This window comes from Indicator indicator, chromosome Z, assembly GCF_027791375.1.
Source record: "Indicator indicator isolate 239-I01 chromosome Z, UM_Iind_1.1, whole genome shotgun sequence".
Taxonomy (NCBI): domain Eukaryota; kingdom Metazoa; phylum Chordata; class Aves; order Piciformes; family Indicatoridae; genus Indicator; species Indicator indicator.
This window is the reverse complement of record NC_072053.1, coordinates 63,886,056-64,021,975: the sequence shown is the minus strand read 5'-3', so window position 1 is coordinate 64,021,975 and position 135,920 is coordinate 63,886,056. Positions and strand designations below refer to the sequence as shown.

At 43.3% G+C, this 135,920-nt stretch overlaps 2 protein-coding genes across 6 annotated transcripts; one reads left to right on the top strand and one right to left on the bottom strand.

Annotated features, from left to right (window-relative positions):
• Window positions 1-15,632: 15,632 nt before the first annotated feature.
• PIGG (phosphatidylinositol glycan anchor biosynthesis class G) lies at window positions 15,633-85,794 on the top strand. Of its 5 annotated transcripts, XM_054397754.1 has the most exons (14): window positions 15,633-15,792; window positions 20,555-20,754; window positions 21,082-21,291; window positions 22,700-22,888; window positions 23,979-23,981; window positions 25,336-25,474; window positions 28,937-29,149; window positions 32,607-32,800; window positions 36,734-37,015; window positions 44,351-44,808; window positions 50,943-51,134; window positions 53,857-54,166; window positions 58,939-59,102; window positions 85,512-85,794. In XM_054397754.1, the coding sequence occupies exons 1-14, from the start codon at window positions 15,633-15,635 to the stop codon at window positions 85,732-85,734; spliced, it is 2,937 nt and encodes a 978-aa protein (XP_054253729.1). In that variant the 3' UTR covers window positions 85,735-85,794. The 5 variants fall into 5 exon arrangements, with proteins under 5 accessions (XP_054253729.1, XP_054253728.1, XP_054253727.1 ...); XM_054397753.1 differs by lacking the exon at window positions 23,979-23,981; XM_054397752.1 differs by lacking the exon at window positions 23,979-23,981 and having other exon boundaries at window positions 32,607-32,824.
• A 31,529-nt stretch (window positions 85,795-117,323) lies between these two features.
• Window positions 117,324-118,403, bottom strand: TMEM271 (transmembrane protein 271). The gene has a single exon (XM_054398229.1). It carries the CDS (start codon window positions 118,401-118,403, stop codon window positions 117,324-117,326), a length of 1,080 nt encoding a protein of 359 aa, XP_054254204.1.
• Window positions 118,404-135,920: the final 17,517 nt, after the last annotated feature.

Genomic DNA, 135,920 nt, shown 5'->3' with positions numbered 1-135,920 from the left:
CTCTCAGTGTCTGTGACCTTGATCCTCCACTACTGGGAACTGCTTCCTGCCAGAGGATTTTTCCCAAAGCTAGTGTAATAAAAACCTCAGAGGAGACTTGCTGCTTCCTTCTCCTCCCTGCTTGGTGGGAGCAACACAAGGATTCACATTTGCTTTACAGTTAAACAGGAGACAGCTTCCTAAATCAGGGCTTACCCACATACCTAAAATGCTGTTGCAGAGGAGCAGGCACAAATGCAGTGTCTGTAAGAGATGCTTGAGGTGTGGGAAGCTGCTGCATCTACAAAGAGGTTCTTCTTGTATTCTGTAAATGAGAGCAGAGAAGGACTGACATCATGGAACAACAAACCTCCCTGCAGAGGCTTGCTTGTCTTCAACTTGGCAGCTTTCTTCTGAGCTCCCATTAAGCACTGTGACTAGTTCTAGTACTTTCTCAAGGGATTTGTTTGCTGGTCTTAAGTGGTCTAGAGCTGTACCAATAGCACAATAGTTCCCAAGACAGACAATCTGCCTTGTAGCTCATGTTCATCATATAGGAGAATCTTAAAGCTCTTAGAGAAGTCTTTAGCTCTGCTCTGGATCCCTGTACGTGGATTAATCACTGAGACTTACATCAAGCAGAGATAATATTCAAGTTCAGTTGTTCCAAGCAACACTGTAAGCCAGGCAGCTGTTAAAAAGAAAATCCTTTGAAGGCAGTAACTCCTCACCACCCCATCACACCAGTAGCTTACAAAATCTTCTTTCTACTGTTATGAATAGTCTTTTGTTTTCTCCCTCTTTTCCCTAGATTTCTTGGGCAAAATCACAAAAGTTACAAAAATCATACAAGTTCCTGGCCTGATGTAGGAAGACAGTACCCTACACAACACTGTCTCATGCTGGGTACACCTGCAATGATCACTTGCTGATCACCAAACAGCAGAAGGGAGGTGCAAAGGCTCCTTCTGTGTCCTCAGGCAGTATAGCTGTAGAAAAACACAAACTTGCCTTGAAATATGCCTTAGTAGCTGGTTACCTGCAGCCATCTCTACCACAGGATCTCAGAAGTTGTAGATATAAATCATAGAATCATAGAATCATAGAATCAAGAAGGCTGGAAGAGACCTCAAAGATCATCGAGTCCAACCTGTCACCCTAAACCTCATGACTATCTAAACCATGGCACCAAGTGCCACGTCCAATCCCCTCTTGAACACCTCCAGGGATGGTGACTCCACCACCTCCCTGGGCAGCCCATTCCAATGGCCAACCACTCTCTCTGTGAAGAACTTTCTCCTCACCTCCAGCCTAAACCTCCCCTGGCGCAGCTTGAGACTGTGTCCTCTTGTTCTGGTGCTGGTTGCCTGGGAGAAGAGACCAAACCCCTCCTGGCTACAACCTCCCTTCAGGTAGTTGTAGACAGCAATGAGGTCACCCCTGAGCCTCCTCTTCTCCAGGCTAAACAACTCCAGCTCCCTCAGCCGCTCCTCACAGGGCTTGTGCTCCAGACCCCTCACCAGGTTTGTTGCCCTTCTCTGGACATGTTCATCATCTTACTTAAACTAAGGACCCCGGAACTGGACACAGTACTCAAGGTGCAGCCTAACCAGTGCTGAGTACAGAGGCACAATGACTTCCCTGTTCCTGCTGGTCTATAGCAGTTTAGGCTGGGTGCCCCCTGCCACTGCCACATAAATTACACCTCTGGTGTCCTGGGTGCCCACCCACAGGGGTGGACACAGGAAATGGCGTATTTCTACCCATAAATCCTGTGCCCTATAAGGCCATCTGCAAAGTCATTCTCTTCCTCTTTCTTCTCTCTCTGCTCCCATGGCAGATGCTGTCTCTTATCGGGTAATGCCGGGGGAGTATCCTCAAGGCCTCTTAGGCCTGTCTAGGCCTAATGCCAGGAGGAGAATGGAGGGGGGGGCAGTCCCAGACCTGGCCAGCCTGAGACTTGCCTAGCAGTGGGAGGGGGAAGAAAGAGCCCTGGGGGTTTGGGTAGACCCTCAGGTGGGAGGAAGGGAGGATTGGGAAGCTTTTGGGAATTCTGTGAGGGGTTCTGTATGCTTTAGGATGTTCTTTTCCACTATGCTTTGTAGTTTGTAGTTCTCTGTAGCTTCACCAATTGCTTTTCCATTTAAACTTTCCATCACTCTCCAGTCTGTTTGTGTGAGTCTCATTCTTTTGTCCCTTTCGGGGCAAGAGATGATCTGTCTGGCCTCAAACCAGCACATGGTCACACTACTCCTGATGCAGGCCAGGATGCCATTGGCTCTCTTGGCCACCTGGGCACACTGCTGGCTCATGTTCAGCCTATTGTCAACCAGTACCCCCAGGTCCCTTTCTGTCTGGCTGCTCTCCAGCCACTCTGTCCCCAGCCTGTAGCTCTGCATGGGGTTGTTGTGGCCAACATGTAGAACCTGGCACTCAGATGTGCTAAATCTCATGCCACTGGACTCTGCCCATCTGTCCAGCCTGTCAAGGTCCCTCTGCAGAGCCCTCCTACCCTCTAACAGATCATCACCTGCCCCCAGCTTGGTGTCATCTGCAAACTTGCTAATGATGAACTCAATCCCCTCATCCAGATCATCAATAAAGATATTGAACAGGATGGGGCCCAGCACTGATCCCTGGGGGACACCACTAGTGCCTGGCTGCCAGCTGGCAGTGGCACCATTCACCACCACTCTCTGGGCTCAGCCCTCCAGCCAGTTCCTAACCCAGTGCAGAGTGCTGCTGTCCAAGCCACAGGCTGACAGCTTGGCCAGGAGTTTGCTGTGGGGAACATAGGTGTCAAAGGCCTTGCTGAAGTCCAGGTAGACTACATCCACAGCCTGCCCCACATCCACCAGGCAGGTCACCTGGTCATAGAAGCAGATCAGGTTGGTGAGGCAGGACCTGCCCCTCCTAAATCCATGTTGGCTGGGCCTGATCCCTTGGCCATGCTGTAGGTGCTGTGATTGCACTCAAGATGACCTGCTCCATAGTTTTGCCTGGCACTGAAGTCAGGCTGACAGGTCTGTAATTCCCTGGCTCCTCCTTCCAGCCCTTCTTGTGGATGGGCATCACATTGGCCAGCTTCCAGTCATCAGGCAGCTCACCTGTGAGCCAGGACTGCTGATAAATGATGGAGAGTGGTTTAGCCAGCTCATCTGCCAGCTCCCTCAGCACTCTAGGATGGATCCCATCTGGTCCCATAGATTTGTGGAGATCCAAGTGGCTCAGCAGGTCTCTAACTGCTTTCTCCTGGATTACAGGGGTACTATACTGCTCCCTGTTTCCATCTGCCAGCTCAGGAGGCCAGCTGTCTTGAAGACAACCTACCCTACTGTTGAAAATTGAGGCAAACCTACCAGTCTTTCCTTAAGCACCTGTGCTAAGATGCACAGAGGTGTGTGAACCACAGCTTCTGCATGAAGAGTGCTCCCTGAGTGCACCATGGGATGTGAGAGCATCATTCCCTCAGCTTTAGTAACCCTAGTGCAACATTATTGATGATAGGAACAATTTCCCCCTTGTAATCACATTGCACACTTTCTTTAGTATTGTTGTGGTTTGTTTTTTTTTTTTTTGGGGGGGTGGTGGTGGTTGTTTGTTCTTTTCCCTCTTGGAAATAGAAGGTAGTGAGAAGATGAGATAAAATTAAACAGCAGTGCTGAGGCACAGCGGTTCCTCAGCAGCCTCCCAGAAGCTATCCTAGGAGTGCAAAAGCTGTTCTCCTATTTCTAGTTCATGTTGGTGTTTGAGCATTCATCATATGAAATACTGAAATAACCCTAATCAAACAAAGTGGCTTTCAGCAAAAGAGTCTGCATGACAATGAATTTGGACACAGCATTTTTTCCCTAATCAAGCAATTCAGGTATTTTGATCTCTAGCATTTGCCAGCTCTCACCTGGCAGCTCTCACCCTCAGAGGGATCCTGTAAGCATTTCAGAGAACTCCCTTCAGAGAAAGTCAGTTGCTAAATCAGTCACAGAGATGTATGAATATTTATTCAGCTCTGGCTCTGCACTGTTGAGCATGACAGAGAAGCTCTCAATCATAAACACCCCTCTGCTGTTAAGTTAGCAGGAATGTGTCTTGGACTCGGCGTTGTTCCCAGAAACCCTGGGAAGCACCTTTTCCAGTGCTGGAAATGCCAGCCTCAAGAGCTTGTACCCTGGTCTGCAGAAAGCTACAGCTGTGCCTGTTTGATACAGGGAAGCACCCGTCCTGTCCTTGCTGCTCCCAAGTAGGCAGACAGGTGCAAACTGGTAAAACTTGTTTCTGCTGATACAGCCTGGAGTCCACAATAAAAAGTCCAGCTCAGAGGTGTGTGCTTGGGCTTCAGCTGTAATTCTGCAACCTGGTGTCTAGTGCATGGAGGTTATTGGCTTGAACATGCAGTCACCTTAGCAACGTGCTCCTGAAAATGCTGCCTTCTTCTCACCTTTCCTCCCACATTTCCCTTCACTGTAGAAGATGGGTCATGCTGACCCATGGGCTGTCAGAAAGCCAGGTCCCTGAAGAGTCTCAGCCCCTTGTATTCTTGGGCATCAAATCCACCATCACAGACAGGCCCTCCATGCTGCACAGAAACCAGGCACCTCCAGTGCCCAAGCTCTGACCTGGTACCAAGTTTGACCAGTGAACCATGAGACTGGGTACTAGCAACCCTGTGTCATCTTCCCTGAGGGCTGTCCACACCTTCAGGTCCACCCCTTGAAACCCAGACACAGGCTGAGGTCTCTTACCTCCAAGGGCACTCAAGGGGAAATTTGCTTTAAATGGATAATCAAAGGCAGCTGAGCAGTTAGGATAAGTGGTGTCCTCAAGCAGTGCCTACTTCACACTCTCTGGAACAGTGGGTCAGGAGAAGGAATTGTCAGTGTGTCATCGTTTGGTGCCTGTACACCTTCTATGAATCATGAGGGTGGTGTGCATATGCCCTTCAAAAGGGCCCCTTGCAAGTGAGGGGTTCTGCACTGCCACCCCTGGAGCTGATGAAGCTCCCTCAGACAAACCCCTTTGGAGGCAGCCTGTGTGCCACCTGGCATCCCACCACCGTGGAGACTTCCAGCACCCAGGAGAAAACATGCCATGTCTGAGCACTTCTCCCAGAAACACTTTTAAAAGGGTTTTCCCAAGGAGAAAAACCTCCTGATTCAGGTCATTGATGCTTTCTGTGTTTTGCAAACAACCTTAGTAAGGATGCCACTTGTTTCAGTTGTCATGCAGAAATAAGTCAAATGCATCATGAAAAGTCAGAGGAACCTGTGTCAACCTCTATGCAGCCACCCTCTCCCCTGCCTCCAGACAGATCCTGCTCTAGCAACAACATCCTCTCTTCCTCCTTCTCCCCAGCTTGCTTCAGGTTTGACATCGACTAGATTTGGTAGTTAAGATGTTTTAATGATATGCTAATTGTTCTCTCTTTGCCCTATTTCTACTCTCTCTGGCATCTGGAAAGGTCAGTGATTTAATTCCTAAAGGAACTGAACACGTATTCCTTTGTATCTCAAGAACTGAATAAAAGATAAGTGATTTTTTTGATGCTCTATATTGGGCCCCATCTAAAACTTTGTTAGTCTAGCTCCCCTGGTATATCTGCATTGCATGCACTTTGCAACTCCAGCAAAGAAAGAAGCTCTATCAGCAAAAGTGGTCTTGGTGTACACCATCTGTCTTGTCTGTGGTAACACACCTTTTAAAGAACACTGTTTTGTGAAGACAGAGGATGCAGCATCTATTTGGCAACAGACAAGTGTGCTGAGGGGTAGTCAAGCTGTCCAGGAAGCTGAGTGTGAGAATGAAGACAGAGAGAATGTGGGCATGAGAGCACCTGTGAACAGACCCACAGTTGTACCTTACCCCAGGACTTAGGGGAGCTCTGGCTGCAAGTGAGAATAATTACTGAGTGCTTGGAGGACATATGTGCCTGCCAGGAACTGCCTGCCCCACCTGAAAAATGCCACAAGCTGAAGGCTTCCTGACCTCTTTCTCAAAGGATGAAGGGTCTTTGCCCAAGAGAGTGCAGGGCTGGCTGACAGGACTTTAACTGGAGGTGAACAGGGAGGGGGCTAATAATATCAGGCTTGTCTGTGGCAAGCTGTGGGATGATATATCAGGGTTAGAGGGATGGGGTGCTAGTAAGGTCCTTCACCCTGTTGTCCTGAGGGATGCTGGGGACACTGCAGCACAGTCAAAGTCTTACAGAGATGTGCCAGGTACTCCTGAAGTAGTAGGAGACAATAGGGAAACTTCCATGACACACCTTAAGGGAATTAAGGAGTATTTTTCTAAGAAGGTGACATGGCTGACCGGACAGCTGATGTGTCTCTACACTGTATCATGCATAACAAACAGGAGCTGGAAGCTACCATGCTGCTGGAAAGCTATGACAGAATGGACATTACTGAAAACTGGTTGGATGAATCCTGTGACTGGAGTGTAGCTACCCATGGCTAGAAGCTGTTCAAAAGGCATGGGAGAGGAAGGAGAGGAGGAGGTGTTGCCCTCCATGTTAAGAAATGGATAGAGTGTGATGTCTCTAAATAGCCAGCAGCAAGTATAGAAAGTTTATGGGTAGCTTCAGAGACCAAGGCAACCAGGGGGACCTTGTGGTTGTTGTCTACTTGTGGCTGACTGATCAAGGGGAGCTTACTAATGAAGCCTTCTTACTCCAGCTGCAGGAGACATCTCACAGGATCTCATCCTGGATCTCATCCTGCTGGGAGATTTCAACTACCCCAGCATCTGCTGGAAAAGTAACACAGTGAGCTGTAGGCCATGGAGGAGACTCCTCAAGTGCCTTGATGATAACTTCTTAAGACAGAAATTAGCCCTGTGTGATGCTTTGAAACTGTCTTTTTAATTTTTCCTTGCAAAGTTCAAGACAGAGAAAGTGAAAGAGTGTAAATAAGTCGCTATTGGGTGTAAGAAAGCAAAATAACGATTGTTCTAAACACTTCCATTGGATAGATAGAAATGTTTAAGAACTATTACCCAAAACAAAGTGGGCATTCGGCACATTCTGCGTTCGGCAGTGGGGGCAGTTGCTGGGCTGTCTGGCTGCTGTTTTCTTCTTCTTCTTCTCTTCTAGCTGAAGATAACACACACTGACCTTGGCAGCTAAGTTAACTTTCTGCTCTAGCTAACTCTGCTTTCTGTCCAAGGGGGGTCTGGGGGGGAAGCTCCTGGGAGAGGGAGGCCCCTTTGGGAAGGGTCCCCTTTGGGGGGAAGCAAAGGGAGATTGGTTGTGATTTTCTGTTGATTGTATATATATATTTGTATATTCTGTTGATTGTATATATATATTTGTAAATATTGTGAATTTTGTATATTTGTACATATTTGTTGCATTTGTTGCATAGATTGTAGATTCTGCTTTGTAAATACAGCTTTCATTTGCTTCCAGACTGGGCTAGCCTGGTTATTGTCGGTGGGGGGTGGAATTTCAGCTCACACTGACACACCCTGCCTGAGGGGATGTGATACTGCATCTGACAATCACCAGTGCAGGTGAGCTCATCAGGGATGTCAAGACTGGATGCAGCCTGGGCTGCAGAATTCATGCACTGGTGGAGTTCTGAGCCCTAAGATATACGAGCCAGACAAGGAGCATAGTCAGGACCTTAAATTTTAGGAAAGTGTCCTGGTTTGAGCTTCTAGGGCTAAAGCCCACCAGACAGAATTGCAGGTTACCCCTCTCTTCCCCTCCCTCTCCCCCCATAGGAAAAATATAAGGCAGGGGAAGATGGAAGAGGTAAAAAAACTGACCTGAACCAAATTGGAAGTTAAAAAGTAATTTTAACCACAACAAAAAAAAGGTATTAAGGCAAAAGGGATGCATGTAAGCATCTGGGAAAGGAAATACATACAAAAATATATACAAAACCAGAATCAGCAATGCAGTAGGCCCCACCACATGGCAAAACCACTCCCAGCCCACGAGAAGCTCCCCACCATGCAGCAGAAGTGAAAGCAAGAGAGCTTTCCAGCAGTTCCTGCCTCTTAAATAGAGGGCATGCAGGAAAGGGAAGGGGACAATGTAATTCATGATGTGGTGCCACCCCCTGTGTTGGGTGTTCTATGCACTGGAATTGAATTGCACCCTAAAGTCCAGCAGTTAACCCTTAACCTACAACAGAAAGCAAACTTCCAGCTCTTCGGGGAGTTAATCAATAGGACCCCCTAGGAAATGGTCCTCAGGTTCAAGGGAGCAGAACAGAGCTGGCAGATCTTTAAGGACACTTTCCACAGAACACAAGAGCTCCCAGTCCCCAGGTGTAAGGAATCAGGCAAGTAAGGAAAGAGACCAGTGTGGCTGAGTCAAGACCTGCTGGCCAAACTAAAACACAAGAAGGAAGTTGTTACAGTGGAGAGCTGGAATCCCTCTCCCACACTGACAATAACCAGGCTAACTCAGTCTGGAAGCAAATGAAGCTGTATTTACAGGCAAAACTACAATCTATGATGAAATGCAATGAATATGTACAAATATATACACTATTCACAACATTTACAAATATGTACAATCAACAGAAAACACAACAAAGCCCTCTGGCCCCCCAAAAGGGAGGGGTTGTGCTTCTTCCCCCTGTTTCTTTTTTTCTCTCCCCCCACCCCCTTCCCAGAGCTGGCATGCAAAGGGAAAGAAAAGCCAAGAAGCTGAGAGGTTTGTTAGACTTAGCTTGTCAAGGTCAGTATGTGGGTGTGTGTTATCTTCAGCCAGAGGAGAAAAGAAGCAGGCAGACAAACTAAGAGTGACTGCGAGACTGTACTTTGTTTTGAGTACTGACTCTCAAACATTTCTCTCTCTCCAATGGAAGTGTTTAGAATAATCATTACTTGCTTTCTTACACCCAATAGTGATTTATTTACACTCTTTCACTTTTCTGCTTGAACTTTGTGAGAAGAAATTAAAGACACAGTCTTAAAACTATCACAGAAGTACATAGGCAGCTCAAGCAGGTACAGGTATCTTGGGATACATGTAAAGTGAAGACAAACTTCATGACCACTTGAGAAACTTGAACATACACAAGTCTATGGGACCTGATGAGATACATCCTAGAGTCCTGAGGGATTCAGTCCTGGATGATGTAACTGCCAAGCTACTCTTCATATTTGAAAAGTTCTGGTAGTCAGGTGAAGTCCCTGGTGACTGGAGCAATGGAGACACTGCATCTAATTTTTAGAAAGGGTAGAAATGAGGGCCCTGGGAACTACCAATCTGTCAGCCTCACCTCTGTGCCTGGGAAGATCATGGAACTGATCCTCCTAGAAGATTTGGTAAGGCACATGGTTAGTTTTCATGTGTAAAACAAAGCTGTCTCTTCAGCTGTACCATGATCTGGCTCCTTCCACGGTGCCTGCTCTGAAGGCTAGATGACTGTTATTAACTAGTGGAATCTGCTGCTATTTGGGGCATTTCAGGCATTTAGAGCACCAATCTCATTCCATCCATTGAGGACTTCTTTTTCATTGAGTTTTTATCCAGCTTATTTAGACTGAATAAAAAACTAACACTGCATTAGAGCATCCCAAGATCTGTTCTAACCAGCAGCACATGTAGGGATCAGGCTCAGTGATCCCAGCGTATGCTTGCATCTATCAAAGAATCTGCCTGGATGGTAGCACACAGTTACAAAGACAGGGTTTTCTTAATCAGCAATGACTGTTTACATCCCTGTACTGCTCTGTGTAAAGAAAGGGGGAGAGATATGTTGCTACTAAGAAGTATAAACTTTGAGTGCAGGGCTCTGGGTAAAATTAAGAACCAGTCTCTTTCTTCTTCAATCATTTCTTGCTCTGCAGCTTTGCTTCCTCTTTGAATGTAAATAATTCCATACTGCATCCTACAGAAACAAAGCAGACTTTGGCGTCCTATAGCTCATCACCTCAGAGGCTATCAGGATTTATCTTCTTCAGTGACCCCTAGCTGCTGTAATCTCAAATCCCATAGGCTTTCAAAGCATGGTCTCCAAAGTACTTAAACCTAAAGACAGACTATGTTTTTATGCATGAGTGTGGCCGTGTAAGACAGACAATCAATTGCTTGATGTGGATAAAGCTATTGAACTATTTTTTATGTCTAATTCTCCGGTATGTGCAGAAACTCCCAGTCTCAGATTTGAGAAACAGGCAGTGGCAGTACTTCTACATTGCCTTTTGCCTCAGCAACTGCAAACCTTTGGGGACTTTGCAGTGCACCAGAATGGAGGAGGGAGATTCACACTTCAGCAGTCTTTGATAACCTTTTCTGATGTGTAACCATGGCTTAAATATAGAAGAGATTTGACATGCATTGAAATTGTCAGGTACTGAAGAGTGAAAAATGATAGAAGAGAAAATACGTGTCCCTCTGGATTATCTAACTTTTCATGGTCATGCTTTCAGAATGTCTGATCACCTTGGAACGATGAAACCTTTTTAGCTGCACAGGGTTGTCAAGCCTTCTGCCTACTGATTTCTCAGCAGGTTTGGTGCAATGCCCCTAGCCAAGGCTTTGTAAAGCCTTATATTCCTTCTTCTTCCCCAAGACACAGAGATACATTTGCCAGAGTGGCTCTTCATAACAGCAGCAATAGCAACACGCTGCTTCTGCAGAGAAAGATGCTGATCCATTTCCCAGGTGGAGGAGTTGCACTGTGCTCTAAAACGTTTGCTGGCTCTAATGAAACAGCCTTCTGAGTGGCATGAATTTAACTTTACTGCACAACCTTTCCTGATACTGACACGTTTAATCTTCTGAAGATGAAGCTAGCCAGTTCCCCTTGGCATAAATCAGTGCACATAATGTTGGTTGTATGCTAACAAACTGGAGAGGACAAAACCATTTCCTCTGAATTCTCATGAAAAGACCATCTCTCACAGGGCATAAATCTGTTATACATAATGAAAGAGATTACTGACAAAAACCTGTAAAATGGCTGCAGAAATGCCTTCATAAAGTGCAATAATAATGAACTTGAAAGCATGTTGCTGCAAGAACTTACTGAATGGTGATGGGGGTGAAATGCTGATGCTACTAAGTAAATGCCCAGAGACTGGTCTTGGGGAGTGTGAATCACATGCCAGCTGGTCTATGTCCTTGAAGCAATGCTTCTGCCTAAACACAAACAATGTGAATTTGGAGGTATGAATCACTGAGAAAGAAGCAATGTTCGGGGATTTTTCACCTTATTCCTAACAAATAAAGTGCTGTAGTATTTGCCCACAAAATAGAAAGACAACAGCCATTTCTTAGTTGCTGTTTTGTGATTTGTTAGTGGAATTAACCTTCCTTATTTTGTGCTTGGAGAGTCTCACTTGGTAGTTCAGCATTTTAAAGAAAAGCAGAAAATGCAATTTGTAGGTCTAGCTTTTCTAGACATAAAAATAATGTAACTTGAGGCATGTTAAAGACATTCATGGTGGTAGGGCCAAATGGGCCTAACACAAATCCAGACAAGTCCTGGTATGTCCAGACATGATCCCCCTCTCCGCCTCCCTCCTGCAGGAGTTTGGGGAAATGGGAAAAGGACAGAAGAACAGCCACCAAAAAGTCTGGTAAACAAAGAGGTATGTCCTCCCTTTATGGTCATAGAGCACGTGCACTGGCCATGCTTCTCCTAGACCAGGCCTGTGTCTTTGCTTTTTATGGTCACAGCCTGGCAGAATCCCATTTCATTGGCTAACCGCTGGCTTCAGTTGCCCTGTTGGCCCAAACTGAATCTCAGGCAAGTGATAAATACAGGCCACATTGTATTTGCCTTGCCTAGCCTAAGATCTGGGAGAGAAGTCATGAGTCCTACTTACTGCAAGCCCAAGAAGCCAAGCCTCGCTTGCCTTCCAATTTGGAGTCTGTGCTGTGCCTGAGTTTACCCAGAAAGACGCAAGTGCTGTTCGCAGAAACGCGTCGTAACGCCCAGGAGCAGACAGATATGTCTTGCTGGGCAGAGAGACATATCCTGGGTGAGCCAAGACCCTGGGAACCATCCCCTTGCAGCTACCAATATAAGAGCTGCTTTGCAAAAGCCCAGGACAGCCTGCGGATCCAGGGAAGAAGCTTTGAGTGCCACCCACTATTGTGCTGAAGCCAGCCCAGCCATTGAGACAGCGTGGCATCCCTGCTGGCAACCAGCACCAGTCTCACACAGAATCACACAATCAAGCTGGTTGGAAAAGAACTTTGAGATCATCAATCCAACCTATTACCTAATACCTAACACCTCCCGACAACTAAACCATGGCTCCAAGTGCCACATCCAGTCTTTTTTTTGAACATCTCCAGGGATGGTGACTTCACCACCTCCCAGGGCAGCACATTCCACTGGCAAATTACTCTTTCTGTGAAGAACTTTCTCCTCACCTCGAGCCTAAACTTCCTCTGGCACAGCTTGAGACCGTGTCCTCTTGTTCTGTCACTGGTTGCATGGGAGAAGAGACCAACCCCCTCCTGGCTGCAACCTCCCTTCAGGTAGTTGTAGAAAGCAATAAGGTCTCCTGAGTCTCTCTTTCTCCAGGCTAAACAACCCCAGCTCCCTCAGCCTCTCTTCATAGGGCTTGTGCTTGAGGCCTCTCATCATCCTCGTTGCCCTTCTCTCAACACGTTCAAGTATCTCAATGTCCTTCTTAAACTGAGGAGCCCAGAACTGGACACAGTACTCAAGGTGTGGCCTAACCAGTGCTGAGTACAGGGGCAGAATGACTTCCCTGCTTCTACTGGCCACACTATTTCTGATGCAGGCCAGGATGCCATTGGCTCTCTTGGCCACCTGGGCACACTGCTGCCTCATGTTCAGCTGCTGTCAACCAGTACCCCCAGGTCCCTTTCTGCCTGGCTGCTCTCCAGCCACTCTGACCCCAGCCTGTAGCTCTGCATGGGGTTGTTGTGGTCAAAGTGCAGCACCCAGCACTGGGACTTGTTAAATGCCATCCTGTTGGACTCTGCCCATCTGTCCAGCCTGTCAAGGTCCCTCTGCAGAGCCCTCCTCCCCTCTAACAGATCAACTCCTGCTCCCAACTTGGTGTTTTCTGCAAACTTACTAATGGTGAACTCTCTCTCTTCATCCAAATGATCAATAAAGATATTGAACAGGATGGGGCCCAACACTGATCCCTGGGGGACACCACTAGTTACAGGCTGCCAGCTGGAAGTGGCACCATGCACCACTATTCTCTGGGTCTGGCCCTCCAGCCAGTCTTTTGCTGTGCCAGGTGCATGAGAGTGCCTCAAAAGCCCTAATGGCAGCAGCACCTCCCGTTGCTTGGGTGGAACTCCTTGTGAGTATTTGTTGCCTCCTTTGTTTAAGGGTTCTTGTTGGGTCTCCCCCAGTGGTCAAGCACCATACTGCGCCAGGGGTTCTCTTGCCCAGTTATTTGTCCAGTTTGCTTGAAATTGTTTCAATTGTTATATTGCCTAAATATTGTACATTCCCATTGCAAATATATATTCCAGCCTTACACTGAACCTATTAGTGAATTTTGGGCAATTTTTCATAATAATAAAATAATATTTAATGTTTTAATTAATATCCTATTTGTCATATTAGTTTTTCATAATCATAACAACATTTTAGAGCTTGCACCAAGGACAAGGGCCTGCAGTGACAGCAAGAAGTTACCTTTTGCTCTTTCCTACTGATTTAATACCTTGCACATTCTTTTATGATTAATTGAACTGATTTAGTCATCTACAGTCAGTTACTGAACACTAACTTTCACAGACCTTAAAAGCTATGCTTCTGGAAAAAACAACTGAACCCTATCTACAAAACTACAATTTAATGTAATGTTTTTGCATTTTCTTAGGAAGTGGAAATTTAAGAAGCATTCTGAATAGAAGCATAAGGTGGTTAAGAGGGACTGAAAGAGCATTTAATACACAGCTTAAACATAACACAGTGCTCAGAAATGTATAAGACAATATGTCACACAGGCAGAATGAGCCCACAGAACATGGGTTCTTGATTTCTTCTCAGTACTTGGATGCCGTAGGAAAGACTTGGAGGGATATGAAGTTATACAAAGCTTTTATCCCGAACCCACTGACACACGTCTTTCACATCAAGGCAGCCTTGCCCAGTGACAGCTCTTGCAAAGCCGAGTAGGCACAGCTGGCCAGTAAAAACTGGCAGTAAAAGCACAATCGGACAAACCTAAGTAGGAAAACATGCCTACAAGCGTGGCACAATGCATATGGCCTGTTCTTATCTTGTGTCTTGTTTTCTGCCTGTGAAAATGACCCAGCATGAAAACTGCTCTGGACCCCAACTTTATGGTGCTTCAAGAGTCACATCAACATATACATAGTTATGGGATGATGGATGTAAACAGGTGAGGTGCCACAATGGCATCAAGCTGTTATAGTGCAGCTTTGTCTGGTAATGAAACACAGTGAGCCATGCCTAGAACAGCGACTGATAGGCAATCTGTGGCTGGAGCAGCACTGTACTTGTCAGATTAGGAGAAGTACACTACTCATGCTCCTCACAGGTAAAGCTAAGGAGTTACGTATGCTGAAAAAAAAAAATCTACAACAAACAGGCAGGACATATAGAAACTGCTGAGGTTGAGATGGTAAGTTTTATTTGGAGGAATGATTTTTTTTAATTTTGAGGCTATCTCCCTGTATCAATGCACACAGCAAGACCAGTATCAACTCCTCTTCATTTTGCAGAATGTATTTCATTTCCCTTTTCAGAAAACCAAAGCCTTTTAAAACCATGTTTCTCCTCCATCTGCTATGACCCACTGCTATGTTTCCATACAAATGGAAAGGTTAAAAGGTTACCGCTATTCAGTACTATTTAAGAATCTGCTTGCCAAGCACCAGAAGCAGTCACAGAGTTCTGTTTCCTTCTTTACCTGCCATCCATCCTTTACTACAACTTCACATAAAATCTGTCATCACAGCTCTGGCTTCAAAACTGTTTTAGAGGACGCAGCTCATGGCACTGTTAATTTCAGGAGTGAACACCACCTCTCAGCACAGACATCACAAGCAAAGTGGATGAAGCACAAGTTACCCTTGGAAACCTGAGGGCCTAACACTCCCACCTTTTCTCCAGCATCCCAACTTCGAGATGGAACGACCTCACTTGGCTGTTGCTGGGCCGCCGAAGGCTGCACGGCATGGCAGCTGGCCAGGGCCTCAAGTCCAGAGCACATCGACCGACAGATTCCAACTCTCTGTCTCAGTCCCTGGCCCGACGCAGCCCGCTGATACTACCCCGTAACGCTATGACCCTTCATAGAATCGCCTGGTTGGAAAAAGACCTTAAGATCATCGAGCCCACCCATACAACTTCACTACCCGCTGCAGCAGCTTCCCCGCCGCCGGGGAACGCAAAGCTCCAACTCTGCACAGGCCGCGCCCAGAGGCGGCTCCTAGGAAACTTGAACCCTCCCGCCGGCTTCCCATTTGCGTGTGGGGGGGAGGGGAGGGGTGGGAGGCATTCTACTTCCGGTTCGAGATCGCACCACTCCCGCAGGGGTTGGTTGGCCGCTAGCTAATAGTAAAGCTCGGCGGAGAGGTATGGTGGCCGCTGACTGGTCGGCGGTGGGGGTAGAGGCGGGGGGACGGAGAAGGGGCGGAGCGGAGCGTAGCATTCGGGAGGTCCGACCTGGTGAGCCGGCGAAGAGGGAACCCGGTGGGGGTTTGGCGCCGCCGAAGGGGGATGCGGCTGCGCTCAGGTGTCTTCGCCTCCACCTGCCTCCTGGTGGAGGCTCTGGGGGTTGCGCTGTTCCTCCGTGGCTTCTTCCCGGTTCCTGTCAGGTCCTTGACCCGCAGAGAGGCCCGTGGGGATCCTCCCGCTGAACCGGCCCCGCCCGGCACAGGTAACCCGAGCAGTCCACCCCTCCCCTGGTCGCTAAGGCAGCGCCCCTGCTCCGCGTCCCAGCGCGTGCTGCTCCTGGTCACCGACCCCCGCCTGCGTCCCTAGCAGCAGTCGCCGCGGTAAGCCCCGGCTCGGCTTTGCTGGCCCTGGCTGTTCTCCGCTCTTCGGCGAGAGCCTGGCTAGGTATGGGGCGGAGCGGAGGAACCCCAGTGGGGCTGCTCTCTGGCGGCACACCGTTGCGCCTGTCGCCCTCGGTTTGTATTGGGTCACTTGTGTAGCCAGGTTGCCGAAACAGCAGCCGCTGCAAGCCCAGTGCTACCAGGCTTCTCGGTGCTGAGGACAGTTTTGCGTAGCGCCATCGGGTTTCCAGACCCGTTTCCCAAACAGTTTAGAACTTAACTAATTTTGTATGTTAGTATTGAGCACTGCCAGCAGTGTCTGATCATGGTCGCAGAAAGTATTGGCCGCCACATTATTGGAGGGAGAGCGTTTCTGTCGTTTTATTCCCTTGCCCTGTATCTGAGACAGCCGTCATACACACACTCTTTAATGGTAAGTTGTCTGCATTATATAATGCCTTTTCAGGTATAATACTTCATGCACTTGCTCTGTTAATTTAATGGTTGTGTTGTGCTTGAGAATCATTGTTTCTGTGATTCTCACTATGGTGTGCAAGTGCCTTAATGCCACTTTAATGATACTGGGGTAGTGAGGATGTGAGTTAAGTATTGAGGAAGGCAACCACAGTAATATAAATTCCCTTCACAGTCTGGTCAGATTGCAAAATGCATAATATTACTGTCCATTACTGCTTCTTTGAAATCATGGCCTCTACAGGTCCTGCTGTATTGCTTAGCTGAAATTGTGAAAGATTCAAGCACCACTTTAATGAATATTCAATAGAGGATGTGCTGATACGTAGCTGTCTTGCGTGTCTAGTCACAAGTTGTATTCAAATAATAAGAGGGACATGTATTGGAAGGATTGTTCTTCAGTTTTTGGAGCTTGTGGGGTGAAACTTCAGGTTCAGTGGACAGCTGAATTGAGTAGTATTTTGCTTTACAAAGCTTTTGCTTGAGACATCTACATGGTAGCTTGGTGGAACAGAACTGCAACTGCTGAATTGGATTTTAACTGCTTGTTATTGTTAATTCTGCTGAAGTATGTGACATTACTATGGTGGCACAGGCTTACCTAACTGTGAAAAACAGTGGAGAGAAGAGAAGGTTGTGCGATTTAGAACTATCAGAAATGAATCTGTTAATAGACCTGAGTGGATGACGTCAAATGGCACGTTGCTTTTTTAGCTGGAGATTACCAAGACTGTCAGAAGTGTTTGATATGCTGTTGTGAGTGAAATGTTGCAATGATACTGTCTGGGAGGAGGGAATTGTCAGACAACTGGGTTTTGAAAAGACTAATTTGAGTTGAAGACTCTAAATGTGTGCCAGAGGACTTTATGAACCATTTAAATTTAGGCATGTCATTAATAATCCTAAATATAGGTAGGCAAAAAATGGAGCAACAGTGGAACAATGCATCATTTACCAGGAGTCCTGGTTAGCTGGGGAGGTGCCAGTTGAATGAAGTCTGGCAAATGCCCGTCTACAAGAAGCGCCAGAGGGAGGATCCAGGGAACTACATACCTGTCAGCCTGGCCTCTGTACCGGCGAAGGTCATGGAGCAAATCATCTTCTGTGCTATTATGCAGCGTGCGCAGGGCAACCAGGTGATCAGGTACATCCAGCATGAGTTCATGAGTGGGAGGGCCTGCTTGATGAACCTGATCTCCGTGTATGATAAGGTGACTCAGTGGATGAGGGAAAGGCTGTGGATGTTGTTTACCTGGATTTGACACTGTCTTCCACAGCATCCACCTGGACAAACTGTCTGCTCATGGCTTGGATGAGTGGACACTTCACTGAGTACTAGCTGGATGGGTGGGTCCAAAGAGTGGTGGTGAATGGAGTTAAATCCAGTTGGTGATAAGTCACAGTTGGTGTTCCCCAGGGCTCAGCTTTGGGGCCAGTCTTGTTTAATATCTTTATCAATGATCTGGAGGAGGGAATTGAGTGCTCCCACAGTAAGTTATAGATAACACTAAGCTGGGAGGGAGTGTTGATCTGCTTGAAGGTAGGAAGGCTCTCAAGTGGGACCTGGACTGGCTGGATTGGAAGCTTAACAAGGCTAAGTGACAAGTCCTGCATTTAGGTCACAACAATGCCATGCAGCACTGCAGGCTTGGTGCTGGGTGGCTGGAGAGTGGTTTGGCAGAAAAGGACCTGGGGGTGCTGGTTGACAACTGTCCGAACATGAGCCAGCAGTGTGCCCAGGTGGCCAAGAAGGCCAAGAGCATCCTGGACTGCATCAGAAATAGTGTGGCGAGCAGTATGAGTGAAGTGATTGTTCCCCTGTACTTGTCACTGGTGAGGCCACACCTTGAGTACTTTATTCAGTTTTGGGCCCCTTGCTGGCATCTGTCCAGAGAAGGGCAACGAAGCTGGTGAAGGGTCTGGAGAATAAGTCTTTTGAGGAGCAGCTGAGGGAACTAGGTTTGTTTAGACTGGAGCAGGGGAGGCTGAGCTGATCTTGCTGCTCTACAACTACCTGAAAGGAAGTTGGAGTGAGGTAGGTGTTGGTCCCTTCTCCCTAGTAACAAGTAATAGGATGAGAGGGGGATGAGAAACTTCTTCACTAAAAGGGTCATCAGGCACTGGAGTAGGCTTCTCAGGGAAGAAGCGCGGTTCTGATGCTAAGGGACGTGTTTTAGCACCAGACCTGGGAGAGTTAGATAAGTAACATACATCTTGTTGTGTCTTCTGTTTTGAGGGCCAAAGTGGATATAATAAGTTTTTAACTAAAGTCCTGGAAAAACAATACTATAATTTTAATCACAATTTCTGCCATTTTGCTGTTGACATTTTCTTCTTTTCCCTGCTGTGCACCCCAGTCCTCAGTTTCTTTATCAGGGCAAATTGCTAGCAGTAACAAGTCTGTGAATGACAGTTTATTGATGTTTTTCTATATGCCAAAAAAAATACAGGTTCTGAGGCTGTTTTTTTTATTATCTTGTTAGAGACATCATTATCTATGACCTTTCCAATTACCAACCTGTGTCAGTGTGAACTGAAATTCCCCCCACACCAACACTAACCAGGCTAGCTTAGTCTGGAAGTGAATGAAAGCTGTATTTTACAAGCGAGATCTACAATCTATGATGAAATGCAATGAATATGTACCGATATACAAAATTCACAACATTTTCAAATATATACAATCAACAGAAAAGCACAACCAAGCTCCCTTTGCTTGCCCCCAAAGGGGACCTTTCCCAAGGGGCCTCTCTCCCAGGGGCCTCCCCCCAGGCTCCCCTGGCAGAAAGCAGTTAGTTAGGTAGAAGCAAAGAGGCTGTTAACTTAGCTTGCCAAGGTCAGTGTGTTATCTTCAGCCAGATGAGAAGAAGAAAAAAACAGCCAGACAGCCCAGCAAGTTGCCCCGACTGCAGACTGCCCCACTTCGTTTTGAGTAGTAGTTCTTAAACATTTCTATCTATCCAATGGAAGTGTTTAGAACAATCATTATTTTGCTTTCCTACACCCAATACTGACTTATTTACACTCTTTCGCTTTCTCTGCTTGAACTTTGAGAAGAAAAATTAAAACAGACAGTTTCAAACCATCACACAACCATTTACTCGGAAACACTTTTTACTCTACATGAGTGTAAACCCTGTAACATATGCTGAGAAGTTGATTCACCACAAAGTTGTCTGAGTGGGTATCTGCAAGTAGGATATACTCTGCTTCCATTTTGTTCTTCTGTTGCTTGTGTTTGGTTTGTTTGTTTGGTGATTTTTTTTTGTTTGGTTTGTTGGGGTTTTTTTTGGGGGGGGGGGGAGAGAAGGAGGGGTTGGTGTTTTTTTTTTTTTTTCCTAGTAGAGATATGAGACCTGTAGAGGTTGAGCCAAAACCTGCTGCTGAAAAAGCTAAAAGTCACTGTGTGCACCAAGCACAATGCAAATGAAGAGTTGGGGCAGCTAGTCCATACATGACAAAGAAGGCATGACACTGCCTGCTACATGACACACAGCATCAGTTTGCTGTGCCTGCCCACACAACCTGTTCAGGGGATTCTGAAATTGGATATTGGTTCTGCAACTGCCATCACTTAACTATTGTGGCATACTGTCTTCTACCTACAAGGGTGCAAATGTGCACAAATCTTTTCTGTTCAAATTTGAGTTAAACTCTCTCTTTCTTTGTGATGTTCCTGTTCTTTTATAATGGGATTTGATTGAGAGGCATTGCTTGAGATCTGTTCTGATGTGCAAAATTTGGTACTAGCACAGGTGAATGCTGCATCTTTTTTCTAATGAAAAGTTGTCTTTTGGGGATACGTAGTTTGTCTTTACTGGATTAACCAGAGAGGAGGTGGCACCTAACTCTTCTTATTCCTTTGAACATTCTCCATTTTGTATCTTTTCCTTAGTTCTCCCGGTTTCATGTCTTGCATTCATGTTTTGTTCCTTTCTACATGCTGCATAGGGTTATTTCGTCGTCGTGCTGGTTGGCCTGAAAACTCATCTTCCCCTGATTGTTTCTGATATTTGTTAGTGGTTGCAACTTCTTTCTTATGAATGTAAAGTTAATAGTGAAGTTGGAAGCACTAATTTCTGAAGTGAAGTCGTCCTTTAACTTCTGTCTAGCTGCTGCTAAAAATTGTTAGTGATGTTTATGTATTCTTTTTCTATTGCTTAGGAACAGTTTCTAACTGGACCAAAATTCCACCACCACTTTTCAAAAAAGTTGTCATTGTGCTGATAGATGCTTTGAGAGATGACTTTGTGTTTGGATCCAAAGGTAAACTATTCATGCCATACACTACACAAGTTGTTGAAAAAGGGACATCCTACAGTTTCATTGCTGAAGCAAAGCCACCCACTGTGACTATGCCTCGAATTAAGGTAAGTCTGGGGCTTTTTTCCCAGTTAGAGTTTTTTCAGAAAATTTTGAAGATTGGATTGATGTGATAGAGCCCAAAGGTGCTTTCTGCAGGAAAGGTCAGGTCAGTGATCAAAGGAAGGCAGAGCTAAGAGGAGGAGGTGGCATCTTCCACTTAAGTTACTCTGTCTTGTATTGTTCCCTTATTTGATAGCTCTGTGATAGGAAGGTCTTTATTGAAAGTATGATTTCTCTGTTCTCTGCTTCATTGCTCCTCCACTAGTACTGTTTTCTGAGTACTGGAAAATCTTTTGTTTCAATTAATATCTCTCTTTTCTTGTTTTATGTAGGCTTTGATGACAGGCAGCATACCTGGTTTCATTGATGTAATTGTGAATCTCAATTCCCCGGCTCTTTTGGATGACAATCTGATATGGCAGGCAAAAACAGCTGGGAAAAGAATAATCTTTTATGGTGATGATACTTGGGTTAAATTGTTTCCAAAGCATTTTGTGGAATATGATGGTACAACATCCTTTTTTGTGTCAGATTTTACAGAGGTGAGAGTCTTCATATAATCCCAGGTTAAATAATCTGAGTACAAACACATAGTGGGAACTTTAAAGAATGAATGAGTACAACAGTTCTTGTTCTGAAATGCTAAATTGGCAGTTGAAGAGAAATTGAATTTTTAAGTGTGTTTGGTATTGACAATGTGAAGCTAAGCATTTCAGTCCTTCATACATATGCTGTGGAAAGTGTTTGGCTTTACTAAACATATGGTATTCCCACAAAACTTGTGGTAGGAAGTTAGACCACTGGCTTTGTCTAAAAATTCCACTGTCTGTATTTCCAGTTTGATGTCATTAATATTAGTATGTGCCATCTTTAAAAGGCCCATTAATCTCATTCTCTTAGAGACATACTTTCTATAGTATTGTATCACTTTTGTAGTTACATATGAGCAGTGTTTCAGTATATTATCAAAGAGGAGATTTAGGAAAGAAACAAAACAAATTGTGAACCGTCCTAATCTGGGCATGTTAAAAGAGTAAACGGTTCAGCACTTCTAGTTCGTATTTTGAAACCTTATAATTTGTGAAAACTCAGGCTATCCTCCTGCTGATACTGATGTAAGTGATTTATTACCATGTTTAAAGTTAGATTGGTCTAATGTGAATTGGAAGACATGTAATTAGAGTAACCAGTAAGACTTGCAGAAACTTCAACATGAAGTGGAAAAATGTAAACATGCTGCTGATTCTGCAACTGTATGGCTCTCAAGCTCTTTACACAGTCTTTTTGCTTTCTGAATATAGCCCATTAAAGAGAGAGCTTTTTACGGTGTTTTAGGTAGTTAAGTTATATCCAGAGTCAACATAGTGTTGCATGTGGATTATGTAGGGATTTTTAATATTCAGGGAAAAACATACGCAACTAAAAATAAGTTGTCAGCTCAAGCAGGAGAACATGTGAGTTATGCCCCAAATAACACTTTTCAAATAATTGTTCTTACTTGCTGTGTCATCAGTTCTTTATCTCACAGCAATTACAATATTTTTTGTGTTTGCAGAGTATCAAAAATGGTGTTGAAAGAGCATAGGTGTTTTAATTTTTGCCCTGTGCTTTTAAGCACCAAAGAGAGGCTTTTCCCTGTATGTACTTGTTGTGAAGAGATAGACTAGGAGTGTTAATGTTGAAAGCAACTGAAAATTTCTTTAAATAGTTTTTGAAAAGTATCTATGGAAGCATGGCAACCCATTTTCTCTGCTTATATGGAATCTGATGTTTTGTAAGATAGAAATTTTGACTGCCTGGCACTGAACTAATGAATATGGAATTTTTTTTCTTATTAATAATGTGAATGACTGTAATTCTCACCAGTTTCTATAGAATTCTCATGTACAGTGCAATGTAATGATTGGGAAATTATTTTTATGTTCAGATTGTTTTGCTTTTATATCTGAGGTTGATGATAATGTTACGAGACATTTGGATAGAGTGTTAAAGAGAGAAGACTGGGATGTCCTAATACTACATTACCTGGGCTTGGACCATATTGGACATATGACTGGGCCAAACAGCCCCTTAGTGGGACCAAAACTTCGTGAAATGGATAACATCTTGAAGAAGATTCATATTTCTCTTCTTTCAAAGGTAATACAACTTCTTGGACCAATGTGTGTTACTTAAAATGCTTGCTTGTTTGTAGGTGCTAGCTTATTTATTCCCATACCAAAGTGGGTATTCTTCTGTTCTTTTCCTTCCCTGACCATTCCCCAGTAAACAGTATGGAGTAATATTTTTAAGAGTTTATTGGTTGACCTTAGTAACTTCTGTTAACAGTTTCTTCTGAACAGCTGTGGGAAATAACTTCCTCTTGGTGTGTGGGGAGAGGAATTCCATGCCAAAATTCTTTTCTCTCACTCATGAGTTAAAATGGTGGTTGGTGTCCTTTCTAGTAATGAAATTCAGCAGGAGGAATAATGGGTGTTTATAGCTAATGGCTTTGAGTTCTATGTTTGTGAAGGTATACCTAATTCTTAGATATTGAAAAATTGAAATGGTGATTGTAAACAACGTTTTCCTTTTGCTAAACGTAGCACATAAATCACCAACTCTGAATCAGTTTTTAGATTTGGAAATATAGTGTGCTGGGTTACAGCCATCCTCGATGGGGGCTGAAAGAACCCAGCCCACAGGTGGACAAAAGAAACTTGATCTAGGTGGGCAGAGAGAGACTTGGTTTTCCCTCTCCCAGGAGGAGGAGTCCCCTGGGTCAAAGGTGGTCTATTCCACTCCCCCTTCCTGTCCAACAAGCCTATAAAAAGGGCTCTCTCGGGGCTTCGCCTGTTCCAGAGAGATCCTCTGCTGCTGCTTTCTGCACTGACCACGTGGTCAGGGCCTAACTTTCCAAGCTGCATCCACACTTTCTAAAGAAGTGAATCCAGTTACATCCAGGGAATACAAGGCCACCTAGGCTTGGGTTTGTATATTTTCCTATTTATCCTTATCCCTTACCTTTTGTAAACCCTCCCTGTTATTGCTATATACATATTTTGCTAAAAGTATGCCTCTTTTACTTCCAAACCAATTCCAGACTACTTCTTTCGTGAATTCACCCCTCATTTCCCCTACTCGATTTTGTTTTACCTTATTTTGCCAGGAAAGGGAGGCAGGGCGGAATCTCTATCTGTTACCATTCGGGCTTTTAGACTCCGAGTAGAGCTGAAACCAGCACATCTAGGATGTCACTTACCTAGATAGTCTGGATGTTGCCATACCAAGTCCTAATTCCAAGTGGCCTGAAGCTTCTTTCTTGTTCATTTTTGGCAACGGCAATTCAGAGTAGCTGCTGACTGCGGTGTTGCTGTGAGCATTGTGAATAAACAGAGTGGTCCTGATTCAGCCGGTCCCACCCCGGTGAGCTGAGATAAAAACTGACAGACCAGTCTGTGAGGAGAGACCACGGCCACAAGGTGGCTGTTTTTTAAGGGGTTCAGGAATGGTACAACTCCACTTTCCCACAGCCTACCCCTGTTAAGCTCCCTGTTTTATCACATAATCAGACGGGGGCTTTCCTCCCCGGTTGCCTTGCCCATCCGCTTCAAGGATGCAGCAGTTTGCTGTCTTTTACACCCATCCTTTCTCACACAGTTAGGGGTACAACATCTCTTATCACACTCCAGGGTCCCACACAGACGTGAAGGCCATCTAAACATCCCCTTAGCTAATCCTTGGGTTCCCACAGCTCACAAAATTTCAGTAGCATTTTTAGACAGATGGGTACTATTGTATGAAAAGGGAGGTTAAGTCTTGCTTGTGGAAGTTAATAATCTTGTGAAACTTGGGGTGGTTTTGAGGCAGTTTGTTAGTATGTTTTGCTTTTGACACCTGTATGCAAGTCTTTATCTCAGTTTTATAATACAGAAACAAAAAAACATTTTACCTTTGGATGAGCAGATACTGATAATAACTAGAGATGACAAACAGCTACTTTGTTATGGAATGACAGTATTTTTTTGCTGTCATCTTTGGTCTGTTATCTCAGAATTGTTGGACAGGCCTTGCTTATGCTTCTGGTTTTCTTCAGATAAAGAAAGGCAGCCCTATGATTTTACATCTACTATTAGAAATAGGGTTATATTTTTACTTTAAATTTCTGTTATGTTAGTACTTAAAATATCAATAATTAGACATTTATATTATATACTCAGTGAATCTGGAGAAATGCCACGGGGGAGTACTTCTCTCTTAATGCTACTGCTCCTGGACTTCTGATTTTTTTCTTACAGTATGATGACTTTTATTTAATCCTTCAGTCAGTTACTTGTGACACTGTAAATGAGAGGGTTTTTCAAAGCTTTTTTTGTGAGTTTTGTAATATATTGACGAGTGTGTTAGACACATATGTGCCTTAAGTGCTAAATATTACTGTGTAACAGTTGTAGACATCTCTTGTAATCTGTCTCAGGTGTGAGCCAATTTAAAAAATTGAATTTATTTTGAGAAATACTAGTGTATCAAAATGATACAGATAGTGAAGCATTATATATGTGCATCTTGTTTGTAGAACAACTTAATTTTATTTCTGTGACTTGCAGGAAGAAGCTTCTCTGCCCAATTTGCTAGTTGTTTGTGGGGATCATGGGATGTCTGAAACAGGTAGTCATGGTGGCTCTTCAGAAGGAGAAGTGCACACACCACTACTGTTTATCAGCTCTGCTTTTGAAAAGAGAAGTGGTAAGGATCAAAGAAACTTGGTCTTTTAATGAGCACATTGCCATCTTTAATTTATATTAGCTATAGAATTTTCCTGAGAAGTGCTTTGGTTTGTTCTACAGGTATCTGACAAATCTGTGTGACCTAAAACTCTGTTTTCAACCAGAATTTGCATCTGTCCTACTTGAGTGTTGAGAGCTAACAAGATAGGCTTATACTAAAACCCTATTTGAAGTGAATTTTAAATTCTGTCTTTCTTGGCTGAAGTATTTTCCTGGCCTCCATTTTTCCTTCTCAGACAGCCAGGGTAGAGGAATGAGTGACAGTTCTCATGCTAAGAGTGACAGGAGAGTGGAAAAATTGCTCATGTGAGAAAGTGAGAGAAGAGTGAAAACAGGCCTACTGATTGCTAAGAGTTAATGAAAGAATATGGAGCATGAGCATATTTTACTATATTGCCCAGGCAGTTAGTTTTAAATCATTGATGTGAGTTTAGCTGTTTGTGAAATTCACTTTCTAGTGAACTAGTAAAGCATATGAAGAAATGGCAAAATAACCTTAAACAAAAGACATAAGTGAAATTATTCATGTGTCTAGATGCCTGTGGAACTGAAGGCTAATCCTGATAACTGCAATAAGATAACAGGACCCTGCACAGAACCTGTTAAAAATCAGTGGCTTTGCCTACATGGAGCCATGGATTTCGGCCTCAATGTTCTTAACCTAACCTGGCACAGCCAGGGTAAAATGGTACCCACCTGGCAAAAAGCTGTGGCCTCCATGTGCTCTGCATCCACGAGGGCTGTTGCAGCTTCACAGCCAAAGCTGGAGCTCAGGAACAAGAGGAGAGTTTATCACCTTTGAAAGACAGGGCAGGCCGTAAAGATGGACTATAAAGATGTGGTGAGACACAGTGAGGAGAAAATTACTCTGGCCAAGGCCCAGACTGAACTTAATCTACCTACTGCTGTGAAAGGTAATAAAAAATGTTTCTATAAATACATAAGGAGCAGAAAGAGAGCTGAGGAGAATCTCCATTCTTTAGTGGCTGTGAGAGGAAACAAAATGACAAAGGACGGGGAAAAGGCTGAGGTACTCAGTGCCTTTTTTGTCTTGGTCTTTAGTAGCAGGAGTAGCTGTTCTCTGGGTACACAGCCCCCTGAGATGGTAAATGGGAAGGAGAAGGGAATGAGGCCTCCAGGCTCCAAGGAGAAATGGTTAGGGCCATGCTACACTATTTAGAGACACACAAGTCCAGATGGGGTCCACCCAAGGGTGCTAAAGGAGCTATCAGAAGAGCTTGTCAAGGCGCTCTCCATTAGTTTTTCATCAGTTCTGGCTAACTGGTGATGTCCTGGACGACTGTAAGTTAGCAGATGGGATGCCCATTTATAGGAAGGGCCAGGGAAAGTCATGGAGCAGATGATTTTGAGTGATGCACAAGACAACAAGATGATTGGGCCCAGTCACCATGGGTTTGTGTAGGGCAAGTCTTGCTTGACCAATCTTATCTCCCTTTAAGACAAGGTGACCTTCCTGGACTTTGACACAGCTTCCCACAGCATCCTTCTGGAGCAACTGACTGCTCATGGTGTGGATGGGTGCATGCTTTGTTGGATGGCTGATTGTCTGGGCCCAAAGAGGGTTAGTGAATAGAGTTAACTCCAGTTGGTGGCCAGTTACAACTGGTGTTCTCCAGGCCTGAGTCCTGGGGCCACTTTGTTTAACATCTTTATTAATGATTTGAATGAGGGGCTTGAGTGCACCCTCCCTAAGTCTGCATAGAGCAGCAAGTTGAGTGGACACATTGATCTGCTTGAGGGCAGGAAGGCTCTGCAGAGGGATCTGGACAAGCTGGATAGATGGGTTGAGGCTTACAGTGTGAAATTCAACAAGGTCAAGTGTTGAGTGCTGCACTTGCCCAAAAGAACCCCATGCAATGGTACAGGCTTGGGGCAGAGTGATTGGAAAGGTGCCCAGTGGAGAAGGACCTGGGAGTGTTGATTGATGGCTGGCTGAATATGAGCCATCAGTGTGCTCTGGTCACCAAGAAGGCCAATGGCACCCTGGCTTGCATCAAGAATAGTGTGGACAGCAGGTCTAAGGATATGATTGTCTCCCTGTTTTCAGCACTGGCAAGACTACAGCTTGACTATTGTGTTCAGTTTTGGGCCCCTTGCTACAAGAAGGACATTGAGGTGCTGGAGAGTGTCCAAATATCTAAGCCTTCCACACTGTCTTGGAACAGCTGAGAGAAGTGAGGTTGTTTAACCTTCAGAAGAGGAGTCTGAGGAGAGATCTCATCACCCTCTATAACTATTTTAAAGGAGGTTGGAGTGATGTGGAATCATGTGCTTCTCACATGCAACAAGTGACAGGACAAAGGGAAATGGCCTCAAGCTATTCAAGGGGAGATTCAGGTTGGATATTAGGAAAAATTACTTCACTGGAATGGTTATCAGATGTTGAAACAGGCTGCCAAGGTGCGTGGTGGAGCCACCATGCATGGAGGCATTTAAAAGATGCATGGGTATGGTGTCTAGGGACATGGTTTAATGGTTGTAGCTTAGCAGTAGTGGTGAGGTTGCGAGCTCTGGGTCGGTGGCTGGACATGACATTCTCAAAGCTCTCTTCTAACATTGACAGTTCTGTGATTCTAATTTTGTTTGCCTAGCAACCTGATATTAATTAAATCTTAAGCTGTTGTCAAGTGGGTTCTAGAATGCTGTTAGCATTATTTTAGATTCTTATTCTTCTTTCATGCATTAAATTATTTCCTTGCAGTGCTTTCTATTATTTCCATGCAAAAGTTTTCAAACGCTCTTAGGATGTAGGCTGCAACTTGATACTAAGTTGATCTCCTGGACCATCTCTATTCTTTTGTAATATTTGTGTTTGCAGTAGTTGCTAGTATTGAAGAATGATACTTGCTAAGAATTGATTACATTTCAGTTTTGGAACAGTAGAGGACAGCAGCTTAATGTTTATAAATATGTGAAGGGTGAGTGTCAGGGAGATGGAGCCAGGCTTTGTCTGTCCAGTTACAGCACAAGTGGTGATGGGTGTAAGCTGGAGCATAGGATCTTCCCTGTCAACATAGGGAAAAACTTTCTCACTGTGAGGGTGACAAAACACTGGAACAGGCTGCCCAGTGAGGTTGTGGAATCTCCTTCTCTGGAGACGTTCAAAACCCACCTGGATGTGTTCCTGTGTGACCTACTCTAGGTGATTCTGCTCTGGTTGGGGGGGTTGGACTAGATGATCTTTAGAGGTCCCTTCCAACCCATAACATTCTGTAATTCTGCATGATTATGTGGAAAAGATCACTCATCTCTCTGTAGATCACTTTAATACCTGATCTAACACCAATGAAAAAAATTTGTATTTTTAAAGATGCCAGCTGTCTTTGGAGAAATAGAACAGGCCTGTTACTCAAATTCTTTTTCTTCTTTTTTTTTTTTCGTTTTCCTTTGTCGATTCTAGGTCCTCCGCTGCAACCTGAAGTTGTGCAACAAACTGATGTAGCTAGCACACTGGCCATAGGTCTTGGTCTACCAATTTCAAGAAACAGTGTTGGGAACCTTATATTGCCAATTGTGGGAGGCAAGACAATGAGAGAACAGCTACGATTTGTGCACTTGAATGGGTTCCAGCTTAGCAGACTGCTGCAAGAGAATACACTTGCATATGAAAAAGGTAAATCAGTTAATATTAAAAGGTCATATATACAAAAGGAGATTGTTTATAATATGGTTTGGGCTTTTGCATTCAGGAATATAACACAGCAATGCGAATTAGCCATCCAGTTGAGAGCAGTGTTTAGAGAAGTGATACTGAGTTCAGTCTTGGCTGCAGCATAATCTGACCCACTGCCTCTGAATAAGGCTTTTTTTTAATGACTAGTATTACTCCTAGTGGGCAAAAGGGCAGAAATAATGGTGAAATAGTAAGATTAAAGTCAACTTGACAGGTTTCTTTGAAAGGCACCTGAAAGTGGTATGAGGAAGCATGCTTGGGAGGAAGTTGGATGTTGCTATTAAACTGAATGTCTATGTTTTGTTCTGGAACTGATCTTGAATAGGTGCATGTGTTGTTTGAAATAATGTGATTGTAACAGGCAGATTTATATATTAAAGCTGGAGAAGTCGCTTTCTACATTATTCTTTTTTTTTTCAAGTGCTAACATTTGAGGGAGGCTGAGGCAGGAACTGCTAATGTAGTAACTACACAAGTAAACTATTTCCATTGCTTTGGGAAACCTGCAGCTAGGCAAGCTTTCTTTGGATTCTGCCTCCAGTTTAACTTGTCTTGTAAGTATCTTGCAAAATACTTGCAAGGAATTACTTGAAAATGTTACCCACAGGTTTCCAAAATGTTTCTCCAAAATCCCAGAGTTGGTGACCTTTCTCATTTTATACTTACTATGTACAAAAGTACCATTAAGCAGAAACATTGGAGCTGTCGAGGGGAATTTGGTAACCATGGTGCTTTGTTCCTTTCTGCAGGCTGTTTAAATAATTCATGTGGTATATATCAATGATATAAATGTGGGTTTGACTGAAACAGTCATCTTACATAGTGTGGACAGAATGGGTTTGGTGGGCAGTAGCATAGCAAGAGGCAGATGAGCATGAAATAAAAATGCTGAAAAGAATGAAAAAGGAGAACAGGAGCAGAAGATGTGGAGAGAATTTATTTTGATATCAAAATTTAGAGTGAACTCATGTCAGTGTTCTTTCTAATGAAGTAGTGTCATGTCAAATCTCAGTTTGATTAAAGCTCATTTTAGGTGGGTCCTTTCTGTATATCTGAAGTTCCTCAAAAATATGAATAGTAAACTTTCATTTCACATATTCTTAAAGTGAATTCTGGAATATTCTGGAAGAGGAGCTTTCTAGGGAATTCACTGTTCAAAAAACTGCAGTAGAGAAATTAAAGTCTCCATGCATGTTGGCAGCTGTCTCAATACACAAGTGTTTGCTGCTGGCAGAATTTTACTTTCTAGCAGATACCCGTAAGCCTCCTGCATAGCAAGATGAGCGTGCTTTGGAGTCTGTTAGAAGTTTTGGAGACAAGGCTGGACCTTCTGAGTTAAAAATTCCTTTCTAAAATTCTCACTTTGAATTCAGCCTGTAGAGGATCACAAAATGCCTTGTAGTGATAAGAGACTTAGAAACAGTAAGCATGGTTCTTTTGTAAGTGCAAGAATTTTGAATAGAAATACTTCATTCATATTCATTCACTTGAAATAAAATTAAAAATGTTTCTGGATTTCATAATGTACTTTTGCTGAAAAGGCTTGCTCTTTGGAATATGGTGGTGTTTCTCCAAGACAGGTAGCACTGTTCATCAGATAGTTTTACTTAAGAGTAAAAACAAGCTGTAACTTGCCTTCATGACACCAAACTTACATCAGTCATTGCTTTAACCCTTGTTGTTTGAAACTGTACAGCAAATATTTTGCCCTGCTTTTGGCTAAGAAGGTAAGGATTACAAGGTGGGGAGATAACGATAGGTTTGTTATATAAAAACTTTCAAATTGTCCTTTTTGCCTGTAAGTTGTCATTAACTTTCAAGTGACGTCACAGGGAAATATTAAGGGTTACTAATACGGAGTGAAATTGAAAATTTATTTCTTGCAAAAAATAGAGAGGTATGTGAATATTCACATGTAGCACAATGCCCAGTGAGAGGCAAATTTCTGAAAGTTATGGTCTTAATTTCCTTGTATTGGCAACTGAATTGATATTGTGATTGCGTGACCAATATTTTAAATATCAAATGGCACATGGAACTATGGAGTGATGCACCTATAAAATGAAGAAGGAAAATGTGTTATAAATACTTTCAGAAATAACACCATTTTCCACAGTCATAATAAAACATAGAAACTGACCTAATTGTTCTCTTTTAAATAAATGCTCTTGGAATTAAACTACCTGAAGTGAAAAGAATGCTCTTCAGGTACACATAGGGCCCACAATAATAATTTTGGCAGAAACATTTTTTTTTTTTTAACTTTATGCTTGTAGTGAATGTTCATGTGTGAAGAAAATTAATACTCTTCTGATTTTACCTACTGAATCCCATTATTGTCACTGCTGAACGTGTCTTTTGGGGAAGTAAAAAGTCCATCAAGACTCAGCTTTTTTGTGCTTCAGCTTTTTGTGTAGCTATTTATTAGTGGGAAAGTTGATGATGAAAATAAGTAGTGACTGATGGGAAAATAAAATATGGAGTATTTTCATGTGCCCTTTGAAACAGCTGAATCATTTGTCTGTCTATAACTGGCCCTTTGCTATGAACCAGAACAGTTGATGTGAAGTAAAGATTATATGGAACCAGCAAGGGGCAAAACATGGAGGAGAAAAGGCACTGCTGCTGTTCTTGTAAATGCCTTCTAGAATGTAGGATGTGTCTGTATGCCTCTTTCTTGTGTCTCTTGTTGTTCTCACTCAAGCTTTAGAAATAAATTTAGAGAGAACCAAGCAATGCAGATGTGATTCTGCAGTATAAGAGAGAAAGAAAAGAAACTGTAATGTCTCTGTAGCTGTGTTAAAAAGCGTGCTCACTTTAAAACCTGAAGCCACAGAATTCAATGGTTGATTTAAAATTATTTTCTTCCGGGACATATTCCAATGCTAGTTTTGTCTTCATCTCCAAATCTGATAGCAGAACACAGTCTTCATATGTGTCTGTCATCAGTGTTCATCCAAAGTTCCATATTTATCAGAAGATTTAATCAAACAGAGGTCAGCCATTTGTTCATTTCCTACTTGGCTTGTAGAATATGGCCTGGATAATGAATGCCTCCAGTAGAAAACTTGAGTTTTTATCAGAATTTAAAATATTTAAATAAGCTTGTCCTGGAAACCTTTTTAAGAGTAAATGGATGTTTAAATACATTTCTTACTTCAAGAGGTCTTGGCATTTTGTCAGGATAGGGATTAATTGCTTTTATTCTGAGTAACTGGCTCATTATGGTCTTGCTGCAGGAAGACAGTGTAACTTTCTAGGTGTGAAAAATGTTTCAACTCTGACAGCAGTTTTTTCTTTATATATACTATACAAGCAAATATAAAAATATAATCACTTCCCTAATTAATCCTCCTTTGTTCATGGATCCTCTTACCTCTTTCTTCCCTCTCCTTAGATCCTGGATATGAACGTTTTAAAATAGCAGAGAAGTCTCATGGTAATTGGATCAAACTGTATTTAGAGGGGAATAATTCAGAAATACTCCTAAATCTTGGCAAAAAGGTCCTGAAGCAGTATTTGGAGGCCCTGAAGATGCTGAGTTCTTCACTAAGCAAACAGGTGGCACAATATGACATGTATTCGATGACGGTGGGGACTGTGATCACTATGGAGGTACGAAAATACATCTTAATGTGGAAAAAATAAATGCACAAACATAAAATTTTCTGGCTTTCACTTTGTAAGTGTATCCTCTTACTGGTCTTTATAATTACTGAGTATGAACTCTTAGAGTTGTCTGACTTTCTGTTTGGATGAGATTAATACTCTTTAAAGTATGGCTTGGCCTCTAAATTATTCAAGACAGCTTTTGATATAAGCTACTTGTGGTATAATTAGTTACATTAAATGCATGGATGTGCTATGACTTAAATTACTCTCATGTTACTTAGCCTTCTACTTGAGTAGCCTTACTGCATTAATAAAATAAAATACATTCTGAAAAAAGTCTAGTTCTTCTCCACAAAGCTGCTTTCCAGCAGGTCAAGATTCTACTTGTTCCTTTTTGTTTAACAGTGAGTGTAGCTGCTCAGAACAGGCAATGCCTTGTGTGGGCAATTTTCACCATTCTAAGAACTGTTCTTTGTGCTGATAGATGTAGAGCCCTGAAATAAATACTTGCTGTAAGGTGCAGGGTTATAACTTCATATCTCATGTGGGAATACAGATAAGATGTACTGTGTCTGAAATTTTAAGTGGTTCTCTGCAGTTGGTATTTTGGATAAATCTCAAATGTCAGAAATAGTTTCTGTGGTAATACTTTGAGAACCATGCTGAAGGGATACCATATTTGGACACTGAATTTCTAATGTACAGAAGCTTTCTCTGACCTTTTAAATGATAAGGGTCAACTTTTGTAAGAAAACACATTGTTTCCTAGGATGAAAATCACAAAATAGTAGTTTTTTGAAAGGATGTCTGGAGATTATCTAGTCCAAGCCTTCTGCTAAAGCAGGTATCAGAGAAAGGTCTGGGTTGGAAGGGACCTCCAAAGGTCATTTAGTCTAACCCCCTCTGCAGTAAGCAGGGGCATCCTCATCTAGATCAGGTTGCTCAGAGCCCTATCAAGCCTCACCGTGAGTATCTCCAGGACTGGGGCCTCAACTACCTCCCTGGGTAATAACCTAGATCAGATTGCACAGAAATGCATCCAGGTGGGTTTTGAAAGACTGCAGAGAAGACGACTCCACAGCCTCTCTGGGCAGCCTCTTCCAGTGCTCTGTCACCCTTACAGTAAGGAAGTTTTTCATTAAGTTCAAGTGAAGCCCTTTGTTGTTATAGTTTGTACCCTTGTCCTGTCACCGGATGCTACTGAAATATCCCAGCCCCATCCTCATGACCTCCATCCTTTAAATATTTATAAGCAATCATAAGATCCCCTCTCAGTCTTCTCTTTTCTATTCTAAACAGCTCCAGGTCTCATAGTATTTCCTAGCAAGAGAGATGATTCAGTCCACTAATCATGTTTGTAGCCTTCTTTTGAACTGTGAGGCCCAGAGGGGGTTAAGAACCTCCCTCCACCTGCTAGCTACACTCCTTAATGTACTCCAAGATACCACTGTCCTTCTTAGCCACAAGAGCAATTACTGGCTCATGATTAACTTCTTGTCCACCCCTGACTCCCAAGTTCTTCTCCACAAAGCTGCTTTCCAACAGGTCAACCCCTAACCTGCAGTACACGGGGTTTTCCTCCCCAGGTGCAGTACTTTACTCTTGCTCATGTTGAACTTCGTGATGTTCCCCTCTGCCCAACTCTCCAGCCTCTACAGGCCTTGATGAGCAGCAGCACATCCTTCTGCTGTGTCAGCCACTCCTCTCACGTTTGTATCATCAGCAAACTCGCAAGGAGTACACTGTATCCCTTCTTCTAGGTCTTTGATGAAGATGTTGAACAAGACTCTGTCAGCATTCATGGGTGCATCCCATCCAAAGCCCATGGATTTGTGGGTGTGCAGCTTGTCTAGATGATCTCTAACCCAGTTCTCCTTGACCAAAGGAGATTTTTCCTTTCTCTCATACTACCAGGGACTGGCATTCTTGAGACCTGGCCTTAGTAGTAAAAACTGAAACAAAGAAGGCATTCAGTAGCTCCAACTTCTGTCTGTCTTCCATCACCAGGACACCCACCTCATTCAGCGGCGGATCCATGTTTTGCCTGCTCTTCCTTTTCCTACTGATGTACTTGAAGAAGCCCTTCTTCTTGTTCTTGACATCCTTTGCCAGATGTAATTTCAAGCAGTCCTTAGCCTTCCTTGTTGCATCCTTGCATATTCTGGCAGAGGTCCTATATTCCTCCTAATTAGTCAGTCCCTTTTCCCACATTCTGTTAACTTCCTTCTTGCATTTGAGCTTTTCCAGAAGCTCAGTTCTTGTCCATGCAGATCTCCCACCTCCTTTGCTTGATTTCTTACTCATAGGGATGCACCAATCTTCAGCTTGGAAGAAGTGGTGCTTGAATATTAACCAGCTCTGCTGGGTTCCCCTATCTTCTTGAGTCCTGACTCATGGGATTCCTCAAGAAGGTTTTGGAAGGGGCTGAAGTTCAGGGCTGTAATACTAATTATTACATGCTACTAACTAACGAAAATTTTGTTTGTGAAAAGCTTGCTCAGCATTACTGTGAAACAGTTGACACTGTTCTGGGAGTTTCTTCTTTCCTGGCCTTGCTTTCCAAAACCTGTTTGGTTTGGTATGAATTTTCTACCCCCACTACATAAATAAGGCTAGGGAACATCACATGTGGCTTCAAACTACACCATGTGATAAATTCCATTTATACTGTTGTCAAATGAGGATGGTACCTCTGGGGACATGAATTGAACAGTGCATTCGCTCAAAACAGTTTAGTTTTGTAGATAATCACAAGCTGAGAATTTTCCTGTTGTTTTTTGTTCCAAGGGTTGTGTTAAAAGGTAAGACCTAAGCCAGTGTAATACTTCTGAAACTGTTTTTGTGACCATATTGGTCACAAAAACAGTTCACATAGTTTAGTTCTACTAAACTATGTGAAGTAGAACATGAAGATGAAAGGCTGCAACTGCAACGTACTGGGTCTTATGGTCTACTTTACTATACCTTCACTGTGCTGTGGGGGGAAAAATTTTAGGCAGAGGTCTTCACAAGTGATAATGAAAGATTGCAGCTTGGCAATGATCTGGTATAGTTGTTTCTATCTTGACTTGGTTTAACCTTGCCCTTGCACAAGCTAGTTGAACTCAGTCTAGTCCTAGCTACATATATGCCCCTTGCAAAGCATTTTAGCATGTGGCTGCATTTTCCCTTTACTTGTAAAGGTTTGTACATGGGTGGCAGAAATTACTCATCTCCACTGCTACAGTTAACCTGAGAGGATATTTGAAGTTCTACCTGGTCTGTGTGCAGGTTAGGGGGAAAAAAAATTAACCCAATAAATTAAGTCAAGATGAGAAGAGGTACAAACAATAAATATGGGGATAATCCATACATTTGAAATGCAGTTTACACTTGTGTGATGCTGTGAGAACTTTCCCTAATCTGTGAAGCTATTTAACTCAGGAGGATCTGTGTATATATATCTCACATATTGTGAGATAAATTGTGTTTGGCAGAGTGTGTCTGTAACTTCAGACATTTCCAGAGACAAATAGTGGGTCAAATTAGTTCACTTAGGAACTGTTTTTGTACTGGGGGTTAAAGCGCTTGCACAGAATGAATACCATGTATGTGATCAGGTACCGGAGGTGAGAACGTGTTTAATAATTTATTAAATTCTGGTAACCTATTTTTCCAAGCTCTTAATAAATGCAAACACAATATTTGATTCTCTCATAGATGTGGTAATATCTTACTAGAACCAAAAAGTCCAGCATACTCTTCACAGTTTTGCTTCTTCTTTTTTTCGCCGTGTTGGTTGTTGTTTTGTACTTATTTATTTATTGTTATGAAGTGTATGACATAGATGACAACAATATGACTTTTTGTTTAAATTTGTAGTGTTTTATCTAACACTAGTTCTTTAAATATTCATTCTCTCTGTTTTTCTAGGTTCTGCTGCTGCTTTTGCTCAGTGTGTCAAAAGCCCTGAGCAGCCGGGCAGAATTTGAAGTGCCGCTCTCTCCTCCACTATTCTCTCTGCTGTTCTACTTGATCTGTCTAATGCTGGGTGCAGTTCATGTCATTGTGTGCACATCAGCAGAAAGTTTATGCTATTTCTGCAGTATGCCCTGGTTAACAGCAGTTGGAGTGATGATGCTGATTTCTGTGCTCATGTGTGGTATTTTATCTGCTGTGGCAAAGATCTGTGGGAATTCCAGACTTCCACTGAAGGTGAGAGCATGAGTTACGGTTCAAAATATTTTACTCTTTATGGTATACTTTCAGATAAAGTTTTATAAAACCTTTCTATTTGTGCACTTAAAGAAATCGTTATTTGTAATTTAAAATTATTCCTGAACATAGTGTGTTCACTGTGACACGATGCTAATTGCTATAATGAAGATCATAAAGTGCTTATTTTCACGTTATGATATGTTCTAATTTGTGTAGGTTTTATATATAGTAGATTTTATGAGATTAGAAACAGGTATACTGTGTGCAGATTTTATGCTACACAGTAATGTTTCACAACTGCAATTAAAGGAAGTTATATGTTATTTTGCAGCAATATGCACTGATGATGATCTGTCCTTTCCAAGTACCTCCAACATTAATACATTTAAGACTAACAAGAAAATACTTTGTCAGTACCCTTTATTCTGGTATTCCTAATACTTTTTTCTTTTTTTTTTTAATAGTGTTGAAGCTGTAACAGAGGGAGAAAGATTAATCTGTCTCTTCTACTTTTTAAGTCACACTTTTAAAATTTTTTACATTTAATAAATTGAGTTTGTTACAGTCTTTGTAATACTGAGAAATGTTTTCAGTCATGTGAGTAGTTACCTTCTGTAGAGTACTTTCTGACTTTTATTGTTGCATTAAATAGAATTCAGGTAATTCCAGGGAAATAGAATTTGTAATGCCTTACTTCTCTTTCATTGTCAAACTTAGTATGACTAAACTTCTCAGTCACACCATAAAATCAGCTTCTAGCTGTTTTCACACATGCTCATTAGTCATATCTTTCAAAGGTCTCTGAAATTCATAAATGTTAGTGCTAATAGTGCTTTTTTCAGTGGTGCAACCTCAGTGCAGTAGAGTCTGTTGTCAGTTTGGGGGGTTTCTTGGAATCAGTTTTGGGCTTTCCGTACCTTTTTGGTTATATGGATTTTTTTTTGTTTGTTTGTTATTTTTTTTAGTGTGCGACAAAGGACATTGCTTTAATGATATAATGGCATATTCCTTCAAGCTAAAAAGCAGACTTCTGAACTTGGAGAAACATTTACAAAGGGCTATATTTAATGTAGTTCAGAAAATTTCAGAAAATTCACTACTGAGTGAATAATGTTAATTTTATTTTCTCTGCAGCTATAAGCTATAATTCCTGATCTTAATTATAATTTTAAATTCTGATTTTCCTTATTCACACTGTGTGTTGATAGAAGGTAGTGTTTCATTCTTATATTTGCTGGCCACATAAGATTTATGTGTGTCTGTTGATCATTTTGACAGACTAAAACAAGAGTAACAGGTCAGCTAACAGCATTGTCTTAATGAAGTCAGGGAAAGAAGTTTCATCTTGGGTATAGCTGCTGACAGAACAGTCCTTGTAAGTGTAAATCACAGTTTACTTCTGGTACTGAAAATGTTTGTGTCAAAGTAGTATTAATGTTTTGCTGACAAAGCTAGTAATTCTTGTGTGGGTTTTTTGGCTGGTTTTGATTTGTTTTTAAGGCAAATAAAATAAGTTAAAATTAATTAATGTGAATGGAGAAATCTGATGACTGAGATGTCCAATTGTGGAGTCTGTAAACACTTTTGGTGCTTAGGGGTGTGTTGGTTCTAAATGGGCTCAGTTAAATTATTTCTGAGCAGTTCTAGTTAGGGCCTTTGTTATCTTCCTGTATTTTATTCTAAATGAAGTAGAGATTATTCTTAGAAAAAGTGAAAGAATCTTATCTTTAAATAATAATTTAAGATCCAGTGTATTCTGTAGAAAAATTAATATTTATTTCCTGTGAAATGATAAGCACAACTATGAAAGACAAGCTCATTTTAAATCTTTTCATCTTGCTGCCATTTTTTTTCTAATTTTAGCAAACAATAAGAACGTAAAAATTATGACTATCTAGACCGGTGTAATATTTATGGATGTTCCACATCAGTAGAGCTGAGAGCAAGGAGAATGTATTACAGTTTACTCCTCAGGCTGATGGTCTCAAAGCAATTCAGTCTATCTGTGGTCAGAAATCTTTCTTACATGGCTAGAAATCAGTTAATTCCTTCTGACACCCACTACTGTAGGAGTAATGTTAAAGTACTTTATAAGACCCAGAAAGAATGTGTGTTTACTAGGTCAAAGACTAGAGTCTAGGAAGATGCTTCTCTTCCTTGGCTGTTACTAAATTTAGCATAGGCTGTTACTTTTTAAGTTTGGCTTGAGTCTTAGTGTTGCATTCCCATCTGCTCTTGGAACATTTTCATCATTGTTGGTGAGTGACAGCTGCTGGTGTAAACAACTTCATGCAGGTGGTTTATATATTGCTAGTACAGCTATTCTGTCATTGATCACAGCAGCAATTGCAAAATGTCTCCTGGTACTCAAAACAAGTTGAATGAAAAGGCTTTCCTTATAAAGAAATTAATTGCTAGCTCCCTGACAGAGGCACATAATTCCTCAAGGAACTCATAAAAAGAAGCATATATATAATCTGTGCTGTTCCACTTTTAGGATGGATCTTTCTGCGGAACTTTAGAGGAGGAAGTGCAGTTTCCATACCCATAATCTGTTCACCATATCTAATTATTCCATCTGGTCAGCTATGCCTAGGGAGCATTCACATGAGTATATGTGAGAAGTCTTTATCCTAAAGATAGAATCCCTTCTATTCCCTCTTATCCCTTCTGTTTCAGTTGTCTTCTTAATTTCTGCTTTATGTGTACATTTACCTTTGAGAACTGTGATGGTTTTAAGAGTTTTTAATTTTTCTTCACAAGGTTCGAGCAGAGAAAGTGAAAGAATGCAAATAAATCACTATTGGGTGTAAGAAAGCAAAATAATGATTATTCTAAACACTTCCATTGGAGAGAGAGAAATGTTTAAGAATCTCTGCTCAAAACAAGGTTGAGAAGTTGGGCAGTCTCAGCTTACTCGGCTTCTGTCTGCTGCTTCTTTTCCCAGCTCAAGATAACACACTGACCTTGACAAGCTAAGTCTAACAGCCTCTCTGCTTCTTGACTCTCTGCCTTCTGCCAGAGGGGTCTGGGGGGGAGTCCTTTTGGCTGGGGGGGGAGGCTCCTTGGGGAAGCAGAGGGGGCTTGGTTGTGCTTTTCTGTTGATTGCACATATTTGTGAATGTTGTGAATAGTGTATATTCGTACATTGTGTCTCATCATAGATTGTAGTTTTGCTTGTAAATACAGCTTTCATTTGGTTCCAGACTGAGCTAGTCTGGTTATTGTCAGTGTGGGAGGAGAATTTCAGCTCTCATACTGTTACAAGAACAAACTGAGCAAAATCAGACAAACTGATTAGAAGTGGTATCCTGGGTATTGTATCCAATTTTATATCTTTGCTGCCAGCACCCAAGATTCTGGATAGGAGAAACCACTACAGCTGGAGCTTTCTTCCTGGTTGGTGCTGGGGCTTTAGATCAAATACCCTTTTGCTTGAAGAAGTATGTTTCAGCAGCAGCCAATTCTGAGACCATCTGGAATTCAAGAATTGGAAAAAACCCTTTAATTCACAAATGAAATTTGGTCTCACTGGCAATTACACTTCTGTCATTTTAGGACAGGGATCAGTTAGTGTCTCTTAGAAATGAATATGCTTATTTTCATATTGTCTTTGAAAGTATATCCACTTGGCTGTAATGACAGTTGTCAATTCAAGTATTTCCTGTTTGAACTAGAAAAGTAGGGGAATATCTGAAATTGGTTCATACATGCTTTCTGCAGGTTTACCTAGCTGGGACCTCAGGACACATCAGCAGGAGATCAGATCATCTGCTGCATGTTGGTAACACATGAATGAGGAAGTTTTCAGCAATGTTTTACAGGGAGGTGGTGTGTTTGTTTTTTTCCAAGGCTGGGGCAGATACAAAATAAAAAATATTGGATTTTCTATTCCAGGTCTGTCTGTGGTTATATTCCTCCCTGAGACATACCTGAACATGTGGGAAGCCGAAGTACGTCTTATGAAGTGTAGGCAATAGCAATTCTGGTTGAGGCAGACAAGACTTTGTGTCCAGACCTGTAGAAATCCATTTTTGTCATCCTCTTTTTCAATCCTATTCTATGGGTGTCTGGATTGCTGGATATGCATCTCATGAGTCAAGTAGGCTTTCCTGTCTCTGTTCAAGTTTCAAAGCAAGCTTGAAGTATGTGCTAGGTTTAGGTAGTGAAGCACCTGAATTCCAGACATGTCTAAAAGCAGTGACCTGAATTCAATGTACATTTTTACCAGACTTAAGGCTGTTGCAGAATGATATGGTGGGGTTTTTTTGCAGGTGGCTGCTTAGACAAAGATAGAGCCTGGAGAATGTGAAAGGAGCAGTGGGTAAATCTGATCTTGCTTACAGTGTGGATATGAGAGGTTGTTTACTGGTAACTGGGACATGAACACTGTAATTCACATTTGTGCCCCACCTTACATCCCCTTTTCTAATAGAATACTTAGACTTTGGGGGAGACTATGTAAGGTGTGTGTTGATTTCAATTGGCCTTCTATGTGAGTTAGAAGTGTTATTTCTGCTAAAATATCTCTGAATCCAAGTGACCTGTGCATCTCCACAGTGCAAATCTGCATGTATGCTGCACTTCTGGAAGGGCTCTGAAACCCTGTCCTTCTGACGGCAGGAGCAGAATCCTGGATCAGGATCTTGCCAGTTAAAAAACTAAACGCCTTTTCTAAGCTGATGTTATATGATAAAATGTAGGTATTTTAAATGTAATTAAGATAAGCTCTCCTGTTAATGGCTTCAGAGCTTTTTCCTTCAAATTGTTTCCGTTCACATTTAAAGATTTCTCTGAAGTGCTCCTCATTTGTAATGCTTTTTTTTTTTTTTTTTTTTCCTACTGTGGCTGAATATAGAAACTGATTATAAAGTTCATGAATTTTCTGAAGAACAGTGCAGGCAGTGTTAGCATCTGCTTCCTGGCTGTTATTTATAAGTTCACATTACTATGTTTCTAGCAGCACCAGAGTCTTCTTTTAATGACACTTTAAATAGTTCTGCAACCCTTTACAAATTCCAGAAAAATCATTAAAAAATTTAACTGCTTGTTCATAGCTTCACTGTAATGGCTTGGCAGCTGGAGTAAGTGAAGTATTTACTACTACTCAATTGCATTTTTACCTATTTCTGATAAAAATCAAAACTAATAGTTTTTCAAAGTTAGGGAACAAAAGCTAAAGCTTGTCAGATACAGCTTTTCAGGTTTTTTAGTATGCAGAACGATTTTTTTTTTTAAATTATGTAAACAAAATATCCCTCTTTATTTTAAAATACCCTCTTAATTCTAAAACAGATTTTTCTTCATCTATGTGAGTGTTGAGATATTTTTATTCAATTGTACTTAAAAATTGTTTAGAATATTTGGACTTGGGGGAAAAAATAAGGAGATTGCATCGTGCCTTTTCTCAATAGCTTTCAAAATGATCTGAAACTGCTTTGAAAATATAGGAGTCACTGTGGTCTGTTAATACTCTGTCACAGGAAAGTTATCACCTTTTGGACTCAAAACTGGGTGCAGGGAGCTCAAATGCCAGAAGGGAACAAAATGATAAGTTGCTGCGATGTGAGAGACGGGACGAGTGCCTTTCCCAAAATGCTTCACAAGTGTTTAACACTATTTGGTAAGGTATGTTAGGAAGCCCCCTCTGGCTTTGGTGTCCAGGGCATTTGTCTCACCTTGCTGCTGGCCAGTCCATGCCCCTGTCCCTACCTCTGGCTTAGTCTTTGGGAAGTTAGACAGAGATCCCTCCTCAGTGGCCCTGTGCCCTCACACGTAGATATGCATGCTGGGCGCTCCAGTTGGTGAAGAAAGCTCGGTGATCCGCGGTCACTTTTCCTGTTGCTGATACACTGACCTCTCTTGCACTCTAATCTCTCCAGCTGTGGGCACCACGGGCACACAGTCTGAATGGCCTGTGGTCTCCACTCTAGCTTCTGGTATGTGGACCTTCACATCCTGCAGTCACTGGCATTGCAGGTGTGTGTCTTTAATGACTCCTGATCCCACTCTGTTGCTGGCTTTTGCATTTATTTGCTTTGGTCTCAAGCTGTTGGCATGGATGCTTGTCCCCAGTCACCTTGCAGTGAGACCTTGCAGCACTTATAGGTGGGACTAGAGTGTAGTTGCACAGAAAGATAATTAGGAGAGGATTTAATAAGACAGGATAGACTACAGTGATCAGGTACAGGGCTTAGTCAAAGTGCACTGACTGACACCTGCTTATACATGACTCTGGCCCTTTATCCTTCCTCTTCTCCCTCTGTTCCCTGCCACCTTTCCTTACCACCTGCTCTCCCCCACCTTTAACACTTTCCTGAAGCATTGCTTAATGAGTTTGTATAGATCCACAGGCGCCATTAGATGTCTGTAATAGTCATGGTCTGTCACTTCTCCCTTGTCTGTTATAAAGTCCAGATTGGAGCACTTCAGAACCTTTAGTTTCTTAATGGCCTGCTGATTAATGACTAGAGAGTTTTGATCATCTTTATGATCTTCTTAGTGGTTACTTAACAGGTTTGTCTCTATGTAGTCTTTTGATGGCTTTCTCTATTGCTTCATATTTTCTGAGAACTGAAAAAGTCCTTTACCTGATAACATCAATGAATCAGATGCTCTCACCTTCCACATGTCCTAATGCTTTATTTCAGCCATATCATCAAAGACAGTGAAGATAAGGTAATTCCAAGTGGATGCTGTGAACAGGAAATCAAACTACTGGAAGCATCAGACAAAGAATATTATGGTTTTAGGTAGGCACAGTGTATGAAGTAAATAATAGATAGGTAAGGTTTAAAGTCGATTTTGTGACAAAGCACACATTTCAATCTCAGCAAAGTTAAGGAGTGCTGTCAAAATGTCTCCGAGAAATTGTTGTTAATTTGAGTAGTGAAGGCTGTCACTGTTGAGTTGAGAGTAGCACAGACTTAAATTATTAGGAAGTTACCCATTGTCTCTATCTCGAGTTTGGTTTCTGCAGCATTTCTGTTGTTACTTTTATGAATGTACAATGAGGAGAGAGCTTTTGAACCTTCTGTCACAGGGTAGTGCTAATTTCATCTGTACAGTTGTGATGATTATTCTAAGAGAAATTTATTTCCCTTGAACAGAACACAAGTTTTAGAAGTATGATTATATTGCAGTGCTAGCTAAATAAGCTGCAATAAGATGATTCTTCTGTAATTTTTTTTTTTTTAATTTGTCAAGGTAGTAATTGTCTCATGGTTTATTTTGTTTTCTTACAGGAAATAGCTGTGAGCACACTGTGACTACTTAAGTGGTGTTTTAAAACATACTCAACATATTCAGTGCTATGTTTTCTTTCATTTGCAGAATCCAGTTGCGTCCAGTTCCAGCTGGTCAGAAATAGATGTACTGATTCTGGCTGGAACAGTTGGCCATGTTTTGAGTTTGGGGGCAAGCAGTTTTATAGAAGAGGAACATCAAACCTGGTATTTTCTTATTAATACACTTTGCTTGATGCTGTGTCAGGAACTTTGTAGAAATAATTTTCTTCTGGAAGAAAGTGATCCTCAACACAGCACCACTGTGAAACAAACTTTTGATAGTATCAGGAAAGCCTCTGAGTGCAAGCATATAGATATTTCAGCAACGGATGATTCGAAATTGGGCAAGGCCACCTCTTCAGCTGAATTCATCAAAGGATCAGATAAGTGGATAAGCTTAGCAAGTCCATGGATCATCCTAATTTGCTGTCGGCTACTTCGCTCCTTGAATCAGACAGGTGTCCAGTGGGCTCATCGGCCAGACTTTGGACACTGGTTGACAAGGTATCTGATTTACTGTCATATTTTCTGTCTTATGAAAAATTAATGTAAGTTTTGTTTGGTAAATATGTGTGTCAGTGACATGGACAGTGGAATTGTGTGCACCCTCAGAAAGTTTGTGGATGACATCAAGCTGTGTGGCCCGGTTGACATACTGGAGGGAAAGGGTGCCACCCAGAAGGATCTGGACACACTGGAGAGTTGGGCCCATGCCAATCTCATGATATTCAGCAAGGTCAAGTGCAAAGTCCTGCACCTGGGTTGCAGTACTCCCATCACAAATACAGGCTGGGCAGAGAATGCTTGAGGGCAGTCCTCTCCTCAGGACTGGGGGTGTTGGCTGATGCAGAACTCAACATGAGCTGGCAGTGTGTGCTTGCAGCCTAGAAGGCCAACTGTATCCTGTGCTGCAATCAAAAGAAGTGTGACCAGCTGGACAAGGGAAATGATTCTGCCCCTCTATTCTGCTCTCATGAAGCTCCACCTGGAGTACTGTGTGCAGCTCAGGAGCTCCTAACGGAAGAAGGACACAGATCTTTCAGAGTGGGTCCAGAGGAGGGCCATGAAGATGATCAGAGGACTGGAGCACCTACTTTATGGGGGCAGGCTGAGAGAGCTAGGGCTATTCAATTCTTTCAGTCTTTCAGTCACTTCTTTTGGTCTTTCTTCTCTCCTATGAAGAAAGACTGAGATATCTTGGAGGGGTGGATGGGGGGTTAGTCTTCAGAAGACAAGGCTGTGAGAGGATCTTATCAACATCTATCCAAGGGGTCGGTGTTAAGATGAAGGTGATGGTCACTTTTCAGTGGTGGTCAGTGATAGGACAAGAAACAATGGGTACAAGCTATAACGCAGGAAATTCCCCCTCAACATGAGGAGACTCTTCTTTACAGTGAGGGTGATGGAGCACTGGAGCAGGCTGCCCAGAGAGGCTGTGGGGTCTCCTTCTCTGGAGACTCCCAAAACCTGCCTGGATGCATTCTGGTGTAGCCTACCCTGGGTGATCCTGCTTTGGCAGAGGGTTTGGACTTGATGATCTCCAGAGGTCCCTTCTAACATCCAACATTCTGGGATTTTGTGATTCAGAAGAATCACAGAAGAAGAGAAGGCTCTGGGAAGACCTTATAGTGGCCTTCCAGTACCTGATGGGAGGCCTACAAGAAAGCTGAAGAGGAACTTTTTACAAGGGTTTGTAGTTCCAGGATGAGGGGGAATGGGTTTTAAGCTGGAAGATGGGTTATTTAGACTGGATATTAGGAAGAAATTCTTTACAGTAAGGATGGTCTTCAAGGTCCCTTCCAACCCAAACCACTCTATGCAGTCTCTTTACAGGAAGCATTGCAAACATGCAAACTGAGTAGACAGTGAAGTGTCATAAGGAATTTTGCACAGCCATTTTATGCAGGAGTAATATCTTGTGTACCTGGTTTATAATCTTTGCCCTGCATGCATGTCTGGATTTAAATTTGAAAGATTCTGTCTGGGTTAAGTGTGCTCCCACCTCCAGTTACCTGGTGGCAGGTATGCCCTACAGAGCAGCAAAACCGCTTATAACATTGGGCTGTGGGGACCTGAGGAGATGGCACAGGTAAGACTGCAGCTAGATAAATGTTTCTAGGGCTTCTGCCATTGCCAAGTGAAGTTACAAAACCCCACTTGTCTTTCATATCTGAGAGAGAAACAGTCATTGACAAACTTCTAGGGGCTTTAGAAAGATTGTGCAGTGCTGTGCCATGGCAGCCTAAGAGACGCCATTGGGGCTGACTTCTCACGTTCACTGATGTAATTACTTCTGCCATGTTTAGGCAGCAGGTGAAACAGCAGAACCCTGGCAACTCTGACACAGGTTGGCTTGAGCTACTGTGGAACTACATCCTGATTTAAACCAATGGACCAGTTTTTAGCCTAACAGGAGAATATAGAATCATTTAACCAGTCAGGGTTGGAAGGGACCACAAGGATCATCTAGTTCCAACCCCCCTGCCATGGGCAGGGACACCTCACACTAGAGCAGGCTGGCCAGAGCCTCAGTCAGCCTGGCCTTAAATACCTCTAGGGATGGGTTCTCAATCACCTCCCTACACAACCCATTCCAGGCTCTCACCACTCTCATGGTGAAGAACTTCTTCCTCACTTCCAGGCTGGATCTCCCCACTTCCAGCTTTATTCCATTCCCCTAGTCCTGTCACTACTTGATATCCTAAAAAGTCCCTCCCCAGCTTTCTTGTAGGCCCCCTCCAGATACTGCAAGGCCACAATAAGGTCACCTCAGAGCCTTCTCTTCTCCAGACTGAACAGCCTCAACTCTTTCAGTCTGTCCTCATAGGAGAGGTGCTCCAGCCCTCTGATCATCCTGGTGGCCCTTCTCTGGACAAGTTCCAGCATGTCCAGATCCCTCTTGTAATAGGGGCTCCAGAACTGGCCGAAGTACTCCAGGTGGGTCTCGCCAGAGTGGAGTAGAGGGGAGAATAATATCCCTCGACCTGCTGGCCACACTTCTCCTAATGCAGCCCAGGATCTGGTTGACAGCTCCTGTTGAGCTTCTCATCCACCAGCACCCCCAAGTCCCTCTCCTCAGGGCTGCTCTCAAGCCAGTCACTGCCCAGCCTATATTGGTGCTTGGGATTGCCTCGACCCAGATGCAGGACCCTGCGCTTTGTCTTGTTGAACCTCATGAGGTTGGCTTGTGCCCACCTCTCCAGCCTGTCAAGGTCCCTCTGGATGCCATCCTTTCCCTCCAGTGTGTCTGCTGCACCACACAGCTTGGTGTCATCAGCAAACTTGCTGAGGGTGCACTCAATGCCACTGTCCATGTCACCAACAAAGATGTTGAACAAGACTGGTCCCAGGACTGATCCCTGAGGGACTCCGCTTGTCACTGGCCTCCACTAGGACATGGAGCCATTGTCAGCCACTCTTTGGGTGCGGCCATCAAGCCAGTTCTTTATCCATCTTGTGGTCCACCCATCAAACCCATGTGTCACCAGTTTGGAGACCAGGATGTGGTGTGGGACAGTGTCAAAGGCTTTGCTCAGATCCAGGTAAACGACATCAGTTGCTCATCCCTCATCTATTAATGTTGTGACCTTGTCATAGAAGGCCACCAGGTTTGTCAGGCAGGATTTGCCCTTGGTGAAGCCATGCTGACTGTACCAAATCACCTCTTCACTATTCTTCTGTCTCAGTAGTGCCTCCAGGAGAATCTGCTCCATGATCTTACCAGGCACAGAGGTGAGACTGACTGGCCTGTCATATACTTGAGTTGCCTAGAGTTGAAAGATTGCCTAGATAGCAGCATTTGAAGTGCACATTTTTTGGACTTGAGTTCTGGTTCACTAGACAAGCTTGGAAATACCAGTCAATAACACAACTAAATCTTCATTCATCCTGTGTTTTGCAGAGTATCTGTGAATTGTTCTTTGGCAGCCATGATTGCATTTTCTTTCTTTGGAGTTTTTAATGTCTTTGTTGGTTCTCCTTGATGAGAGAACAAAGTGGTAGAGGTGCCTATTTCCCTAGTATTTTGATCAGGAACGAGATGATATGTTTTCCTTATAGCATATATTAAAAGCTGGTGATAAGCTGAGTTGCATGAAGTGCAAAATGCATTGCTAGTCTGTAAAGTTGATTGTTATTCTATTTTTAGTATGTGTTTAATTTGCATAGTTCTGTCTTAATAGCACTTTCTTTTCTATGATAAAAAATCAGAACCTTATTTAGATCATCTATACCCTTGTTAGTTTGAGTTAAAGCTACTCAGGATTTTTTTTTAACCAGCTTTGTAATTTGTCTTTAAGATAAACTAACAAACAAACTACCCTTTTTTTTTCCTCTGTATTGACCTTTTAGACTTCTGGGCTCTTGCTCAGACTAATATTTTGCTTAGATAGACAGTGCTTAAGGAGCTCATCATGGGAGGTAAAGACTGCTGTACAGGTTTGTGCATGGAAAAATGTAAGCTGCAAAATACAGCTCAGTCTCCCTGTAGTGTATTGAATTTAGATGCTAAGGATGTATTCAGCAGTGCTCAAATAAGGCAAATGTTCTTATTTGCAGAGAGACTCTGCAAAACCTGTGGCAAAGAAAAATAACAAAATACTTCGGTGGGAAAAAGGGCAAAAGAAAATCAGACAGTAGATGAAGTGGAAGAGACCATGCAGTCTCTAATTTGCCTAGAAGTCAGGTTTTCATTCAATTATGAAAATTAATAAATTTTCGTAATTAGTTATTTGGCTGTGAATCTTGGTCAGAGATGATATTTTGATGGTATCAGAGCTGCTGCACACTGTTTGCTCAGTGTGTTGACCAACTCCATTCCCTTGGTAATTAATATGCACTTGACTGCCTAACTGTAAGAACTGTGGCTGAAAGACCTTGAAACTGCAGGTAATCTATACTGACATGAATTCACTTAGAATCACAGAATGGTTGGAGGTGGAGGGGACCTCTAAAGGTTATCTAGTCCAACCTGTCCTGCAGTGAGCAGGGACATCCTCAACTAGATCAGGTAGCCCAGCACTCTGTTGAACCTGACTTTGAATATCGCCAGGGATGGGGCCTCAAGCACATCCCTAGGCAACCCATTCCAGTGCTAGCATCAATCTAAATCTACTCTTGCAGCCTCAAAGCTTTTAAAATTTTCCACAGAAATTCATCTGAAAGATGCAGGACTACTAAGTTAGTTCTTTGTGTTGATCATAAGAGATGATCTGTGCACTATCTTCACAGGTTGCTGCAGCAATCTATTCACTGCTTCTATTATCTTTTCCTGGAGACGAAGAACAATAGTGAGGAGAAAAATCTAGACAACTTTTTCTCTTCCAGGGTGTTCTAGTTGTTAACTCCTCTCACTTTACTGGCTTGCAGAGAGCAGTGTGTCTCTTGGGAGTCTTACTACAGTGTATAAAGTGCTTGACTTGGTTCTGCAGAGAGCTAACAGGAGAATTTTTCTGCCCCATATCCTTTCCTCTGTGACTTTCAAAGCACAACAGCTGAAATAACTATTGGTCAAGCTCCTGAAAAAGCATGTTCTAAGGATCAGGAAAGTAAACTTGTTTGAGGTAGTATAATATTGATTAAATCAAAGATAAAACTGGAGTTTTGTAAGTGTAGTTGGAGTTAATGCAGGTAAGAGCCCAGGCTTGCTGACAGTTTGCTCAAGTTAGTGGCTATCGCACTCTACGTGGTGTTCCTAACACAAGGTAAATCAATGGAAAAATTAGTGGTTCTAGGTCATTTGGGATACTGAGAATATTTGCAGTAGGCAAGGATAGTGCATTACAGTGGATTACTTGAAATTTTATAGCTAGCTATGGTAGTTGTTCAGTGTGGATGACTTTTAAAGGTCCCCTCCAACCCAGTACACTCAGTGAGTCCATTCCATTTTCAGTGCTAATTGACATCACAGTAGATTTAAATATATAATGTTGATAGCATTCTCAATGAAATCCCTTGATTAATGAATGAGTGTTGCTGTTTAAGATGCAGGGGAACAAACTGTCTGTAATCTTCTTGAATGTGATGTAAATTTTGTAACTTACCTCTTATATGTATTGATACAGTGCAAGGTACTGTAGTTGAGTGAAGGAATGACATTGTGTTAATGAGTTTATGTATCTTTTTAAATTAAGTATATTTCTGGTCATTTTGGCTAGATGATGTGTCATATATCTGAAATTAAATTAAATGCATATAAAGTTATTTTCTGTAATGTGGAAATATTTTTGACCGTTCTGCTACAAAACAAAATGCTGTGCTATAACCAAAATGGAGCATTTCAAAATGTATAGATAACAAACCCCTAGTTTAAAACTGTTAGACCCTTTTCCATTATGCAGTATGCAGCCCAGTTTTTGTATAATTAACAGAGTAAGTGGCATATCATGGAACACAGTAATTACACTTTTAAACATGCATGCTTGAATAGAAAACCTCATTAATAAATTATCTGCCTTTCCAAAAATACTATATTTTACACTCTATATACACACACATATACACACACACACAGAGTATATTATTTGTAACAGATGTCAGTGATTCATTTGGAAATCCAGTGTTGTAGCTAAGACTGTGTCAAATGTGTTTAACAGTAATTACAATGCTTTGAAGGTGTTTGTTTTGTTTGTTTTTGCCAGTTCTGAACACAAATCTGAACTCTCCTTCTTGGCTGCAGTCTCCCTACTTCTGATCTTCATTCTGGTTCAAAGAAGATGCTCCCTGGTTTCAAAAATTGCTATGGCACTTGGGCTCCTGGGAGTCTACAGTTACCGTGCAGCTATTGGAAATGTCATATTTCCATGGCAACGTGACAGCAAAGAGATTTCCAAGTGAGTTAATCAACAGATATGTAACTCTATTTCTAGAGAGGTGTTAATGCTTTGGATATCAGGGGATGAGGTGGGAGGAGACGTTTTATCTAGGCTGAAATCACACTGTTATGAATATAACTCGTATTTTGTAGGCAGCCAGCACTCACTTTTTGGGTGTGTGCATAAATTTGAGCCCCATGAAGTGTTGTCTTTTGCTATGACGGTTCTAGTGGTCATAGTTCGTATATTTGCTACAAAGAGACTCCAAATGCACCATCTCCTCTTGTTCTAGATTGACTTACCACATAAAACAGAGAGCATGCCAAACTCATTTAGCTACTTCTAGTTTTGGAAATGCTTAGGCAGTGATTAGGAGAGTTGCTTTTCTGCCTCTTGAATTTGCAGGTGAGTGTTCTGTAATGTATGGCCCTTCAAAATGCAGCCAAATTCTTCTTGAGACCTAATCTATGCTGCACAATGCATACTGAAGATTTCATGTGGGCATAGTTTCTTATAGAACTAGTCTGTAACTGTAAGGAAGCTGTTAGCTTTTTCAACAATTGCTACTTCTGGAATGCAGCTAAGTGGCTTTAGTTTTCTTATGATACTTTTTACTGTTGGATTTTACCTGACTCTGCAGTCTCCAAGTTTTTCTAAATACCAGAGAGTTGCAGAAAATTTCCAGAGTCAGTTTGAACATTTGATGAGAAGGAAGGGATCATGAAAGAGGAGTTACAAACCAATCATCTTCTAGATGTAACAAACTTCCTTCATTTTGAATTTGATATGGATACAAATGACACTGAAGATTTACAAGATGTGCTGTGGTAGAAAAACCCTGCAGGAGGAAATATTGGGAGATACAGAATATGACGTTTGCTAGTGAAACATGTTTTCTAAGTTGTGTGAATATGTTTGGAATATTTTATGGTAATAATTATATCAGATTTACCAGAGATACTGAAAAAGGGTACTGAATTTCTGCATTAGAAACATAGGAACTCTCTAAGCTTTACTTTTTTTACTTCTTCCCTAAGGACAAAGCTCTGAGCTTTACAGGGGTTTTAAAAAGGCTTGCTATTTAAGGGAACAAAATAGTAAAGCCCCTTTGTACATACCATTAGGCATAAGTTTGAACCTCATAAAGCTAAACCACAGAACAGAGCGGAGATTTAGGAAGGTCACACTACTATCTTGTGGTGATTTTGCCTTTTTTCTTGGTTCTGTGGGTACAAAATGAAAATGGAATATGTAAATACTGTTTCTTATTATTTCTTCTCTCTCTTTTTTAAAAATTCCTTTTTCTGTATGTGAAAAAGAAAGACTGAATTCCAGTTCATGTGTTAATAACTGTGTGAGAAGGAAGATGATATTCCAAAGACTGAAAAAAAACCCAAACCCAAACCCACCATTATTAAAAGGAGAAACATTTTTTAATAGAAATTTTCGCTAATGATGTTTTCTGTGATCACCTAATTATACTAGTTACATCAAGTGTGGCTATGCTTTTGCTATTTTTAGTGAAATGGTGTCATTTTCTATAGATTAGTAAGTCAAAGAATCCACAGTTCTGTCTGAATTACATTAACTTTGTAGAAGGCCATACTGGGTCACTACTCATGTGTAAATTGATTGGTACATTAAATTATGGATAAAATGTGTAGTTAATACAGATTTTTGCAAGATTAAAAAAATACTTTATGGCCACAGAAGTTTTAGTATGCTCATTTTTTTCATTTCATTAGATTATTATTATATCTTAGCTGACACTAACATGATCTGTGACCTTTTTTCTCACAGTAAACGTGGGAATATCAGTGCATTCTGATGGATATTTACTTTCACTGTCTTTATTCCCTGGACCTTGCACTTTTAGAATTATATATCAATATTTTTAAGTGTCATTGTCAGCTTTTTGGGAAGGATGCTGTGTTTGTTTTTCAAAAGACATCTTTCACTGGCCAATTAATTTATATATGCAGTGAACATAGAAGTAGATATTAATTATACAACTTTAAACAGCAATTTTTTTAGTAACAAGATTGCTTAGGGATTTGAAAAACTTGTGCAGTAACAAGGAAACAATGTGCTGATATAAGCCAACATATGTGTGTCTGTGCAGCTGTGTGACAGGTGAGAAAAGACCTGAAGTGTGCAGAAATGTTAAAGTGAAATAAGGGTCATCAGACACTATCACTCTTGTTTTGGTTGGCTAAAAAGTAACATAAGTTTATGTTAATGAGTTGTGAAAAATCAGCTTAAACGCAATAATAGGGTTTTTTTTAAGTCAATTTAATTCCTGAAATAAAGTTTCCATATCACTCTTAAGGAATATTTTGGGGGAAATTCATTATGCTGTATAAATGGCATATTTATATGAATCTATTTATGGATCTAGAGCACGAATAATAATAACAAATTTATTTTGGGTACATTAATTGACGTATTATTTTATTTTTGAATGTTAGGTTGCTTTAGCTATTAGCACAAGCTGTTTTCTTTGCTGAAGTTGATTAGGAGGTGGTATAATTTAGGTGTGGACTATTTTTAGAGTCTATTTATTTGAGAAAGCTCTCTCACGAAACTGGCCAATACTAGCCATAGAATTTAACGTGTTTGGCAGAACTGCTTTGGCCTCACACCTAGCTTTAGAGATTTTCTGATCTATGAAATAGGTATTATTAAGTAACTCACCTTTGTTTTATTTACTGTATTATTTACTTTTTTATTTCTTCTTTAGGGGGATTACTGAAGCTCGTTTTGTTTATGTATTCGTTCTTGGCATAGTCTTCACTGGCACTAAAGATTTACTAAAGTCACAAGTTATTTCTGCAGACTCCAGCATAAAGTGTACAGGATTATGGGAAGTGTATAGTGGATTGGTTCTGCTATCAGCCCTTCTATTTAGACCTCACAATTTACCAGTCTTGGTGTTTTGTCTGCTGATTCAGACGATGATGACAAAATATATCTGGAGACCCTTGAAATTTGATGCAGCACAGATTACTATCATGCACTACTGGTTTGGCCAAGCTTTCTTCTATTTTCAGGTAAGCTGAATACTCTCCCTGCTTTTTGAAAGAAATACTCTCCATTGTGATTAAAATGGCAGCTAAATCTCAGAGTGGAATTCACTGAGTTCTCAGAAAGTTTTCTGATGCATTGTTAAAGTTTTGTTTTCAGAATCAAGGAGGGATGCATACCTTTGTAACTTGTCTTCGATGTAGATTTCTGAAAGTGTTAAAAATATCAGATGCCTGTACAAGGGATTGATTTGGGTCTGTTAGTGGCCCATTTCAGGTTTTTGTTCCTGATTCTTGAGGCTTTTGCAGTATCATAATAGAAAAGACTGGATGAGGCACTTAGTGGATTAGTTAGAGTTGGGTGATTGGTTGGATTTGATGATCTTGGAGGTCGCTTCTAACCTGTCTGATTCTGTGATTCTGTGTGATCTGCATGCAGTATAAGACTGAAGGGAAGTTCTGTGTGACAAGGTAGTGTCTCTTACGAGAATCAAAACTATCTGCCTTTCTTTGCAAATAAGGTTGCAATTCCACAAAAACATTCCTTAATACTAATGTTGGAGAGGTTCCTTCCACTTCTAATAATGTAGAGAACTTAGTGTAGCAGACCATTTTAAGAGGGCATTTGTGAAGTTGGGAATCAGGCTGGTTGTGGTTTAGGAGGACAGACTTTCTTTTATATTGTAAAAAAAAATTTTGTTTAGGTAGGCAGCTCTGATTATGGCCTTATGAGATGAGCCTTTAGTGGGGTTGGTAAGAGGCTGAAAGCAAAGACCTCTCAGTACTGAGGTACAAAGAAAAAGCAGCTGCACTGTTTAGTGATAGGTAGGCTGGAAAGAAAATCCTAGTTATGGAAAAGAGACTTAATTAAAAAATGCTTTGAATGTTTCCATAAAGCACCAATTTTGAATGATGATCAATTCTTGGTACCATTGGCTGAGAATTTCACAGAGCCATCACATCACAGAGAAGTTGAGACTGATATGGTGGGAGCCTGTTATAGACTAACCAGGATGAAGAAGTGGATGAAATATTCTATAAGCAGTTGGGAAAGGCTTGATGATTGCTACCCCTTGCTCTTATGGGGGACTTTAACTTCCCAGATGTCTGCTGGAAATAAAATACAGCAGAGAGAACTGTTCCAGTGGCTCCTGGAGTGTGTGGAAGATAACTTCCTGACACAGCTGGTGAGGGAGCCAACCAGGGAAGGTGCCCTCCTTGGCCTGATGCTCATGGACAGAGAAAGACTTGTGAGGGAAGTAACTGTTGGAGGCTGCCTAGGGCACAGCGGTCATGAAATCATAGAGGTTTCAGTTCTTGGGGATGTAAAGAAGGGGGTCAATAAAACTGCCACCTTGGACTTCCAGAGGGCAAGCTTTGACCTGTTCAGGAGACTGATTGACAAAGTGCCTTGTGAGGCAGTCCTTAGGATAAAGCAATCTGGGAAGGCTGGATGTACTTCAAGAAGGAAGTCTTAAAGGTGCAGGACAGGCTGTCCCCATGTGCCAAAAGAGGATCCAGCAGGGAAGGAGACTGACTTGGCTGAATGGAGAGCTTTGTCTGGAACCACTCGCATGGGACTCCCACCTCCCAAACACATAGAGGTAACTTCTGCTTCCCGTGTGTTACAGATACTGTCTTCTCACAACAACGGTTTCTCTGTTTATGCACACCTCTTGCCGCAGATGCAGGCCCTCAAGCTTTAAGTGTTTGCAAGAGGCCCATAAATGAGTGACCTCAGAAGGCATAGATGATTTTGTGTGGTTATGTACACTTCCCAACTCGTCCTTACTTACATGATGGAAGATGAAACTCTGAAAGTGCCCATACTTTTCACAGTGTAGTAACGGATTTTAAATTTTTGAAAAAAACTGTTTAGTCTTTTTTCTGTAGTTCATTGGACTAACAGGCAGGTTACAGGCTTGGTGACAGCTTTCAGATCCTCTCCTTGCTTCTTTGCCTTCCAGTGAAGCTACACCATTCTTACTGAGTGAACTGCAGGTGTGTCCCCAGTTTAGCAACAGCCTGTCTTGTACATGACCATCAACTGACCATGACCAATTTTGACTGTCTTATGAAAGGGCTGTGTTTTGGAGTATGTGTCATTTTTTCTCAAGTACTGAATTAAGGAAGTACAACTGAGCTGGTTCTCCTGGAAAGGTCCATGAAGTTATCAGCTTCAGTCTTGAGCTCTTCTGTTCAGCCTGCCTTGGTATCAGCTAGTCATTTATTTACTGCCTGTTAAGCGAGTGTAACCTGTGCTTGAAGGCTAAGGGAGAGATGTGAAGAGAGCACAACTGTATTATTAGTCATGGTGTGCATTGCTGGCATAGATTTATGGCTTCCCTGACTTCCTTTCCTAAAGCTGTGTGCTTACTAGAGCTACCACTATTAATCTGGCTGGGTTCAGTGGTACTAGGTTTTTAATCTCCAGACAGGCATAAAGATCTAATGTAGCATACAGAAATGCTGGCGGGTTTATGGAAGAAGTACAGAAATTGAAAACACTGAAATTTGTTGTTTATGTAGATCAGATTGAATACTAAATTTATGCTAGCTAAATGAGGCAGGAGAAAAAAACGTGAACTGACTATAAACCCTTTCCATGTGAAAATAGGAGACAGATGAGGAGAATTACTTTTTGCATATGTCCTGGTATGATTAGGAGAATGTGACTTCATGCCCATATTGCTAAGCCTTTATTAAATTTTCATAGGCAAGAGGGTACATAATGACAAAAGCAGTAACTCTGTCTTGCTAAGTGTGGAATATAAGTGGTGGCATTTTTAATGTGGCAGTGAGTAAAAATAGCATTGTTTAGGATAGCATATTTAATGAATGAGATAGTGTTCTTTCCAAAAAATACTGTAGGATCTTGGAAGACTTTAAGAAAGTACAGCTGTAGAAATCCTAAGAGTAGACAGTAAGCAAGGCTTGGAGGAGCTGATGCTATTTTTCATTAATCAGTTGGTATAGCTGATAAAAATGGAGGGAAAAAAATGAAGTGCCAGAGTGGAAGCTAATATTTTGATCTTAAGTAAGAAAAAAAAAAAAAGTCCCATAAATTAAGCACCATCAAAAATAAATGCCTTCAGCTTACGCTTGGTTTAGCATTCTACACTTGCTCCCTCCCATCAGATATTTTTAAACACTGAGAAGAACTTACTAAGCCTTCCTTTCTTGAGGCCATCCCAGTTCTCTCAGCATTCCTTGTATGGCAGAGGGTCGGGATCAAACATCATGTTTGTGGCCTGTCAGTGGACTTACTTCAGTATGCCCATGTCTCTTCCATCTCAGGGAGCCCACACTGGACACAAGCTGCCCAGTATGGCCTCACCAGTGCTGAGCAGAGGGGAAGGATTGCTTCCCTCAACTCGCTGGCAGTGATTTTCCTAATGCAGCCCAGGGTGCTGTTGGTCACCTATTACTGCAAGAACGTAGTGCTGGCTTATTCTCCATTTATCCAACAGGACCCCCCAGGTCCTTCTTTGCAAAGATGCTTTTTCAATATGGCTTCTACATAAAATACATAGCTTACTGCCCTCTCATGCTTCCCTCACATGCCAAGGGTATCTTCATGGTAGGATAGATGGGGCTGGTGACTAGTGATAATGACCTCTCAATGCTTCTGTCTACATGGGTGGCTCTTTTTTCTCCTAAATCTCTTCTTTCAAACTTAAGTAGAGTTCAGTTTTAACTAGCATGCAGTTCTTTGTACATCTGTCCTTGTTTGGCATAGTCACCTACAACACTATAAAAAATAAAAGAGATTTATTTTATTGTATGTACTGGTTGTTACACTTGTTTGTAAATACAATATTTGTACTGTCATTTATCGTGTTAATGTAAAATGAAATCTCTTCTTTCTAAAATAAGATTTTAGAGCTGTTTCAGGAACAGGTTTTTTTGCTGTCCCTGGTGCCTAGTTATTTATGTTTTTGTAAAAGCTGCCTATTTTCTTTTCCTTCGTTTTGTTCTCTGGATTTCATGGACACCCCAATTATGTGTATTTGATGACAGCATTTCCTAGCTAGGGTTACTTGCTCTTCAAGAAGACTGCAGTCGCTAAGGTGAGAGGAGATGAGGTTGGAGGAAAAGGCAGAGCTGCCACTCCATGCTGCTGAGACTGGGTCTGAGTATATTGGTGGTGACAGCCTTCACGTTTGGCTTGTTCTGAGATTGTGTGGGGGAAAAAGAAAAATTGGTGGTTAAATGTTAAAATGCTGCTGCTGAAGCAACCAATCAGCTTCTCCAGGTACGGGAAGAATATCTGAGAGCTTTTGCGCTAGTCTGAGGAAACCTGTTGGCAGCCTGCTAAACTAAGAAATATTCTGCTGTAATCACAGGTGATGTAGTGTTCCACTGCAGCTGTGAATTAGAGCCTCGTTGTCGCTAAGGACAAGAAATATTTACTTCCAAGTGTAATTCTAGGCAACAGACCTGAAATCTTGTGTTTGAACCATGTATGACAAAAAATAAACTTTTTAAAACTTTTTTTCCCTTCATTACTGTGACTGAAATCAGCAAATGTAAACACTTCTTTCTGATGTAATTTATTAAACAGGCATGTTAATTTGCAAGCAAAGTAAGACAAGCAAAAGACCATGCTGCTCATGCTTCATTGATTTGTAAATCCTAAAGAGAAACTCCTTTTTGATAAGCTATTTTATTGAAACTCTGATGTAAAGAATATGGCTGTACTGTAAAGTGACTGATGCAATAATTAATATTATTCTAATGTTTTCTAAATGTTTCTTTGGAGATATTGGAATCTTTACCTTTTTTACTTCTGTTTTCAGGGAAATTCAAATGGCATTGCTACTGTGGATATTTCAGCAGGTTTTGTGGGACTAGAAGGCTATGTGGAGATACCAGCTATCTTCCTTACTGCATTTGCAACATATGCAGGACCTTTGCTTTGGGCTATTCATCTGCTGTGTTACTTGAGTTCTGAATTCAGCAGGTAACTATGTTTTGCATTAAAGTAGTGCTCCTTTATGTACTGCAGATATAAATACTGCCTATATAATGTATACTTTTTCAGATAAATGGTTTTGTTCACGTAACTTTTTTCGTTTGGAAATTGTTTTTCTGTTAAGAAGATACATGTTCTTTTCTTTGGTGTGAGTTTGTGTCACCTCGCCCTTCCAGTTTTATTTTCTCTGAAGAAGTTTTGCACTGGAAATATACATGAATGTTTTACTAATTTTGTTTCGTAGTTCTCAGTTTTCTGTGCTAAATTGCTTAAAATTTTATTATATTTTGTTGTAACAATGTGTTCTGCCTAAAAACATTTTTCTTGGGACCGATTAATTAGGGCTCCTGAGAAGGACTTTTTAAAGCACTAGAATACAATTCAAATTTAACTAGCATGCTGTTCTTTGTATATTTGTCCTTCTTTGGCATAGTGACATCAACGTTTTAAAAATAAAATATATTTATTTTATTATGTTACTGGTTATTACAGTCATTTGTAACTACAGTATTTATACTGTTGTGTATCTTGTATAGTGAATAGGTTAATGTAAAACGAATTGGTGCAATTGGAATTTTAAGAAGATGTAGTTGAAAAATGCTTTCGTAATTTACAGTCTATGTGTAAAATCCAACTGAACTCTGTAATATTCCATGCCGTTTCATGCCCTCATCCAGGACATTCAAATTTAGAGATGAAGCATGGCTAAAATAGAGAGAGGAGTTGTAAATTCTGTATCTTGTAATACCAGTGAACAGATGCACAAACCTGATATATTTGCAGAGAAAGAACATTTGATGGTGACTAAATTCTTACCGTCTCAGAGTCTTTTCTCTGTTATCTGTGGGAGTTAAATATAAGGTGTTTTTTTGTTTGTTTGTTTTTTGTTTGTGGGGGTTTTTTGTTTGTTTGTTTTAATATATTTTTTAAACAACGAACAAAATGTTGCAGTAGGCTTGGCAGGTTGGATTGTAGACAGCACTTAGTTTATTACAACTCTTTGCCTTATGCATTGTCATCCTCTGTAAACATTTGACTTCCTTTCATTGTACAGTGTCATCCAGTGTTACTCAGTTGGTGGTTTTGCTTTCTGTCTTCTGTATTCTCCTTTCACTTGATTTTTTTGGTCTGTGCCTAAGCTGTGTGCTTGTGATGGCACGTGTATGCTCATCAAAGCTGTAAGGAGATGGGATGCCCATCTGACCAAGCTCCATTGACCTAGTGGAGGTTTTTGAACCCAGAATGACCTCTTCTAACAGGCTGCATTCCTGTATGGTCATTGTGTCCATTGCTCTGCATTAACAGGCACCTGCAACAGGTGGAGTTACTATTCACATTATTGACTGATTTGGCTGTCTGCCACGCTCCTCTCTAAAAATGTCTAGTCCTCTCTACCTTATTGCAGTGGAATTGTACAGCCCAATGCTAGGCCATTGTAATTGCTTTAGCAATGCATTCCTTAGTGTGGATTGATACTCACTGTAGAACACTGCCTTTTGGCCTGGGATTAGTTACCTTGAAGCCCTCTTTGGTTTTACATATGTTGATATTAAATATTGGTCTTTAATGCCTCTGAAAACCATCTTTTCAAATTTGTTTTCTTCAGGAAGGGTAGCTGTGGAACAGACCAAATATTGATGTCTAGATTTGTATAAGTACAGAAACCCTTTTCTCGAATTTTGGTATCTTGACACCAAACTCAATTGTAACTGTTTTCCATGCTCCTCAGTTTAGCTACTGCTTTGCTCCGTCAGTACATGTTCCCAGTATCCATGCTCTTTGAGTTTTCTCCATGCTTTCAACTATCTTTAAAAAATAATTACCATGTACATATAAAAAGCTCTGCCTCTTGTCTTCTGGTAAATACGTGACCCATGACTCGGTATTACATTCTATTAACCTATTGTTTCCCCCCAATTCTTTAATACATCTGCCATGCTTTGTTTAAAATAGAGCTAGATTTTTAGCAGTTCCTCTTTACATCTTTTATTATTACACTGTAGGTACTTTGCAAATGAACTCTTGCTTATGCTTGGAGGACTCCAAGCACAGTGGAATAAACCATCTCAGTGTCATTGTCTGGGGAGGGAGTGAAAAAGAGTAAGAGCTACAGAAATGTCATTAGATAGCTGAATTTTTTTCTGTTTAAACCCTAAACTACAGCCTGGGATCAACACTAATGTACAATGAAGAGAAAGTGATACCATATAGCATGTTTTTTCAAAGCTCTTCTAACTAAATACTAAAAAACCATCTAACAAAAATCTTTGAGGGTCTGTACTTGTTAAGTATTGTTTCAAGTAATGTGCCTCTCTAGTGGTGTTGATTGTTCTGATGTTTTCTAGGTTGAATTTTTTGTAGATGAAAAGCTCAGATAGTAGTGTTATCAGGCACAGGGCTGGTTTAAGCTGCTCTCAAGTGGGCATCTGTGATTTGTAATCCCCACATGATTTATTTAAGTAGATTCCTTCAAGCAGCTTGTATCTGTAACCATTTTAAGGTTCATTTGGGTCAAGTGGTAAGGTTGTTTCTTCAGTGAAACAGTGTATAACTCTGGACTGGAATCTCTGTTGCTGCTGAGACTTGTTTAAATTGGTATGTTACGGTGCTTGGACATTGTTCTGTAGACTTCTCAGTTAATTCCTGTGTTCTGTTGTTGCTGGCTAAACGTTTGTCTCATTACTTTGTCATTATTCCTTGGAGCCAAAGCTGAAACTGTAAAATGCAAAGGTTTAGCTTTTTCATGTGTTTTCTAAAATGTATGGAACACTGAGCTTTTAAAAACAATGCTAGATGCTTTAGAATGTTCTTTATAGGGGCTTCCTGTTAACTTTTCTATAACCAATATGCCTTAGCCAGTGAAATTCAAACGGCTGGAGGGCTGTGCCCAGAGTGGTGGTGAATGATGCCACATCCAGCTGGAGGCCACTCACTAGTGTTGTCCCCACAGGGATCAGTTCTGGGCCCCATCCTTTTGAATATCTTTATTGATGATCTGGATGAGGGGATTGAGTCCATCATCAGTAAATTTGCAGATGACACCAAGCTGGGAGCAGGTGTTGATCTGTTAGAAGGTAGAAGGGCTCTGCAGAGGGACCATGACAGGCTGGACAGATGGGCAGAGTCCAACATGATGGCATTCAACAAGTCCAAGTGCCAGGGGCTGCACTTTGGCCACAGCAACCCCATGCAGAGCTACAGGCTGGGGACAGAGTGGCTGGAGAGCAGCCAGGCAGAAAGGGACCTGGGGGTACTGGTTGACAGCTGCCTGAACATGAGCCAGCAGTGTGCCCAGGTGGCCAAGAAGGCCAATGGCATCCTGGCCTGTATCAGGAATAGTGTGGCCAGTAGAAGCAGGGAAGACATTGTACCCCTGTACACAGCACTGGTTAGGCCACACCTTGAGTACTGTGTCCAGTTCTGGGCCCCTCAGTTTAAGAAGGACATTGAGATACTTGAACGTGTTGAGAGAAGGGCAACGAGGATGATGAGAGGCCTCAAACATAAGCCCTATGAGGAGAGGCTGAGGGAGCTGGGGTTGTTTAGCCTGGAGAAGAGGAGACTCAGGGGTGACCTCATTGCTGTCTACAACTACCTGAAGGGAGGTTGTAGCCAGGAGGGGGTTGGTTTCTTCTCCCAGGCAACCAGCACCAGAACAGGAGGACACAGTCTCAAGCTGTGCCAGGGGAGGTTTAGGCTGGAGGTGAGGAGAAAGTTCTTCACAGAGAGAGTTGTTAGATGTTGGAATGTGCTGCCCAGGGAGGTGGTGGAGTCACCATCCCTGGAAGTGTTCAGGACGGGATTGGACATGGCACTTGGTGCCATGGTTTAGATAGTCATGAGGTTTAGGGTGACAGGTTGGACTCGATGATCCTTGAGGTCTTTTCCAACCTTATGGATTCTGTGATTTCCTGTTTTTTCTTGCAGTCCTGAGCACAAGATTAAGATGCTTTCTGCACTTCCCCCAGGTAGGAAAGTCTGCAAGGATCCGGCTCCTCTGTTTTTTTCATGTGTGCTGAGTTGGTCCAGTTAGATGGTCACAGCATGTTGTCAGGATTCCTGACTCATCCTGGTACAGTCTTAGCTGAATGGATGTGCCTAGAACCACTCAGCAATGCCATTGTTAGCAAAGTCCCTATCATCCCTCAGCCTGTTCTAGGGCTGCTGCATCTGAGGAAGTTAACCTGGACAGAGAAGCCTAACTTCAATGATACCTATCTTTTATTTATTCCAGCCACTTAGCAGAACCCCTGTAATTTATAGCTGCATCAGCTGAGTTAGCTTACCAGAACTTCTTGCTGGAGTTCTTATGAGCTGAGCTATACGGAAGCATCACTTCTTAGGGGCGAGCACACATGCATACCCTTCCCTCTCTCTGTTCATTTGTGAATTCACAGAATACTTGACTGTGGAGTCAAACCCTCCTGTCTGAAGGAGGGTCAATCAGAACAAGTTCCTCAGGGCCCTGTCTAGTTATTTTTTTCAGAATGTCTAAGAATGGACACTCCAGGGTCTCCTTGGGAACCTGTTCCAGTGTATGCAGTAAAACACTTGTTTCCTGATTTTTAAGAGGATTTTGTTGTATTTCAGTTTGTATTCATTGCCTTTCATCTTTTCACTGGATGTCACTGAGAAGAGTCTGGGTAAATCTTCTTTATGTCTGCCCATCAGGTATTTATGAGCATTCATGAGATCCTTGCTGAGGCTTCTCTACTGAAAGATAAACAACCCTGGCTTTCTCAGCCTCTCATGTCTTATGCTCCATCTGTTCGTCATCTTTGTGACCTTTTAGTGAACTCACTTCAATACATCCAGAACCCCAGATGTGATGTCACCACTGCTCAGCAGAGAGGAAAGATCACCTTCATTAACCTGCTGGCTCAACTTTTCCCTCTACAGCTCTGGGATGGTTCAAAGGAACATGTTCATTTTCAAGTTGCTATGTCCTTCTCTGCCAAGCTGTTTTGCAGATGGTCATCCTGAAGCCTGACCTGATGTATGGGTTCATTTGTCCCAGGATGCAGGACTTGGCATCTCCCTTTGCTCAACTTAATGAATTTATTGTCAGCCTATTTCTCTACCCTGTCAAAGTGTCTCTGAGTGGCAGCAAACTCACCAACTGTACCAGTCACTCCTCCCAGTTCAGTATTGTGAGCACACTTGTTGAGAGGGCACTCTGCCCCATGAGCCAGGTTATTAAAAATGTTAAAAAATATGAGCCCCAGTGTCAAGCTCTGTGGTTGATAGCTAGTGACTGGCCTCCAGGTGGACTTTGTACTGCTGATTGCAATCCTGTGAACCTGGCATGTGAGCCAGCTTTTGTCCTTCTCACTATCTGCCTTCCTAAACTGTACTACATCAGTTTGCCTGGAAGGATGCTATAGGAGATGGTGTTAAAAGCTTCCTTGTGAGGTGAAAGTGCATTGCATATATGTAGCCTGTTTATCTTTGGCCAATATGCTAAAATGAAATAGAAAATAAGGAGATTTTGAGATAACACATCTGATAAATATAGTTGGAACTCCTTAAAGAATTTGCTTCCATCTGATCAAACATATGGAACTATAAAGTATTCTCCTGATCTGGAAATGTAAATATGTTTCTAAAATAATTTAAGTGGTATGTGATAGACTGGTAACATGGATATTACTGCCACTTTTAGTCCATCAGGCTCTCCTAAGAAACTTGGCAGTTTAAATGTGACAGGAGTTTCACAGACAGAAATAGGAAGAACTCACTGCCTCCAGTCTCCATGGAAACTCTACAATTACTCTTGAAACTGTTTTTGAGACAGGGAGTACTGATTAAACTGATGCCTGATGCAGTGTATGACTTGCACAAATTCTAGAGAGCACCTGATTCGTGTAAAGTATAGGTTTTCCACTGAACTCTGTTTTCCTCTAATCTGAAGTAGAACTTTGGCTTTTGGGATCCTTATGACCAGGAAAAGGGTCATGTTGTTGGCTAATCTGCCCTATATTACATGACCTCACTGTGCAGTACACTCCAGATGGATTCATTTTTCAAGCAAACAAAACTGTCATGTGGGTCATCTTTACAGTATTGTATAATTACCACTCTTTAGCTGGTCATCCTTATACTTTTCAGATTACTTGCACGTTGGAATCTGTGTCCAGCAGGAATAGGGAGGTGACTCCCCCCTGGAGTACTGTGTCCAGTTCTGGAGCCCGTATTGCAAGAGGGATATGGACATGCTGGAAGGTGTCCAGAGAAGGGCCATGAAAATGATCAGAGGGCTGGAGCACCTCTGCTACGAGGAGAGACTGAGAGGGTTGGGGCTGTTCAGTCTGGAGAAGAGAAGGCTCCGAGGTGACCTTCTTGTGGCCTTCCAGTATCTGAAGGGAGCCTACAAGAAAGCTGGGGAGGGACTTTTTAGGCTATCAGGTAGTGACAGGACTAGGGGGAATGGAATAAAGCTGGAAGTAGGGAGATTCAGACTGGACGTGAGGAAGAAGTTCTTCCCCATGAGAATGGTGAGAGCCTGGAATGGGTTGTCCAGGGAGGTGGTTGAGGCCCCATCCCTGGAGGTGTTTAAGGCCAGGCTGGATGAGGCTCTGGCCAGCCTGATCTAGTGTGAGGTGTCCCTGCTCCCCCTGGCAGGGGGGTTGGAACTAGATGATCCTTGTGGTCCCTTCCAACCCTGACTGATTCTATGATTCTATTGTCCGCCTGTACTTGGTACTGGTGAGGCCACACCTTGAGTATTGTGTCCAGTTTTGGGCACCTCAGGACAAGAGGGATGCCGAGGTGCTGGAGCGAGTGCAGAGGATGGCAATGAAGCAGGTGAAGGGCCTGGAGAATTAATCTTATGAATAGTGACTGAAGGAGCTGGGGCTGTTTAATTTGAAGAGGAGGCTGACGGGAGACCTCATTGCTCTCTATGAATACCTGAAAGGACACTGTAGAGAGGTTGGTGCTGTTCTTGTCTGACAGGTAATTAGTGATAGAACAAGACGGAATGGCCTCAAACTGCAACAGTGTCAAACTGCACATCGGTGTCATCAGCAAACTTGCTGAAGGTACACTTGATCCCACTCTTCATGTCACTGACAAAGGTGTTAAACAGCGCTGATCTTAGAACCAATCCCTCAGGGACCCCACTCTTCATAGGTCTCCATTTGCACATTGAGCCATTGATCACAACTCTTTGAGAGTGGCCATCTAGGTTCCTTACCCATCGAATGGTCCATCCATCAACTCCATATCCTTCCAATTTAGAGACTAGGGTGTTGTGTGGGACAGTGCTCAACACTTTGCACAACTCCAGGAAGATGATGTCAGTTGTGCTGTTCCCTTATTCATTGATGCTGTGACCCCATCTAAAAAAGTTACCAAATCTGTCAGGTAGGATTTGCCTGTGATGAAGCCATGTTGGTTGCCACCAGTCACCTGCTTATTTTCTATGTGCCCTAGCAGAGTGTTCAGGATGGTATTCTCCATTATCTTGCTGGGCACTGAGGCAAGACTGACTGGCCTGTAGTTCCCCAGGTCTTTCTTATCTCCCTTTTTGAAAATGGGGACTGTGTTTCTGCTTTTCCAGCCAGCTGAGACTTCACCAGACAGCCATGACTTTTCAGATATCATGGAAAGTGGCTTTGCAACTTCATCTGCCAGTTCCCTCAAGACCTGTGCATGGATCTCATCAGGCCTCATGGACTTGCGCACCTTCAGGTTCCTTAGATGGGCTTGAACCCAGCCTTCTCTTACAGTGGGCAGATCTTCATTTTTCTAATTCCTGTCCTTGCCTTCTGTGACTTGGATCGTGTTATTAGAGCCCTTGCTGTTGAAGACCAAGGCAAAAAAGTCATTGAGTACCTCAGACTTCTCCATATCATGTGTGACCAGGTCCCCCATTTCCCCACATTTTCCCTCTTCTTGCTTGTCACTGATACAAAAACTTTTCTTGTTTTCCTTGATGTCCCTAGCCAGATTTAGTTCTGTCTGGGCTTTAGCTTTCCTACCTACCCTGATCCCTGGCTGCTTTGACAACTTCATTGTATTCCTCTCAGGTTACCTGTCTGTGTTTCTACCCTCTGCAGGCTTTATTTTTGCAGATAATAGTGTTCAGGAGCTCTCCGTTCATCCATGCATGTCTCCTGCCATTCTTGCCCACATTCCCCTTTGTTGGGATGCATTGTTCCTGGGCTCAGAGGAAGTGATCCTTGAATCAGCTTTCTTGGGCCTTTCTCCCCTCCAGGGCTTTATCCCACACTGCCCTACTAAGCAGGTCATTGAAGAGTTCAAAGTCTGCTTTCCTGAAGTCCAGGATACTGAACTTACTGTGCACCCTCCTTGTTGTCCTAAGGATCATGAATTCAACCATTTCATGGTCACTGCAGTTAAGGTTGCCCTTTAGCTTCATGTTGCACACCAGCCCCTCCTTATTGACGAGAACAAAGTCCAGCCCCCAGAAGACCAGGTATCTCAAAGCAAGTCCTGTGTTATAAGTAACCAAAGCCCTGACTGTGGCACCACTCCCTAAGCATTCATTGATTTTTCCCACATCAACTGGCCCTTTTGTGCCCCTTGCCTTTCACTGGGAGGATCAATGAAAAGCCTGCCTGTGCTCTGAAGTCTTCAGGTTACTCTTGGTTGTATTACTGTATCACATGAAATAGCAGCGTCAGGTGGTAGTCAGTACAAGGCAAGGTACTCTCTCAGTTATATCCTTGATAGGATATCTGAACAGAATCTGGAATCTTAACAGAATTAGGAAGGCATTCTAGCTAAAGGAATTTCTTCAGTTAACATCAACTTATGCCATCTGTTGGCTAATATGCTTGATTCATTGAGTTCATCATTCACAACCCATGTCAATACATTAGTCACAGGGTCACAGGATGTTAGGGGCTGGAAGGGACCTCTGGAGATCATTGAGTCCAACTGCCCCGCCAGAGCAGGACCGTGTAAGATAGTGCAGGTCACACAGGAATGCATCCAGATGGGTCTTGTAAGCCTTGTAAGGTCTTGTAAGGAGAAGGACACTGCACAGCCTCCCAGGGCAGACTGTTCCAGTGTTCTGTGACCCTTACAGTGAAGAAGTTCCTCCTCATGTTGAGGTGGAACCTCCTGTGCTGTAGTTTACATTCATTTCCCCTTGTCCTATCACAGGGTGCAACCGAGAGGTGCCTGTCCCCTCCCTCTTGACACCCAGCCCTCAGATATTAATAAACATTTATTAAATCCTTTCTCAGTCTTCTCCGGACTAAAAGGCTCCAGGGCTCTCAGCCTTTCCTTTTTTTCTTTCTGACATAAACTGAACATGCAGTGAGTGTTTCAGTATGCTGTTTTTTCTGAGTCTCAGGTAGAAAGTGCAGCCTTCCTTAGAGACAAAGGAACAATCCAAACACTTTTCCCAGAACCGTTTAGTGTTTTATGTAAGTAGTTTTTATTTATCATGGTTTTACCCCATTCTCTCTTCTTTAGGTTAATTAAGCCTGAAAAAAGTGTTTGCAGCTAGGAATATGCTGCTGCCCTGTTCTTTAGAATGGTAATACCTGTAATGGGCTATGTTTGCCAGCTGTCTCATTCTCTAAATAAAAAAAAAATAAAATGTGTAGCAAAAGGTATATATTTGTTCATTGATGTGCATGGAAGTCTGGAAAGGATTTGACAAAACTGGAATGGGGTTTTATTGCCACAAGCTAGAAGAGTATTTTACTCTGGTGTCTCCTGACAGGCTGTGGTTGCAGTGATGGCTGGAGGTTTCTCTTACACATCATTAGCACTCTGTGGTAGTTACCATTCATTCCTTTCTCATGCTGCTGAGACTGACTTTTCTTACCACGTTTTCTTCAGGCAGCCATGGATCTTAGCATTTAAAAGTATTTTATTAGTAGTGAAAAGTGATCAAGCAAAGTAGGGTTGCCTGCAGTTGCCTCTATGTCACAAAGGACAAGTTGCTTCAAAGCTATTTGTAAAATAAATGTCATCCTCTTGCCCTGTGGACCAACTGTGCAGCTGTGTTTTAGGAGCTGAAACAATTTCCATATAAATGTTAAGGAAAATTGTGTGCATAGACTTTATAAATACAGAGACTGGGGGGGAAGGGGGAAGCTGGGTTATTTTTGCTTTGTGTAGACGAAAGTAAGCATCTGAAAAGATTTGGAAGTTGAAAAATTACAATCTATTTTTTGTTAGAGTTGACATATGCAACATGTGGTTTGTTTCTTAGTAATAACTGATGACCCTAATAGAGAATTTGTGCTTCAGTGTGCTAGTTACTGCCTAAGTGCATTGTAGAGCTGGCCACACAGCTTTTACTTGATCATTTTGATGCTGTGTTTTGCCATTGCTATGAGATTGTTTCCATCAACAGAACTGCTGGCTTTAAGTAGAGGCCACTTTAAGTGTTGAATTACACAAAACAGTGGAAAGTTACGAAGTTCAGTACTGCTGATAAACACATGGTGGCCAGAACACACACACAGACCTGGTGGTCTATGTTGCCATAGCACTGGGAAGAATGGAGGGGTAAAGAGGAGGCCTACAGTTTTGTTCTTCTGCTTATCACCTGCAACACTGCTGATCAGAGGAGTTTCACCAAAATTAAGAAACATCTTGTGCAACTGATAAAGGAATAACTGTTTGACAACCAGAAGGGGTGGCTTGACCACTGTCCCATGCAGGCATGCTGCACAATAATAGGTAATAAGCTATAAATATTACCCCAATTTCATATCTCATTTGGAGGGACAGACTGACAGGTTTGTCCTCCTCACTCCCCCAGAGGAAAGCCTTTTGGTAAGATTTGCAACCTTGGCTGCATCAAGTGCTTTTCCAGAAAATGAAGCTTGTGATCACAGTTGTGTTTTAGAGCCATAAAGTTATTCTGTAGTGGTGTGCATTTATCACTGGCAATCTTAAAGAATCTGTAGATACTGAATATGAATAACCTCCATGGAGGTTGTGGGTGGCCCCTCCCTGGCGGTGTATAAGGCCGGGTTGGTCTAGGGGAAGGTTCCTTAAGTTTAATATGTCAGTTTACTGAATCTATTAGAAGGATAGGAAGGCCCTTCTATAAACTGTGTGGTTTTCCCTCTCACTCTGTAGAGCTTCCCCCAATCATCCCTTGCTTTCTGCTTATTTCAGGCCTGCTTTCCCTCTATATTAGATTTTTATTTTCTCAGCCATTTCCCATTTCTTAGATGCACTTTGCCTCTATCTTTAAAGCTGTCTTGAGTCCTTCCTTCACACACACTGGCTTTCCCTCTTCTACCCTCCCCTTAGTATCTCTGTTTCTCTTCCCTCTCTCTTGCTGTCCCTATCCCCCTCTCACAGTCCTTTTTGTTCTGTGTCTTCCCCTCCCTTTTTCTCTGCATCTGTATTTCCATCTCTTTGACACCCTTTTCCTGTGTAACAGTTGCCTTTCTCTCTAATGTGCTTTCTCTGTCCCTCATGTATATTCTTAGCAACTGTTTGAATGAGAGGATTGCAGTGAGTTGCAAGTGCACCTCAGTAAGATTGCAGGTGACACCAAGTTGGGTGGAGGTGTTGATCTGCTTGAGGGTAGGAAGGCTCTGCAGAGGGATCTCTACAGGCTGGATTGATGGACCAAGGCCAGTGGGAGGTTCAACAAAGCCAAGTCCTGAACTTAATTTGCAACAGCCCCGTGCAGCAGTACAGGCTTGGAAGAGTGACTAGAAAGTGCCTAGTAGAAAGGCCCTGGGGGTGTGGGTTGGCAGCCGGCTCAACATGAGCCAGCAGTGTGCACAGGTAGCTAAGAAGGTCATTGGCATCCTGGCTTGTATCAGAAATAATGTGGCCAGCAGGACTAGGGAAGTGGTTGTGCCCCTGTACATGGTACTGGTGAGGCCACTGTGTTACTCAGTTCTGGGCCCTTCACTACAAGAAAGACATTGAGTTGCTGGAGTGTGTCAAAGAAGGATAGCAAAGCTGGTGAAGGATTTAGAGAACAAGTCTTGTGAGGAGCAGCTGAGGGAACGGGTTATTTAGCTTGGGGGAAAGGAGGCTGGAGTGAGATCTCTTCAAATACTTGAGATGGTAGTCATCTCTCCTTTGCTTCTCTGATCTCTTGCACTCTGTCTCCCATCCTTCCATCTCCTTCAGATGTACATCCTTCCATCTCCTTCAGATGTGCATCCTTCCATCTCCTTCAGATGTGCATCCTTCCATCTCCTTCAGATGTGCATCCTTCCATCTCCTTCAGATGTGCATCCTTCCATCTCCTTCAGGTGTGCATCCTTCCATCTCCTTCAGGTGTGCATCCTTCCATCTCCTTCAGGTGTGCATCCTTCCATCTCCTTCAGATGTGCATCCTTCCATCTCCTTCAGATGTGCATCCTTCCATCTCCTTCAGATGTGCATCCTTCCATCTCCTTCAGATGTGCATCCTTCCATCTCCTTCAGATGTGCATCCTTCCATCTCCTTCAGATGTGCATCCTACCATCTCCTTCAGATGTGCATCCTTCCATCTCCTTCAGGTGTGCATCCTTCCATCTCCTTCAGATGTGCATCCTTCCATCTCCTTCAGATGTGCATCCTTCCATCTCCTTCAGATGTGCATCCTTCCATCTCCTTCAGATGTGCATCCTTCCACCTCCTTCAGATGTGCATCCTTCCACCTCCTTCAGATGTGCATCCTTCCATCTCCTTCAGATGTGCATCCTTCCATCTCCTTCAGATGTGCATCCTTCCATCTCCTTCAGATGTGCATCCTTCCACCTCCTTCAGATGTGCATCCTTCCACCTCCTTCAGATGTGCATCCTTCCACCTCCTTCAGATGTGCATCCTTCCATCTCCTTCAGATGTGCATCCTTCCACCTCCTTCAGATGTGCATCCTTCCACCTCCTTCAGATGTGCATCCTTCCATCTCCTTCAGATGTGCATCCTTCCATCTCCTTCAGATGTGCATCCTTCCACCTCCTTCAGATGTGCATCCTTCCACCTCCTTCAGATGTGCATCCTTCCACCTCCTTCAGATGTGCATCCTTCCACCTCCTTCAGATGTGCATCCTTCCACCTCCTTCAGATGTGCATCCTTCCATCTCCTTCAGATGTGCATCCTTCCACCTCCTTCAGATGTGCATCCTTCCATCTCCTCCAGATGTGCATCCTTCCATCTCCTCCAGATGTGCATCCTTCCATCTCCTCCAGATGTGCATCCTTCCATCTCCTCCAGATGTGCATCCTTCCATCTCCTCCAGATGTGCATCCTTCCATCTCCTCCAGATGTGCATCCTTCCATCTCCTCCAGATGTGCATCCTTCCATCTCCTCCAGATGTGCATCCTTCCATCTCCTCCAGATGTGCATCCTTCCATCTCCTCCAGATGTGCATCCTTCCATCTCCTCCAGATGTGCATCCTTCCATCTCCTCCAGATGTAGTTTTTTCCTCTCTCAGTTGTGTCCTCGTCCCCCAGCTTTCCTTCTCTTCCAGACATGTTTTGCCTCTGTCTCATCTCATACACATCTCTTCTCAACATGATTTGTTTTCCTCGTGTGCGTGCCTTCTTCATTCTGCATCTCTTTTGTGTCTCACTTTCTCCATCCCTCATGTGCTTTTCCTTCTCTGACAGATCCTTGCTTGCAATTTCCCTCTCATGCTTTCAGTCCCTTGTTTGTGCCTTCTTTCCATTGCTGGTTACTCTCTTTTCTTCTTTCCCACTCTTGGTATCCTCCTCTCTCCTTCCCTTGTTATCCATCTCTTGGGCTTTCTGTTTTTCTCAAACATACTGGCTTTTCTCTCTCATGAATTACCCCTCAATCTCGTTCTTACATTCCTCCTATCTTTGCATCTGTCCATTTGCCTCTCTTGGCTTTGCTCTGCACTCCCTCTCACTGTCCTCGGAAGTGCTTTCCCTTTTTGCAATGGACTTTCTCATTGCTTCTGTTCCCTCCATATCTCCTCAGCCTTCCCTCTCCCTTTGCTGTGTTTTCCATCTCTCACAGAAGCCCTGCTGCTCTCTTTCTAATGTGTTTTCCCTCTCCTTCTGACCAGCTTACTCTTTCATTCACCCTTCTCTGTCACAATCTTAATCACACGTTTCCTTCCTGATGTACTTTGTCTCTCACACATGCTATAATTTACAGGCTTTATTGCTTGTGTGCTTTCTCTCTTAAGCATGCTCCCTGCCTTGCTGGTGCTTACTGTCTCCTGTGTGTTTTCACTTTTCTTGGTGCTGTCTTTCTTTTTCTCCTGCTCACTCTTTCCCTCTTGTTTACTCTTTCCTAATACCCACATTTATGTACTTTCCCTCTCTCTCCTTTCTCTCTCTCCCTCTTTCCCTTCTCAATTCCCCTCTAGTTTTCCCTCACACTCCACTCTTTCTGTCTCTCTGTTGTGGTCTCTCATTTGCTTTTGTTCTTACTCTTACCCTCTTGCTTACTTTTCCATCTTTCTTTCCTCCTTTGCTTTCCCCCTCTTTCCCTGTTGCTTGCTGTCTTTGCCTCTTGCATTTCTTTGCTCTCACTTGCTTTTTTTCTTTCATTCTTCCCTTCTTTCTTCCCTGTCACTGATATCTTGTCTTGTCTGCTCTCACTCTCTGCCTCACCTTTACTCTTGCTTGATCTCTTTTGCTTTCATGTGTGGGTTTTTTTTTCCCCTCTCTGTCTCCACTCACCTCCTGCCCTGTGTCTTTCCCTCGTCTCCTTTCCCTTCTGATGGCTCTGACTGGCACAATTCCCTTGTCTGCTCATTCCCTCTTGTGCCCTTTGGTTGCCTCTTACTCTTTCCCTTGTTTGCGTTTTTTCTCTTTCATTCTCACTTTCTCATCATCTTTCCTGCTGACTTTTATTTCACATCCACTTTTGCCTTCCCATTTGCTTGGCCTCTTCATCTTACCTCTTTTTCTCTCTTTCTCCACTCTTTCATTCTTTTCTTCTGTCTCTCTTTCCATTTCCTCCCTATCTAGATAACTTCTCTCCTCCTTCTTACTCTTTCCTCTGCCTCACTTCCATTCTTGTTCACCGTTTCCCCCCTTAGCTACCTTTTCCTGTTCCTGTCTTTTAATCCTGATTGCTCCTTTTGTCACTCCCTTCCCTCTTGCTCTTTTCTTCTTTCTCAACTGCTGTAATTCTCTCTGGGTCTATGCTCTAGCCCCCTCTTTCATTCTTATTCCTTCCCTTTCATTCTCATACCTGCTTCACAGAGTGACAGAATAGTTGAGGTTGGAAAGGACCTCTGGAGATGATCCTGTCCAAGCTTCCTGATCTAGCAGGGCCACCATATTCAAATGGCTTTGAATATTTCCAAGGATGGAGACTTTGAAAATTCTCTGAGGATCCTGTAACAATGCTCAATCTTCCTTCAGTAAAAAAGCAGTTTCTGATACTCAGAGGGAACTTCCTGTGTTGGTTTGTGCCCATTGCTTCTTGACTTGTCAATGAGCACCACTAGCCTGGCTCCATCCTCTTTGCAGCCTTCCTTGAAGTATTTGTGTGCTTAAGATAAGATCTTCCACAAGCCTTCTCTAGCCTAAATAATCCCAGCACTCTCAGCCTTTCATGACAGGAGAGATGATCTAGTCTGTCATCTCAATGGCCCTTCACAGGACTCTTTCCAGTACCTTCATATAGCTCTTGTACTGGAGATCCCAGAACTGGACATGGAACTCCAAGTGTGGCCTCAGCTGGTGCTGTACAGAGGGCAAGGATCCCTCCATTTGCTGGCAACTCTCCTTCTAATGCAGCCCAGGATATCAATGGCATCTGCTGCAGTGGCACATTACTGATTCATGACAATTTGACGTCCACCTGGATCCCTAGATCATTTTCTGCAAAGCTGCTTTCCAGCTGGGCGGTGCCCAGCATGTACTGGTGCATGAAGTAGTTCCTGCTCAAGTGCAGAACTTTGCACTTTGTTGAACTCTTTGAGGTTCCTGTTGGCCTATTTCTCCAGCCTGCTGGGCTCCCTCTGAATGGCAGCATAACCTCCTGGTGTATCAGGATGATTAGCAAACTTGCTGAGGGCACACTCTGCCCCTGTAACAAAAATGTTGAGCAGTATTGGAGCCTGTGTTGATCTCTACAGTGCTGGTCACTGGCCTCCAACTAGACCTTGTACCACTGTTCACCACACTCTAATATTGAACATTAAGCCAGTTTTCATTCCTCCTCACTGTCTGCTTTTTCAGCCCATACTTAGTATTTTCTCTATAAGAATCTTAAGGGAGACAGTGTGAAAAACCTTACTGAAGTCTAAGTAAGCTATAGCCTCTCCCCTCATCTAATAAGCCAGACATTTTGTTGTAAGAAGGTTATTAGGCTGGTCATGCATGACTTCCTCGTGGTGAATCCATGCTGGCTACTTCTTAACATCATCTTATCCTTTATAAGCTTGGAAATGGTTTCCAGGAACAGTTTCATCACCTTTCCAGGGACTGAGGCTGCCCCACTGTTCTCTGTAGTGATAGCTGCTTTTCTCCTGTCCTCAGGCACCTTTCTCAATTCCTGTTCAAAGGTTGATTTTGCCCTTGCAAAGACATCAGACAGCTCCCTCATGGGTACATCACATCAGGGCCTTCAAACTTACGTATGTCCAGTTTGCATAACTATTCTTTAACCTTATCCTCATCCTCCAGGGGTGAGTCTTCTTTACCAATTTCTCTGGGTCTGTGAGTGCTTAGATTTCTGAAAAAAGTAGCCTTATTAGCAAAGACTGAGGTGAAGAGGGTATTCAGTACCTCGGCATTTTCCATGTTTTGTGTCACTAGGTCCCTGCTGCCTTTAGCAATAGAAACACGTTTTCCCCAGTCATTCTTTTCCCATTCATGCACTTTGTAGAAGCCCTGCTCTCCTGTGACAGCTCTTGCCAGATTCAGTTGTAGGTGAGCTTTGGCTTTTATACCGACACTGCGGTGTGCTTGGACACAGTGTCTCCGTATTCCTTCCAGGTTGTCTGTCCCAGCATCTACTTTCTGCTCTCCAAGCTGGTGCAGACTGGGTTTGATGGATGGACCATTCAGTGGGTAAAGAAATGGCTTGATGGCCACACCAAAAGAGTAGCTGTCAATGGCTTCATGTCCAAGTGGAGTCCCTCAGGGCTCAGTCCTGGGACCAGTCTTGTTCAACATCTTTGTCAGTAACATGGACAGTGGCATTGAGTGCACCCTCAGCAAGTTTGCTGATGACACCAAGCTGTGTGGTGCAGCAGACACACTGGAGGGAAGGGATGGCATCCAGAGGGACCTTGACAGGCTGGAGAGGTGGGCACAAGCCAGCCTCATGAGGTTCAACAAGACCAAGTGCAGGGTCCTGCATCTGGGTCGAGGCAATCCCAAGCACCAATATAGGCTGGGGAGTGACTGGCTTGAGAGCAGCCCTGAAGAAAGGGACTTGGGGGTGCTGGTGGATGAGAAGCTCAACATGAGCTGTCAATGTGCACTTGCAGCGCAAGTAGCCAATTGCATCCTGGGCTGCATCAAGAGAAGCATAGCCAGCAGGTTGAGGGATGTGCTTCTCCCCCTCTACTCAACTCTGGTGAGACCCCATCTGGAGTACTGTGTCCAGTTCTGGAGCCCTTATTACAAGAAGGATCTGGGGGTGCTGGAACGTGTCCAGAGAAGGGCCACCAGGATGATCAGAGGGCTGGAGCACCTCTCCTATGAGGACAGACTGAAAAAGTTGGGGCTGTCTGTCTGGGAAAGAGAAGGCTTTCAGGAGACCTTATTGTGGTCTTCCAGTATCTGAAGGGGGCCTACAAGAAAGCTGGGGAGGGACTTTTTAGCATGTCAGGTAGTGATAGGACTAGGGGGAATGGAGAAAAAATAGAAATGGGTAGATTCAGATTGAATGTTAGGAAGAAGATCTTCACTGTGAGGGTGGTGAGACACTGGAACAGGTTGTCCAGGGAGGTGGTGGAAGCCTCATCCCTGGAGGTTTTTAAGGCCAGGCAGGATGTGGCTCTGAGCAATCTGATCTTGTGTGAGGTGTCCCTGCCCATGGCAGGGGATTTGGAATTAGATGATCCTTGTGGTCCCTTCCAACCATAACAATTCTATGATTTTATGTGCTTCCTTTTCACGTTTCTAACTTTTGCCAGAAGCTCCTTGTTCAACTACACAGTCCTTACAACATTTGTATGTGAATTTCTCCTCACTGGGATGGACTGCTATTGAGCTGAGAAGAGGTGAACCTCAATTATCATCCAGTTTTCTTGGACCTCTCTTCCCTCTAGGGTCTTTTCCCTTGATATTTTCAAGCAGATCCTTGGAGGGGCCAAAATTTGTTTTCCTGAAGTCAAGGGTTGTGAACTTGCTTTTTTCTTCTTACTTCTCAGGAGCTGCCATCTCACAATCACTGCAGCCAAGGATGCCATTGAATTTCACAACCCAAACAAGTCCTTCCCTGTTTGTGCATATGAGGTCCACCATTGAACCTCTTCTCGTAGGCTTGGCAGCTGGGTAGGAGGCTGTCATGGATGCTCTCCAGGAACTTCCTGGATTTCTTACGCTCTTCTCTGCATTGTCCCTCCAACACATGTTGGGGTCGTTGAAGTACAACAAGAGGACCGCAGCCTGCCAACACAAGGCTACTTGTCTACTTGTTCTCCTGGTCAGGCAGCCTCTAGCAAACACCTGTACTGATCTGCTCTTTAATCCTTCCCTGTAAGCTCTCTCAAAACCGCACCCTGATCCTCCTGAGTTTTGAAGACAGTGAGGCTGTTACATATTTGAAAGCATTCAGGTGGAGCACAAACCTTCCTTTGGGTGCCAAAAGTCTTTCAGCCTTAGCTTCCACAGAGTTTTCATTTACAATTCTGCTAAAGATAAGACTTCTTCTGCACTGCAGCTGGGGTCCAGGGCCCTTGAAGATGTAGGGTATCTGAGAAGATCAGGTCTCTTTCATCCTCTCTGAATGCTGCCAAGTGGTGCTCACTTGATCTCATAACTCCTCCACTGGGTGGCGCAGCTCTTCAACAACAACCGATCTGCTTCAGGAAAGAAGAGCATCTCGGCAAACCTTAGGAAGAGGCTCTGTGCAGTGCTGAGAGCTTCTGGAGAATGTGTTCCGGTGCATCACTACCATGCTTGAGAATGTTTAGGCTGGGTGGAATAGAGGTGAGGATCTGTTCACTACACCGTTTTGCACAAGCTGCTGTGGCTCTTAGCACTGCTCTAGGCCTGTCAGCTATGGAGGTGTTTGGCAGCAGCTGTGACAAAGGCTTCCAGGCACACTGGATGAAGGGCAACTCTTTGAATATATTAGAAGCTCCTGGAGTTTCCTCAGGTACACAGACCTGTGGCTCTCCTTACCTTGTCCTTACTTTGCAAGAGCATATACCCTCGAATTTCTCAGAGAGTTTCCAGGAGTACCCCAGTGTTCCTGGACCCTGTTCCCAGTAGCTTCCAAAGGAGAACCAAGAAACTTGTGCAAATTGTTTGCTCTCTTGCTCCTTCTCTCCCGCTTTGTCTTTCCCCCTCCCTTTCTGTTCTTTGTTCTTTTTTCTTTTTCCTTTTGGCACATTTGTTTCCTTTGCCACTCTCTCCTGCTCATGTGAGCTCTTTCCTTTACTTTCACTCCTTCCCATTCACTGTTGTTTCCTCTTTTTTCCTCCTCTGATTCTCTCTACCTGTTGCTGTCTCCCTTTCTTCTAATTTGTTTCCCTTTCTATCCTAATCAGTTCTTCCAAGTCACACTTTCCCTTTGTCTTTTCTCCTGTTCTGTTCCCCCTTACTCTTTCCCCTTCTCACAGTATCCTTACCTCTGCCTTTGGCTTCTTGCTCACTTTCCTTTCTTCACTTACCTGCTCCCCTCTCATGTTTTCACTCTGTCTATCCATGTTGCTGTCTCTCCCTTCTCTTGCCACTCTGAACATGTCCCACCATGTCTCGTTCCCTTTTGATCTTTTACCTCTTGCTCATTGTCATTTCCTCTGCTTCTGCATCCATCTCTCTTGTTCACTCCCTACCACTCTTTACCTATGCTTGCTCTTTTCCTCTCCTTTCCTTCTTGCTTCCTGTCTTACCTTTGCTTTTCTTTCCCTCTCCCTGACTCATTTCCCTCTCACTCTTTTCTATCCACTCTTTTTTTCTCTCTCAATCACATTCTGGATTTCTTTGCTTCTGTTTCTGCTTCTGTTACTGCTCTGCCCACTGTGCTATTTTTCTTTAATTTCCCTTTCTTTCTCTACCTTCCTGCCTCTTTCCCTCTTGACTTACTCTGTGCTCCCTTCTTTCTCAGGATCTATCTCTACCTCTTCACTCTCTAATGCTAACATGTGCTCTTGCTGTCCTTCCCTCTCTCTCTCTCCAATCCTCTCCCCTCTCTCTCTCTCTCTGTCTCACCTGCCCAGCATCTCTTTATGTCCCTTGCACATGCACTTTCTCAGATTCACAGCTTGAATCAGGTTGGAAGGGATCCTCAAAGGTCTTGTCTAACCTCCCTGCAATGAGCAGGGACACCTCCAACTAGATCAGTCTGTCAAGGGCCACAATGAGTTTGATCTTGAATGTCTCCAAGGATGGGACTTCAACCATATCCGTGGGCAACTTGTTCAGTATTTTACTGCTCTCATTGTATAACCTTCCTCCCTGATGTCCAATCTAAATCTATCCTGCCCCAGTTTCAAATCATTGCCCCTTGTCCTATCAGTAGAAGCCTTTCTAAACAGTCCTTCCCCAGCCTTCCTTTGGGCCCCCATCAGATACTGAAATGTAGCTATATGGTCTCCTCTTCAGGCTGAACAACCCAAATTCTTTCAGCCTGTAGTTCTCTGTTCTGTGGCCAGCATGACTAACTGCTTGGTTCTGGTAGCTGAGGATAGGATTGTACATGGAATGATGTCCTTCTGTATTTATCCAGGATGTTTCTGCCTTCTTATGTCTTTTCTTCAAGTGCACAAGTTCTCAAATGTGTATGCTATTGAGGTGGCAGAATTAGTTTGAGGAGAGACCTGTTATAATAGTTATGTCACAAGTTTAAGAGTAGTTGTTATTGCAGGCAAAACAACAACAACAAAAAACAACCAAAAAAGGGAAAGAATTGACTCTGCCCTCAGTGCAGAAGAATGAGCATTGCTCACAAAACTGTAGAACAGCCCAAGTTAGAAGGAACCTTAAAGGATCATCTGATCCAACCTTTCATGAGAAAAGAAGCCTTTAAAAGGTCATCTAGCATCCTATCCAGTTGCATCTTGGAAACCCTCCAGTTGAGGGGACTCTACTGCATCCCTAGAGAGATTATTTCAGTGATAATCAGGTAAAACTTCTCCCAGTGCGACTTGTACCAGTTGCAGCTGATCTTCTCCATGTGGTACCTGGTGAAGAGAGCACTTCTGCTCTTTCTAGCCACCCTTTAAGCATTGGAATACTGTGATGAGGTCTCCCTGAACTTTCTGTTCTCCAGGGAGAAGAGACCTAATTCTTACCGTCTTACTTTGTAGGGCAGGTTGTCCACTCCTTTGATCATCTCCAATCCTCCTTTGGACCCTTTCCAGTCTGTCCATGTCAGTTCTGAAATGTGGGGACCAGAACATAGTAGTCCAGGTGCATCCTGACAAGCACTGAGTAGGCTGGGATGATCACATCTTGGTCTTTGCTAGTAATACCCCTGTGGATGCAGCCCAGGACTTGATTTACCTTACTTGCTGCAGCAACGCTCTGCCAACTCGTGTTCAACTTGCTGTCCACCAGCACACTCAGGTCCCTTTCAGCAAGGCAGTTCCCCAGACGTACACAGATCCTTGCCTGTACTGAGCCCTCTGTTTTTATCTCTCCCAGGTGTTGGACTTTGCACTGGTTTTTGTTAAACTTCGTACTGTTCTTGCTAGCCTGCTATTCCAGCCTGGCATCTTACTCTGTAAGGTGGGTCTCCTTTCTCATGTGTCCAGCTCACCACCTACTTTAGTGTCATCAGTAGTGTGTTTTAAAATTCTTTGTGGAACTATTTGCAGGGCTTACTTTCAAACTGCAGAACTTGTGCCACTATCTGCCAAGTATTTTGTATGACTGGGAGAGGTACTTTGACAAGAGTGTTTTTTTTTTTTCTTTCATGTTTTTGGCATCGTATTTTTTTCATTTTACAAACCTTGTATATCCACTTTAATAGAATGTCAGAGGTGGACAGAGAGTTGGTAGGTTTGTTGATGAAATGGTGGCAGCTAGGATTTAGGAGATCCAAAGAAGCAGGAAGTATACTAACAGCACAATTTCTTGGTCATGTATTAAATACTAAAAGTTAAACGAAAGGATTTTTGTTGTAAGTCAGTATGTACTCTAGACTGTACTTAATGTTTGCAGTCTAAATATGGCATGTTGGGTGATGTGAAACTGTAAATAGTCTTTGATTCTGAAGTCTCTAAAGGCATTGGTTTTTTTGGAATTATCAATCTTCATTATCAATATATCATGAAGTTTGGGTATGTTTTCTCATCTTTAACACATTTAGATATTTTATTCAAGTCCCCAGGAAGATAACTTGCTAAGTGAACTCTGTGTTAGAACCTGAGTACTTATTTTTTTCACTCATGCTTTATGCAGAAGCCTTAATATTGGGATAGTTCTGTCAGAATATGGAGGTACTGTGTGATGTTTACACACTTCTATATTTTCCCCCTTTAAATAAGAAAAAGCATTAGCTGCTGCAGAGACAGCTCTACATGGAGTTGTTGCAGGTTGCTGCTTTAGATTTGGCCTTCAGTCTTCTGTTTTCACTGAAGTGGTGTTGAAAGGTTGCAAGTGTTAATGGCTGATCCAGCTCAGAAATTATAGGGTACACGAATGACATCACAGAATCACAGAATGTTAAGGGCTGGAAGGAACCTGAAAAGATCATCCAGACCAACCCCCACTGCCAGAGCAGGATTGCCTATAGTAGGTCACACAGGAACAGCATCCAGATGGGTTTTGAAAGTCTCCAGAGGAGGCTCCACAACCTCTCCGGACAGCCTGTTCGAGTGTTCTGTCACCCTCACACTGAAAAAGTTTTTCCTTATCTTCACATAAAACCTCCTCTGCTCCAGCCTGGACCCATTGCCCTTTGTCCTGTCATTGAACATCACTGAGCAGAGCCTGGCTCCATCCTCCTGACACTCGCCCTTCACATATTTATAACATTAATGAGGTCACCCCTCAGTTTCCTCTTCTCCAAGCTTAAAAGACACAGTTCCCTCAGCCTTCCCTCATAAGGGAGATGTTCCACACCCTTAATCATCTTTGTGGCTCTGCACTGGACTCTTTCAAGCAATTCCTTGTCCTTCTTGAACTGAGGGACCCAGAAATGGACACGATATTCCAGGTGTGGCCTCACCAGGGCAGAGTAGAGAGGAAGGAGAACCTCTCTCTACCTAATAGCCCAATCCCCTCTAATGCACAGGATGCCATTTGCCCTCTTGGCCTCAAAGGCACATTGCTTGCTCATGCTCATCCTTTTGTCCACCAAGACTCTCAAGTCTATTTTCCCAGAGCTGCTCTCCAACAGATCAGTCCCTGGCCTGTAGTGGTACACAGCATTCCACAACCTGCTTCCTGTGCTGTCATGATGACTTCTGGAATAACTCAGGAATTAGCTGATCTAGCTGGATTTCCTTGGTCACGTGATCAGCAGCAGCCCAATACTTGACCACTGCATTTCTTGTGGCCTGGTGAAGCTCTGTATCCTGTGGTCACTCTGTCTGTGTAGAGCACAAAAAGTCATAATTCTTAGCTCTTCAGCAAACTGAGTGCACAGCAGCAGCGGGAGGAAAGCATGGTGCTGTGCGTGAAGGACATGATGCCTTAGCATCAGACTAGAGGACACCTAACTGCTTGTGCTCAGCCATAGCAGTGCTGCTGTTGTTTGCACAACAACATGATTGTGAACGTTTGTGCTAGTTCCATAGTAAACTGAATTATCCTGGTATTGAACCCCACTAACAGTTTAACATTATGGGTACAGCGTGTGGCCGTTGCTTTCTCTAAACAGCACTGCTGCATTATGCTGTGAAACTGTCCAAGACTTCCCTCTGTGGGTAGATATCCATGTGTTGTTGAGAGACTGAGTGCTGAGACCTTTTGGAAGTAAAGGCACTATATAAGCAGAAAACAGTGCATTTTTCTTACGGTATTAGAATACAGAAAGAATCCTGCCATTTATGTATCCATTTATGTATTTACTTGGGGATTCTTTGCTAGTGATGCAGAGTTTAAATGGTAAAGGTTACTGTGTGCTCCCATTCCAGTATAAAATGTATCTAATATTAAGTCTAATATTATATATATTCTTGAGCCAGAGAAGTGAACACACAGAGAATCAATTTAAAATAATTTTCCAACCAGTGTCACCATGATTAAAAAAAGCAGCTGTTCTGACAATTTTTAACACCATCTATTTACATTTAGGAGCTTTCTCACAATAGGTGCTAAATGTATTGTTAGGTGAGCACAAACTAGGGAAAAAGACAGGAACTGAACTTTCAGTTTAAACTACAGGGCTCATGAAAGACCTGGATGTGTAAGTTGATGGATGCTTTCACTTGTGTCTTTTAGGATTCTGTTTTAAATCCCATCATTTGACTTAATAAATATGATAGCCACAACCACTGATAGCTTTTATCTAGCTGGTCTGCCAAGTGCATTTTTTTTTCTCTAGAAAATTATTTTTAAATTGCCTGTTTGCCTGACTCAAACATTTCTTTAGGTTATTCAGACACTGTTTTTACTCACATGAGCATGAAAACAGCTAAAACGGAGTGAACTGCAGTTTGCTTAATTCTTGTCAACAAAATCAGTTATTAAACATAAAGCAGGTTATTTGCACAATCTCACTGAAGACCGACACAGTTATGCAGAAGCTGGAAGTGGCCTAGTTCACTCCCAAGCCACAGTTTCCTTGCCAAAGCAATGAGGGAAATGTTTGGCTCTGTTTTCGTGAGCTGTTGTTCCTTACACTGAAAGCCTTGGGAATTTTGCTCTTGACTTCACTGGAAAACAGGACTGCATCCTAATTATTTTAATTTAAAGAGTAATGAGTCTAGTGGTTTATGTAAAACACTGCATTCTGTAGCTTACTTGCTCGTAAGTGACTAATTCACATCTCACATCAGTGCTAGTCATCTTAAATTTGTATTGCTTGGAGCAAGATCAGAATTAAAAACTGGGAAAAGCAAAACAGATTCTCAGATGAGGATTTCAGAGTAAATAACTTGTGCTTTTTGTCAATGTGTTCTTTTGGGATCTAATGATATAAAATCCTTTGATAGGGAGAGGAAGATGTCCTGCTTATTATTACAGTCCAATAGAATTATTCATTCTTTTTTTTTCCTGAACAGAAAAACATCTGAATTTGGTGTGAATTAGTCTCTGCAGATGTGGTTTGAGGAAACTGGATGTGTGCCAACGCAGCAGCATTGCTGCAAGTTGGCATCTCATGGGGTTATGGCCTTAAGTTGTGCCAGGAGAGGATCAGATTGGATGTTAGGAAAAATTTTCTTCACAAAAAGGGTTATCGAGCATTGGAATAGGCTGCCCAGGGAAGTGGTGGAGTCACCATCCCTGGAGACATTTAAAAGACTCATGGATGTGGTGCCTAGGGACATGGTTTAGCGGTAGTGATTTAGCAATAGCTGTGGGATTCCAAGCTCTGGATGAGCAGTTAAACTTGATGGTCTCTTCCAACCTCAACAATTCTAAGGTTCTATTGGAACTGCAGAAAATCTTTTCACTTCCATTTTCATCTGGCTGCTGTCACCTGCCAGATCACCCTAGTGTGGCAGATTGGGACCAAGCAGGTTACATGTGGGGCAGACATCTCTTGCAGTACAGCAGGCTCAGCCAAGCTAAAGTGCTCTGAGAGGAATGCAAGGTGTTTCTCATGTAGGCTTAAGAATGTGGGGTTCTCTAGAGGATGTTGTGTTAGCTAGCTTTGCAGAGTTTTCTGATAGCACAATTTTATGCTGCTTTGTGCAGTGTGACTGGGTGTGGGCAGCAGTGTACTCCAGCAAGTTTATGTCTTTTACAAGAGGAGCAGACTTCATCTGATTATCCATTGTACAGGCTAGGCTCTTTTTTGTAAAGAGTACTGAAGTCTTTCTTCCCAAGCACATGAAGGGTGGCTATCGTGAGGAGGGAGACTCCCTTCTTACAAAGAGTCACATGGTAAAGACAAGGGGTAATGGGCACAAGTTGCTACTGGGGACATTTTGACTGCATGCCAGAAAACTTTTTTTTTCACCATTCAAACTATTAAACATTGGAACAAACTCCCAAGGGAGGTGATGGATTCCCCTACATTAGACAGTTTCAAAGCCCAGCTTGACAGGGTGCTGAGCCATCTCATTTAAACTATATTCTTACCCTGAAAGGTTGGACTAGATGATCCTTGAGGTGCCTTCCAACCTGCTGGTATTCTATGAATCTGTGAATAAAGAGTGGAGGAATTCAGATGTCTTTATTAGATTTGCCTGACAATGAACTGTTCTGGTTTTGTTACCAGGAGCTCAGCAGCAGTGGGTCACGGCTGTTTCTGCTACGCTCTGATGCGCTCAATTCCAGTCGCCATCTACATCGTCTTGGTGACAGGTCTGCGTTACCACTTGTTCATCTGGAGTGTCTTCTCACCAAAACTGCTTTATGAGGCAGTGCACGTGTTCATCACAGCTGCCGTCTGCCTGTTCTTCACAGCCATGGATCAGAACCATTCTCAGAAAGTGCAGGATTGAAAATAAGCATGTGGTGCGCAGTTCTGCATTGCAAGGTCCAGCCTGTCACTGGAATTGAAGAAGGAAAATAACAGCTTTAAATCCTTGTGCAGAATTTGAAGAATGAGCTTGTTTATTTTAATCAAGAACAGGATTTGAAGGGTGTGTTTCATTTTAAAACAAAGTTTGCTTTAAAAATACTGAATTGAAGTAAACTTTTTTTTTCATAGATAACTTTTTTATGTAGCTGTCCTTACAGCACTCTCCAGGGCAATATTATCAGATCTGAATTTCAGAAATATACGTTTTATTATAAATACTGACCAATGCCTCCTGGGCACTGAAAAAATCCTCTGTGTGTACAGTTTTTTTACTTTCTTAGGCTACAAATCCTAAAAATATTGCAGGATTTCTTGGTGCTGTTCACAGCTGTTTGTTTTTGTTTGGTTGGTTGGTTGGTTTCTACTGTGTGCATTGAAATTCATGTTGAATTATTGTACAAATGCCTCAGGTAGGGGATTTGTGTGTGTGTTTGCATAGGCAGCATTTCTGTTTAAAGGTAGTATTTCAGTTTTAAGATGTGTGCAATCATTATACGTGATGGTTTCCAATCTGCACTTCAGGCAGTGGATAAGAAAAGCTAATGGGCTAAGAAAGCTTTGAGTCTTCTGTGGAGTCCATTCACTGCTGAAATGTCATGTTTCTGTTAATGTATAAATGTTAAATCAGGTTGTTGGCAGCTGCACTGAAAATTTGATCATGTTTTCCACACTAGGGTACAAAGTTATGAGCCATGAACAGGAAAATAGAGTAATGGGCTAAATTACTGTCAGAAGAAAAGGTGTGTTTGCATCACCTTTGTCCTGGTGACCTGTCTAACCACTTCACTTGAATGTGCTGTAATTAATTCCTAACGATGTTGTTTTCCTCGCTTCTGTCTAGAAGATGGACATTGATGACTGTCTTGAGCATCAATGTTCTTCCTGTGGGGTTTTTCACTTCATATTTTTGCCCATGTTAGCAACAAATAGGATTTAATCTGCATGTAATAGAAATGTAGCAGAAGAAAAGAACAAAGGCAACTTTAACTTTTGTTATGAATCTGGAAATAAAAAGTATTTAGGTCCTGTGTGGCTGACAGCACCCTTGATACGTTTTTCATCTCATGTTTCAGATAGAAAGCAAATCTCAGAAAGTAGGCTTTTAGTTTTTATACATTAATAATAGGCCAGATGATTACTAATAATGAATTTTTTTTTCCGCTGTGAACCAACAAGATTGTTAGTGTCTTGAACATGAGCTGTTTGTCTGGAGAAGAGACTACTGGGTCTTAATGTTGTGACCTGTTGGAAGTTTGAAAATTAAATACTTTTAATAAATTGTTTTTTAACTGCAAATTGTGGAGTATTTAAAACAGTTTTTAATTGTGAGTGTTGTACCATTTTCACCATTCATGTTACCATTTTCATAATTTCCATTTTTTTTTCTGGTTACCTGTTGCCTAGCAACCATATGGGGATTATGAGCATCTTTGCTTACTTGGTTAATTCCTAAGCAGTCCTCCCCCATGTTCATGCAGAATATGTTAAGAGATTAGACTCAGAGAGAAAGGATGCTAATAAAGATATGGAAGGGGTGGAGGGGAAGTTTCTTCTGGCATACAGAATCCTAAAACATGGTATGACATTCATGTGATCTTCTATTCCTTCTGATGTTACTTGCTTTTGGTGTATCTCTTGGACAATTTTATCAAGTAGTGGAATCAGTGGGGCAGGAGAGGGAGCTGGCTGATCTCATTGAGGCTGTCCAGTCTAACTGTGTGATAGGCTGTGATAAGAGGATGTTAATGAAAGAAGCTTGAGGTGGGTGTTGGTCCCTTCTCCCAGGTAACTGGCAATAGGACGAGTGGAAATCACAGAGTGACAGGGGTTGGAAGGGACCTCTGGAGATCAAGTCTCCCTAGGTGAAACCCCCCCCACCAGAGCAGGTTCACCTGCAGCAGGTTGCGCAGAATGGCATCCATCACATCTCTGGGCAGCCTGTTCCAGTGCTCCAGCACCCTTAGTGTAAATAAGTTTCTCTTTATGTTTAGATGGAACTTCCTATGTTCAAGTTTGTTACCGTTACCTCTTGTCCTGTTGTTCAGCACCACTGAAAAAAGACTGGCCCAGGACAGGGCATACTGCTCCAGATGAGACCTCACCAGGACAGAGTAGAGGAGGAGGAGAACCTCACTCGACCTGCTTGCCATACTCTTTTTGATGCTTTCCAGGATACCATTGACCTTCTTTGCCACAAAGGCACATTGGTGACTCCTGGTCATCCTGTTGTCCACCAGGACTCCCAGGTCTTTTTTCTACAGAGCTGCATTCCAGCAGGTCAGCCCCTAACCTTTTTGGATACGTTATTCCTCTCTAGGTGCAGTACCCTACACTTGCCCTTGTTGAACTTCGTAAGTTACTTTCTGCCCTACACTCTGGCCTGTCTGGGTCGTGCTGGATGGCAGCAGCACAGCCTTCTGCTGTGTCGGCTACCCCTTCAAATTTTGTGTCATCATCAATCCTGCTGAGGATACATTCTATCCCTTCATCCAGGTTGTTGATGAACACCCTGAACAGGACTGGACCCAGTACTGAGCCCTGGGGAACAGCAGTTGTTACAGACCTGCACCACTGACCACAACCCTTGGAGCTCTGTCTTTCAGTCAGTTTTCAATCCACCCCAGTGTCTGTTTGTCTAACCCCCACTTTGTACGCTTGCCTATGAGGGAGGTGGTGTCAAAAGCTTTGCTGAAGTCAAGGTAGAAAACATCCACGGCCCTCCCCTCATCTATCTATCCATCCAGTCATGGCCTTGAAGAAGGCTATGAAATTAGTCAGACAAGACTTCTCCTCAGTAAATCCATGTTGACTACTTCTGATGACGTTCTTTTCATGCAGGTACTTTAAGAAGTGACCTCGAGTTACGCCAGGAAGGTTTAGATTGTGTATTAGAGAAAATTCCTTTACTGAAAGTGGTCAGGAACTGGAAGAGGCTACCCAGGGAGGTGGTGGAATCACCATCCCCAGAAGAATTTTGTCTTACCAGTGTGGTGATTTGGCCCTGGCTGGGGGCCAAATGCCCACCAAAGCTGCTCTATCACTTCCCTTCTGAGATGAACAGGGGAGAGGGAAACATATAACAAAGGCTGGTAATAGGATAGAAGCAATTTAATAATAATGATAAGCAAAACCAATAGATTTCACTGAAGGAAGAGCAAAGAAATACTAGTCTCTACTCATCAGCAACACTATGGTGAGTCTCAGGAAGCAGAGCTCTCTATGCTTGGTGGTTCCTCTGGAGGACAGATGCCATGGACAGATTTCCCCCTACTTCCTTCTTTCACTTCATTCTTATATCTGAGCTGATGTAATATGGCATGGAACACTCCTTTGGCCAGTTTGGGTCAGCTGGCCCAACTGTGTCCCCTCAGCATACTCTTGGGGAAGGAAATATTGGAAAACCAGACTGGGTGCTTGGCTCAGCAGTAATCAAAACACTGGTGTGTTACCAACACTTAGCTACAGCACTGCAAAGCACAGCATAGAAAGATGTTTGGAGGGGAATTAACTCTAGCTCAGCCCAAACCCAACACAACCTGTTCTGTCAAGCCCCTTAAATATGCCCCAGAAATCTTGCAGAATCCCCAAGTGCTTTTCCTTGTGTATCCTATAACAAATCCTGCATGCCTCCAGGCAGTGAGCTTCTTCAGCCTGCAAGATTTTCCAGGAGATGAGTTTCTTTGGTTGACTAATCCTGGTGGGCTTTGCACCACTGACAATTGCCTAATTGCTTAGTGACTGATTAGGTTATAATCTGAATAAATGACTATAAACGATTGATTAGGCTAGTATATATTCTCAGCATGTCCTTGTTCATCTGGCTTTTTGTTAACCATGAATAGTCTTTAATCACCTAAATTCGCAGTGATTAGTGCCCTTTCTTGGCCTGGGGATGAGAAATCTGTCAGGGAGCCCTTTATGCATTTAGCTCCTAGGGGAGAGGGCATGAAGGTGGAGGAAGACTCTTTCAGAAGACTACAGAGACAAAGCCCCAAAGGCAGCAGGCACAAGCTGCAGTACTGGACATTGAGAAGAGGCCAAAGGAATCTTTTCTCCTCCCAGTGTTTAGTGTGAGATGGGGCCTGGGCCTTCACTCTTGGAGATCTTCCCACCTCAAGGGCACCTCATTTAGCTGGCCCTGCTGTGGGCTCCAAGTAGTGTTGGCTGAGCTCTAGAGATCTCTTCCAGCCAACATTTCTGAATTATTCTATGGTTTTATTATGTTTAAAGTTGACTCTGCCATTTTTACTGTTCGTTTCACAGACTTTCCTGAAGTCAAAGAGCTGTGTCATCAATTTCGTAACAAAAATTTTAAAACGTTCATCATCAGGAAATAAAACATCTGTGTCACTCCTTTTTGCAAGAGATAAACATCACAGCTGAAAACGATTGGGGTTTTTTGTTTTGGTTTTCTTTTATGTAGCCATGTATTTATACATTAGATACAAGAAGCAAGTGTCACTGGAAGGAGAGATTTAGTGCCAGCAGTCCTCAGTGCCTCCATAGCTTGAGGATTCCCATTATTCAGTGGCGAAGGATCCTATTTTGCCATTGCTTCTGTCATAATTTAGATGATTCTGTAAAACATTCAGCTTGCCAATCAGGCCCATCCCAGGTACGTTTGGCAGGACACCCACATACAGGTGACTTACTTTCTGAACTTGTTTTTCCAGCTTCAGACTGAGAATTAAGCCTGTGCTTCTTGCATTTTGCCTGATGAGATACACAGGTTCGTCTCAAATGAACCTATTACCTCCCAGCCTTTGATAAAAAGCTGGGGTTGCTATGAGGAGTAAATGGGTTCCTCCAGCAGATGCCTCTCCTCACTTACTGTAACACTGTTGTCCTTCCCACTGACAGGGTGCTGAGGGCACATTTTCAGTTTAAGGTGTAAGTTCAGTCTGTAGCTTAAAGTACATGATTTTTGCATGATGTTTTCATTTTAAGAACATGAGGTTGCTAGACACTTAGAGATGGGCTTCAGCATAACACTTAGTCTCAAGATGGACTACATATGGCAAGCCTTTCATCACCTATGCCTTTTTAATGCCTCAGATTTTGCCACTGCAATGTGTTGTATTTGGTCATGTCTACTACAAAGACCGCTGGGGATGCAGAACAGGACACAGCACAGCTCACACAGCAGATGTGCACCGAGTATGCATGGTTGGTGTATTGGTCACCAGTAGGAAGATATGAGGTCTAAAACAGACAAAAGCCCTGCACATGTTACATTGAGAGTTTGTTATATCTGGTGAGACAGGAAGATTTGAGCCCAGCTTTTTCTGAGCTGAGGGGAAAAAAACCAACCAACCAACAACAACAACAAAACCACAGCTGTTTAAAGAGCACTGTATTTGGAGAATGTAGGATTTCCTGGGGGGTCAGAAATAGCTTTACTGTGTCCCGGGCAGAGCTGCAAAGCTGTTTGTATGGGTTTTCTCCTGAAAAATCTTAAATCTGTGGTCCCAGAGATGGGAGTGGCTGCAGTTGTTCAGCGTTGCTGGTTTAGTACCAGTTACTTTGTCACAATTGCGTACAGCAGTTAGCCTGTAAATACTTTGGGTGTCTGGACACTAGATCAAATTAAGGAAATCATGCTTCTGAATCACACCTAAGGCCATGGAAATCGACACTTTATTCTGTAAAGGGAAAGTGACAGATAGGTCCATTGGCCCAAATTCTGTCTCAGTCTCTGCATGTAGTACTTAACTACAGTCAGCTACAGACTTCCAGAAGCGCTTGACTGATAAGAAAGGCAAGGCATGAGGATAGAAGGGAAGTTCTGGAGCAACACTTACGCATACTGTTGGTGGCTTTTTGCTTTGAAGAAATGTTAAAAACTAGACTAAAATGACTAATGCATCTCTCTTGGCTGTAGTTAACAACCCAGAGCAACAGATTAGGAGTGGGTGAGCAATTTCTTGCATTTTTTCTGCACATGACTTCTCCTGCCTGTCATTGCCCACCACTTTTGGCAGTAACACTAAAAGCCACTAAAAGTTCCTCCATAAACCCATGCTAGAGGCACCTTGTTGATGGAGGAAGGTTCTTGGTCCTCCACTTTTACAACTGTGATGCAGAAGATAGCTGCAGAAAAAAGACAAGAGGCCCACTGGAGAGGACTGCTTGAAATGCAGTTATAACTGGATCTTTGTTATCTGCATCTCTGCCAGTGACATGTTTATGTGGATGTTCACATGATTCTGTGGGAACACCTCCTTTCTGATATTTTGGTTGAGAGAAAGTGTCCAGTGTTGTTAGTTTAGTCTTGCTAGGCAGTATGCTGCAGCACAGAAATCACAGGCTTCTCTCCTGCTTTCCAACAGTTACTGGGCTGAACTGTGGAGATACACTGCAGGAGGTAACCAGATGTGTACAAATAAGGTGGCTGCAGCATGGCATTCCATGTAGGCACTTGCATGAGGATGGCCGCTTGTGATAAATTCTTCAGTGAACAGGACACAGCCCTGGTTTACAAACCACAGCCTGTGGCTTTTGCTAAACAAAGTGCACAGCTGGCAGCTGAAGTCCCAGTGTGACCTGGAGAGCCTATCTCCTCTAGGAAGGTTCTTCTGGCTTTATTCTTATTTAGCATATTTCAGCCAACCATTGGCTTGCTGGTGACATGACATCAGGAGCCTCCTTCAGACTGACAGCTAATGGAACAAGGCTTGCCAGCATGGCCTATGATGTGTGTCAATACGCCACTCATTGTTGGATAAATGTGCCCTTCCTAGGAAGAGAGGGAATCCTGCTACCCTCTGTAAGGGGCCAGATAATGCTGCTGCACTGCACAGGGGACTTGGAGGGTCATAAAAGAAGTTACAATACAAGGTTTGCAGTAAACACAGATAGGAAAAGGAAATCATTACTGGGATGGGCAATTTCTCTATGAAATTATCTGGAACCTATTTGAGCTGAGTGCAGACAAACCATTTGGACAAACAAAGCTATTTCAGCTGGCAGCAATGAGAGCAATGAATGCAGTCCATACTCACAGTGGCAGATCTCATCTTGGACATTGGAGTTAAGGAGTCTCCCAGGGTGAAGCTGGGACACAAACAGCAGCATTGGGAGGGAAGTAAAACAATAATGTCACAGTAGCAGTGTGCTTGCTACTGGAGTAACTGCAGCAGAAAAATTGAATCCCACCCTGAGCCTGCAGCTTAGAAACACACTGCTAATTTGAATGAATCTCTGAGAAGAGAAATGAGTCTCTGAGAAGAGGAATGAGTCTCTGAGAAGAGGAATGAGAAAACTTGTCTTGGTCCATCTCTCCAAGTATCTGCCAGGAACAACAATGTGATGACATAGGGCTCTTTGGCCAAGCAGGCAGACAGGCATTGCTATTTAAAACAAAACAAATTCAACACAGCAGTATAGAATCATAGAATTGATAGGGTTGGAAGGGACCTCAAGGATCATCTAGTTCCAACCCCCCTGTAAAGGGTAGCTTTTGCCAGCTGGGTTATTTGAGGACTGCAGCTGGATTTCCATCTTACTCCTGAGGTTGCCCTTGAGCCACAGCACTCCTCCCAGATGGAAGGGGGAGTTAGTCGAAAGGAAATCTCAGCCTTGTAATTCAGTTCATACAAGGTTGGAAGGGCAGTGTGGGCTTCCTTTACTGCCTGGGGCCATAACAGCTCTGTGGATGGCTTCACTGGGGCTCAACCTTCTTTCCCGCGTTGACTTACAGGTTGTGTCCTCCAAAGTTGAGAAGTCACACCAGAACACAGCAGCAACACTCTTCCCCACTGGCTCAGCTCAGGGCTTCCATTAATGTTCTCCAGGGCATGGGGCATTATCCTGTCAGCTGTGCACATATTTCCTCTAAGATGCTGTTAAACTGTATAAAATCATTGCTACCAGTCTGGCGTCAGATCTGGAAGCGAAAAAGAAAGAGCCTAGGCTCGGGCTGCTGACATAGCTTTGCCTGTTGCTGCAACTCACTGCTGTTGCTGTGCCTGACTATATGAATGTTTTATGAGACCATACACAAAAGGGTTTCCCTTGCTAGTTGAGTGGCTGGATTTTCATTGTTATCGCAAGGATTAACTCTAGTGCTCAAACAGCTGCACAGTTTTCTTTCCTAGCTCTGGAAGTAGCTGATACTGTCTGAGAGATTGTGTAACTTCCTGAATGAAAAGGGAAAACACAGAGATTTCTGTGAGCTCCCATTACTCCAGTACTCAGTAGCACAGGTTATGTGTTCATAGCAAGCACCTTCTCCTAAGGGATAATGTTCTGCTCTTCTTGGTGAAACAAGTATTGTGACACTGAAGTCCTGTAAAGTGGATGTTTCCTTCTTGCAAGGGAAAAGCTTTAAAAACCAGTTAGAATCAGCCCTTCCTCCCTTGAAGGGACATAATAAGAGTATTGCATGTATGATATGAATTACTTTTATAACCAGTTTTGTTCCCTTTCTTAAACATTTCACTGAGATGACAGGAAGGGACTATTTGTCACCCAAAGGTGGAATATTCCTCTTACCAGAGATCTCATAGCATGGCATCTCAAACGTCTTCTCGTTACTGCCTGTCATGGATCTTTGCTTATCTTTGGGAAGTGAGCTTGCAAAATGTTCTGGATTTGCTGCAAGCTGGAGGTAAGAGAGTAAATTTTAATTACCTTCTGAATCTAATGGGTTGGACTTCTCACAGAATCATAGAATTGTTTCAGTTGAAAAAGGCCTCTAGAATCATAGAATCATTAAGGCTGGAAAAGATCTTTAAGATCATCAGGTCCAACCACAACCCTGCCAGTTGTAGGAGGAGATCAAAGGAGGACCTGCCCTTCATGAACTCATGCTGACTGGGCCTGATTACCTGGTTGCCCTGCACATGCTGCATAGTGGCACTCAAGATGATCTGCTCCGTGACCTTCCCTGGCACCAAGGTCAGACTGACAGGTTTGTCAGACTGACAGCCCTGGGTCCTCCTTGACCTCACATTCACCAGTCACTAGTCAGCTGGCACCTCCCCACTTCACTAGGACTGCTGGTAAAAGATGAAAAGTGGCTTGGTGAGCACTTTCACCAGCTGCCTCAGTACCCTCAGGTGTATACCATCCAGCCCCACAGACTCATGTGCAGCAGGTCATGAACCATCTCCATTTGTGTTATTGGGACTTCATTCTGCTCCTCATCCTTATCTTCCAGCTCAGGGAGCTGACTATTCGATGAACTTACTGCTAAAGACTTCTCCAATGACTGAGAACTCTAACATTTCATGATTGCTGTGCCCAAGACAGTCCCCACCCACAAGTCCTTCTCTATTCACAAACAGCAGGTTCAGCAGGGTGCCTTCCCTAGTTGATTCCATCACCAGGTGTTTCATGAAGTTACCCTCCACTCACTACAGGAGCCTCTGCATCTGTTCCCTCTCTGTTGCGTTATATTTACAAAAGATATCAGGGAAGTTGAAGTCCCCACAAGAAGAAGGGCCAGCAATCATGAGACTACTGCCAGATGGCTAAAGCATATTTTATTTGTCTCTTCGTGGTGGTTGGCTGGTCTATAACAGACTGCCACCAGGATATCTGCCTTGTTGACCTTCCTCCTGATTCTTACTCAACACCATTGAGCTCAAGACAATCAAAACACTCTGTGACATACAGGGCCAGCCCACTGCCTCTCCTTCTTTGCCTACCCCTTCTGAAAGGTTTGTAACCATTGATTGTGTCACACCAGTTGTGTGAGACATCCCACTATGTGTCTGTGTTGGCCACCAGATCATAGTTCTGCTACACAATGACTTTCAGTTCCTCCTTTTTGTTTTCCATGCTGCAAGCATTAGTGTTGATGCGTTTCAACTGGTCTCAAAGTCTTGATTTCCACCTGTCAAAGACCCGAAGTTTCTGAGGTTGTGCTGCCTGTGAGGTGGTAGTAGAAGGTCAATTTGCATCTGTGGAGTTGCTTCAAAAGCAGGAACAAAGTGACAAAGAAAAACTGCTTCTCCTATTACCACTATGTTCTAGTCTCCTTTGCCTTGGTTGGGGTTGTCTGTCATTTCCTTGTTACTTTCTTTGTTTCCTAATGCAGTAGTTTTCCAGCTGAAGAGACTCCTCCCCTGAAAACCTGATACCTGACTGATTGTTAAAACTGGTTGTTCAAGAGGTCTTGGTTGGATTTTAATTATTTTCCAGTTAACAGAGGACGTTACTTTTTTACATAGATTCATAGAATGATTTAGGTTGGAAAAGAGACCATGAAGATCATCTAGTTCCAACCTGCTATGGGCAGGAACACCTTCCACTAGACCAGGCTGCTCAAGGCTTCATCCAGCCTAGCCTTGGACACTGTCAGGGAGAGGGCATCCATGGCCTCCCTGGGCAACCTGTTCCAGTGTCTCACCACCATCACTGTAAAGAATGTCTTCCTAATATCTAGTCTAAAACTACCCTTCTCAAGCTTAAGGATATTCCCTCTTGTCACTACAAGCCCTTGTAAAAAGTCCTTTCCCAACTTTATTGTCAGCCCCCTTCAGATACTGGAAAGGGATCTCCCTGGAGCCTTCTTTTCTCTAGTCTGAACAGCCCCCACCTCTTGCAGCCTATCCCCATAGGCAAGGTTCTTCAGTGCTCTAATCATCTTTGTGGCCCTCTCCTGGACCCACTCCAGCAGCTCCATGTCCCTTCTATGCTAGAACACAGTTTTCCAGGTGGAGTCTCACGAGAGCATAGTGGAGGTAGGGTATCAGCTCCCTCATATCCTGCTTATCACACTTTCTTTGATGCATCCCAGTATACAGTCAGCCTTCAAGACTGCTCTTAAGCCACTCCTTGCTCAGCCTATATTTGTGTCTAGGATTACTCCAACCCACTGTGGCAGTACATCCAAAGCCCCTCCGCCCCGCTCCCCCTGCCCTGTGAAGCTGGACTGGGGGAAAGCGGAGAAGCTGGGATGGAGTGAGCCAGTGGGCAGAAACCTCCCTCCACCCAGGGCTGTGGGTCAGTAGACCCATATGCACCCTTCCTCCAAGCCTCATGCCCTGCCAGCCCCTGTGCTGGGGCACGTCTGGGCAAAGGACAGATGCCTGGTGCCTACTGCTACTGTCTGCCTGAGTTTGGAAATGCCTCCTTTGTGATGTCTGACAAAATTAGACCTGGCTTTTCTTTAAAAAGGGACAGTTGCGGAGCAAGTGAACTCCCTTTCTCTGGTTTTTCCCTCACCACACAGGTGGACTAAGCAGCTAGAGCAGTTTAGGAGAATTCTCCAACAAAAAGAAATGAAAAGAGGAATTCCCACAATCAGCAAACAGCATTGTGAGTGTCTGACATATTCCTAAGTCCCCAGGAAGTTCCTTCCTTTTGTAAGTGGGACTCTGCTACTTTTGGATTTATCTTTTCCAAATACTGTTCTCAAACTATCTGTAACCATTCCTGTTGTGAAGATAACCCACAACCAAATATCCAAGCCTTTATAAACTTTGTACCAAGTTACAAGGGAGGCAGAGCCAAATTATCAATAAATATATAAATATTATATTACAATATTTCTTGCCTTATTCCCCCTTATTCGTAACATGCAGGTGCAGGACCTTGCACTTGGCCTTGTTGAACACCATCAGGTTGTCTTGGGCCCATCTCTCCACCCTGTCTAAGTCCCTCTGGATGGCATCCTTTCCCTACAGCATGTCAACTAAGCCACACAGCTTGGTGTCTTCCTCAGACTTGCTGGGAGTGCACTCAGTGCCACTGTCCATGCTGCCAACAAAGGTGTTAAACAGTACGGGTCCTGGTACTGACCCTTGAGGGGTACCTCTGGTCTCTATTTGGACATTGTGCTGCTGATTGCAACTCTTGAAGTGTGGCCATCCATCCAATTCCTTATCCAGTGAGTGGTCTATCCTTCCGTTCCAAGATTTTCAAATTTGGTGACCGGGATGTCATGTGGGACAGTGTCAAAGACTTTGCACAAGTCCAAGAAGATGATGTCAGTTGCTCTTCCCTTGTTCACATAGAAATCCACCATGTTTGTCAGCCATGATTTGCCCTTGGTGAAGCCATGTTGATTATCACCAATCACCACTTCTTCATTTCCTGTATGCCTTAGCGAAGCTTTCAGGAGGATCTGCTCCATGATCTTGCCAGGCACAGAGGTGAGACTGACTGGCGTATAGTTTCTGGGCTATTCCTGTTTTCAGTTTTTGAAGATGGGGGTTGTTTCCTGTTTTCCAGCCCGCAGGGACTTCACCAGGTGGCCAGGACTTTTCAAATATGATGAACAGTGGTTGGGCGACTTCATCTGCCAGTTCCCTCAGAATCTGTGGGTGGATCTCATTGGGCTCCATGGACCTTCAAGTTCTTTAGATGGTCTTGAACCCGATCTTCACTTACAGTAGGCAGATCTTCCTTTTCCCACTCCCCACCTGTGTTTTCTGGAGCTTGTGTGGTATAGCTTGGGTTCCCTTGCCAGTGAACACTGGGGGAAAATAGTCATTTGGTACCTCAACCTTCTCTGTATCTGTCATGATCAGGTCTCCATTCTCCTTTTGGAGAGTCTCCACATCTTCCCTAACCACCTTTTTGTCCCTGACGTACCTGAAGAAATCCTTCTTATTCCCTTTTGTGTTTCTAGCCAAAATTAATTCTGTCTGCACTTTTGCTTATCTAACCTGATTCCTGCCTGCTTGGACAACTACTTTGTAGTCCTCTCATATGGTCCGTTCTTGCTTCTGTTGCTTATAGACTCTCCTTTATTTGATCAAGTCCAGGAGCAGCCTGTTCATCCATGCCAGCCTCCTGGAACTCTTGCCTGCCTTTTTCCTTCTTGGAATGTGCTGCTCCTAGGCTTGGAGGAGATGGGCCTTAAATACTGACCAGCTCTTGGGCCCCTCTTCCCTCCAGGGCTTTATCCCATCACACTCTGCCTAGCAGATCCCTCAAGAGGATGAAGTTTGCTCTCTTGAAATCCAGAGTAGTGAGCTTGCTTCATACCCTCTGATATCTTGAGGATCTTAAACTCTATCATTTCATGGTCGCTGCAGCCAGTGCTGCCCTTGAATTTCCCATCACTCACTAGCCCCTCTGTGTTAGTGAGGACAAGATCTAGCATAGCATTTTTATGTCTGCCTGGTACCCCATGCTGCCCAGGCTGCAAACAAGGCACTATATTAGAGAAACAAGGAAAAACAATGACCTGGAGATGGATTTTGACTAATGCTGTGCCTGTGAGAGTGCCACAACAACATTTGTTGCTGTCAGCACTGTACTTTTTCTGCACATGAAGCATCTGGATACCAAAGTTTCAGTTCCTACTTCCATTTATCTTCTTTCTCACAAGAACTAAAAACAACCGAGCTCAGAGCTTCTCCCTCACCCAGAAATCTCCCCTTCTTTCCAAAATCAGTAACAACTTGTTGCACAGTTACCTGCTCAGCTTGAGTCCAAGCTGGCCAGTGTACAGCCACTAGGCTGTGCATGAAAGAGTTTGTATGGGAGACTCCAGAAAATTGCCTTAACAAGTCAGCAACATACAGCCCACACAGGAGTAGCCTTTTATTTTCTTCTGAAAGGTAGTAACCTGTTGAGTTGCTGTAAGACGTAGCTCTACCCTCACATCTCAGAGGGGAGGAATGAATGCCATTTAGTCACTAGGTAGATACACCTCTTGACAGTATCTGCTATTACCTAATGAGAAGTTGTAGGGTACATTTTCCCTTTGGGAGGTAACTTTTCAATATAATTACACATCTCCTACACCTGGGATGCTTTGTTTCACAAAAGCAAAAGTTCTGCTTTTATCTGCAATTTTTAGAGAGGAGTGGGGCAGGTTTTACTGTGTTTGTCTAGAATAAATAGGCAGTGATTCATATTTTCAGTAGAAGAATTGCATTATGCCAATATTACTATAATAAATTTGCCCTTTTTCCCCCTTGTCTTTTTATTTTGTCTTTTTTTTTTTTCCTCCCCCCTTGTATAGCACCTTTCTGACAGTATTGTGTTTTGAAAAACCTCAGAAAAATGGCTTAATTTCCGTACAAGTGGTCAGTGCTCCACTGCTTGTATAAGAACGATGTGGCAGCTTTAGGACCAGAATGTAAACGGCTCCTGAAGGGATTTTTCTACCAAAAAAATTTTGATGCTAGAACTCAAGTAAGAGCGAAATGCCACAATGACATCTTTGTGCCACTCAGGCACAAAGCTGGTGAGCAGGGCACATACTGAGCTGATGACTGAATCCCCCAATGTTCCTTAGTGTTTAGCCCACGACTTTTGTAAGCAGGACCAAAATAGGTATTCACTTTAAATTACAAAAAAAGAGTTTCGAGGAAGAAATAAACACATTCAGTGCTGTATATGTGCCTTCAGGCACAGGTCAACCTTCAGCCTTGATGGAGTCTTGGAAGAAGCAACTTACAAGCAGATTGGTTGGTAATAACTCAATGGCCAAGACTTTCATATATTTCCATGGGGCAACTGATTCTGATTTTAGCTGGACACGTCTTAGTTTAAAGAGCAAACAGAAATACTTTCTCTCCCAAAGGAAGTGAAATAAAGACACTCTCATTGAATTAGAGAGAAATACAGAAGTTGTATTCAAAAATATCCATGAAGATACAAAATACATGAATCCTTAACACCTAGTACATACACAGGATACGTGAATCCCCCCCAAAAACACCCCTGCCCCCGACCAGACCAAACTACAGACCCCAGCTGCTCCTTTTCTCCCCCCATCATTGTCTCCCTGGCCTAAGCAGGCCATAATTGCACAGGAGAAAATTAGTCAGGCCTCTGAAGGTATCAAGCAGGCCCAACCCTACTCCCCCATGTTAGCAGATAAGGACTGCTGCCGAAGAACTGAAGAGGGAGGAAAGAGAACAAGTAGGCCTTGCTGCTAGCTTATAACGAGAGAGCAGAATTAAGGGATTGAATAACAAAGTTACAATTTTCCAGGTCCACCTCCTGGACCTTTCTGGTCCTCTTGGGGGACTCTCATGTTTTTCTTTAAAAAGGCACATGCCCCACACCATGGCAATACACCACTGGAATTTTCTAGTATCACAGATGCTGTGTTTATAAGCACAATCAAAGAATCTTGGAAGGGATAATGTAATAGCTCAAAACCTGAAAATAGGAACAGATTCTGGTCTCACTTGGATTCATTTTAATGTGGAACAAATCCAAGAATTTAAGCAAAATTAGTTCACATGCAGTTACTGCAAACTGAGCCTGAGTTTGCTTCAAGTTGCCTCATGTCTCAGTCCATCACCCTCAGCCTTCCTCTCCAAAGGCCAGGCAGCATGCTAGTTTGATGTGCTGGCCAGGGTGAGACAATTCCTCTCTATGTGCTCATATTCCCTGATGCCTCTTGTACTCTGTGGCTTTGCAGAGGCTTGAAGACACCAGCCCAGATGCCTGCATCAAACCTGGGTTCCTGCCAATTGATGCCATCAGAAGGCATAGTAGTAATGAGACTGTACTCAGAATGGTGGTTTCCTACACATCTGTAATACCCTAAATGCGTCAGTATGAATCCTGGTGGGGAAAAGCTGTGGTAGAATGCAGCTGTGGAAGCAAGGAAAAACAGCAAAGGCTGAAGTGGCATGGCAGAGAAGAGATGGGGAGGCTGGATATGAAATGTTAGGACAGGGAATGCAGGTCAGAGCTGGGAAATAAGGAGAAAAGACAAACAGCTGTTGAAGTGGCTCGAATCAGTGTGGAGAGCTTTCACAGAACAGGCCTAGGGAGAAAGGGAAGTCTCTCGTCCTATTTTTAGCTAAACAGCTGAATTGCTCCACTTCCCTGTCTGCGGGGGCTGAGTGGTAATGGAAGCCACCCTCCAAGCAGCTGGTGAGCAGGAACAGGGTTGTGCTTTGCCTGCAGGTATGGCTGATTTCCAATCACTGTCTGCTTGACAGCAGCCATGTATGGGCAAGTGAATGCTACTGAGCATCCCAGGGGGCCTGGGGGGCTGTGAACGCCCCTTCCCTTTCCACTCCTGGAAGACCATGGCTATGTGTGGGCAGAGGTGTGTCCCATCCTGCAGCTGAGCTCCTTATCAGCCTTGTGCAGAGTAACCAGTCAACACTTGGTGCATGCCACATGATTTTGAGTATCTTTGGTAAATAATCAGCTATCTAGGGAGATTACTTTCTAATTTATCAGCAAGCACCTTGTGCTTTTCCAGAGGACAGTTTAGTGCAGCTAAATTAGGTTCCTGCTTTTCTTTGTGCTCTGGAAGAGTCTTTGTCTGATAACTGCAGAGTATACATTCTTCCAGCTCATGTGCTTAAGTTAGATGATGGTATATACACTTTACTGACTTCCTTTGGTCCGTATCGTGGCATTAACACCATGTATCTGTGGCCTTCTGTGAAGGTATCATCTGAGAAAGACAGTTCAAGGGTGTGCCTAGCTGAACAGACATGATGGGAGATGATGTGTAAGGCTCAGGGTGATAAGCAAGAGAGAGGATCAGGACCATGCTGATGTGAGTGTTACTCATACGTAAAAGATCTGCCTAAGCTTCATTCTTTACAGGAAATTCTTGATTCAAAAGACCAATTTTCATCAATGGTGATCTGTGTGGAAGCAGAAAAAAAAAATTGCATTGTGCAGGGCTATTTTTTTAATTAACATTTTAATTTTTTTTTTCCCATCACAACCCTGAAGATGGTGTATGAAGAAGAAATGGATGAGCAGACATCACTGGTTTGTCCCCTGGGGTCTGTGAAGAGGAGGTGAAATGTAGAGGTAATTCGTTACTGACAGGATCATATCTTTTATACAGAATATATCCATAAGGCTTAATTTTCAGTTTTTTTGGTTTTGAGTAATTATCCACAAAGTGTATGTGCAAGGGAGCCACAAGGGATAGGGTTCTTGTGTCAATGTGTTATCATTGAGATAATCCCTTGCAGCTCAGCTTGTGGCTGAGGAAAAGTTTGGATTTGCTTGGTCTATGTGGTCTGCCTAGTGCAGGCAACAGCACGACTTGTTGCACTGCTGCTGCTGGTGCCCTAGAAATAGAGCTGATTCATCCCCTACAGGTTAAGGATGTATGAATGTGGTGGACATAACCTAGACGGACAAAGCCTAATGAGAAAAGGTCCCTATCGGTGTCACAGGACATCCATGGCCACAAACCAAGCCATCTGGTCATGCTGCATCTGCTGCTCTTGCTTAAGGAAATCTTTGAAACAATGAATTTTTTCTTTCATTATTCCCCCCTCTCTCCCCACCACCATCCCCCGCCCTGGTATGTGCCCAGGTCTACAGGAAAAGCCATCTCAGGCTGGGTTGGGTTTCGAACAGTTTTGTTGGATTGGATTTGGGCAGTTTAGCCCAGTTGCTGCTCTGGGTCTTTCAGCTGATGAATGCCCTGCCAGCGCCTGAAATGGCCCTGAGTGCAAGGGGCAGATGGCTCCTGCTGAGCTCAGCTGCTGACTACCTGTTGGACTCAGAGGAAGAAGAGTAGCACCCCATGCTCCCTGCTGAGCTTGGCTGAAATACGGTCTTGCTATAGCAGCTACTTTTTGCCACTGAGAGACACCACTAAGCTTCAAGTGGTATCTCACAGCTCAGAACTTGTCACTGTTTTCCTTTCTGCACAGAAGAAAACCAGCCTTCTCCATCTGGAGTGCCGGTGGTAGTTCCACGGGTGTTATGGCCAACAGTTTGGAAGTAGGAAGAAACTGGGCACATGGGATACTGACGTATCCCATCTCTGCTCTAAAGTCTGGGCTCTGGACTTCAGTGCAGTCCCCAGGTAGGATCCTAATGTCATTCTGTTCCAGAGTAAATTGCTGCAAAAAAGGAACCACAGACATTCCCATCACAGATTTTCACCACAAATAAAAGAGATGCTCAGGTGTCAGCCACCCAGTTTATCTGTCCTGGTTTTGAGGGGACAGAATCATAGGCCATTGTATGCAAGCCATTTGCAATTTTGTTGTTAGCAAGGAGCTTAAGATGGGATGAGCAAAAGGCAGTTGACAGTTGACCCAAGCTGACTAATGGGTGTATTCCAGGGAACTGAAAGGTACATGATTCTGTGTTTGAGCCTTGGCTCATTTGAAAATCCATCAGATGAAACCATCTTCTTCAATTTTTTTGTTGGCAGAGTAATCACAGATTTATCTGGAATGCTTTCCTTTTTCTAGCATTACTTCAAAATTCCATCCAGTTTTTCCTTTCTACATCAGGCCTGCTGTTCTGCAGGGCTTATTTCAGCCTGAGTCCTCATAGGCAGCACACAGGTCACAGTAGTTACAAAAAGACATTTAGCTCTTTGGCTTCATCTCAAAAATACTAACTATGCACATTTTGGAGTGCTTGGCAAGCAAGGAGCATGACTGCAAGGAGGGATGTGCTGTGGATGCACCCTGGAAAAGCTGCTAGGTTATGTAAGCATGGAGGACCCAGGCTTGATGTAAGTATTTGATCACAGCCTTGAATACATCCATGCCTCTCCCAGCAGGCTCAGATTAAGCTGCTGACATGCACACAGCTTCAGTTCAACAAAGCTTAAAGTGCATGAGTGTAATGCTATCTTGCCTATGTGGACCTCAGGCAATGTCTTTTTTTTTTTTTTTTTTTTTTTTTTTTTTTAAACAAATCAGGGGTAAAGCAAACAAAGCCAAAAGGAGAGGAGGGAAGCAAAATTGCTGATAGCAGTCATGTTTTGTTCAGGCAGAGGAGAGTATTTTATTATCTCTTCCACAGTATCCAGGGGAACCTCAGGATCTCCCTAGCAACAATGTAGCAGGAAAAGGAAATGTCTTCATTCCTGGAGCAAACAAGTTTGTGCAGGGCTATTTGCCCACGAGTCCCATCTGTACTGCTTGTAATGGGGAGGTGCTACCTCTTTCCACAGCAGTGCTAGGCAGCAAAAGTGGCAAAGGCTGCAGTTGCTGGAACTGAGAAAGAGGAAAAAAACCCAGTTATAATCTAAGATACCATGTGGCTGCTCCATAAGGAAATTCTTTTTAGTTGTTAGCTTAGATGCATGGACAGTCTGTATATCTTATAAAAATGTGACATCCCTGATCCCATTGCTGTCAAAACAATCCACCTTTGCAAGCTCTTTCCCAACTTTTCTATCTCTGTTTAATTGTCCCTTCATCCGTATCTAATGGTTCCTTATTTCTGAAGATGACATACCTGATACTGCCTTTGTTTCTCTTACTGTCCTGCTGTAAGTGAATCATTATGAGAAAATGGGAAACTCTACCTTCTTTGTTCCCTCAGGATTGGCTTTTATAAAGCATCTCAAATTTTCATGATGGCAAAGCTTTTAAAGACAAAATGCCAGAGGGACAGGATGTCATCCAGAGGGACCTGAACAAGCTGGAGAGGTGGGCCCAGGTGAACCTCATGAGGGTCACTGGACCCAAGAGCAAGTGCAGGGATTCTGCACCTGGGCTGGAACAATCCTCACTATCAATATAGACTGGGGGATGAGGTGTTAGAAAGCAGCCCTGTGGAAAAGGATTTGGGAGTGCTGGTGGACAAGAAGCTGGACATGAGCACGCAGTGTGTGCTTGCAGCCCAGAAGGCAAATCACATCCTGGGCTGCACCAAAATATGTGTGATCAGCAGATCCAGAGAGGTGATTCTGCCACTTTGCTCTGCTTTGGTGAGACCTCACTTGCAGTACTGTGTCCAGGTCTGGAGCCCTCAATATAGGAAGGACATGGACCTGATGGAGCGGGTCCAGAGGAGGGCCATAGAAATGATCAGGGTGTTGGAGCACCTCAGCTACATGGACAGGCTGAGGGAGCTGGGGTTGTTCAGCCTGGAGAAGAGGAGGCTCCAAGGAGACCTAATAGCAGCCTTTCAGTACTTGAAGAGGGCCCACAAGAAGGCTGGAGAGAGACTGTTTATGAAGGCCTGTAGTGATAGGCCAAGGGGCAATGGCTTCAAACTACAGAAGAGTAGATTTAGATTGGATGTTAGGAATGGGTTCTTTACCGTGAGGGTAGTGGAACACTGGAATAGGCTGCCCATGGAGGTGGTTAGGGCCCCATCCCTGCAGGTATTCAAAGTGAGGCTCGACAGGGCTCTGGGCACCTGATCTAGTTGAGGATGTCCCTGCTTATTGCAGAGGGGGTTGGACTGGATGACCTTTGGAGGTCCTTTCTAACCCAGACCATTCTATGGTTCTATGAAATGGCTCCATATGTAAATGTTCACCTTCCAAGTCTGAGTTTAAATTTTTAATATTTAATTTTGAAATTGTGTTTAGGTATGTCCCCTCTTTATTATGTAGGCCATGAGTGCATCTTTAATTTCCTGTGCATCTCGGATTTGTTTACCTGATGCCATTCCCCTGAAAGGCACAGAGACAAGGTGCACTTTGCACATGTTCAGCTTTAGATGAAGATGGTATCTGAGACTTGGTTGTGTCCCTCAAGTTCTTCCAGCATTGTGCATTGTTTCACTTAGCTGGACTGGCACATAAGCATCTGTAACCAAAACTGAGATGTTAACAAACCAACCTCTCACTCTTTCCTCACGGAGTCTTGAAAAAAACACCATGTTGCACTGTTATCTCCACATGTAAGCTCTGTTCTTGGCAGGCAAAGAGATGTTTTCTTCCAGAGATGTGACTGCTAGGAAAAGTTCATAGCTGGTCGCAGGTGTCTGTGGGATTTGTAGCTTCTTTCTGCTACTTACTATGGGGTAACTTCCAGGAATCTTTTTCAGGCAAGAGCTGTGTACACCTGGAACAGGTTTGCCCTGCTGCCCTGCCCTAAGGCAACATCCAAAACATCGTGTTTTTTTTCTAGATTATTGTGATGATTGGAAAGGGATGGAACACTCCTTTCCCTGTAGAATGCATCACTTTCCTCTGTCTTGATAGGATTTTTCTGACTAAAGGAGGCATGGCCATAGTTGGGTAATTTTTCAGTTCTCTAGAACATTCATAGTAAAGGGGGAATAAAATTTCCATTACTGCTGATGCATGTTGCACTGCAGGCAACTTGTCATGGTGTGTCTCTCCTTTATTCAACTCTGCTGTGTACTATGCCAGTTGGCAGCTTCATGGGCATCCAGCATCCCCTGTGCTTGGTCATTTGGAGTTGAATCTGTGTCCCTCTTAGGTTTAGTGCCATTGTAGTTTTTGGAGCCTTGAACAGCTGAGCGGAATCTGGGGCTGATGATTCATCCCTGGAAGAGTGTTGAGCGTACAAATAGAAGGGTACAATCAGCAGCTGAGATCATTTAATGCGTTTCCGGTCTACTTTGCTTCACCAGCAGGCAGGAACACTTCTAAGACCGGCCTACGTTCCTCTGAAGCCCTGATGCCAAATCTCTGGCAATGTAGCTCTGTAAAGACTCCTCTGACATGCCTGCTGCCTCTATTAGTGCTTTGTATTATCCAGGCAAACGAGTAGCTCAGGCAAACCCCCGAAGAAAATAATGGACATATGAATTCTCATATAAATCACAGTGCAGTGATGAACCCTTATTATTTGTGTGCTTCTAGCTATTTGTAGATGGCCACAATCCAGATTAGATGCTCTGTGCCAGTGCATCTGATTGTCAATAAGAGGCAGCTTGACTCAGCTGAAGCAAAAGCTTTATCTGCATATGACAGAAGGGTGTTACTAAAGTTGACTGAATCCTGGACTGTGTAGTATATATTCCAAATACACTTATTTATTTATGTGTTCTAAACACCTCCAGCTTATTTCTGGAGAAACACAAAGCTGATAGTCAGCACTTTACCTGCTCTGCTCTCCTGGTGACAAGAGGCAGGTTTTAGTGTAATTCTGTTGAATTCAGTCATACTCATCAGAATGAGGATTTGACATTTAGGCACATTTAGTTGGAAGCTGAAAGGGAACAAATCTCAGTGAAAACCAGACAAGGATCAAGTTATCATTCCTTTGCTGAGAAGTTTCCTGTTAGCGCTGCAGTGGCCAGCAGAAAGTGTTGTTTCACTGAAACCACCATTTGGTGGTGTGGTAGGCCAGCAACACACCCACTTTCAGTACAGTTGCTCATGCGAACATTCAGTGAGTGTCTTAGGGAAGCAGTTGAACCAGGCTATTATGCTGCCTCCCAGATGCTGAAACAGCCTATTGTCTTTTTGCTTTAGTTATTTGTGTTGAGGTTCCGGTGGTATTTCTGAGTTGAAGTGGGTAAATGTTTGCTCTAGAGATGCACTTTGACGCCCGTCTCTGAGCAATACAGTTATAAGCAGAAGTGAGGAAATCTAGCAGGCAATAACTCAGGAAACTGGCTCTTTCCTATTTGGAACCCTAATTAGAGCAATTCATCACTACTGCTTCTGCTACCTAAGCTTCTGGGCTTAGAATATATTGTCCTCTCTTGTCAGAGCAGAAATATAAAAATGGTTTCCCTCTACCTGACACTTTGCCAGTAGAGCTTTTATCAGTATCTATCTCCTACCAGCTTCTATCTTGCCTAAGAGCTGAAAATGTAAAGAACAAATTGACGTGACTGTTCTAAAAGAAAGAAGAGGTGTGAAATTTTAAGAGATCATCTTCTGCTGTGTGGGTTTTAGCTGGATATCTCCACTTGGACTACATTTCTTGGGAGTTTCTTGTGGGTTTCTATTTCACAAGCCAGCCATTAGTTTCTCAGAGTACCTGGACATTTCCACTGCATAGAGGGGTTTTCTTTTCACTTAATGCTACTAAAACTTCTCCCCAAAAAGTCTCTACTTATTGAAGTTCTCTAGACATGTGCAGGGTGAAAAAGAATTTGTCTCTATTTGTTTTAATCCCACCTCTGTGCCTTAGTTGGTCCATCAGTAATTAATTTAAATGGTTAAATACCCTGCCCCTACTTCCCCATGTATGCATCAGTTGATGAGAGGTAGAGGCTGGGGATAACAGCATGGTGCCATGGCTCTCTCTGTCCCTAACAATACAGCTCTGTAAGTTAGAGACATCAGCACTTTAGTTTCTCTTCTGTGTGGTCTTGAGATACTGATAACTCCTTCAGGGAAGAAAAGCATTTCTTGTGGCACCCTTACTTCCTGGTGTGCTGAACCCCATAGAGCACTGTGGCCTTGTTCTATTGAATGCCTCCCTGGCCTTGAGGGTAAGGTGAGTAAATGAAGATTTCAGCTGTCCCACTCTTGCCTCTTTTCCTTGTGAGACCTGTGAGAAAGTGTGATGGTACCTGCCTGTCCACAGACCTGCAGGTTTCACTGGGACTACCCATAGTGTGTGAATGTGAGAGTGAGATGTGGCCCCGTGATGCTGGAAGTGCCTTCTCTTCTACTAAAGTCTAGTGGCTGAGTGGGGATGCTCTCCTGCTCCACTGCAGTGCCAAACAAAATGTATGATCTTGCCTCACCAGTGGCAGTGACCTGGCTAATGAAGATGGCCATCTATCCACAGCCAGCACACACATTTTACCCATACACACATAAAAATAAAACGTTCCAGTATGTAGTAATGAACCCAGTAGGTACCAAACTGCAAATCTAGTCTACTCGTGTATGAAATAGTATTTGAATAGTCATCTGTAGCTTTGAAGCACTTCCAGGTCCATGTGTAAGGCAAGTTGAAATTCCTGTAATTGTAAGCCTCTGCTGCACATTATGAACAGTGTGACAGCAGAGTTATTAAATATCCACTTTCCCTTGGTGTAAACACCTTCTGCTGCTTCCATATCAGTCAGCTTCAAAACTTTTTACAATGAAGTGGTTTTCCAGATCTGAGATGTTGAGATCTTTGTCTTTTTGCTGCTTTTGATGAAAAAATTGAAGGACTATGAAGGAATGAACAGTTCTTTCTTGTTTATGTTTTTTTCTTCTCATGCTTGGATGCTGAGATGCATTTACTGAAACAGGGTCAGGGTTGCTTTTGACTTTTGAGATTGATCTGTTCAGGAAAACTTTCAGTGAGAATCCTCATTCTTACAGCTCTAGATCTTGCAAACCCTCAGCAGATAAGAACTGCCACAGCCTTCAGTGAAGAACAGTCCAGAGCATCTTGTAACGTTCCAGCCACAGGACACAGGCAAAGGTTTTTCATGTCTTGCTGCACATTATTTTACCAGCTGATTGAATAATTGTCAGGCTTTCCCCCTGAGCACAGAGGCAATAGAGATTGTGGCACTTTGTCATCCTGTGTGCTGGCTGTTCTTTTGGACAAGTTGCCAGGAGGAGCAGAGACTGAAAATGGAGCTCAAGAAGTAACTTAACACCTCCATGAAAGGTCTGCAATTTGATCGATTTTTTTCTAATGGGGGTGGGGGTGGGGTGGGATGGCGGAGAGAAATAAGACAGCCCTCCTATCTTCATTCCATTTGACTGTGGCATTTTACTTTTGGAGAAGGGACCCAGGAGCAATTCCCCACTGCAGCCTAGGTCCCTCTGCAGCCAAGACCTCTGTGTAACGAGTATGGAGGCTTGGCATCATGGCAGCAACTTGCCCTCCCCGTCATGTAATACAGGATGATGTTTCACCTGGTCTGCAGTATGTTCTGACTTACTTCCTCTTAATAGATACACAGAACAGTGCCACAGCACATCCATTTTCAGAGGTTCAGAAGCTACTTGCATGTATCCATCAAGGACTGGCTTAGCGGTGTCACAAGAGACAGCTTTTTGTTCCCACTGGCAAGACAAGACTGTATGGTCTGCTGCATAAAGCTCAATGCACTAAAAAATGGTTCTTGTAAGCCCAGATGATGATGGTGCCTTTCAATAAGTTCTGGTAGCTCTCCAAGGACTTTACCAAAGAAGAAGTCTCCCTACCAGCCACATGTGTTTCTGTGCAACTATCTGTCCTAAGTTTGTTGGGAGAAGCACCTTTCTGTTCTACTCAGCATAACAAACCATAGTTCTTAGCAACAGTTTCACAATGAGCTATAGATTTTTTCCCCCTTTCTTCCCCCCTTTTGATTTGGAGCAAAGGACAAGAGAGAAAGCAGTACAAGTTTTACTTCATCTCCTAGTACTGTGTTAGTAATTTTTTCTGTTACTAATAACTTGGTTCACATGAGGAAGTACTGCTTCTGGAATTAACACCGTTCTTGATTATACATTAAAAACAAACAAAAAAATCTAAGATTGTGTAGTTTTCAACACTTGCATTTCCATTTACTCTCTTTTTTTCTCCAGGGGTCTAAATGAAGACAATGTGCATCACTGGTAGCTTCTGGGTCCTTCAGGAACAGGCAGATACTCCAAAATGCAGCAAAGTAGAAATTTCTCAGCAGTTGTCTGCTTTCCAGTACATGAGCTTCTTTGGGTAGGACTTTTCCATTTCTAGGATCCATTTGGCTAGAGCCAGCAATATGAGCTTCTACCCAGATGTGTCACTGACAATCCCTTGTGAATATCTTTGTGAGGACATTTGTTTTAATCACAAGTGCTTGCTAACTACATACACCTTGAGACTGTGCGTAGCCCATCCAAAATCCATGACTGCCAGATTGCCTGGGACTGGATATTGAAATCTAGAGCTTTCCTTTCTGTAGCACAACCTTGTGCTATTGTTTCCTTTGTTTGTGAATAAATGCCCAAACTTGGATGTTAGCTAATAAAGCTCCATCTGCACCATGTGGCAGTATGACCTCTATAAGAACTGGTGGCACTCAGCAATTTGTAGGACAGCAGACTCCCTAAATTTAATAATTTAAAAGCCTGCAGAGTATTTCTGTGAAATAAGCTTTCACTTCAAAAGCAGAACCTGAGAGAAAATGCAAATTCTGAAAGAACCCACTCTAACACCAAGTAGTAGGTTTCCAAAAATATATCCCTGGAATATAATCCTTTAAAATATTACAGGTATTCTTCTACCCCCAAATTATTTTTCATATTATAGTCTTAATATAAAACTAACAATTTTAAAAAATATATTAAAAAAACCCACAAAAAACCCCATTTAGTCCTCTGAAACCATTAAGAAGATCATAAGCTTTCTCTCCTCCCACACTTTATCCTCTGCTAACAATGGCCACAGAGGAGACATAAGTGGTGAGGATGCTTGTGGTATTTAGAAGGTGTTTAATTTCCTACATGCTATAGCGAAACAAACAATTCATTTGCAAAGACCATAAAATTAACTTCCTAACATCTCCATTAGACAAAACCATGCCAGGAGTAGAAATCAAGAAGTGAAACACTAGGAACTTCTGCTAGGTTGTATTGCTGCTGGGACACATCTACTGGAGAGTTTCACACAGAATGTTGAATTTTCTGTAATCTGGTGATGAGTCAGAGCATTTGTGTACGTTTTTCACTAGAAGTGTTTCATTCCATTAAGTTTATTGAGTTCTTTCAGATATCTAAAACCCATTGAGTGAATGAGTAAGCAGTCTGCAATGTCACGTCCACTTCTACCTCAAGGCAAACTCACTGAAGTTTAAAACAGCTAGATTTGAAGAAGGACATCAGGATTTTAAACTTTTTTTCCTGTAAGAAAAAATATGCTCTTCTTAAGAGACTCTTATGACTTCATAAATGACTTTATCTCCAGTCTCAGTTTATCCAGGAAGGCCTCCTAGAAAGGCCTGTCACCTATGGGTGACATATCCATGAACTTGAAAAGAATTTTGCCAGGTGCCTGAACATTGGGTGGAATGTACACAGCACAGCAGGACAGCTGAAAGTGGGACAGTTACTCCAATCAAATCTTGAGAATGCAATTTGTGGACTTCCCTGTTAGAAAGCTACACAGGCGAAGAGTTTCAGATCTAGTACTCTAATAGAAAGAATAGACAAACAATCTGTACCCAATTTGAACACTCAGATTTCTTTTAGTTGCTTTGTTTGGGCAGTCTCTCCTTTGGGGCAGGACATGCCATACATGGAACTGTTGCAACACATATTTTGAAGATTTTCTCCCAACACTACATTAGCCTGTGGACTTCTAGGACTTTCAGCTTTTATCTGCTGAACTGTTATTAGTTCAGCTCTTATTTATTCTGGAACACATACTAAGCACTAGTCGCATGCCATTAAGTACTGAGAGATAATTAACACATTTAGAAACTGGACAGTGACCAGGAGGAATTCAATCTTACTCAGAATTACACATTTTAATTGGAAAGATGAGCTTGTATTAAGGAGAGGTAATTTTAGCACACTTAAAATGTGCCATCATATGAAATTAATAGACCTAGATTTTTACCAATAGAATTTATCTAAAATATTGGAGCATCCTTTAACTGAGAAATATCTGACTTAGAGAAACTGACTTGATTTCCTGGAAAAAAGTGGAATTTTGTGTCAGGGTTCTACTTGTACAAGTATTAAGTCCCTGAAAAATATGTTTTTCTATCGAAAGTCGTAACAAAATTCCTAGTTTCAGTTGTACTGTTAGACAATCATCTAAGACAATGAAGAATATGAAATGAAGAAAGAGCATTACGCTTTTCTTATAGGATATGCTGTGCTTTAAAACGTATTTTATTGATCCTAAAATTACAAGATCAATTACTGACATTTTCTTGAGGATCAATCTTGGATTAAATGGCAAAATGAAGAAAAGGTTTTCATATGTACTATGTCCAAAAGCAGAAACAGATTGCCATTCTCATGTAACATTCAGAAACCTTTTCTGATGATTAAACAGTATGTGTCTGAAATATATCTAAGTTATACCAGCCACCATAGCGCTTTTTGGTAAACCAAAGAAGTCCTACAGTGAAATCGAACTTTTGAATAAAATCTGTGCTACTTAGTACAATTTTCCTCTAACATGTTTTCTTGGTTTTAGGTTCACATATATTCTGTGTGTCAATTACAGTGCAAAGTATAAGTTAACAGATCTAAGCAAGGATGTTGGAGTGTGAAAATAATTCATGTGAATTGCTAATAGGCTGGTGGGAATGTACTTTTTTCCACATGAAGGCAAATTCTGTCACATCAAAGACAGTTGTCTTGATTTTCCACCATTTCAAACCCTTGACTAGCTGCTATTACCTGCATAAGGGACAGGAAAGCTGGGAACAGTCTACTGCCAAATTGGAACTCCACTGTGACCAAAACAGCAGTACTGTGTCTATTCATCCCTCCCTTGGAACACATGTGAATAAAGCTGTGAGCAAATTAAAACAAGCCATGGGGCAAACCCCAGTCTTGTTACTTCAGCTAAGCAAAATGGAGGTTTGATAGAACATACATGATGTTTCTCTTATGTTCCCCCTGTTTTTGCTATTTAAGGTAAAAGCCTTGCAGTTAACATCCTCCAGAGACATAAATTGATCAGGCTTGCATTTGCCTTGACAACCATGTGACAGGGAATGGAAAATAAAGGGAGAGTATGAGTCCTCTTAGGTAATTAACCTACGCTCAGATGCTTCCCACACCAGCCTATTTTCAATTTCAGCACAGTACAGTTTATACACTCTAACATTATTGCTCAGAAGATAGAGTGATGATTCAGGTTTACTAAAAATGGCTTCACGAAACTGCAATCATGCTTGTGAAGCTTCATCTTGTATCCTGTATTTATAAATTTCTTCTCACTGAGAAATAAATACACGTGGTGTTTTGTCAGAAAAGTTAGTTGCCAGTTACCTGAAACACTTGTATACCATCTTTAAGAAAACATGGCTTGTATGGTCAATTTGCCTGCTAGTTTTTATGGTGTTTTATTTTTTTATAATTCCTTTTATAAAAAAAAATGTATATAAATACCATAGGTGACCTCCTTAATACTGCTGCCCGTAAAATAATAACTGAGAAATAATATGCCACTGCTGCATCCTGTCATGCCAGAAGATCAATATTATTTTAAAGATTATTTAGAGTAGGTGTTAGATATCGTTTGTGCCCAGATGCACTGAAGTCAATGAAATGACGCCTACTGGCTTCTGTGGGAGCTTGACTTGGACATCTTTCTGGCAATCTGTCCATCACTAAATGAAACTTTCATTGGGAATAAAAGCCCAAATGAAGAAAAGTAGAAATTCAGGAACTAAAACTATGCCACAGATAAACGTCTTAATTCAATGGCATTCTGAACAGACTTAAATAAAGCACACACTTAAAGTCACATGTATGCACGCACACATACACACACAAAATAAAATTGACAATCTTAAAAATTCATAGCTTAGAATTGTTTACACTTAAACATCTGACTATAATAGGTAGCTTTCTTGACTTTCCATTTATTTCCCTGAGCACTGATCTTTGGAACATCTGGAGTTTCAAAATTGTCTAGTTCATAATACTTAAAATAGTTACACTAAGTAAAATACTGTCTTTTAATGTCAAAAATCAATTCCTTAAGTAAAACTATGATTAAACTTCCAAGAACTACAATGTATATAGCCAATTCATTTAAAGCCAACAAACATTATTACACTTCTGCATCTGTATTTAGGCACCTAGCTGGTCTGTTTTTCAAGCTCACCCTGCAGCCTAGCAGTTCCCATTTAACTCAGAACCAGGTACTGGGCTGTCTCATAAACTCAATTTAATCAGAGATCTACAAAAGGATTTAGCCTCCTTGCTTTAGCTACTCATTTTGCAAAATCTGCTGTATGAACAATACAGTATGTTACAAGACTGAGTTTGTGCCTACATTAGAAGTAAAAACTACAGGGCTTCCCAGTCACTCCCCTGGTAAGGGGTTATGGAGGTGCATCTGCAGAGAGCCAATATAAAGCCAATCTTCACTAGTATAACGGGACTTAGCTAGGGCATATGTTTTAGGCCAAAAAGAGTTGGGTTTTAATTTCCTGCTATTTAGAACTACTTGGCAAATTGGCAACTGCTGCTTTTTAAGTGTATTCTTTAGGTTAGAGCTTTGATTTTGAGCGTCACAGACATTAGTTTGCAATTTTAGGACTTCTTAGGCATTCCACATTTTAGATTATTATAAAGTTCAAACACTTCAGAAAACAAAACAGTGCAGAGAGATTTGAATATTTTCAGACTAAAATCTTCTCTCTTCAGTTCTAAGGCTGCTAATTACGTCAGTCTCTATGCAGCTGAAAATTAAAAAATAATTTTCAATTGACCACAGAAATACAATGTAACTTTGCGTTCCCTGTACTCTCAATCTGGGTAGCTGATACACTGGCATTACGCAGCAGGTTCCAAACACAAGATTAACAGAAAGGTTATTTTGTAATGTTTCCTTTCAGTATGCCATAACCAGGGGAGTAGATACTGAACTAAATGCAATCTGAATTGCTTTTTGGTTCATCGTGCAACAAGAAATTAAGCCTTTATAAATTCTTGATGTAATATGTATATGCCATACCTGCTTCTCTTTAATTAGCACTTACACTATCTGGTACTAGCATTCCACAGCAGATTCCAAAAGGAGGATTTAGCAGTTTTTCTCTTTGCAGAAAGCCTTTTTGATAACTCTCAATTCAGAAAGAGTTAACAGCAAAAAACCCTATTATTTCTCCCCACCCTTCTTACAGCCTTTTTTTTTAAACAAAAGAAATTCTTGCTTTGTAATAAGAGTATAAACTGTTTTGAAAACACATTTGGAAGATGTTTTCCAAGATGTTTCCCTCTTTCCCCCCCCCCCCCCCCCTCTTTAAATCTGTGACCACTGCACCAGTTAAGGCTGTTTTACTATATATATTTCAAATAAAATTTTTAATATTCAAGCTTACCAGATCGATGAATTTTAACAGGTAAAACAGAACTCTTTACAAGAAAAACCATATAGTTGTACAAAATAGAATTAAATCCTTCACCTTTGTAAAACAAAAAGAAATACTGCCTTGCATTAAAAACACAGAACCTGTTTACAAAAAGGAATGTGTATGACATTTGGACTTCCTTTTAACTGCCATATCCTAGCAACATCTCAGCTGTTTTAGTAAAGGAACTAATCATCGATTTAAACTGCAGTGAATTTACCAAACATTTTCACTATAGACTTCTGAAAGCTTTTACAGTAAGAAGTTATCAACAAAAGCAGGCACATTAGTGTACAAAAACGTTGTTGATTTTTTTTCCTGTTTCTTTTTCAAAGTGCAGGTTTTTCTCAATGTGCATCTCACAAGACCAACGATGTTTTAACTCACTAAATCTTAAAACAGAACTCAATTCTCCCAAGGAGTAGTGTAAACGTTAAAGATCCCCAATACATCTCTAGTAAACGTGACACAAATGTCTCTGCGTTGTTCAGAAATTTAGCTCTTTGAGAGGTAAAGAAGCTTCATGACACCTTTTCCTTACACTGGCTGGTTATCATAAATGGGTAACTCTGGACTGCTAAAGCTGAAGACTGATGAATCACTTGAAGAGAACTAAACTTGGCTACGGAGGAGAGGCGGCGGGAAGAACCAACCCTTAGGCGTTTCTTGCACAGCCTTTGGAAAATTCAGCCGCAGGCGGACAGACGGACGGCCAGACGGACGGCAAATTTGTGTGTGGGAGGGAAAGGGGGGAAAGAAGAGGAAAGTAGAGAGGGTCGGAGGAGATGCTTCCATAAAGCCAGAGGCAGGGCGGCATCGCGCCCGCGGCCCGCTGCGGTGGTGCGAGGGCTGTCCTCAAGCCCCGCAGATGCGAGGCGCTAGCGGGCCCGCTCGCAGCTGTCACGGTGAGCCGGGGGCCGGGCGAAGAGCCGGGCGTCCTGCCGGCTGTCGGGGCTAGGTGCCGTGAGCGCAGGACTCCCCGGGGTAGATCTCCTCGTAAGACGGGGGCCGCTCGCTGGGCAGCGGGTAGCAGTAGGGGTAGGAGGCATTGAGCTCAGGGTCCATGGGCGAGTAGCCTGGCAGCTCGACAGAGGGATGCCCGCCGCAGTGTACTTCCACGCCGGCCTCGTCGAAGACGTGGAAGACGCCCACGTTGATGTAGGAGACGGCCTGGAAGGGGCAATCCCCGGGGCTGAGCTCGGGCTCACCGCCTGAGAAGAGGGAGCCCTGGCTGTGGCGCGGCGCCCGCCGCCCGCCGCCCCTCCGCCGCCGCCGCCGCCCGCCCGCCGCTACAGCCGTCGCCGCCGGGGCCGCTCGCCGCCGTCGCCGCCGCCGCCCGCGTTGCTGCGAGGCCTTGTAGTTCTTGACGAGAAGCAGGTTGAGCAGGCCCAGGAGGCACTCCAGAGCGTTGAAGACGGTGGAGAGCACCAAACCTTGCTGGTAGTCCCGCAGCTTCTGGCAACGGAGAGCCGCGGCAGAGCCGTCGGGTGCCGCGGGGCCGCTCCGTGGTCGAGTCGCGCCGCCGGGCTGCAGCAGGCAATAGTGCGAGTACTTCCTCTCCACCAGCGAGACGGTGTCGCCGTCGATGACGGCGCCGGCGAAGGCGCTCAGCACGCCCAGCATGAACACCAGCACCCCCAGCAGCAGGAAGTTCTGCCGCCCCCCAGGCGGCGACTTCTCCACCGGACCCGACGGCGCGGCCGCCACCTCCCCCGCGCTGGGGCAGCCTCCAGCGGGTTCCGGGTCCTCGGCCGCAGCCAGGGCCGGGGCTGGGGCCGAAGACTGAGTTGGCGCCGCAGGCACCTCGTCGGGCGGGCGACAGCAGAGCAGCGCGGCGGCGAGCAGCGAGAGGCCGGCGGCCAGCAGCAGCCCCGAGTAGAAGGCGCCAGCAGCGGTGCCTAAGCGGAAGGGCTCACCCTTGAGCTCGGAGCCCAGCGAGAAGCACTTGAGGCCCACGGCGGCGGCGCTGAGGGCGCAGGCGAGCAGGAGGCAGCTGGAGAGAGCGGCGCAGGCTCCCCGCACGCTCCACTTCATCCTCCGCGCCGCCGCCGCCGCCGCCGCCCCGCCGCCCGCCTCATCCTCCTCCCGCGGCCCCCCCCGGCCCCGCGGCGGCGGCGGCGGCGCGGCGCGGCGCGGCCATACGAATGCGGCGCTCCCCGACGGGGCGGCTGGGCTCCGCTCCCCTCCGCACGGCAGGCAGCCGCCGGCCGCAGTGAGCCGGGCGCGGCGAGCGCACACGCTCCCCCCCCCGCCTCCTGGCCGCCGCCGCCTCCTCGTCCCCGCCCGCCCTCTCTTACCGCGGCGGCTGCGGGGAGGCGATTAATTATGGATGGAGCCGCGGCGGGCGGGGGGACTGGGGGGACGCCCGCCGGCCCGCCGTGGGTGGTGCAGGGAGCGCGACCCCCAGGTCGGCCTGCCTCGGCCCGGGGTAGAAGAGGCCGGTGTCCCTTCCCTCCCCCGGCGTGGCACAGGGGTCGCGGGGCGGGGGGGGGGTCGCAGGCGCAGCCGCAGGCCGCGCAACAAGGGCAGGGGGCAGCAGGGGTTTGCACCTTCCCCGCCGGTTCTGCTGCGCAGGGCTGCTGCTTGTCGCCGTGCTCGCGTCCTGTCTCTCCCTCTTAATTTTATTCTTTTATTTTAAGCGATTGCTCTCGCAGGAGGCCGGGAGGCCGCTGTGCATCCCTGTTACTGCCTTGCAGTGTGTCGGAAGCTCTGATGCAGCGGATTGAGCCCTTCGCGCCCAAGGAGGCGGCTGTCCCCAGCAATCCCGTTTTGTTCTCTTCTCTGCCGGCGAATGCCGGTGGGATTGTTCCCCGCCGGGCCAGGCATGCTGCTCTGTGGGCGTCAGGGCTCGAGGGCTGGCAGCTCGCCCCGGCACCCCCGGGATGCCCCGTCCCGCAGCACCCGCAGCACCAGTGGAGGGAAGCCGATGTTAGAAAGGGCTCCGCCACCAATCCTGGCACTGGCTAGCCCGGCGGCTCCGCGAGGAGCACCCCGATGCCCTCTCGAAGGAGAGGTGGTAACCTCTGCCTTGGAGCGGTGGAGCCGGGTCCCCGTCCGTGTGCCAGCAGCCAAGCACTAAACGGGGAGGGAGGGGGCCTTGGGAAAGACTTCTCGCCTGTCCCTTTTGCTTCCGCAAGGTAGAAGCCTCCAGCTTCCCCATTTTCCCCTTCTGCCGTGTGCACGCCAGCTTTGCCTGGATATTTTTAGCAGGCGCCGCTGATTAGCATTCAGGGGAGTAAGCGATGGAGAGCAAACCGTTTTCCAAGCCGTTTTCTCCTCCCTCTCCAGCAAGACCAGTGCACCTGTTGGTGACGGGAAGTGTATGTAGGGCATGATCCGGTGTTTAGCTTTCTCAGGGATGCGATTCCATTCCTTCTGTCCTGTCAGGTCAGGCCCCATCGGCGCCTCCCCGAGCAGCACCAGCACTTTGCTGCAGCCCCAGGCTGCGTCGAGCCAGCTGCGTGTGGGGCTCTGCTACAGGACCTGATCCTCTTTGAAAGTTCTGGGGCTGGCTTGGGCAGTGGTCCTCCAAAGGCCCTTGATGAGAGACTGCCCTGCCTGGAGTCTAGCCCTCCCAGGTGGCACTGTCCAAAATTATCAGTGGCTGCAATGGGTCCCCTTAGAGTCAGACGGGGTATTTTGCACCCTCCCTGTGGTTCGTAAAGGACCCATGGCACGCTTTGGTTGTGTGAGGAAACATGTCAATCCTGATAGTCTAGGGGTAGCTGACTTGTAGTTTATCATCCCTTTCTGGGTCATACCCCTAGCTGTGAGGAGTAAACCCGTTCTGCTTGTGTCCCTTTATGAGGGTGTGACTGGGCATGCCACCCACAGTTGTCATCTTCATCTTCCCAGGCCTGGCTCCTGAGGATCGGGGGTATGCAGGTCTGTTGGTCTGCCACCATATGAAGGTTTTTGATGTAGGATCTGCGACTTCAGCTCTGCTTGGTGTGAGTGCCTGGATTGCTGGGGAAGATCTTCAGATGGCTGTAAAAGAACTTGCACTGTGTCATTATGACGTTTGAAAAGTAAATGCGTAGAGGGCACAACACATTTTATAAAAAGCAGCTCTCATCTTTTGAGATCTCTCTTAAGCTCTAAATATTGCCTTGGAAAGCATGTGTAAATTCACAATGCAGCTGTGAGTTCAGAGAGCCTTGGGGAGGCACACTCTATGTGTAGGTGTGGAGGGAAACTACTGGTAAGTAAGCACTTAATGAATCAATTAGATGTAGAACGGGCAAAGTGCCTTACTCTCTGACACTCAACAAGCTCATGTGAGGAAAATGTATAATTTGTACCATTTCATTGTTACTGTCAAGAGCTTAAAGGGGTTCAGAATAGCTATTATGAATAGTGAGAACAATCACTTCACAGTAAATAAAAACAAAATTAAGCCTTTATAAATGAAATTATTAATGAGCCTTTAACTGGCAATGATTAGGGTAGGAAAATCAAACCTTCCACTGGGGGTAGATTGTTCCTGTATTATACAAAGACTTTACTGATATTTCTTTCTTGCTTCCTGTTTTGGAAGTAAGCAGCAAGCCACTATGGTCCTTCACACATTCCTACATCTGTTTCAGCTGTCCAGTCTTTTTAATCTGGGATGTAATCTTATTAAGAAAGAATCCTTTCTGTGTTGTGACTGGATAGCACCTCTAAAAACTGCATTGTGAGAGGCAAGGCTGCTACACCAGTTTAATAATGTAATTAGTAATTCTGCCACATCTTTTTATTCCTCTTGTGGAATAACTTGCTACTATTGATTCTTTCCAAATCTTACCTGTTTCTCCCCAAAATGACTCTCTAGTTTCCAAGCACCATGTTCAATAAGCAAGGTTAGATGTTTCAGAAACAACATACCTCTTCATGTATTATTTATTATTCATAAACCTTCTGTGTTTCAGTGACATTCTGTGTTAGCACAGTTTTAGATATGGTTATTTACAGATTTGCACTGTGGCACATTTCCAGTAAAAGAGTACTTTATAAACACATATGCAAACATACACACAGGAGTAAGGTCATTAGCATATATTGCAACTTGTAGTTCAACTGCCTTGGGATAAAATATCTGAAAACACAGTAATGATGTTACATTAATAAAAGACATAGGACCCTACTTGATGTTGTATCACATCTGTATCTTGCATTGATTAGTTTGTTGATGACTGAATTGGAATGACTGGCCTACCAGCCTAAATAAAGGTCACTGTTGAGTTCTGTGGATCCCAAAGGGTACCGCTGATCACCTCAGTTGTAGGTAAGTAGCCCCTTCACACCAAATATAGGATGTCCATTTGCATGTTCATAGCTGGTATATATGTGTCTGATCAGTCAGGAAGGTCTACTGAAAAAGAATACTCTTGTCCAAGAAAAGGAGACAGAATTGTAAGCCACTTGGCCCCCATAGTCCATTAGCTGACTATCACTGCAGGCAAGTTGATCTGTCAAACTCAAGTAGTACCAAAGTGAGAACCTGATGGAACTGATATAGAGCTGCTGACTATGAAGTATGGTTGGTTCTGAGTTTGTGTTAGTTTTATCTTCAAGGTTTGTTATTCAGGTTTTTGTTGTTGTTGCTTTTTTTTTCTTTAATTGCCCAAATAAAAATTTATCACAGTTGTTTTCAAAGGTTGTTTTGGTGGACTTCAGAACAGGAGTTTCATAAGACCTTTGCTTCGGACGTATGCACCCAACACTCTTTTTATGATTATAGAGTATGTCTTAGTGAAGATATTTATGGCCAAATCCTGTCTACAGAGAGGGGTAGGGAGCTTAGGTCTGAGGATTTGTTTAGCTTACAGGGGAGCTGAAGCTGTGCTTGCTGGGTGCTGGCTGGGAGTGGGCACTCTCATGACCAGTCATGCAGGCTTCATTTGCTCTGTGTACACAGAGCTGGATGTTTGCAGTAAGGTGCAGATCAGCCTCTTAACATTTTGTGGTGACTCAGTGGCACAAAGGATGACAGAGCTATTAATTATTTACTCTCCAGGCTGGAAGCTAAACTGTGTCTTTATGAAATAAATGGAGAACTTCATCTTATACTACTAAAGTGCAAAGCACTGTATTATTTTGTTGTGTGCCTCTCCTCCCACACTACATTTATGGTAAGATCTATGTGTTGTTATTTCAGCTCCAATTTGATGAATGGATGTCACAGCTTTGACTACTCAATCATGATGGCTGTGTTACCTCCCATAACTTATTCTGTTGCCTACTGCTTCATTTTTGTATGTTTTTCTTAGTAGGCATTATGGAATAGAAAAACTTTTTACAAAAATTGTTTTACTCCTTGTTATTAAGAGTACATTAGAAATTTAAAACTCTGAAGATGGAACCTTAACAAGTTTCTTTCTGGTCCTCCTCTTCTGTTTGCAAGGTCCATCAGGATGTTTCCGTCTGCTTGAAGCCTGCTGTTGTATTTTCACTGTATTTTACATGGTAGACTCATCTGTGCAGGGAATGTATGGAAAATAGGTTAAGGCAGAGCACATTGAGAAAGGTCCTACATCAGCTTGTAAGTTTGGAGCTAACTGATGGCTGTACACTCATAGGAACCCAGCATTCCTAGGCATGCTGCTTCAATGAATGACATGTAAAATAGCAAGCAGAAAGGTTGGGAAGAAAATGTAAGGAGTTAAGACAGAGAAAGCAAACCCTATGCTAGAAGCTGGGAGGTGTGTAGTTGTCGTGGCAGCTGTTAGCCCTTGGAGTTTTGATGTTTTAATGTAAGATAATTTGCTGTATAAAATCATGGGATGATTTGCAGTGGACCATGGGAGGTATCTATTCTGACCTGCTCTTTATGTTAAAGAAGTTGATCCTCAGCATATGCCTTACTTCTGCATTTTAATGTTTTGCATGCACCTAAATTCTGCTTTATCCAACCTGTTTCACGTCAAGGGTTTATGCACCTTCTAGTAAGTGCCCTGCTAAACTGTGGTTACTTTTTGAATGCTTTTTCTTTAGCCTAAACATTGAATAAATAGAATAAACAACATTTAACTTTCTAAAGAAAGAAATTGCAAGGCAGGAGTGGAAGGGGAGAGCAGGTCCTCACTTAAGGCAGAGTTATGATACTAAGAAAGTGTACCCTAGGTTCTCCTCTGACCCTGATAATATGGGAATTGTTCTCTTACCTGGGTTTGTCTTGTAACAAAAATGATGTGGTGAGGAGTTGCCACTCACTTGTGCTGGCTGCATGTTGGAACAAGGAATAGTTTGTCTTGGTCTTTGAAAGCAAAAACCGTGGTGAGACTGCCTTTATGGTGGGAAATACGTCCCTGCTGCCTGAGAGCTTAGTGTGGTGATCTGTGGTTCCTGCTCTGGCTTGGTAACAAAACTGCTGTCCTAGCTGTCCTAGCTGTCATAACTTGTTACTCTATTAGGCCTCTGCCCCTAGCTCAGCTGCTTTCTTCCCAGGTTGTTATTGCAAGTGATCCTCATCAAAGTGCATCCTTTTTTATGTCAGTCAAGATCACTTAGAGGTGTAGGTTAGTAAGTGGTGAGCAATGAATCCAAGAGAGCTGAAGAAGCCACAGTCAGTGGGGCAAGGGGCATGCTGTCCTTTTCACTTATGGCAGCAGCTGCTGGGGAAAGCTGACTCTAAGAAGTGCCAGGTTCATTGAAGACACAACATTGCCATGGTGTTTCTTGTTGGGTAATAGATTACTGCCTTCTCAACATCCCACGTGGCTACCAGGGTCTTCAGGGAGAGCCAGCTGCAGAGTGCTGTATGCTTGTCAAACCAACATGCTTCTTGCACCTCCATGTATTCATCACAGGGCTGTTTTGGGAGCATTGTTTAATCAGCTCCTGCCAGAGCTGCATTCCTTACTCCCTTCAGGAGCCATCATTGCATCCTGACATCTGAAGCGTCAGTCCTGACTTGATGGGTCCGTTTGTTAGAAATATTGTGTGGTGATGATGTGGCAGCACTGTCTTTTTCTTGAGTCCCTGGGACTGCTTTTAAGGGGCTGGTGAAAGACAACCTTTTGTCAGGCAACTTACATTCACTATACAAGAGTTTAAAGCACCACTGGTAGGAAGTCGTTAGAAAATGGTGGAACGCAAGAGACTTTTCAAGTCAGCCTGTGAAGGCTGGTGGTCCTGTACACATCATGTCCCCATTACGGCACTCATGAAGAACTCTCACTTTTTTCTTGAAGCCTTTGTTTGTCTGTTGGAATGCTGAGCTGCACCCAAAGACTCTGATGGTTAGAAACCTTCTGACTGTCTCAGTGCTAAATGTATTTTATGTCCAGTTGCACACATTTGTCCTGCACCAAGACTGTCCTTAAATGGCTCTTCTCATTCTCTGATGTTTACTTTCTGTATGTATTTGTGGACAGCAAACATACCCCTCTGAGTTCTCATTTTGCTAAACCAAACAGGGAAAATTTAAAAAGAATATAATTTATTATTATTATTATTATTTATTAAAACCTCTTTATGCTCTGCACTTTGAGTTCCTCCCTAAACACACAATCAGACGGGATAGTATGATGCCTTTTACTGTGGTCTTATCAAGGCCTTGGATGATGGTATTAGAGCTTCCTCATCTCTAATGGAAAGCCCTTTCTCAATTTGGCCAGAATTTGTGATTGCTTTTTACCCAGGTCCTTCCCTTAGGAGGCTGTATCCATACCTTGTTCTTTGTCCTCCACTCCTGTTCCAAGATGAGGGACTGCCAGTTAGTGACACTGATGACCTTTCTCCTTGTTTGACTTTTTTTTTTTTTTTTTTTTTTTTGTTCCCCTCCTTAAGGTAATTCACCTTTTGTCTTTCTGGTATTTTGAGTGTCCTCTGTGTTGACAATACCATTATGCCTTCTGCTCCTCAGCCTCTTTTGTTGCCTTCCCTCAATTCACTCTACAAGCTGCTGTCATCTGCCTCTTAGCAAGCTCCTTTATCACTTTTCAGATCTTGTCCCCATTTACACCTTATTAGTAGTTAGCTTCCCATATCTTTATTGAAGTAGACAGGGAGAGACAGGGATGCCACCAAAGGAGAGTGAACTGTTGAAACTGTGGGAAGCCTGTGCTGTTTTATCTCTGTTTATTTTGAACCCCCCACCCTTCTGCCACACCTCGCAGTTGGTTCTGGTGCCTGATATAGATGCAGATAATGTACCCAGACTTCTTCACATGGTATTTCAGAAGGGGCAAACGTACATTTTAATGTTTTTTCTCCACCAATTAAAATTTTTGTCACACAGTGACTCCAGGTTTGCTGGTCCTTCTGTAACACTAGGCTGGTGCTGTCCATGCATCTCAATTTCAATCTGTGAAGCTTTGTGAGTTTAAGCTCTGCTTTGAGTGCTGTAGCTTCCTTGTCTTCAGTGCTTTAATTTCCGTGCGCTGTCCTGCCTTTGCTCTGGACTTGGTACCATCTTTACAGAAAGCTTGGCAGAGTGTTCATGCAGTATGCTCCAAACCACTTTCTTCCACCCGCCTCCCCTTCTATTTTTCCCTCTCTCTTCTGCTTACTTCATGGCATCTGAGGATTTTATTTCCTTATCTTCCTTTTTTAAAAACTGGCAAACCCTTTTGTGCAGTGTAGCTCTGTTTGACTCTTGGTAATTCTCACTTTGCTGTCCAGCTCTTGATCATATTTGTGGGTGATATTTTATTCCATTCTTGCTCTTCTGCTTCCATGTATTTTATTTCACCCCATTCTCAGCATCATGGCTTTGCTCCTGGCTGGCTGCCAGGGCTCTTGTCTTCAGGATTTTTTCCTCTGATAATAAATCTTCTTTTTCTTCCCCCCTCCCCCTTTTTGTCTTAACAATGTCCTCTGTGATGTAAATCTGCCCCTCCCTGTTTTAGAGGTGGATTTCTAGTTCTCTCCCTTATAATTCTTATGTCTTTTCTGTACTGTTTTTTCATTTATACAGCCTCTTTTTCTTTCTTCCATTAGGTTTGCTACTGCTTTCTTCCTGGTCATCCCATATATTTCTTCTGCTTAGTTCTTGTTGTCTGGGTACAAGCAGTACTTCAACTCTAGGAGGAGGATCTCATTCCTCTGGTGGGAGTCTTCTTTGCTACATCTTTTTTTTTTTTTTTCCCCCCTTTCCTGTGCATTGACTAGAGCTAAAGATCTGTCTCATTCTTTATATCTCATGCACCTTCTCTTTTCCTTTATTTATTTTATCAGTGTGTGAGCTGAAATCCACCCCACTGACAATAACCAGGCTAGCTCAGTCTGGAAAGCAAATGGAAGCTGTATTTACAAGCAAATCTACAATCTATGATGAAATGCAATGGATATGTACAAATATACAAAATTCACAACATTTACAAATATATACAATCAACAGAAAAGCACAACCATGCTCCCTTTGCTTCCCCCCAAAGGGACCTTTCCCAAGGGACCTCTCTCCTAGGGGCCTCCCCTCAGACACCCCTTGCAGAAAGCAGAGAGTTAGGAAGCAGAGAGGCTGTTAAACTTAGCTCGCCAAGGTCAGTGTGTTGTCTTCAGCCAGAAGAGAAGCAGCAGCAGCCAGACAGCCCAGCAAGTTGCGAACTCCCAGACCCTGACTGCCCCAACTCTGTTTTGAGTAGTGGTTCTTAAACATTTCTATCTATCCAATGGAAGTGTTTAGAACAATAATTATTTTGCTTTCTTACACCCGATAGTGACTTATTTACATTCCTTAGCTTTCTCTGCTTGAACTTTGCGAAGAAAAATTAAAAAGACAGCTTTTAAACCATCACATTTATTTATTTTATTTCCCCTTCTGCTATGGCTGCATATTCCAATTTGAATTTGAGATGCTTTTCTTAGGGACTTTTTTTTCCATTTGTCTGCAAGATGATTGTAAAGGATGCTCAACATGTCTCATCCTTCTAATCTGTTGTTGATGTTTATATTTTTTTCAGGTCTTCCCATCACTGTCATAATTTCAGGATTTTCTTTTCTGCCCTCAGCTTAAGAAGCATGAAAGGACCTCCCACTGCCCTTTTTTTTTTCCCTCCCAGTTATTATCTCATAGTGCTACCTCATGTCCCAGAACCTCTTCTGTGGTTTGCCTTAGAAAACAGAAGAGTGTGAAAAACAAGTGAAAGTCTTGGTGCCTTAGTCTTAGTTTTTTTTGGTAGTCCCAGGCCAGGTGGCTGTGCTCAGATATGTTGTTTTCCTGAGGCAGTACATCAAACAATGGTTTTGTGAGACATCTGGACCTGGCCACCAGGTCTTCAGTCAATCAGGTCATCAGTCGCATCTCCTTTGGTGACCTAGTACAGAAATAGCTGACAGAGACAGGATAGCCTTTCTTGGCCTCTTTACCCTATATTGATCTCACCAGCAGTGATGTTTTTTGTTAGCCTGTGAGGACTGCAGATGCTAAAGTGCCAGTGTGTGAAGAGGATTCGTGGTTGTAGAGGGACAGCTTGGTAGTAGGGCCTGTGTGCTCTTTGTGGGACAGGGATGGAAGGAGAAACGTGGCGTGTGTCTTTCAGTGAGTGAGTGCAGCCACTTGCAGATGCTCTTAAGAGTGTGAGCAGTCACTGATAATCAGGAATTGCCACTATTCACTTTTGTCTTCATATATATCTTTTTCTTCAAATCTTCATCATCATATTTCATATTATAAGTGCTGTACGATGTACCTGTTTTGAGGTACATTGTGCCATATGGCACATACATAATTAGGTATCATTATCTTCAATTAACCATATTAAGCTTTGTTATATACCATTTATATAACAAAACCATTTTCTGAAGCTGGCCTTAGTACGCTTTATGACTAACAAACCTACATTTGCAAGTTCAAACTCATTCATATTGAAGGTTTTTCATTTCACTACCTGTGCCTTTGAATCCAATGGTTTGTTTTTCAGTTTTCTGCATAATTAACTTCCATCCTGGAGGACTTTTTGCTTTGAGTGCAGGATCCTCATTGTGCATCTGTTGTGCTCTTCACATAATCATCACTTGTGGGAAGTTGCTGATCGTGGTGGCATCTCAGTGCCCAGTTTATCATCTCCTTACCTTGCCAAAGCTAGTTAGATGAGTACATGCTATATTTGACAAAGGCCTAAGTACCAAATATGATGAATAACACTTCACTTTGCTTATTTAAACACTGAGACATCATTCTGGCTCTTTAAAAAGTCTGCTTCCCCTTACATTTTCTTTTTAGTATTAATTTTGCTGTTGCTTTTGTTGTTCCTGTTGGAAAATGCTCTGAAGTGTCATATGTTATGAAGTTATGTAAAACAGGTGATTGATTGAAAGACAAATGCAGTTTGGCAGCAAGAGAAAGGATGCTAATGCAGTTCATGTGTGAGGAGCGTTCTGTGGCATATTATTGCACCCTCTGGTGCCCAACACCCCACCTCTGCAGTAAAGGAAAATCAGGATCTTTGCAGCTCAGCCGAGCATTGATGGTGGCTTCTTGTCCTCTAGGTGCTGGCTAACACATTTCTTAGCGTATTGTCTCCTAAAGAACAGCTGGAAGCAGCAGGGCTGCTAGTGTATATTGTAAGGTCTACCCTGTGTACAGTTCGTGAAAACAAAACGTGCATGCACGGTAGATGCCACTCTTGTGGGTTAAGGCCTGCCGGGGGGTGGGCTGGGAACCTGAGTCCCCAGGTGGGCAGGAGGTGGGCCCAAGGAGGGCAGGGAAACCTGACCCCAGGGGAGGGGTCCCTGGGTCATGTTTGTTCCACTGCCATTTCCTGTCTGCACCCAAATAAAGGGGAGGCACTTCCTCTCTGTCTTGCCTTGGCCTTCCTGCTGCTACTGCTGCTGCTGCTGCTCCTCCTGCTGCTCCTGATGACCACTCGGCTGGGGCTACTCCACGTGGTCTGGGCCTGCTACCTCGTGTGGGGCCCTGCATCCAAAGAGAATCCGTCGCCATCCAGAGACTCCTTTGCCATTCAGTCTGGTTCTGCCCATATACCTGTATCTATCCCCTTCCCTTCTATCTCTGTAACCTTTGTGTCCCTTAAATACCTTTGATTTTTTGTTAAAATTAATTTTTTTTAACTTCCAAGTTGGTGCATGGCTGTTCTTTTGTTGTTTAGCCCTTTGTCTTCCACCTACCTTTTCCCCACGAGGGGAGAGGGGGGCAATCTACATCTATCTGGTTGGGTTTTTGGCTCTGGGAAAACTCAGACAGCTACAGCCACAAATGCTGACACTGACACAAAAGGGTGAAGCTATTTGTGTCATAGCTTTTTCCAGTCTCTGAACTTTCTAAGTTGTATCAAAATTGCCACAAGCATCCTGGAAGAATTCATGACCGAATAGAACCTGTAAATAATTCTATCAGTTTTGTACATAGTTTTGGGGTGGGGTTTTCGGGAAAATAAAAATAACTATATTTTATAATTCCCGCCTCGTTAATTTAACACAAAACTAATACAGTCCTCCATACAAAACAGTTTCTTGACATCTATGAAACAGTTCATCACTCCCTAGTTTTTCAAGGCTGCATGGGTATTAATTTGCTTCAGATTATAATCAAGTTGTCACAGATCTTGGGTCTTGGATCAATCAGGCCTTAGTTTTTCCATCACAGTGTTAATTAACTTAGCATGCAGATTTAGCTATGAAGCTTGGAGATTTCATTTAGTTTTTATAATTTAATTGCAGAAACATGGCAGTAAAGGCAGATGAGAAGTTAAATGCAATTAATATTGACCCAGGAGTGCTCAAATATCAGACACTTATCTCTGAAGACTCACTAGGAAATCCAATGTGTTAAGTATTGATTTTGTAAAGTTGGGTTTTCAAACAACCTTGGTACTGGCGTATTCTTCCTGAAGTGGTATTCTTCATGAAATAAGGACTGTGTGAAACCTTGATTCCTGCAAGAACCAATGCTGAAAGTCAGAAAATCCCATCACTTGGTGTTGCTAGCAGCGGTGTTCTCTCTTGCAGCTTTTTCCAAAAATTCTGAAAAAACCCAAATGGGCAGAATTAGCATGTGTGTGGGTGTGGGCATCTGTGTGTGAGGGCAGGTAGGGGATTATTTTAATGACTTTTAAAGTAATATGATTTAGACCTGTTGATAAACAACTCATGGGAAGTTTGGGGAATGAGGTGAGCTTACCACAAGAGTTGGCATGCCCTTGTCTGCAAGAGTCCATATGATGTCAGGAAGAAGGGTCTGTTTCCATGCTGACCTTGTCCTTAGTATAGCTCATAGTCTGAACAATAGGCTGACTACCATAAGAGGTGTTGATATTAATTTGCTGAAATCACCTTCTGTTATAGAGTAATTGCTCAAAGAGGCACTAGAATTTGTGCCATTAGTGGCAAAGATAGTGATACTGAAGAAATGAATAACCTGTCATCACATTTCTTCACTGAAAGGGCTGTCAAGCCCTGAAACAGGCTACCCATGGCAGTGGCTGTATCATCATCCCTGGAGGTATTTAAGAAATGTAGACATGCTGCTTAGGGATGTGGTTTAGCAGCAGACTTGGTAGTATTAGGTTAATGGTTGGATTGGATAATCTTAAAGGTCTTTTCCAGTCTAAATGATTCTATGATTCTATATATCACAGAATCACAGAAACACAGAAAGGTTTAGGCTGGAAAAGACCCTCAGGATCACCAAGTCCAACTGATAACCCTACTCTACAAGGTTCACCACTAAACCATATCCCCAAGCACCACATCCAAATGACCTTTAAACACATCCAGGTTTGGTGACTCAACCACCTCCCTGGGCAGCCCTTCACAGCTTCCTTGCCCTCTTCTGCACTCGCTTCAGCACCCTGACATCTCTCTTGTATTGAGGTGCCCAAAAATGGACACAATACTCGAGGTGTGGCCTCACCAGAGCTGAGTTCAGGGCGACAGTCACCTCCCTACCCTTGCTGGACACAGCATTTCTAATACAAGCCAGGATGCCATTGGCTTTCTTGGCCACCTGGGCACGCTGCTTGCTCATATTCAGCTGCTTATCAGTTAGAACCTCCAGGTCTCTTTCTGCCAGACAGCTTTCCAGCCACACTTCCCCAAGCCTGTAGCATTGCTTGGGGTTGTTGTGGCCCAAGTGCAGGACCTGGCATTTGGCCTTGTTGAAACTCATCCCATTAACATTGGCCCATTGATCCAACCTATCCAAGTCCCTCTGGAGAGCCTCCCCTCATGAAGATCAACACCCCTACCCAACTTGGCGTCATCTGCAAACTTACTGATGACACACTCTATGTCTTCATCAAGGTCATCAATAAAGATGCTAAACGGAAGTGGTCCCAACACTGAGCCCTGAGGAACACCACTTGTGACCAGCCACCAGCTGGATTTAACTCCATTGACCACCACTCTTTGGGCCTCTTAGCCCAGCCAGTGCTTTATCCAGCAGACCCTCTGCTCATCCAAGCCATGAGCAGCCAGTTTGTCCATGAGAATTCTGTGGGAAACAGTGCCAAAGGCTTTTCAAAAGTCTAGGTAGACAATATCTATAGCCTTTCCCTTATCTGATAGTTGGGTCATCCTGTCATAGAAGATCAGGTTGATCAGGCAGGACCTGCCCTTCATAAACTCACGATGACTGGGTCTGATCCCCTGGTTGTTCTCTATATGTTGTGTAATGGTGCTTGAGGTGACCTGCTCCATGACCTTCCCTGGTACTGAGGTCAGACTGACAGGTCTATAGTTTCCCGGATCCTCCTTTCTTCCTTCCTTGTAGATGGGAGTTACAATTGCTGCTCTCCAGTTCACTGGGACCTCCCCAGTTAGCCAGGACTAAAGGTAAATAATGGAAAGTGGCTTGGCAAGCACATCTGCCAACTCCTTCAGCACACTTGGGTGTAGCCCATACAGCCCCATAGGCCTGTGTGTGTCTGAGTGGCATAGCAGATAACTGACCACTTCCTCATTTATTGTGATGACCTCATTCTGATTCCCCTCCTTGACTCCTAGTTCATGAGGCTGGGTGCCCAAGGAACTGCTGGATCCAGTGCTAAAGACTGAGGCAAAGCAGGCATCGAACACCTCAGCCTTCTCCTCATCCTTAGTCCCTATGTTTCCCTCGGCCTCCAATAAAGGATGGAGATTTTCCCTAGTCCTCTTTTTGCTGTTAATGAATTTATAGAAGTGCTAGCAAGTCACTGTCTGGATACTGAACCGGGGAACATGTAGCTTGACAGAGTGTGGAAATTACATTATTGGAAGGATCCAGTAAGAGACTGGGCAAGTTTATGTTATAGGTTGTTCTGGTAGAGCTGGTTCTGCCATAGTGCATAATTTTCTGGGAATTTGGCACACTGCTATACTTTTTGGTTATAGCTGGTGCATATACTCTGCTATGGCCCTGGTGAGGACTATAGGCATCTTCAGGTGCCTGGGATAGCCCTTCACTTGGGAACCTTCACATGGTTCATAACACAGCACCCTGTGGAAACTGGGAGGGAGGGTGCAAGACCTTGCCTCTTGGGCAGCAGTTGAAATGTAAAGTTTAAAAACCCTCTCATTAATTACTGAGGTATGCATGGCTACAAATATCACTAATAGGTTAGGCAAACAGTCAGGAAAACTAAAGTTCTTGAAATAGTTGCTAGATTTAAATTGGAGGTAATGGGGATTCTGCAGCCTGCATTGTCTTTAGATTCATGACTCAACAAGATGGGAGTAAGCAAAACCCACAGATTGTTGTAGGGGTATTTGTGCCCTGCAAACTGCAGGACTTCATTGAATTGAGAGATGTCTTTACGGCAGAAAAACTTGATTGTTTACAAACGCAACACAGAGGCAATGTTAAAAGCATTTCAGCTCTTAAACGGGACAGATAAAACAAATTGCACAGCTAGACTGTTGAATTGCATGTTAGAGGCACAACTGTATAGGTAAGCTCAGGCCCATGCCTGAGATGCTCTGGGATGGCATTTCTGGAACATGCTCAGGTCTGTTGTTCATCAGGATCTACACAACGCTTTAATGTTTGACTGCTACTTCATACTTTCTTGCTGTCTCATCTGAGACTCCCTCACTCACAGTACTTTAGTCTTTGGCCTGCCTTTGTAAGGTCCATGTTGCAGAGAACAAAATACGTTGTTGTTGTGCCTGGTATAGGATGGGGAAGGAAAGAAAGGCATCTGTGCTCTGCTGTGACTAAAGGGTGTCTCTCCCATGACTCCCAGTTCTGGAAGTCTCACCTTGTAGCTTTGCATTTGAATGACTGTTCTAATGCATGAGGGCACTTGTCTCTAATATATGACTCCTTGTTCCCCTCTCCCCATTCATTTCATGTGTCACATAACTCATTCTTGGGGGATGTGGCACTGGAGGCCAGCAGAAAGTCTATACCTGGGCAATTGTTAGACATCAGAGCAGAGTTCCCATAAGGTGCTGTGCATTTTTGCAACCTCACTGCCTTTTCCATTTGTGCTGGTTTGAGGCCAGCCAGAACATCTTTTGCCCCGAAAGGGACAAAAGAATGACACACGCAAACGGATTGGAGAGTGATGGAAAGTTTAAGTGGAAAAGCGATAGGTGAAAAATACAGAAAAAAACTACAAAGCATAGTGGAAAAGAACATCCCAAAGCATACAGAGTCCCCCACACAGTACCCAGAGGTTTCCCAATCCTTCCCTCCTCCCACCTGAGGATCTACCCAATCTCTCAGGGCTCTTCCTTCCCCCCCCCTCCCACTGCTAGGCAAGTCTCAGGCTGGCCAGGTCTGAGACTGCCCCCCCTCCATTCTCCTCCTGGCATTAGGCCTAGTCAGGCCTGAGAGGCCTGAGATACTCCCCCGGCATTACCCGATAAGAGAGGACATCTCCCGTGGGAGCGGAGAGGGAAGAAAGAGCAAGAGGATGACTCTGCAGATGGCTTTATAGGGCGCAGGATTTATGGGCCATATGCCATTTCCTGTGTCCACCCCTAGTGGGTGAGTACCTGGGACACCAGAGGTGTATCTCATGCAGCAGTGGCAGGGGGCACCCAGCCTAAACTGCCACACCATTGGAGCCTTTTCCACTGTTCATAGATTTCTAGAAATGTGTGGTCCCTTCTTCATCCATTCCCTGCCCTGGTTTTGAAGGCAGGCTGAAACAAAAGCTTTTGGAGCAGAGTGAAGTCTGAGCTTGCAGCTTATTGCAATTTTCAGTACATTGACTCTTCATGTGAAGAGGTGAAAAGCTAAGCTGGGATAAATAGCCCCTAATTGCTGATCCACCTTCTTCCAGAAAAGCTCCACATTAGCCTATGAAGGCAAAGATCTGTGGGGGACTGTCTCTAAGCATTTGGCCCAGGCTATTGTTTATTACACATAGAAGAAAATATCCAGTTGCCTATGATAATTTCTCTGACATGGTTTGTAGCACATGTGCACAGTCTAGGAGCTTCACCTGCTTCAGGGCATTTGACTGTGTTGACATAAGTTTGGAGACTCAGAGGGCTTTCCCTTGGTGCAACATGAAAGTTCACTTGCAGTCCATCAGCTTACATAAAACTTCGGACTATTTTTGTTCAAGTGCATTGCTGTACATTTTTAGAGTAGCTAAACTTCATGCACACTCTGTTTGCCAAATCCACCCCTTTGCTGCATCCAGTCAGAGGGTATAAAAATCCCTCTGAAGCTTTTAGGGACTGCAGTGGTGAAAAGTGCTCTGTGAACACAGCCTTATTGTTTGTGTATCCAAATCTCAAGGGGAAAAATTCTAATTTTTGTATGGCATGACATGCCATTTGTGTATGGCATATTTCCTACTTTCTAAAAGTTACCAAAAATACGGAAGAAGTCTAACAGTCTAACTCAGGAACTACTACAGCTCAGATTTAGAGCATATTGAAAGATACTAAGGTAGTTCTTTACAGACTGCAGTCTTATCTTTGCTATTATACAGAAGTAAAGCTGTACATATCCCTAGATTTTCTTTTCCTTTCCTCCACTTCATTTCATTGTCTATTTTCCTGTTCTTTGATTGTTGAATCTGTTTTGTCAGCTCCTCAAAGAGTCACCTCTGTCACTCTTTCTGAACCATCTGCTGGGCCTCTGGATATACTTATCTTATTAGGGCTGCTGGATGCTCGAAACAGTTCCTCTTTCCCTTCCCTAACCTTTGTGCTTAAAGTGCAGCATTCTGTGTGCTCTAAGTCCCTCAGAAGAAAAATAGGAATGTTTGCAACGGTCTAGCATTTTGGTTTGAATTGGTTTGTTTGTTGGTTGTTTGTTACATTTTATTTTATTTGCTTTGTTTGTTTTTTGTTATACTGGAATTATTACTAGAAATACCTTCTTGTAAAAATGTTTCTCAATGGTGTGCTTTTTTATGAATTTGTTTGTTGCTTCCTGCTATGTCCCAGGACAGTTTGAAAAAGAGACTTCTTTTTTTTTTTTCCCAAGAGTTTTATTTTGATGCAATTATATACATCAAGTTGCAAGAAGACCAACTTTTTTTTTTTTTTTTTTTTTTTTGTGAGCAGTGCAGTATGCGGAAGTCAAACAATTTCTCCTGTGGCTGTGTCAGGGACAGTGCAGGGAGAGGAAGTGGGGAGAAAAAAAAGGTTTCAAAAAAGAGGACTCAGGATTAACATCATGCACACTAAGACATGTCTTGAAATAAGCGCTTTCATCATACTATT

Bases quoted from the DNA above. Each gene is read 5' to 3' on its own strand.
- PIGG (XM_054397751.1), top strand. From the start codon at position 15,633: ATGCGGCTGCGCTCAGGTGTCTTCGCCTCCACCTGCCTCCTGGTGGAG. The intron at 21,292-22,699 runs GTGAGAGTCTTC...TTTATATCTGAG, and splicing joins TTGTGTCAGATTTTACAGAG to GTTGATGATAATGTTACGAG. The intron at 54,167-58,938 runs GTAAGCTGAATA...TTCTGTTTTCAG, and splicing joins AAGCTTTCTTCTATTTTCAG to GGAAATTCAAATGGCATTGC.
- TMEM271 (XM_054398229.1), bottom strand. From the start codon at position 118,403: ATGAAGTGGAGCGTGCGGGGAGCCTGCGCCGCTCTCTCCAGCTGCCTC.